Raw genomic sequence first — 134906 nt, forward strand, 5'->3', positions numbered from 1 at the left:
ATATCTATCCATGGATATATAGAAGAATTTTTTTAAAAGGCCCATCTGTCTCATTAATCATTTACTTTTTGTGATTAATAATTTTTTATCAAAATTTGTAATACATTTTATAAACTTTTGCTTAATTGCCACACACTGTGTAATTTTAATGAAAACTCAATCCAGAAGAAAAAAATTTAACTCTTAGAGGTGTAAGATCACAGGCATTTTTTAAAAAATTTCATTTTATTTACATATTTCTGTGACAGAGAAATATGAGAAAGTTATCAGTAAGAAACTTTCAAGATTAAAATAATTTACATGAGGATGAAATTTTGTAGGTCAAGTAGAATGAAATATAAACTCAAGGGGAAATAGAAAGGATATAACATTTTGCCTATTAAAAAGAGTGGGTTCATGTATTTAAAAGGTGACTGAGGGCATCAACCACCAAAGTAATTAAAGTATTTAGGTTCAGTTTTATTTTAAAATGCCAGTGTTTACAATAAGCCCAAAAGTATTTTGTTTGCAACTTTCTAAATTCATAACACTTTTTTATGGTAAATATAAATTGTTCAAGGGGGTGAATAATTTTACAAAATGAATTTGGTACATATTAGAGCAAAAACATTGGGACATTCCTGCTGCAGGACATAATGTCCACACTGAATCCAAAGAATAAAGAAGACCTGTCCAGGGGAAGTGGACTGGGGGCGGGGTGGCAACCCCTGAAGGGCATGAGCAAAGACTGGGAGACTGGAGAGAGAGGATGACATCGTTATGGGAAAAGTATTTCATACAGAGTGAGGCCCCAGCTAGATAGTTGAATCCATGCGAGCAGACAGATCACCCAGGTGTAAGCAGAGCAGCAGAGTCTAAGGATAGAGCTTGCAGGACAGAGAAGGTGGAGAGGACTTCTGAGGACACTAAGAAGGTGTGTGGTCCAAGAAGTGGGAAGAGAATGGGGAGGAGGTACCATGTAAGCCAACAGGAGGAGAAGGGGAGGTGGGGGGAAGGAAGGAAACTGACAAGTGTCCATTGGTTTTAAAGGGAAAAACAATTGCTAATGAGTGTGTTAGTTAAGAGTCTCTAGGTAGCAGGCCTCAGAAAGTAGTTTAAGCAAGAAAAGGGAAAGTATAAAAAGTACGAGGAAGAGTTGAACATCTGAGCAGGAATAAGGCAGCTGCAGGATCTTGGGCTGGAGGGCTGGGTGGGCTTGGCCTTCAGTGTATTGCCTGCCATTCTCCAGCCCAGCTTCAGGTACTCCCATTTTCTGAATTTCTGAGGACAGGTTTCAAACTTCTGAGAGATTGGCCCAGCTCAGGTGAGGTGTCTACTCTCAAATATTCAGTGATGGCCATGGGGTATGACAACGTGGTGCAGAAACGGGCAGTGTGGGCCCATTTCGGTGTATTGGGGCTGAATTAGAGAAGGGGGCGCTGCTGTTGGCAGGAAGTCACCCCAGATCTGTGGGGTCTACCACAGACTGCCTCAACAAGAGAAGAAGTAGGAGCAGAAGTCAGACTGCAGTGCTCACGGGGTGAATGGGAGGTGAGAAAGTAGGCTTTTGAGAACTTGTTCATGAGGGGACAGAGGAAGAGAAGGTGGTGACCAGATGGAATGAAGGGTTAAGGTGGGCATATCTTAATCCAATGGAACAGTCTATGTACATCTAGTGTTTTCCCTCTCCCCCACGCACATGAGAATCTAGTTTTAAAATTCACCTATAATAGTTTCTCAATGTGCCTGAAATATAAAATAGTTGATGTAAGGGGAAATAGTGATATGGGGGGAAATAGTGACATAGGGGAAAGAATATGGACTTTATTTTTAAAAATTTATCTTTCTTTATTGTTGAAAACATTACAGATGTCTGCTTTTTTCCTCCATGACTCCCTTCACCCTGCACACCCCCAGGCCTTTACCACACTATTGTCTGTGTCCATGGGTTATGCATATATGCATATAAATTATTTGGTTAATCTTTTCCCCGCACTCCCCCCCTTCCCTCTGAGATTCTTCATTCTGTTCCATGACTTTAAATACAGAAGACCTGGGTTTGAGTCCTGAGCATTGCCTCTGAATAAAAGTATGACTGAGCAAGTCATTTAATTTCCCCAAACCTTATTTCTAATATGCAAAATGGAGATCATAAGAAATGTGAAATGATTAAACCATAACATGTATACAACCATTTTATAAACTGTAAAGAGTTAAACAAACAATGCTATGTAACATCTGTAACAAGCATGCTAATTAGAATTGGCTCACATACACCAACAGCAGCACCATTCCTACTCCTCAGAAAATTCTACACACATTTTTGTTTTGGAGAGCATAGTTCTTTGGAAATGAAAAGGTCAATAGTGATTATCTAATCAATCTCTCTGATTGTGTTAAAAAGAAGCTGGTGTTCAGAGAAGTTTAGTGATTCACCTAAGGTCACACAGCTAGTGAGAGACAAGATGAAGACTTGATTCAGGCTTTCCTTGGCTCCTAAACCTGTACTCATTCCACTTTAGGATCTACTTTTTGTATTTGATTTATATGTTTAAGTGTAACAGGCTATTTCTACTATACCATATGTGATTTTCCCCCAAAGTCTTTTCACTATAGTGAAATCTATTTCTTTAGAAGAGAGATGTCTGTACTGCATAGTCACAAATGGAAAGATAAATTTCTATTAGATCATAGAGTCCTTGCCTTCCAGTTGTGGGAATAAAGAAATCATGCTCAGATTGCTTAAGGGAATGGCTACTCAAGGCCAATAGCAGCCTCAAAATCTGTAGCCTTCTTGGGAGCACAGGTCTGAATCTTGGCAGGGTCAACACGGGAGCTTAACCTTTTAAGACAGATAAATTGAGTTCTTGGAATGCCCCTATTTAGTGGGCTCATAGGGGCCTTTCGGATGAGCCCCATGCTAAGTGAAACTCTGTCTGCTTTGCATCAACTTTACACAATCTCAAGATAATCTCAGACTGGATCTCCATGAAGCCAAAGCCAGTAATAGGAAATTCAGTCTATCAACTCTTTATTTGGCATGGGAGAAATTGCCTACATAGCCAAAAAATTAGAAAATGTTTTAATGAATTATGATCCATTTGTGGGGAAAATATTGTGCAGCCAATGAAAATCATGCTTTCTTAGACTCTAAGTATCTTATGGAGCTAATTTTATATTTTTGACAAATGTTGACACAGTATTGACTGAGCTGGCTGAGATCTCATATAAATTCTTTAATAATGTTTCCATTTACTAATTATCATATTCATATTACCTGGCCCATCTTGTAGCCCTGAACTATGACCACTACAAAGAAACTTCTGGGTTCCAATGAGATTCTTTTGGATGGGGTGTAGCTATAAAACTCTAGAAGTGAGTAATGTAACCCTCTACATTAAAAGATGTGAAAACTCTAAAAGAGTTAAACTATATAAATGTAAGTGCTATATCTCTGTTAAATAATTTTTTTAGTCTAAATAACAAAATACTTTTTCTACTAAGTAAATACTTTTCTAGTCTAATAATTTTTCAGTGTCTAATTCTGGCATCATAACAATGGTACAAATGATCTCTAATGAGCTATGATCAAAAGGATTGTAATAAGTACAGAAAGTATGTGGAGAAACTGGGACCCTCATACATTGTTCATGGGAAAGTAAAATGGCAAAGCCATTTTGAAAAACAGTTTTGCAATTCCTCAAAATGTTAAACATAGAGTTACCTAGAAATTCCACTCTTCAGTATATACTAAAGAGAAATTAAAACATATGTCCACACAAAAATTCATGCACAAATGTTAATAGTACCATTATTCATCATAGCCAAAAAGTGAAAACCAAATGTAACCCAACTGATGAATGGATAGACAAAATAAAGTATATTCATACAGTGAATAATATTCACCCATAAAAAAGAATGATATACTAACACATACAACAACATGGGTGAACCTGAAAACATGATGCTATGTGAAAGAAGCCAGTAACAAAATACCACCTATTTTATGATTCCATTTATATGAAACATCCAGAATGGACAAGTTTATAGAGACAGAAAATAGAATAGTGATTGCTAAGGCTCGGGGTGAAGGGGTGTTTGGGGGAAAATACAGATTGAGTATTGAGTGGGTACAGTTTCCTTATCGAGTGGTAAAATGTTCTAAAATTGATTGTGGTGATGGTTATACAACTCTGTGAATATACTAAAAACTATTGCATTGCACATCTTAAATGGGTGAATTGTACAGTATATGAATTATATCTCAATACAGCTGTTAAAAAATAACCTCAGATACTAAAGAGCTCTTCTCCAATTAAATGCAAGGTCACACACATTGGAAAGTGGAGTATTTGTTTCTCCTCTGAACTTGAAAGGCTTGAGGCACCTGTAAGTTAAGATTTCAAATGAATGGGAAAAGGCATATCTGAAGCCACCAACAAATGAGGAAAATATCTGATCTAACATTTAGACCAGAAGTGCCATACATCTAGATGAGTTTTTAAGACACTAAGAAGTGGTGGATGACAAAGTTGAGGCTATTCAACAAGCCAAATATAAGCCAAAGCATTCTGTTTTATATCTCTCCCATAAAAATAATTTAAACTATCAGAAAGTCAGTGGAAAACCATACCTTGCATAGTATTTAGTGATACCAGCTCTGTGATTTTCTTAACCAATTGATCCCAATCTGCCTATCAGAAGTGGAGGCAATTTTGATATATCTTTTGCTTGAGCTAGAGGGAGGAAGACATTCCCACATAATAATCACATCCTTATAGAAATTGAAAACGTATGTTCAAGCCGTGGTGGTCCTGCAAAAATATAAGCTCATAAAAGGGTTCTTGATTCATTGTCATCATTCATTTTGTTCACTGGAATCACCAGCGTTTTGCCAGGCTATACAATGACTGATAGCTTTTTCATAAAAGGAAATTTTACAAAATATTGAAATGTAGCCTATTTCTACCTGATAAATGCCTGGACCTGTAAACTTTGAACCCTCATTGGCCTTTGTTGCTCGTGACCTTGTTTAAATGATTAATGTTCTTTTAACAACTGCAGGCTGCAGGAGGCAGCATGAACTTACTGTGTCCAGACGCTTTATTTGAGGCAAAAAGAAGTTGTTCAAACATAAAACTGCTAGTAATATGCACTGTAGTACCCACAGAGTTGTATCATTTTTCAGTTACCTTACTAAAGGGCAGTATGTATTTTTGAGACATATACTTTTTATTTTTAAAAGTTGCAAAGAACTTCTGTTTTTTTCATTTTTACCAGAAAAGCACTATGTTGATATAATGTAGTCATTATCTCCAAACTAAAAATGAATGGACAATTAGGATTATTTTATCACACATTTTAAATTATTACTGTTTTATCAATGTTTAGCAGCATTTTGTACCACTTTGCTATTGTCATCAAGGTTAGTGAGTTGTATCATAGTGACACTGTGAAGGCTTAACCCCTTTAATTCTACCCTCTGTTAGTACCCATCTTAATACAGGGTGACCCATCCTCTCCCCCCCAAATGTATACACACAATGTCTGTAGATTCTATTACATTTTGAAAATGAAATGTATTTTAATAAACACTGCCTTTATAATCATTCAAAGTGTGTATACATTTTTTGGGTCACCTTGTATATCAAATAATATATCAATATCCACTTAAATATCGAAGATCTGCATTTAGCAGAAGTCAATAGAATTGCTTTCAAAGACTAAATGAAAAGGAACTAGATCTTTCTTAATTAATGCCACTCTGAAAATGGAAAGACATAACAAATTTTTCCCACTGACTTTATATCAGATTTGTAAACAGAAGCAAAAAAAAGGAAGTTTTACTGGTCTACAAAATGTTTAGTGAGCCCAGGGTTCCCTGAAAATGTTCACAGGAAAGAAAATCTGTTCAACATGGATGAACCTGAAAATAATTCCTGCAGCCTGCAGTTGTTAAAAGAACATTAATCATTTAAACAAGTCGTTAGCAACTTGGTAAGTATACATCATTACTTCCAGTGGGTAGAGGATATTTGCAACACTTAAAGTGAATATGTTTGATAAAATAAATGTTCTATGACTAGAGGAAAAAATACCTTTCTTATTTAAGGATAAAGGGAAGCCAGGAAGTTACCCTAGTAGGGTTGGGGAGAGCAATTTTGTTTTAAAGAGCTCATCTACCAGGATATAAATGGATTATTACATCAGCACTACAACCGAGGCATGTCCTACCTCACCCAGGATCCACATCACTACAGCAGGGTTTTGGTTTAGCAATTTACATAAAATATTACTAGAGATAGTTTTTTGTTGTTTTTTTTTAAAAGCTCCAAGGTTAAAGTTGAAAATACCAATTTGAGGTTGTGCAGAGATGTGGCCATATTGAATGTCATTTCCACATTTTCCAGTAAATCATTTCATTATCCATAATAATAATCTTCACTGGCTTTACAAATAATTGCTTTGCTAAACTTAAAGGAAGTCTGATTTTAATTTGCTATCTACATCTACATTCTCAATTCTTTTTATAGATTTTTTAACAAGTTATCAGTAGAATCTTCCTTCACTCAAACATAAGTGAAAGTTTTATCTATGTTGAGATATCACAAAAATAATTTATTGCTGGGAAAACAAAACCTTTTGTCTCAAAATATATTTCTTCCCGACAGCTGTGGTATTTCAGGGAAAGCACCAAAGCTACAATGATCTGGACTGCAATCAACTGTTCTTAATGGGAAATTTTACAGACTTTTAATAAGATATCCTCAAATAATTTATGAGGAGAGGTTTTGAAGTGAAGAGGCATTGTTTGGCAATATGTTCTTCTAATCTCAGGAAATTTAAATAAGAGAGTGTTCATTTCCTCTGAATTCAGCAGTTCTTTAAAAAAACGGGGGAAAGATTAAGAAAAACACCTGCTACAACAACCCCAAAACATGACTTTCTTGGCTGAAACAAAATTGTTCTAAGACAAACAAACAAACACTTTAGGACTGTTGACAACTTTCCTTGTAGACATCCTCGTCTGTGGCAGGTTAGGAATTTCCACAAACAAATCCGCAAGGCCATACTTGTTTGAACATCCTCAGAGAACTGTACCCTGTTTACTAAAAGTATAGAATAATCCCAGGTCACCTGCTTCTTGGACTAGTGGGTCCCAATCTCTTCTATGTCATGACACTGCCCCCCCCCCCCCCGACACACACACACCAGCTGTTTGGTTTTTTTAATGTTATCTAATGTTATCTTTAATTCTTCCCGTTAAAGTTTTCACATTCATCTTCTTGATTTTTCCTGTCACTGTCACAGTAATTTTATCACTTTAGGCTACACCAGCACTCGTTCCATTCGGTTCCTAAGGGGGGTAGGAGATGAATGACATCCGTAAACACATATCCCTCATACTTGAATGTACACACACATCCCTCGGGCGTCCTGTTAGCAAGGTAGTTCTGACTTAGTGGGTCTCATGTGGGGCTAGAAATTCTGCATCTCTAACAAGATGCCTGTGCTGCTGGCCCTTGGAGCAGCAAGGAGTAGATGACATCAATGGTCTCTTCCAACTTTAAACACCATATCCTGGGGTTTCTAGTGGGGTCCCTATGGAATCACTGGAGAGACTATGAAATGACCCAAAATTCTGATCAGAAATTTCAAAAGCTTTGACAACCACATAGACTGCCCTTCTTCAACAAATGCTACCAGGAGAATGAAAATAAAGCTAATGTTAGCTGATCAGCAGCAAGGGTGATGTCGAACATATCTTTGTCTGGGTCAAGAGAAAATTATTTTATTCATTTTCATACTCTTTTCCTCTCTCTCTCTTTTGTTCCGATAACCTTGACCCTACTCCCCCACACACATTCAGTTGGGTAGCTCCTGTGCTGACATAACTTGCTTTCATTCATCAACATCATCCAGAAACTCATAGTTTACTGTTAAAAAGAAGGAAAAAAAAGAAAAAAATGATGCTGAGCTATACCTCTGGTAAGATGTACATGAATTTACTCAACGCATGGTTGTGTCCTCAAGGAAAAATAGGAGGAAATGAGAACTCATCATAAAGGTACCCAAGATATCATGAGACTTTAGCCACTAATCCAAGAGACTATTTTTCCTGTACCAACTCATTCCTATATCATTTTTACTGTATAGGTAGCTAGAAATGAGTTCTTCTTAAACCTTTAGCCAAAATATGAATTAAATTTTCCCCAACTTTAAAACAATTGACTAGCTTAGAATCTATTGTTGTGGGCTAGGTTTCATGGATTTATCTTCTTTTCTTTTTGGAATAAGAGATATATTAATTTAGAAAGATGGAAAACTGGTATCTGTTTTCTGATCTCTTTGTTTCCATTTTCTGTATTTTTAAAAAGTATAGATCAAGGGTGATAATCTGAATTTTACACTTCACTTTGTAGATGAATACCCAGTTTTATGAACGAAAAGACTTCAAGAATACTCAGGTTACATTGGATAAATGTAAGTGGAAAGAATTTTTTAAATTTTCAAGAACTTACTTTTTGTAAAATTTTCAAATGCATTTTCACCCCATAATCACTAGGTTGAACTATTCAGAGACCAAAACAACTGAAGTCTGACATAAATTCAAAGACCTTCAGCAACAACAACAAAGCAAGCAAACAAAAGATGGAGAATGGGGTAGGGACAGGGAGGGAAGAGCAGGCTAGACCTGAAATAGCTGTCTCTTTCTGAAAAGGTTTTTCTTTAGAGAGCATTCAGAGCTGTGAGGGAGAAAGGGAATATTGGCTCAGCCAGTGTAATCAATCCAAAGGGTCTACCGTGTAACTGATGATGCAGGCAGGTGACCCTCAGTTAGTTATTTATTGCTGTATAACAAACTATCCTGAAACTTAGAGTTTAAAACAGTAGCTCTTCTTAGTATACCTCATAATTTTGTGTATCAGGCTTTTGAGAAGGGCTTGGCTGTTCCACGTGGTATCAACAGAGGTCTCCTGGGGGTATTCAGCTGGTAGATGGGCTCATCTGTAGGATCCAAGACCCCTTCACCCACATGCCTGGTGACTGGAGAGGATGGCTGGACACCTAGGCTCAGCGGGGACTGTGGATCAGAATGCCATCATGAGGCTTCTCCAGCCTGGCAGCTTGAGGGGCCAGCCAGTGTCCCGTGAACAAGGCGGAATCTGCGTGGCCTCTTGTGATCCAGCTTTGGAAGTCACACACATCACTTCCCTGTACTCTTTTGGTCATAGCCGTCATACATACACCTGCCCATACTCAAAGGAAGGGAACACGGACCTTGTCTCTTGAAGGGAGCAGTGTCAAAGAATCTGTGGCCATCTCTGAAAACTGCCACACCCTCAAGCCCGTGAAGTAATGTTAGGAATGGTAGTCATCATTTCACTCCTGGCTAGCATAGTGAATGCAAACTCAAACAAATGTGCCTTTTATTATCAATGTACGTATAAAAGGAAATATTTAAAGTAAAAGCTGCATCTCCTTAATCATAGTATATTGAGATGTAGAAATTAATCCTCTAAAATTTTATCACTCAATTTGGCAAATCCAAGACAACTACAAGACAATAAATTATAGCTCTTGCAAATAACAATATACTGTTTACTTATTATAAGGTATTTTTCCTGTTAGGATTTCACTCAATAACCCTGAAAAATTGATAATGATTAGTTTACAATGTATTTAATATCTATGAATTAAATATTACATGGGGCAATAGTAAAAAATTATTGTTGGTGACTGTAGTCATAGTGTGTATAGTGGCTTTGTGCCTAACGTTGTTTTTAATCTTTTACTTACAATTTCCAAACTTCTGCCCACCACTTTGCAAGTAGCTTATTAAATTTTTATTATTTTTAACTGGTAAAACAAATTAAAATCCAGGGAGGATTTATTTTTGGCAAAGGAATGACATAAGATGATATATAAAACTTTGTAAACCACTCATTAGCTTGCACTTTTAGTTGCTCACTGTCCAAATTGTTCTTCTCTGATCTGGCAGCAAATGAGATTTGCATGCAGTTTTTAAAAAGTTGGCAAAAATCTCAAAAAACGAGGGTCTGGCACAAGCTGGCTCATCAGCGAAAGCGCCATCCTCACACCCTTAAGCACCTATTCTCACGGATGATGTTTTCCTGGACGACCTCTTCTATGTTATTTGTAGGTCAATTAAATATAAATACACTTGGGGAGTGACTCTTAATATGTTGGGCGGTTCTTTTTGGGGCAATGAAAATATTCTAAAATTAAAAAGTGGTGATGGCTGCACCACTTTCTGGGAAAAATAAATCCCACTGAATTGTACATTTTTAAAGGGTGAATTTTATGGTATGTGAGTTATATCTCAACAAAAAATATAAATATGCTAGTAATAATACATGATCCTTATAGAAAAATGAGGAAAGGGATATTATGAACAACTGAAAACCTTTAAAAATACTTTAGCAAATGAAGTGATTGTAGAGCACAATCTAATTTATATTTTCCACCATTGTGTTGACAGTACCAGCCACAATGAGGTATTAAATTCTGCAGTCAGGCAAAATGAATAGTGAGTTAATCTTTGCCACTTGTCCCCACTTACTATCACCACACCAGCCACACTCCCTAAACTGCTCATTAAAATGTCATGGAAAGAATGTGACCCAACCTCTTCAGCTGGGCTCTAACAAGACTATCAGTGCTACCAAATCAATATGTAAACTCACACGCTCTGTTTGATCAACTATTCAAACTAATGTTTACTTTGAAATTCATCTGAAGCCACAGCACCGGAAACACCCACTACACTGAGAAATTGCTGCTCATGGTTATTAGGGTTTGTTTGTTAATATGGATAGCTTCTTCTTCTTCTTCTTTTTTTTTGGGGGGGGGTGGTCTTTTCTCCATCTGAATCATTTATCCATTATTGAGGTTCACGTTACGTTAAAAATAGTTTTTATTAGACTCTTTACTGCAAAAAAGGCAACAAAAATGACTGCCAGTAACTAATACTTATGGAGTATGGCACTGATACTAAAGAACTGAAATGATATACACAAAATATCTTTTATTTTCCAGGCCTAAATTGATTAAAAAAGAAGATGAAGAAGTTTCTTGAATTAAGTCACTTAATGCTAGGGCTGCAACTATAATTCCATATCCCCTACCATATTCTTCCATAACAAAAACATAGATCCAGAAGTTTTGCCACTGGGGACCAATATATGATGGATTTGTCTCTGAAAATAGCAGGGGCCATGTGCCGCTAAGAGAGTAGATTTAAGTCATGTAGCTGAGCAGCAAAAAGCACCAGCAAGCACTGCATTCTCTGGGTTGTGGGGCACAAGACATTGAAGTAATGAGGTCATCTGGGTTCACTCTCGTTTGCAGGTTTCCTCTCCTGGCATTCTCAGGCCCCTGGTGCGCCCCCCTACCCCCCGCGCGCACCATGCACACACACTGCTCTTGTGAAGCCTGGAGCCCTCTGATATGTCTCTCCACTCAAGATGTCACCTCTGACCAGGCCTTTTGCTCCCAAATTAGCCCTTCCATAGCTCTCTACCAAAGCTCTGATTTCCTCACTGATTTCGCCCCATAAATGTTAGAAAAAGTGATATTGAATATTTATAAGGTGATCTTTGAAAACTGCACATTTCTATACAAATGGCCTTTATTATAACCAATATGTTAATACTCAGTGTGGTTTATTTGCATATTAAAAGAGGATATTTGTGGTGATACTTTGGCCCAAGGAATGAATCTGTAATGGTAGAATGATAAATGGGAGGAATAGAGGGAGGTTTCCCATCCAACCATCCATTTATCCATCTATCACATCATATAACTGCTATCTACTCTGTGATATTGTCAAACATGTAAGGCTTCTGAATTCATTAGCTTGTAGTTAGAGACTGAACTTGGCATCTCTAATGCTAAAATGCTTACTATTGTATGTGTACTCTTCATATGACTGAGAAAATGTGAATTACTTCACTTCAGTGAGTTTCCATGTTTATCCAAGGCTTATTGTTACACTGGGATTGTTCATTGTCCCAGGGAGTCCCTCCTACTCTGCCCTTTAAACTGTCTAACCCACTAGGCACCACGCCCTCACTCTTCCTGAAAAGGAAGCACAAGCAGCAGAAGCCAGGTGGAGGACCTTCTCCCAGATTCTCTGTCACTGTGTTGTCACTTTAGGGCAGTGGCTCTCAACCTTCCTAATGCCGCAACCCTTTAATACAGTTCCTCACGTTGTGGTGACCCCCAACCATAAAACAATTTTCGTTGCTACTTCATAACTGTAATTTTGCTACTGTTATGAATCATCATGTAAATAAAATATCTGATATGCAGGATGTATTTTCATTGTTACAAACTGACATAATTAAAGCATAGTGATTAATCACAAAAACAATATGTAATTATATATGTGTTTTCCGATGGTCTTAGGCGACCCCTGTGAAAGGGTCGTTCGACCCCCAAAGGGGTCACGACCCACAGGTTGAGAACAGCTGCTTTAAGGTCTCAGAGACTTGGCTCCACACCCTTACCTCAGTATGTGCTACTCCCTTTCTGTCTGAAGACCCACCGAGTCCCTTCTGGCTTTTTGAACTTTGGATTTTTATGAAATTCGAATCTCTGCTTCCTCTCCCAGTTTTGGCATGGATACCACTTAATTTCAGATGAGAAACTCTACCAGCATAGAGTCCTATAGGAACTAGCCTCATGTTCCAGCAGAGGTATAGATTCAGCCCTGGCCGGTTTGGCTTAGTGGATAGAGCGTTGGCCTGGGGACCAAAGGGTCCTGGGTTCGATTCTGGGCAATATCCTCTGGTGAGCATTAACAACAACAACAACAAACAACAACAAAAAAAAAAGAAGTGTAGATTCACACAGGAAAAATCTTACCTTCAACACTAGTAATTGTTACACAAGATAATGATTTGTTATATCATGGCTTACTTAGATTAGAATTAGGTAGGACAACCTGCGAAAATAACTCTTTTCTTTATAAGACTATAAACTCCATCTAACCAACCATAGATGATGACAGACACATGACATATTCTTGCATGCTTTAAATAAAATGTTTATTCCATGGTACGGCGTTCAGTGCCTCACATTTAACTTCTGGATGTTCTCATCCCAAGATTCTTAAAATAATTACTTCTGCAAAGATCTTTTTTCCAAATAATGTTACATCCTCTAATCTTTGGGGAGCCACCACTCAACCCCCTATGTCAGGGTTTCTGGGTATGAATTAGAGACTGTCTGTCAGATGCAGTGTGTGGGAGTTGGAAGGCAGAAGTGAGGAGGGGGCCATTTTTCCACTCTTTTGGCTGAAGTTGTTAGCAATCACAATTATGAAGATCACAGTTATCGAGATTTCCTGCAGCAAGTTAGCAGGCGGATCGCCTTTACTTTGTGAAGGAAGTTACAGGGCTATGCGGTGGCTTCCTGGTATCTAAAATACAGCTCCAGCCTCTCCCTTTCTCAGCTGGGGCAGAGGTAGCAGCTCCCCGGGAGGGTTAGTTCTTTGGGGTTGTTCTGGGAGTTATTCTGGAAGTTCAACCTAGAACCCCATATTAAATCCCTTTCTACTTGAAATAGAAAGTTAGTTGTTTCTTGCAATCCAACCCTGTGCTTACATTTGCAACTGAAAATAAATTTTTAATATTTAAAATAGTATCATTTTAGATTGAGCTCCATCTTGTCTCTGATGTCTGGCTCATGGGGACTAGACCAAGAAGTCAATTGAATGATGGAGCACAGGGCATATTTTTTAGGGCAGTGAAACAAGCTACTCTGTTACATAATAATGGAGGATAAATGACACCATACAGTTGCCAAAACCCATAAAACGTCACAGCACAAAGAGTGAAAACAAGTAAACACAACTTTTCAAAAACTCATTTAGGAGGCCCGTGGTGGTGGTGGGATGGGAGGAAGGGGGATCCTCCTGGAAAATGTGACAAAATAACCACTGTTTTGCAATTACATGAAACAACCTCGCTGAAGGAATGAAGGGAAAAGATGCAGACCTAAGTAACTGGAAATGAGTAGTCTGTAAGATTAAAGGCCAAAATAACTGTTTTTTAAAAGAAAAAGTATGATTTTCAATGGTCTTCACATGATTTTCCCCCATCTTTATTCTTACCTGGGACATTCATAAGGAAGACATAAGAGAATCCGGGCCTTTTCTCCTTAATAACTTACATATTCTTGAAAAGGCAAGATTTGTTCCTAAGCTAATGCAAAGATTCTAAAATAGTGGCTCAAGTGGCTGATTCAGCCTGCAGAGATATTTTTTTAGTCTGCACCATGTTTTAAGAATACTGGAATTAGCTGCTTATATTTTAAAATCAGAGGGTTACCGGTACATATAAATTATATGGATCATATGGATTTCCAGCTTTTTTTAAAAATCAGAAGCATGGCAATGATAAGCTGAAGCTAAGAAGATGTTGGCTCTTTACACAAGACCTGTTACCCAGTTTGCCATGGTCTTCTTTTTAAAAAAAAGAAAATATTTTTATTGATTTCAGAGAGGAAGGGAGCTGGAGAGAGAAACATCAATGATGAGAGAGAATCGTCAATTGACTGCCTCCTGGTGTCTCTCACTGGGGATTGAGCTTGCATGGAATCAAACCATGATCTCCTGGTTCATAGGTCAACACTCAACCACTGAGCCATGCCAGCTGGGCTGCAATGGTCTTTACCAACCACTTAAGTTACCTTGTAACCTAAGATGCCCCATTGATTTCTGAGTTTGCAACACCAGGAATAAAGGGCAACCTTATGAAAGATTATGAAGAGGATAAATCTTGTCCTTCCAGCCTACATCATCTCTCGTTTCAGCACCCTTTCCCCATCTTCCAGCCTCACTTTACCCATTGGATTTCCCAAGGCTTCTTAACTCGCTTTCTGTTTTCCCAGAGAAAAGTAATGACAATGTGTGACTTAACAATGGCATCCTTTGCATTTGCAGAGAAGAGCCTAGAAAGCACCGTTTTTAACTGAAAGCAATGGATCTCAATGACCACATTTTAGGCACTATGAGGCATATTCGTGGCCATCACTCTTTTACTATTCATAAGCTAGGTCTTGGGCCCATTCTATGTACTGAAGCTTGAGAGGCATGTCCTCAATTGGAATTGCAATTCCTTTTTTTCCTCAACATGGACATAGTAATAGTGAAACCTACTAGCTAGGAAGCCTTCAGTGTTGAAAACCGCTCATTAAATTCATTGGTGCTTTGATGTTCAATTCATGGGCAAACTCTCATGGTTATTTTGCCAAAGGAAGTTAAAGTCATCAAGTTGTGTTTTTTAATGGGGATTGATAACTTTTATGAAAGGGACTTTGAGGAATTTTAAAAGGACATCCATTTCCCTTCTTCCTAAGTACAGTGACATTGCCATGACCCTTTGAGCCTACTCAACATTAGTGTGAATTTGCTGCTCTTTCATGAATTACACAACCCATCTAACAAAGTATTCTGACTTTTTCACCTAAATATCAAAAACTTTCAGTTAGCCAAGAGAAGAAAACATCATTATCCCAAGTCTTTCTCATACTTTGCTTCTATGGAAACCACTGACCATATACAGGAAAATAGCAGGCAGCCAAAGTTTAGATTGGGACATTCATCTTCCCTTTATGATAAAAAAAAAAAAAAAAAGTTAGGCTGGTGACTTGGAAACTCACTACACGCTTCATTGGCAGAAATGCTCTCTTTCTGCTTGAAAGCGTGGGCACTAGAGAAGTGCCTCCCCTCACTGGGATGAGTAAAAACAATATCATTTTCCCAGATAGCTGCTGAATTGAAGTGAAGGATTATTTATTTAAACTTCTGAAGCATGAAGCAAAATGCAGCGAGTGTGTACTGTGTCTCTCCCAGAAACCATAAGTCAGGGGGAAGAGTTTACGAAGCGTTCTCTCGGCAGGCTGATTCCCACTTTCTCATATAAACCACACAGTGCATGAGGTTGCAGCACCCGCCTCTGAATCACACCCCCACCCCCCAAAATGCAAAATGTTCTGCTCCTTACTTACTATTATTGCCCAATCTGATTACCTCTTCTCTCTCACAAAAATGTTTTAAATTATTCCACTACTAATGGTTGATGAAAAGCTCTTTTATTACTTACTAACAGTCGTTGTTATTACCAAAAACAGTGGGTCTGGAAACCTCTGCTACCCCCACTCTAATGCTACTGACAGCCCCACATAACATCCTGGGTTTTCCTAATCCCATCATGTTAGCACCTAATTGCTCCTGTGAGTTTCACACCTTCCTTAAAACCTGGTGTGGCTACCTGCAATCACACCTCTTGCATGGGAGCCTCCAAACAAGTTCTCTCCAGAGCTGCTGGATAGAGCACTGATAAAAACAGATGTGGAGGTGAAGCTTAACATTGTCCTGGTTAACTAGTCTTTTTACTTTCTTTCATCTAAACACAAGCCCTTCACCAGATCCCAGAGGCCTTCTAAGGCTCAAAACGTCTCTGATTTTGTGTTATACTCCAAAATATATTGCCCTGCTCCCTTCCTTCTGTGTTTTAGTTTCCTATGGTTGTCGTAACAAGTTATCACAAATTTAATGACTTAAAACCAGAAATCTATTCTCTTACAATTCTGGAAGCTAAAAGTTTAAAATAAGTCTCATGCGACTGAAATGACTGTTGGCTGGGCCAGTTCTTTCTGGAGGCTCCAGAGGGAAATCTATTACTTGCCTCTTCCAGCTTCTGGTGGCTGCTGGCATTCTTTGGATTGTGGTCCCATCACTTCCATTTTTGCTTTTGCTATCTGATCACCTTCTCTTTAGTCAAATTTCTTCTTGTCTCCCTCTTATAAGAATGCTTGAGATTACATTTAGGGTTTAACTGGATAATCCAGGATAATCTCACTATCTCTTTCTAAATTAAATCTTTAAGTTATTTACACCTACAACGTTGTTATTGTTTTTTGTCATATAAGGCAATATGCACAGGTCCTAGGGATTAGGACATGGACATCTTTGGGGCAGGGACACACACATTCAGCCTACCATATGCCCCAAGTGTCAATTAATGACATTGTTACTATTTTCTTCTAGGTAGTATGTTTTCTTTTTAAACCTGGATGTTATAAAAAACACAGTGCATTATCAAAGTAATAACTCTCTGAGGGAAAAATCTTCAGGAATCTTAGAGCCACTCTAAATGAGTGGTGCTCTAAATATACAAAGATTTTGATATTTGGATCTAGTAAAAGCGTTTTTTTATTCAAGGAAGTTCTATTTCCCTTAGTTCTCCTACAATTTCCCTCTAAAACAATCCAGAGCTTCTTGGATAAATAGCTGATTCCTGGTCTAGGGTTGGAAATATACAAAATGAGCCTCAAACATCTCTCTGTGGAAATTAGAATGCCTTCAAAGACTCCTGGTATCCCTTAAAAGGAGAAAAGAGACAACTTACAAAAGCTCCCATTGGCCAATAATTACAATGGATTGAAATACATAGGGTGCCCCCCAAAAATGTATACATACTTTGAATAATTATTAATTCCAATGGGTTAAAACTGAAAAGAAAGAAACATCAATTGAGTTATCAGCTTTTAGTAGTGTATACATTTTTTGGAAACTCTGTATATAAACCCATGAATTTAGACTGATATTATAAAGTATATTTCTTGTCATCTTTGAATGATGCTAGGAAATCAGGTTATTATTTTAAAATCTAGTAATAGAAAGAATCAAGCATTTATCTTGTTTCTCTAGTATAAACTATATCCTAGAGTAATCAAATAGTTAATGAGAGGAAATTCCTCTTTATAGAATTCTTTCAGCTGATAAATAATGAAGGAATTCTAGGGTTAGAAAAATCAAGGTGATACCTAATGAATTAGTGAATTATGCAACCCCTAATGAATTAATGGATTCAGGTAATGTTGATCCATGCCTGCGAATATCTCAAAAACTAAAAGAATCAGGTATATGTGCCTGCTGATAGAAGTGCACGTCTATAAACCATTACTTATAAAACAGCCTGCCAAAATGAACATAATAAAAACTCTAGATCTAATAACCAATTCACAGGAAATACAATTCACAGGAAATAAAACTAACACTAGGTTAGATGTAACTTGTAAAATCCTCATCTGAGGTACCCTATAGAACCAAAATCAAAAGAAAAAAGAGATGGAGAGGGAACCTATAAATTAGAAGACTCGGTTGACATATCAATTAATGAAAAGATCTAGAATCTAGGTGTAGCCTTATTCAAGCAAACTTCAAAAATCTAACCAAACAATCAGGGAAACTTGAACTTTGACTAGATGTTTGATGATGTTAAGGAATTATGATTAATTTCTTAGGTAGGTTTTTTTAAAGTTCTTATCATTTAGTGCTACATACAGAAGTATTTACTGGTAAGTGATATGATGTTTGCATTGTTTCAAAACAACCTAAGGTGAAGTGAGAACCAATGGATAAAATAAGATTGCCCACAAAATAATAACTGTTGGAACTGGATGATAGGTACCTAAGAATTCATTATACTATTCTCTTCACTTTTGTATATATTTGATTTTTTTTTTCATATTTGTCTTTGGTTTTCAGGTAAAAATCTAGCTTTTGCTTGTGGCTTAAACCTAACAACAATAAGAGTAATAATATTAAACACAGCTTATTCAGGGCATTTTTGTTTTATGTTGACAGTCAATGTCATTAGCCGAGGTTCATTAATTCTCTGTGGACTTGTTAGTAGGGAGCATAAGTTCCAGCTTCAGGCATTGGGGTACTAGCTAGCTATTCCATGCACCTTGCATTCTATGTGAATTTTACTTGAATGTCCCACTGTGTTTTGTTATATATTAGGGCTAGACACAAGATTTAAACATGCTATAAATCCTACCAAGTTTATAGATTGTTCTTATTACCTGTTCTCAAATATCTTGATAATATTCAAGACTATAAATCTGAGATTGGTTCAGGCCCTATGTACCTTGGCATTGGAGAGAAAATACAAGCAAAAACCAGCCCATCTTCTAATGCAGACTGTTTAAGAAAACACGGCTGAAAAATATTTAAAAATATATTCAAAATAATAGCATGGTTATTAGTCTGTAAGGATCTTCTCACTAAAGAGCTAACTGTCTCTAAATTACTACATCATTGGAGTCATCATTGATGTGTCCTGTGTGCTCTTTTGGGTAAATATTTTTGAGTGGTTGCTTCATGCCAGGCACTGTGCTTAGCACTGAGTATACAGAGGCAATATAACACGCTCCTTCCTGTCCTTGAAGAAATAAGCCCTGGTGGGTGGGAGAGATAAATGAATGAAAATATCTGGCAATTGATCTGATGGGAAGTCTCCCTTCCACCAGGAAGTTCTCTAGCTTTTGTATGTCGTCTTTCCCTCCAGTTCTCATGGGCATTGTCTGAACCACCATCCTGTGAGACTGCAGATAGCACAGTCCCTTTCCAAGAGACATTAGAGTTCAGTGGTTAAGATTATAGGCTCAGGTGCCAGACTGCATGAACTTGAGTGCTGGCTCCACTACTTCCTAAATATCTTGGAAATATTTAACTTCTTGTTCCTCTATTTCTTTATCTATAAACTGAGAATAATAAGGTTAGTGCTAGGATTAAAGGAGTTAACATCTGTAGAGACCTCAGAACAGTATCTGATGTAATAAGGACCTTATATGCTTGAGTGTCTTACCCACTTCTTCAGGCTGTCTTCCCATCAGTCTACAGCACTTCTAGCAGTCATAATTGCTTCCTTTAATTCCACAAAGCACTCCTAACACATACTGTAGTGTTTATGCAGACATTGCTAGCACCTAGAGTCCACTGATGTCGCCTCTCCCCAGAAAGTCACTTATAGAACATTTCTCTGCTCAGCCCTCCACCTGCTATTGGGTTGCAATAATCAGCTGTTAAACCACAAGACGGGAGTCCCCTACAGCCTGTCCTCAGCTGCCACTCCAAGTCAAGCACCTCCAAAACTCTCTTTTGGTCCAGCAAGTAAGAGCCCTGTAAAATAATAATTTCTACTGAAATACTTCCTGCTCAAAGCAAAACTGTTTTCACATTGTTATACAAAATATTTAGCAACTGCCCTGAACTGCTCTGTCCCAAAGCAGCATTTGCTTTTACCTTTGCATAACTCCAAAGGCCCATTATAAGTTGTTTTTCTTACAAATAGAAGAGCAATGTTCCCTTAAAAAAATTCTGCCATTACCTGTAGAATAGCTTACATTAATTGCATTTATTTCATGTGGTTTGACATTTTTTTACCCCTGCTATATATGTATAAAATATGATTATCAGAGAGAACAAACCATGCATGGAAATCCCAGAGGGGTGACATATAGCCTTAAATCATTTTTATTTCAATATTCTTCTCCTCAAATGTTTATTATTTTTTCTTTATGTTTTTTATACTTTCCAACTTTCTACATTATACATGTTATGCTTACCATAAGAGGACATTTGGTATTTTAAAATGTATACCTGTTTTTTTTCATTGCCCCCACCTTCTCTACGTTCTATCACTTTCATCTTGACACTTCCCTGCTTAAGACCTAATAGTGGCTTCCTATTGTTTTTCTCCTCATATTTCCCACTGCACACTCTCATCACCCAAAGATATAATCTTAAATTTCAACAGGAAAGTGACTGCCTTTTTCCTATTTCTGAGGCCTTTCAGGAAAGTATCCTAAATGGCTAAACTAAACATGAAGGTACTGACATCTTTATCTTCTTTCTAGAAATCACCATTTATTTATATATTTTTTAATCCTCACCCAAAGATCATTTTTAATTGATTTTAGAGAAAGAGGAGAGGAAGTGTGTGTGTGTGTGTGTGTGTGTGTGTGTGTGTGTGTGTGTGTGAGTGAGAGAGAGAGAGAGAGAGAGAGAGAGAGAGAGAGAGAGAGAGAAGCATCAACTGGTTGCCTCCCATATGCACCAGACCAGGGATGGCACCCACAACCTAAGTATGTGCTCTGACCAGGAATGGAACCCACCACCTTTTGGTGTACGGGAGAACACTCCAACCAACTGAGTCACCCAGCCAGGGTGGAATCACCATTATTTACTTACAAGAATCATGATAGCTACTATTAACAGCTGTGTTTCATGGATTTTGCCCAAGGTCATACAATTTAGAAGGTATCAGAGCCTGGATTAGGACCCAGGTAGGCTGTATGCCAAAGCCATAGGCTTTCCATAGCCCTTGGCAAGGAGAACTAATCATATTTATATTCACTATCAGTTGCACACATTGATATATTAGCTTTGAAAAAATCGTTTCTAACTAAGCTAATTTGCTCCCATAGCTCTGGTAGCTTATGCCTCATAATTTAGCATAATTTATACTATCATGTATTTTTGCTAATTTTTTCTGATGTATAAATCTCGTCTCCTTAATCAGATTATGGGCTTAATGAGGTGATGACCATGTGCTGAGCACATATGAAGGACTTACTGTAGCATAAACTAAGTTGAATACTTGCTTTATCAACATAGCATCTTAAAGGTTATATGATTTCTAACCAAAATCCTTGAATAAAAGAATAATTTACTAACTCAGAGGATGTTTAATAAATGAAATAATGTATTTTCAAAGGCCAGGGAAAAGCTAATATATCCCTTATTAAACTTTTTATTATCTTCCCTTAATATTTCTCAAACACTGAAGGTTCTGCCTGCCACCCACACAAAGAAAAACACCTTATCTTCATAATCTGCAAAAGGAAACACAAACGGACATAAAATTTGAAATGTTATATATTTATGGAACTACATAGGCTAACAGGAGATAAGAGATATAATACAAAGGAGGTGAAGCCAACTCAGACTTGCATTCAAGGGGCCTAAAGAAATCATGTAATTGTGCCTAGGATCTGTTTTTAACCAACAAATACCTGAGACAAGAAAAGCACTCGATAGCCGGACACAAGGTATTTCTGTCATGAGGTTACCAATGTTTGTTACCAAGCAACTTCGAATCCTGAAAATGTCAAAATGTTATTATTTGTTTATAAGCATTGCTTTTGGAAGCATGGATTGCATGATGTGACCAATTATGAAATAAAATTTTCTGCCTGGGGAAATGTTTTCCTGTTTCCTCTGTCCATTCTGCCTCATCAGAAGGAGTGGAATGACGGAGGTGTGATGTTAATTAGCAAATCATCATCTTCATTAGTAAATTACATGACTTCTCTTGTGGGAATTTCTCTCAACGCCTTCCCTCTCCCCCTCCTCCAGCATTTTCCTTTTGGATTGGATCATATTTTCATGTGTTTCGTTTTCATTTCGCTGAGGTACTATATCTCTCCAGGCAGACTCTAAGCTTTCCTGGGTTGGTTTTCTCTATTTTCTATAAGCCCCTTTGGCTCTTCCTACTGTAGAGTGCTGAAATAGGCATTCAATAAATTAAAGATTATTGGGTTTTATTATTTTAGGGAGACAAAAATGGGGTCGTCCCTCAGCTTTACTCCTTGATTCTTCTGGCTTCCCTAAAACCACATTCTCAAACACAACACAGCTGAAATAACAACAGCACCAGCTTGCGTTTTTACAGTACCATATACTTTTCAGAGTGTTTTCACATCTCTTATCTCATTTGTTTCTCACCAAAATCCTATGAGGTAAGTAGAGCAGATATGGCTCATCTCATTTGATAGATGGTAAAACGGAGGAAGAGAGAGGTTAAGTGACTTGCCCAGTCTCTCACCACTCCAGTACATCTGCCAGAATTATCTTCCTAAAAATAAATATAAACATGACATTCCCCTGCATAAAATCATCAACAGGACTCCGGCTGTCTACAGGGTAAAGTGCAAACTCCTTAGCAGGGCATGCAAGTCCCTTCACATCCTGGCCCCGTGCTCCTCACCAGCTTCATCTTCCACTACTTCCTCTACTTCCCTGCACGCTCCACGCCCCAACACACACAATGCCCACCATCCCCACCCCCACTTCATCAGCTCTCAAGACTGCATGCCTTTGGTATGGTATCAGGTGGAGACTGGGAATATCGGGTGAGAGGTACTATATGATTGTCTAACCACTATTCTGTGCACCTGAAACTAAATAATATTGGGAGTAACCTGTACATGAAAAAATAAAACAAACAAACAAAAAGACTGCCTGCCTTTGGAAATGCAGCTTCCCTTGCCTGGAATGCCCTTTGGAGCTTAGACCTCTCACTACCACCTTCCACCCTGCTCAATCCTCTACGGGTAAGTCAAACAAAACCTCCTTTACTGTCTTGATTCTGGCTCCTTCTCGTCTGGGTAAGGTGGGCACCCATTTGAAAACCACCAGCTTCTACTTTGCTGTTTCCCCTCACCCTGCGCTATTTATTTGTTCTCTGCTGAATTGATTACCTTTTAACATACTCTATGATTTGCTTAGTACGTCTTCTTGTCTATCTCCCTCTGCTAGAATGTAAGCCCCACAGGGACAGGGACCTTTGCTGGTTTAGCTCCCCGGTGTATCTCAAGGACCCAGGACAGTGTCTGTCACACACTAAGTGCACAGAAATTCAGAGAGCGTCACTTAAGCATCTGCCGTTCTGGCATTGATGAAACACAGCCCTGAGCTAGGAGAAAGTGAAGCATTACAATGCGCAGGGTGATGATGCAGTGATGGTCGTGTGTGCTGGCTGAGATGAGAACTCAGAGAAGGAGCATCCCATGAGGCCAGGGCCAGGCAGGGTGTAGGGAGAGCAGCAGACTGGAGAGGCTTAGCTTCATCCAGAAGGTGATACATAAGGAGAGCCTTGACAGCCATCCACAAGTTCACCAAGTTCAGGAGGAGGTGGGGAGAATTTCTGCATTTGAGAAATTACGAGTAATTCTTTCCAGCTTGATCTAAGGTGCATATGGAGGTAGTCCAGAGAAGTAACATCTGTACAGAAGAGGGAGACAGAGCCCCTGAGCATAAAGAGCTATGTTTTGGCCTCAGATTAAAATGTAATTAGATTGTTTCTACCTCCAAAACAAGTATGCTTCAGAGCACCCTTTCTCTGAAATGAAAAACAGGAATGATTAATTCTGATGTTAATAGCTTAGAGAGGAAAGCTGTTGGAGTTTGGGCATTTCACCTTGATCTCCTGTGACTTTAGGAGAAAATCCTAGAGTGCATTTCTTGAAATATTAATCCTGCTCATTCATGGAGCTTCTGTATCAGCAGAAAGTTGATATGTTTCTCCAATTGTGATATATAAATATTTAATTCAGTAGCAATTGCACTAAAGAATTTTTCAGGGAGGACTATTTTATCACTGACATTATTTAGAAGTGACTGTGGATGGTGGTGATAATAGTAAAGATTAATCAGCTTTATTATTGTTTTTAAATCATCTACAGACAGGGCACATCCTATTATTTGTGCCGTGGGGTGAACGCCTCCCACCATCCTGCCCTTGGTATGCCACAGGATATATGTGCTTTTCCGTATGCACATTATGTTTCAATATCAAGGTAAAAAGAAGAAAGACTACGTGGGGCAGCTCACAGCATTGTTGGGAGACCTGGACAAACAGGCTTGAAACAACACCCCGGCCACATGGTCCACCTCGCTTCATAAAACCATTTCTGCTGCTTGCATTGTTGTCGCTGAAAGTCAGAGTCCTCCACCACCACCTTTGCCACGAACACAGACTATGTGCATAGCTCTCTTCTTCAAGTTGCCAATTTCCAAATATTCTTTCAAGTGGGTCTGACTTTTAATGCCTAGGACAAATTGTGGGCAATTTGTATTCTGGATTGCTTCTCAAGGAGATGGGAATCAGAAGGTTGGAAATCATAACAAGGGTGTCCAAAAAGTGGTAGGTAGCCAAAAAAATATGACAAAGCCCACTACAACATACTTCTTAGCTGTTCAATGTCAATATGTCCATATTCAATACTTAAACTCAAATAACAGCATACAAACAATCACGATAAAATTCTCGAATGGAACATAATGCAAATATTCTTTATGCAAATGAATACACTCACAAAACACTCACTCTCTGTCCAAAAAGGAAACAATCTAAATATATATCTACACTAATAAAAGAGAAACATGCAAATTAACCATCCCCCGCGATGTCCACAAGCCACATCCATCAGCCAATGAGGCGTGAATATGCAAATTAACCCAACAAAGATGACAGGTTAATTTGCATACACAGGCACCGGGCAGCCAGGGGTGGGGTGGCACACATGGAAGCTGGGGTTGGGGCCTGGAGCTTCCCCCACATCGCCATGGTGAAGCAGGGAAAGCTCCCGCCCCACTGGAGTGTGTGCGCAGGCACTGGCGCCAAAAGGCCTGTATCCCTGGGAACCAGGCCACCCCGAGCCTGTAGGCCCGTGCAGGGTCCCGGAACGTGACAGAGGGTGCACATTGGGCTGAGGGGACTCCCCCCCCCCCCCCGCACAAATTTCGTGCACCGGGCCCCTAGTGTGTGTGTGTGTGTGTGTGTGTGTGTGTATATATATATATATATATATATATATATATATATATATAATCATCCAAGTACTGCATCCAACTCAGAATCTTAGCTCTCTGGATAACATGTGTCTCCTCAGGCCCCAGTGACCTTAACATTAAAAGATAAAGGTAACTGTCTCCAGTACACTGAATATACAATAGACAAAGAACAAGAATGCAGTAACAACTCCAGTTCAAGAAAAAGGAGAATGGGAAACACAGGGTGTTCGGCATCTGGATTAAAGACTCCTTGCTGGTGATATAAGACCTTGGTTAGCAAATCTGATATCCTCTGGTTCTGCCTTCCAGAGGAATCCTCCTAGACCATTATTATCCATGGCCTCATATGAGAAGGGCTTTGGGAAGGATGCCTTTCTTGAGGGCCTCACAGAGCCCTCCCAGTTCACTTCTAGTAGGTGTGAGTTTTGGACCTGAGGTAGCCTTAGGGGTTGAACAATTATAGACTACTAGAGGCCCGGTGCATGAAATTGCACAGGTAGAGTCCCTAGGCCTCGCCAGTGACCAGGGCTGATCTGCAGGGCAACTGGTGGGGTGATGGGGGGACCCTGCTCGCACCCACCTTGGCTGGCCTGGCACTGCCCACTCGCCAACCTCACCCCCTGCCGCCGCTGCAGGTCGGGGCCTGTGGGCTGGGGGCAGCTCCTGCGTTGAGTGTCTGCCTCCTGGTGGTCAGTGTGCATCATTGTGACCAGTCGCTCCACAGTTCCGTCGATTTGCATATTAGGGTTTTATATAGATTGTCAGACAAGCCTGGTGTTTCTTTGGCAATATGCTGTTGTGGGACAATTTTTCTTGGGTTTCTTGTATGCAGAGGCACTGATGGCCCTTCGTTTCAGACTATGTTCTCAAGGATGTTTGTATAGCAACTAGCCTTGGAAGATGGAGATAGTGTTTCCCTCCAGAACAAAGGGCAGACATGCTTGCAGTACACTGTAAACTATTTAGATTCCCAAAGCTCAGGGTTCTTTTCCTGTAATGCAAACATCTGATAGATAACGGGGCCCATCCACATAGTCTGAATTCACCCCTATTCTTTGGAACTTTGCTGAAAGTGGCAAGAAGTAACCAGGATGGGTGAACATGAATTAGATCTACTCTTCCCCCCAATGTAACAATAGTGTAAGAACCACGGTTTATACCATAAGAAACAAAAGGAGACAGTTTTCCATGGAGGATGTTTTGATATCAAATAGCAATATTCATGCTCTTCTTAGCCTGCAGAATCTGTGTCTTCACTGTCAAAGTTACTTCTTTCAGTTACCCAGTACTATGTTTTAGGTTCTATGGCCTGAAACACTCCATTTCAGGTACCAAATCTGTTCCGTTAGGTTGGCTCCAAGTAACAAAACAAAACTGACCGTATAGTGGCTTAGACAAATAAGGTGTGAGTGCTCCATACAAAATTAGAAATCCACAGGTAAGCTCCCCAGGGCTTCACAGGTGGTTCCATAATGAACCAGGATGAAGAAAGATGAAAGGATAAAGGCTCCTGCCATTGAAGTATGCGTTCATTTAAATAACTTTTGAGAATGAGCCTCCCTCACCCCAGCAACTTTCCTTTCATCTTAGGCAAAAGATGTCACATCCCCAACCCAGCTGCAAGAGTCTTGAGAAGAATTCTCTAGGTGGGCATGATGCCACCCTGAACAAAAGCAGGATTGTGCTAAGAAAGTAAAAAGAGAAAAATGTATATTGGATAAGTTACCAGCAGTGTCTGCCACAGCAATTTTTCAAATTTAAATATTATATAGGACAAATAAACTATATCTTTGAGCTATATCAGTTCTGCAGGTTTTCTGGGTACATGAACGTGGAGGTAAGAAGAACAGACACGAGAGGACTTCAATAGTCCAGATAAGAAATGATGAAAGTCTGAATAACAGTGTAAGTTCAAAGGGTGAAAGAGCTGTTTGGAGTTGGGGGAAATCAGCTTTATTACTGGTTTTAGATGATAACCCTATTCTTTATGTCCCCTTCCAAGTGAAGAAAGCTCTACCAAGTGTCCACTTTGACACTTCTGTCACTCCATATCTTTATCTCCCTCTGCCTGATGGGAAGTTGAGGGATTTCTCTGATCAATATGTGTGGGAAGAATATCTTGTGTTCATTTCAGGTCCACCATTCTCTCCTGGAGGCAAAGGTGCCTAACTTGTTTGAGCCTCTCTTGCTTCATCTTTAAATAAAAGTAGGATTTGGATTAGTGTGGTTCATATACAAGCTCAAAATAATGTTTTTCCCCAAATATAAAAATTACCAACTCATAAACTATTCTTGCATTTGTATTGCTTGCAACTGACAAGCCTCTTGACTAGCGCATTAAGTTTTTCTCCCCCAGTATAGACATTCTTTTCTGAAGTCATTTAAGAAACATAAATAATGAATGTGTCTTTGGATTCATTATGTGAATGTTTGGAAACATTCACAGATTTATGAATGTTTCAATAATCAGCTATGTCATGGGAAGTGAAGAAGTTAACCTTATGAATTTTCTCTTACTACAAAGACTAATGGGAAGATTGATGTTTTCTAATGGTCAAAGTGTTTGTGATTTAAGGCATTGTATTAGTTCTACTGCTAAATCTATAGCTCAGATATAATATATTTCAGTGAGCCACCAATTAAGTGGTTTAAACATTAGTTGTTTCACCTATAAAGTTTCTATAATCATATGTTGCATCACTGTATAAAATTTAATTATTAGCAATAAATCTCTGAGATCCTAAGATGATAGTTACTTCAGAGTTGCATCACAACAGCACTGAGAGATTCCAAGATTTTCACCATTTTAAAAACACATTACAAAAATTTGTTAATTTGCACTTAATAAACTTTTTACTTACAAAATTATAACTTTAGATTTCAAAGTTTTTTTCTCTGTGTTAATCAGAATTAGGTTCAGCTGTATATAAGAGAAATTCAATATTATGGTGGATTAAACTAGATGGAGGTTTATTTTTTCTATGTAAAACAAGCCCATACGTAGGCAGTCATGGCCAACACATCTTCCTGATGTCATCAGGGATATGGGCTCCTTTCATCTTTCCTCTCCATCATCATGGCTTCCACCCCTAAGGCCACGTCTTGGTTTTAGTTTGGTTGCTGCAACTCCCACCACCAAGTTCATGTTTTAGGCAGAAAGGAGAAATGGGGTAAGGGCAAGAGTCAGCTTCCAAGTTTAGTTGGCTCCTTTTATAGAGTTTTCCCAGGAGCTACTCCCCAAACTGCCACTTCCATGTCATTGGCTATCCCTAGCCTTAATAAGGCTGTCACATTTAATTGCATAGAAGGCTGCACTGCCACACCCACACTATAGGGAGTGTTTGGCTACTAAGAAATAAGAGGGTGGATAATGAGTTGACAACTATCAGTCTCTGCCACACTTTAAAAAACACACAAAAACTCTGTCCCATATCTTTCTAGACTGTTGCAATCCATCTATTTTTTTATTCAAAAATTAAAAGCAATTATTACTAATATAAAAATATTTATTGTACCTTATTTATATCAGGCCTTTGATAGGTGAAGGGATGTAATGCAGAACACATCCCACCTTCTCAGAGCTCATAGTACAGCGATTCAGTTAAAGGATGATGACTAATTATTATAAAGGAAGCCCATTTTGCAGGGTTACCCTCTAGAATGTAGCATTATTATTTAGGTAATTGACTACATGTGCAATTTTAACAAAAAAATATACTTTCCTTGCCTAACCGGTTTGGCTCAGTGGATAGAGCGTTGGCCTGCGGACTGAAGGGTCTCGGGTTCGATTCCAGTCAAAGGCATGTACCTTGGTCGTGGGCACGTCTCCAGTGGGGAGTGTGCAGGAGACAACTGATCGATGTTTCTGACTCTCTATTCCTCTCCCTTCCTCTCTGTAAAAAATCAATAAAATATATTAAAAAAATATATATATATATATGTGTGTGTGTGTGTGTGTGTGTGTGTGTGTGTGTGTATATATATATATATATATATATATTTTTTTTTCCTTTATCAGAAAAATAGTTTCATAGTTTTGAGATACTGGATATAGACTTGAAGACAAATTTTAAACATTAATATAATGAAAAGCATTCTCCTTGCAAAAAACGTTGTAGTTTTGGTCCAATAATAAGATTTCAAGTGAAAATATTAATGTGGCTTTGGCAAATAAAATAATTAAAAATATAGCTAAATCCAGATTTTCCAGAATTTTTAATCAGAAAGAACAAGAAGATAGCACTAAAGGAAAAGCAGACAAATTAAACAACAAAGAAGAACTATAAATATTTGGTTATATTTTTCAGGTAAAAAATCAACTAAGAAAATATTGTCTTGAAGAAGATTGGGGCCTTGTTCAACTACTTGGTAATTCATTTTTGAAAGTTCCTAGATATGTTTATAAGAAACTCTAAAGCATACAGTACAATAACAGATTGCTATTGTGGTGGTATGAATGACAATTCTTATTTTATTGCCTTTAACACACCACTGACCTATTTTATTTTGAGCACAAACTCAAGTTGAAATTGGCCAGCTCCAGTTTCAACTGGCTCCAAATTTCTTTATCTGAAACATTTGGAACATATAGATCATGTCATATGTAGAAGAATAGACAATATTTCTTATACCATTTGTCTGAGTTAAGGGAGACTTAAGTGCAAAAGAAAAAAAAAAGCCCACAGAACACTACTTTTAATAAAAATAAAGCTAAAAAATTTAAAAATTCATTTAAAAATCAATTTGACCTGACATATAATTTTTAAATGATTATAAAGCATAGGAACATAGGACATATACCTTTTCCTATGAGGTTGGTCTCTGTTGCCCACTTGGGGGTGGTTCTCCTACCCATAGCTATTAGGAATGGAATCCAATTTCCTGTGTTTTGAAAATAAGGAGAAAACTTTAGAAAACTGGATTTCAAGCTGGGACATATAAGCATTCCTATCTCCATTCAAGATATATGCCTTAATTTTATTTACTCTTATATACCAAGTGCCTGAACTGTACCTGGCACATAACAGATATATATATATATATATATATATATATATATATATATATATATATATAATGAATAAAGTATGAATAAATGAATGAAAGTTTAAAGTTTCAAATAAGTTTGCCCACATCCTTTCACCATCTTCCTCTCAAGAATTTCCTGAAGGGATGTTTTTTACTTCACAAAGATCATAGAATGAAGAAAAATAGTAAAAGCAATAAGACTTTGAAATGTTCAATGAAACTGTACGTATATTTTTTAGTCTGTATTTCTAGAAGTTTGCAAATAATAGTGTCTTGGGGGAGGAGCTCAGAGATTACTCTAATGACTGCTTGCTGGGTGGTGGGCATTGAGGAAGGTGCAAGGAATGCTGTGTAAACCTGCACATAAGTTCCCTGCCTTCAGGTTCAGTGTTTCTCCATCATCAAGGGTATTCCATGCAATAATTAATCTTTTTAAATTTAGTATATCCAGATGTTTTCTGTCCTACCTCCTACCTAATCCTCTTTTATTTGTTTTGCTGTCATTTTTTATATCTACACTAATAAAAGAGAAAAATGGTAATTGGCGTACGACGATACCCTTTTCATTGGCTAATCAGGGCTATATGCAAATTAACTGCCAACTATGATTGGCAGTTAATTGCCAACAAGATGGCGGTTAATTTGCATATGTAGGCACAATGCAGGGAGGCAAAAGGGAAAGCAGGAAGAAGCCCCCTGCCACTGACAGTGATCGGATACCCAGGGGGGAGCTAAGAGCTGGGGGGCAGGGCAAAGGCGGCCCTGGGGCCGCCTTTGCCCTGCCCCCCAGCCATGATCTGAGAATCAGGCGCCTTTGCCACCCTGGGCAGTGATAGCAGGAAGTAGGGGTGGAGCCAGCGATGGGAGCTGGGCACTGTCGAAGCTGGCAGTCCCGGGAGCTAGGGGTCCCTTGCCTGGGCCTAAAGTGGACCCCACGATCGCAGGGCCGCTGCAGCTGCAGGGCCCTGCTGCCCGAGCCGGACGCCTCAGCCAGAGGTGTTAGGCCTGGGCAGGGGCGGAACCTGCAACCGCGGGGAGCTGGGGGTCCCCTGCCCAGGCATGACACCTCTGCTGGAGGCCTCAGGCCTGGTCAAGGGGCCGATCCGGTGATTGGTGATCGGAGGGTGATGAGGGTCAACTCCTCTGGCCGAGGCATCAGGTCTGGGTGGGGGGCGGAGCCGGGGATTGGGGGGATATGATGGTCCCCTTGCCCAGGCCTGAAGCTTGGGTCAGAGGCATCAGGCTTGGGCGGGGGGGTGGAGCCAGCGATCAGAGGGAGATGGGGGTCCCATGCCCAGGCATGATTCCTGGGCCAGAGGCCTCAGGCCTGGGCGGGGGCCAGAGCCAGTGATCAGGGGGAGATGGGGGTCCCCTGTCCAAGCCTGACACCTCTGGCGGAGGCGTCAGGCCTGGGCAAGGGGCCGATCCTGCGATTGGAGGGTGATGGGGTCAACGCCTGAGGGCTCCCAGTATGTGAGAGGGGGCAGGCTGGGCTGAGGGACACTCCCCCCCCACACACACCCAGTGCACGAATTTGGTGCACCGGGCCCCTAGTTGAGTTATAATCATGATATCAATAAACTGCACACTTTTAAGAATACAACTTGATAAATCATATATATGTACACAACCATGACACAATTGCCACAATCAAGATAATGAATATATCCATAACCCCCCAATATTTCCTCATACCCCTCTGTAACCCTCTCTCCCTACTCCTTGCCTACTCCCCCTCATCCAGGCAACAATAATCCACAGTGCTGCCACTTTAGATCACTTTGTATATTCTAGAGTTTTATATAAATGGAATCATACAATATATCTGGTTTCTTTCATGCAAGAAAATTATTTTGAGATGTATCCATATTGTTGCATGTATCAATAGTTTTCCTTTTTTATTGCAGAGTAGCATTCTATCACATAGCTATATAACAATTTACCTGTTGATGAACATTTAGATTGTTGCCTGTTTTGGCTATTAAAAATAAAGCTGCTGCCTTTTTTGAAAATAGCGCCTCAAAACGCTAAACATAAAGTTACCATATAATCCAGTGATTTCACTCTTAGGTGCATACCCAGGAGAAATATAAACATAAGTACCCACAAAATCTTGTGCACAAATGTTCATAGAAGCATTATTCATAATAGCCAGAAAATGGGAACAACCCAAATATACATCCACTGATGTATAAGCAATAACAAGGAATAAAGAACTAATCCATGATACAACCTTGAGAACATTATGCTAGATAAAAGAAGCCAGACACAGAAGTGGTCAATTTTCAGCACACTTGTCAGAATGATCCTTTAACAAAAAAAGAGTTAATGTTTGATCTCCTCATTCTTCTGCTCAAAAACTGTCAGAGGCTTGCCAGTTCATTAAGAGTTGTTAATGTAAAAAAAACATTCAAACCTGTAAAGAATTTTTGTGAGTTTATTTGAACCAAACTGTCGACAATTTCCGGGAAGCAGAATATCAACGTATTGGGATAAAGCTACAAAGAATGGCAATTTTTCACCTTGTTTTATGCATTACAACCAAAGGAGGAGACTTAAGTGGGTTGGTGATAGATTAGGGAGGTGGGAGAAAGCAAAGGGGGGCGGGGTTTCCTTTGGGATTGGATAAAAGGTAAAATGATAGACACATACTTCTTTTACTTAGGTGGGTACAGGATAGTTAACAGGCAACAATTAACAATATTTCACAGGTACATTAATTTAGATGTGAAAAGACAATAGGCTCAGTAAAGATTGAAGTTGACCTTTGTCGGGGAAGATACTGGCCTAGGACGTGACTACCCACTATAAACTGCTTTTTAATTAAAGGTTTTGAATTTCAGACCGCCCTTTGTGGTTACTTTAGGTCTCTTGAGTTTGCAAGGCCGTCATGCAGGCCTTTCCTGAGTTAGTAGTTAGCATGTGGCCCCTTTTTCATCCACAGAGCCAAAGCCAAAATTCTTATTATGGCCTACAAGACCATGGTTTGGACATGGCTATGTCATCTTCTGCTGCTCTTCTCTCTTACTGAAATCTAGCCCACAGGCCTCCTTGCACCTTCCTCAGGTCTTTTTTTTCCTGTTTTGCATGAAAATCTTAATTGCAGTTTTCCTCATTTGTATTTTCCTCATTTTCTTCAACTCTCAATATCGTATGAGCCATTTTCTTTGATCACTCTATCTAAAAAGGCATGTACACACTCTTATACACCACCCTCTTTCTTAGCTTGTCTTCTTAGTGCTAGTTAACATATTACATATGGTAATCTATCCTACATAATAAAAGCCTAATATGCTAAGTTTCCGGTCATCCATTCAACCAACCAAAGCGTAATATGCTAATGATATGCTAAGGCTGCTCAACTGCTTGCTCTGACGTGCACTGACAACCAGAGGGCAGACTCTCCGACCAGTAGGTTAGCTTGCTGCTGGGGTCTGACCTATCAGAACTGAGCGAGATGGGCCAGACATGCCCTGGAGCCCTCCTGTGGTCCCTTCCTGGCTGGCCAACCTTCCGTGTCCTTTCCTGGCCCCAATTGTGCACTGGTGGGGTCCCTCAGCCTGGCCTGCACCCTCTCGCAATCCAGGACCCCTCAGGGGATGTCAGAGAACTGGTTTCGGCCCGATCCCGCAAACCAGGCCGAGGGATCCCACTGGTGCACGAATTCATGCACCGGGCCTCTAATATATATATATGCTAAGTGTCCAACTGTCCGGGTAACAGCATCCCAGCAACTAGCCTCCTTGTAGTTTCTTCAGCCCAGGAACACGATTTGCTTTATAGCCAGGTGGAAACATTTCACACTGTAACCAAATGTCTGTGAAGTGTTTTCACGTGCCTCATCTCATTTGATCCTCACAGAAGTCCTGGAGTAGGTAGATAGGAGACTCAGTGGAATCCTATTTTCTTTTAATTAGCCAGAAAAATGGAGATTTAGAAAGCTTAGAAACTTGACCCAGCTGAAGAAGAAATGGTGGACCTTGAAAATGACTTCAGGTTTTCTCACTGCACAGAATATAGTCAAACTGTGCTGCAGTTAATTATTTTACCCTTTGTTCTCCCTGGGTGATCTACAGTAATAATCTGCTTCGTGTTGATATTTACTGCTGTGTTGCTGACAATTACCTGAAAGAGAAGTTGGGGTGCTTCACCGGGCTGGAAAAAGTTTAGCTAAATCAGAAAGCAGGTCTAATTAAGCAAGTTTACTCTATATCTGTAAAAGGCTAAGTTGACTCGCACATGCGTGATACATATAAAGCTCTTGCTGGCACAAATTGCGCTGTGTGTGTTTCAATCTGTTATTATCTATTGTGAATTTGGTTGACACTTCTATTACAGAGAAAGGGTGAATAGTGATATTAAAATATTTCTTCTAATTAATTTCCTTTTAATGTGCCCAAATTTGTGCACTGGGCCACTAATGATTTAATAACTAGGGGCCCAGTGCATGAATTCATGCACCTTAAAAGGAACTGTGGGCTGCAAAGCTGCAGCGGGCATAGGGGCATGTCTCAGCTCATGCTCAGTGCCCCCACCCGGCCCCTCCTGTTTCGATCCCCGGTCCCGTTTGCTGGCAGCCCCACTCCTGCTGCTGCTGCTCCCATGTGCTGATGGTGCTGGCCCTGCTTGCACCTGCTGATGGCATGGAGCAATTGGGGCCAGCACTAGCAGCGGGTGCGAGCAGCAGCTGCTGCCCCGATTGCCTCTCAGGAGCAGGGTAAGTTGGAGAAACCCTCCGGGGCAATTGGGGCCCGCAGCCGCCGCTTGCACCCGCTGATGGTGCCAAGCAATTGAGGCCGGCGCCAGGCGCCCGCAGCAGGTGCAAGTGGCGGCTCCAGCACCAGCTGTGGGTACAAGTGGGGCCAGTGCTGGCAGTGGGTGTAAGCAGCAGCTACGGTGCTGGTAGTGGTGTGAGCAGCCACCCCAGCGCCAGCTGCGGGTGTGAGCAGGGCCAATGTCATCAGTGGGGGCGAAAGGCAGCTGCTGGCCCCGATCACCCCTCAGGAGCAGGGGGAGATGGAGAAACCCTGAGGGGTGATCAGGGCCGGCAGTTGCTGCTTGCACCCACTGACAACACTGAGCAATCAGGGCCGGCATCAGGCGCCAGCAGCAGGTGTGAGCACCAGGTGGGACCGCAATGCGTGCGAGCAAAGAACTTTCAGTAACCACCGAGGCTCACCCTGATGACAGTGACCAGTGCCCCGCCTTGGTCTGGCGTCCCCGCTCACCTGCTCTCCTACCCCACGGTGGCCAATGCCCGCCATGTTCCCTGCTGTTCTGCATGTGTCCCTGGTGGTCAGCGCACATCATAGTTATCAGTTGCTCACCCCCCCACCCCGTTCAGTCTATTTGCATATTAGGTTTTTATATATATAGATAGCTAACACATTCAGTGCTCACCCTGTGCTTTGTATACTAATTTACTTTTCCCTAGAGCAGTGGTTCTCAACCTTGGTTGTGACCTCACCCCATAACAAAGAAACAGAATTTCCGGAGGATGAGGCCCAGAAATCAGGATTTTAAAAAGATTCACAGGTGATTCCGATGTGCAGCCAAGGTTGAGAACCACTGCCCTAGAGCCGTGGTCGGCAAACTGCGGCACATGCAGCTGGCTCTTTGGCCCCTTGAGTGTGGCTCTTCCTAAGCCTTAGGAGTACCCTAATAGAGTTAATAACAATGTACCTACCTATATAGTTTAAGTTTAAAAAACTTGGCTCTCAAAAGAAATTTCAATCCTTGTACTGTTGATATTTGGCTCTGCTGACTAATGAGTTTGCCGACCCCTGAAGAGGAAGCTGAAACACAGGTTAAACAATTTCCCCAAACCACACTTACATCAAATGGTGCAGCAGGTATACCATCCCAAGGAATTCTGGAATCCATGCTATACAGCACGATGCTATCTAGGACTGCCTTTCTAATTACTTTGTAATGTTTATGGCCGGTATATTCCCACTGGAACGTAGGCTGCATGTGAGAGCATCTTTTAAAAGCGACTGTTATCCTCAGTGCAGAGAGCACTGCCTGCCAGGTCGTTCCTAAATAAAAGGCTGAAAAATGGGTTAAATTATAACTCGAAAAAAAAAATGGTTGGGGTCAGCAACAAATGCATACCTCGAAGGCTCTTTCAGGCCCGCCAAGAGGGGGTTAGATTCGGTGGCCTGGAAAGCGAGGCAGGCCGATGGGCTCCTGGGAGCAGTGTTGGCGGAGTCAGGAGGTGCGGCCTAAGGGACTGGCAGAGGCGGCGAGGCTAGAACGGAACAACTGATCACAAGAAATGTTCCTTCACCCAACAGTCCTAAGACTCCAAAGGAGAGGGGGCTCAGCGAGGAGCAAGCACGGCTGTACAGGACAGTCCTTTAAATTGCTACCTAGGGAGGCGGTCCCAGAGGGCACGCCCGCCCCGCCTCCAGCCACCGCGGTGGGATCGGCCCCCGTGGCCCCGCCCACCCAGTGACCCCGCCCCTGGAGCCCGGCGCGAGGTGACCCGGAAGCGGTTGGAAGCGTCGGGGAGCGCGTCGGCCTCCTTTTCCGGTTGGCGTGGTTTGCGAGCGCAGCGGCCGCCGCGCCCGGGCCTTCACCATGAGCGTCCCGGCCTTCATCGACATCAGTGAGGAAGACCAGGTGTGCTCCCGGGCCGCGGGGCCGCCAGGGCGGGGCTGGGGGAGCCTAGGGGTGTGAGGGCCGAGTGGGGGCTGGTGGGAGGGACGCCGCCCCACGGAGCCGACTCGGGCTGAGACCTGCAGCTCACGCTCCACACGTGAGAGTGGAGAGGCCGCGAGACAGGGCGCCGGAGGCCGGGGCGCGCGTTCGTGGCCGGGGGTCGCACCTGCCTGCCGGCCGGCGGCCCCGGCGCTGGCCCGACGCTCCCCGCCGACTTCCGGGTCGGCGCCTGTGCTTTCTCAGCCCGGAGTCGCTTCTGCCGACACGGTACTTTTCGGCTCATTGGGAAAGGTGTCGGCTTCAGTCCCCCAAAGGCAGTTACATCCGGAGTGGGAGGTGGCAAACTTTTCGACGGTGTAAGCCATTGTCTAAGGAAACATAATTTCGTTGACGACGAAAATGGTGTTATGGGGTCACAAAGGCACCGGCGACCTATTCTATACATAGACCATATTTTATATTCTTAATGTGCAAGGGTGAGAGGCCTCTTAACCCGAAAATAAAACGCCAGCTCCACCTTCATATTTGAGGCATACATCTGGTGAGCCGTCCTAACGTTTTTAAATGTTCTGTTTGGGGTTTGCACTTTTCCCCATCACAAAAGTTAAACTGTAGTTGGTGGGAGTGAAACTAAACATGAAATGATCTCTTAAGGTAATTTTGCAGAAACTATTCTGTGAAGTCGTGTTGCCATTTTTTCTGCTATTCCACTAACTTGGACATTTTGATTTGATTTCCATAGAAGATGTCATTACTATTCTAACATACTTGCAGAATTGTAGATGTGGCGCGCGCGCACACACTCACGCACACACGCACACACGCACACACGCACACACTCACACATTATAGAAATGCAGACTCTCAGCCCTGAAGAGCAAAGTAAGTGGAAATGAAAATGGGAAAAACATGTTTAAATTAAAGTAAGTTGTGGGAAGGAGTTGAGCACAGTTAAAAGATGTGAACGACGTCTTTTTCTTAAAAACATACCTTGTTGGTAATGGAATCATGTTATCAACAGTTGACTAGTAGGTTATTGAAAAAAAAATTAAAAAAAAATACAGAAAAGGGTTTGAGTTGGTGTTACTGATTCTATTTTAGTTTTCGCCCTGGCAGGTGTTTCTAAGTGGTTAGGGGGGTTAGTTCCTGGTCAGGGCGGGTACCTGTTCGTCCTGGCCTGGTCAGAGCACTGCAGGAGGCAGTCAGTGGATGTGCCTGTCTCACATCCATGTTGCTTTCTCTCCTCCTCCCTCGCTCCCTTTTACTCTCTCTAAAAATCAGTGGAAAAAAATATCCCCAGGTGAGGTTTATATGTATGTATTATGCTTAAAGCGTCATTTCTACTGAGGTTATGCGACTGTTCTTGTAATATATTAATTTCACTCTAGCCATTACTTTCAGGTAAGGAGGTGCTTTTGTTTTCAAGAGGTTAACTTTGATCAAATTCTGTTTAATTAAAGTTGGGAAATGGAGCTCAGAATCCTTGTTTCTTTTCCTTGGTTTGTACCACTCGCCAAACACTACTTGTAACCAGTGAGGATGATAGTTTAAAAACAAAACAATAAACTGTTGGTTGAATAGTTATTAAGAAAAATTCACTTTTATGTTTACAAAGTGGAATCTGAATCAAGTACCTTTGTTTTGATGAAGTTGTGTTTTCCTCATACCGAAGTGTGCTTTCCAGGGGTATTTTTTGTGCTCTCTCAGGGTGACAGTTGTTTTATGAAGTCTTATTTTACTGCCAATGCATATGTGAAGTGACTAGTTTTTATCTGAAAGGATAGTATCATCAGGTCTACAGATTTAATATACTTTTCTTAGGTAGCCAAAACTTATCTATAGGTTTAGAAAATGTGATACCCAGGCATTTACTAATGGTATTCTTAACTCTCTCTTTTTCAGTTCCTCATATTATTATCTTAAATACCATCTGCATTCATGTTTGGCTGCCATACATTCCGAACTCTAAAAAGAACTACTTGTTAAATATTATATGTACATATTAGAATAGAAAAATGTCTAAATACTGGATGCAGTCCTGCAGTTATACTTTTATGGGTGCAAAGGTGCTTTCTGATCCAGATAATGCATTTTGCATTTCAAAAGAATTTTATAGTAGATCCAATTTGATATGAGTATTTTATTCAAGGAAGCATTGGAAGGCATCACCTTTTTTTGTTTGTTAATCTTCACCCAAGGGCATGCTTATTGATTGGAGAGAGAGAAGCATCAAAGGGTTGCCCTCCCAGGCCCCAACTGGGATCGAACCTGTAACCCAGATATGTGCCCTGACTGGGGATTGAACCTGCAACCTTTTGGTGTATATGACAAAGCTCCAAACGACTGAACAACCAGCCAGGGCCAAAGGCATCATCTTTTTATCTCTGGCTCCCCAAATGCTCATTTCAGATAGGTTCTTAAACATTTAATTAACAGTAATTACTCTCTTACCAAGGTAATGTTTGTAAGCTTTCAAAGTAGTAGTGCTATGCACACCTCAGAGCAATAACATTTTATTTCTTTAAAACAAATTGAATTTACCAAGTCAGATCTCACCCCACACCCCAAAAAGGCTTTGGGTTATATTAGAAAGGTTTTTGCTATATACTATAATTCCAGCAGGATATATAGGTGATCTGAGAGAAATTCTGAAGTTGATCTATGTGGGCCATAGTGGGTCTGTGTACCCACTGGGAGTTGTAGAGGAAAACTTGTGGGGGTTGTGACGATGGATGAGGTAAAGTCATTGTTAAATACAGCATTTAGATTTCATTTTTTTAGAAATAGGACAGAATGGCTTGAGATCTTGTCATTCAGTCAGTTTTATAGATATATAGCAACACTGTTTGATTCCACAGGCTGCTGAGCTTCGAGCTTATCTGAAATCTAAAGGAGCTGAAATTTCAGAAGAGAACTCAGAAGGTGGACTTCATGTAGATTTAGCTCAAATTATTGAAGCCTGTGATGTATGTCTGAAGGAAGATGATAAAGGTTTGTTTTTTAATTTTTTGTGATAACCTATTTTTAAAATTTTCTTGTGAATTATATTTTTGTTTCAGACCTTAGAACTTTGAAGCACTGTTTCTAATCTTTGTACATACTTTCAGGTTTTTCTACTCTATTAATACCTATGAGGTAAGCCCATTTTGAGAAAACATCTTTTTTACATCAGGAATGTTTTTGTCTGTTACTGCACACACTGAATACTGATAATTTCAGAATGAATTGAAGAAAAAAATGAAGCACTTCTTTCTTTTCTGTAAGGTTTAGATTAATATCAAATGGGATATAACAAGTAATCTAAAAGCTATTTATTTGGTTGATGTTCTATTTTTTTATTTTTTATTGATTTCAGAGAAGGAGAGGGAGAAAGAAACATCAGTGATGCCAGAGAATCATTGATTGGCTGCCTCCTGCATGCCCCAAACTGTGGGGATCGAGTCCGAAACCTGAGCATGTGCTCTGATTGGAAATTGAACCTCGACCTTCATAGGTTGACCCTTAACCACTGAGCCACGCCGACTCAGCCTATTTCTTGATATGAAATGGGACATTTTGAAAATGGGGAGTTCTGAAATCTCTAGTTAAGGTTTCAGATTAAACTTGGTAAATGACTAAAAGCTTATACTTGAAAATTAGTGACCCAGTCAGAAAAGAAATACCTTTCATTTCTAAATAACTTTTCTGTTTGTATGTTTTCTTTAATTGGGAGAGTATCCTAGCCTAAGACCTAACCAATTACTTCCACGATTGACTATCTTGCCAGTGAAAATTGAAACCGTATATGTAGCCACGTAAATCAATCTTCTGTTTTATTGATTGAAAACCAAATCTTAGGTAATAATTTATTTCTTTAAACAAATATACAAGTGTTTTATGTTTAATGGTCTTTGAATACTGGAAATTCAGATACATTAAGTATCATAGTATCACTCTTGTATTATCTACGCCATGTCATGTATAGATGTTGAAAGTGTGATGAACAGCGTGGTATCCCTCCTGTTGATCTTGGAGCCAGAAAAGCAAGAAGCTTTGATTGAAAACCTCTGTGAAAAGCTGGTCAAATTTCGGGAAGGTGAACGCCCATCTCTGAGACTGCAATTGTAAGTTAAAAACTGAAAAAGGCTCGGTTTTTCCAGGGGCTCTTTTCATGTCATTGTCATTTGATGGTTAAAAGCAAGAATTCTGAAACTTGACTGTCAGCTGTGGCTTTTATAAGTTGTGTGACCTTAGACAAGTCACTTAACCTTTCTGTGCCTCAGGTCCCTCCTTTAATGTGAAGTTACTAATAGTGTCTCTCTCACATTTGTTGTGAGGGCAGATACTCTCAACTTAATCACTGTAGTTACTGATCTCAAACTTTTTATTATTTGTTTGTTAACCAGGCTAAGCAACCTTTTCCATGGGATGGATAAGAATACTCCTGTAAGATATACAGTATATTGTAGCCTTATTAAAGTGGCAGCATCATGTGGGGCCATCCAATATATTCCAACTGAGCTGGATCAGGTGAGTTATTATGTGGAATACTTGTTTTGCTTATAAGTGTAGTTTTATATTATAATCAAAGCAAATATGTGTTTTCTAAATGTTATATTTTAAATTGTGAAAATATATTCAGCTATATCACTAATTCTCCCTTTATCAATCTCATCATAGGTTAGAAAATGGATTACTGACTGGAACCTTACCACTGAGAAAAAACACACCCTTTTAAGGCTACTTTATGAGGCACTTGTGGATTGTAAGAAAAGGTATTCACAGTTAATGTCTTAAAACTTACAGGCAAAATGAGTAGTTGAGGGCTGATTTTTAAAGGTAAATGAATTTGCTCTCATTTGTTCTCTGTGGAGTTGCTATAAATCTGTTTTTGTAAATGTTACTTATTAAAGATAACTGCAAATTTTAAAATACCTATTGAGTTTCTGCAAGATCTTGGGTTCCTAAAGGTTGTATCCAGCCTACCTAGCAAACTTCATTTCCAAAATATTTATTCTTTTACATATGCAGTAAGTAGTCAGTATTCAGTTTAGTGTTTTGTTTTTAAATATTTTTATTGATTTTTAGAGAGAAAGGAAGGTAGAGGAATAAAGAGATAGAAATATCGATGAGCAACAAGGATCTGATTGGCAATTTCCTGCATGCTCTTACTGGGGATCAAGCCCACAACCCAGGCATATGCCCTAACTGGGAATCAAACCCACTGGCTCTTTGACAGTTTTAATATAATGTGTCTTAGGAAAGGTCTTTTTGAATTAATATTAATTAGTTGTTCTCTTAGCTTTTTTAACTTGAGAGTCCAGCTCTTTCCATAGGCTTGGGAAGTTCTCATCAGTTATTAGAATAGGCTCACTGTTTACTTCTCCCTCTCTTCTCTTCCTGGTATACCCATTATTCTTACGTTGCTATTTCCAATGGAGTCAGATAGTTCTTGTGGAGTTCTTTCATTTTTAAAAACTCTCAGTTCTCTTCCACCTGAGTCATTTCTAGATTTCGGTCTTCAAGCTCACTAATTCTTCCATCTAGTCTTCTCTGTTTCCAGTGTTCTCCAATGTTCTTCATCTCATTTATTGAGGTTTTTAGTTTCAGAAATTTTTTTTTATAGTTTCAACCTTTTTGGCGAAGTGTTCCTTTTTCCTATTGATTTTATTCCTGATTTCATTAAACTGCCTTTTTGGGTTTTCTTGCATCTTCTGGAGTTTTTTTGTTTTGTTATTTTTTTTCATAATTGCAATCTTGAATTCTCTGTCATTTAAATCAGTCTTCCTTGTCTTGGGAGTTTGGTTTCTGGAGACTTCATTTTCTTTATGAGCTACCTTGTTACCTTGGTTATTCATGGTACTTGATGGATTGTTTCTCTGCTTGGGCATTTGAGGTAGTGAACTCTTCTAAGTATTGTTTTGCTCTAGTGCAGCGGTTCTCAACCTGTGGGTCGCGACCCCTTTGGGGGCCGAACGACCCTTTCACAGGGTCACCTAAGACCATCGGAAAACACATATAATTACATATTGTTTTTGTGATTAATCACTGTGCTTTAATTATGTTCAATTTGTAACAATGAAAATACATCCTGCATATCAGATATTTACATTACGATTCATAACAGCAGCAAAATTACAGTTATGAAGTAGCAACGAAAATCATTTTATGGTTGGGGGTCACCACAATATGAGAAACTGTATTAAAGGGTCACAGCATTTGGAAGGTTGAGAACCACTGGTCTAGTGGATTGATAAGTAGTGGTCTTTCATTTGTTTTCCAGTAGATAGTGCGATAGCACCAGTTTTTGTTTACTCTTTCCTCTCGGATCTTGTTGAGAGGGTGTTGCCTTAGTTCTGGAAAATGCCCCTTTTTGTCCAGGTCCCTTCATTCTCAGTGCACTACCCTTGTGGTAGGCAATGGGGCTTCAAGCCTGCGACTTCCCAGTGCTGCCTCCTTGTAACCCGAAGGTACCAGCTGCTTTGTGTTGTCGGTGGCATTCCTGCTGCCTCTATAGGTTCTACCGGCGAGGGGTGGCCGGGGGTGGTGGTGTGATTCTGTGAGTTGGCCTTCTTGCTACTAATGGTGGCCACCATTTTGCAGCTGCCACACTGCTGTACCCCATCTCTGCCCCCATCACCAGGTTTAGCCACAAGGGGCACTGGATATTCAGGCCAGAATGTTGCTTTTCTCCCTCCTACCCTCTGGGCTGCCCTGTGGGGGCTGCAGCCCAACTCCTTCACCACTACATCAGCTGGGGCTGGGCAGGTGCCAGACTGTCTGTGACCTGTGTCTGCCCTTCCCCCTGTTCCACCACCCCTGCTCCTTCTTATATGCCTACCATTAGATGTCTCAATGCATGTATCTCAGACGTGCTTGTGTGTTGAGCAAGGGATTCTTTGTTGAATTATGGTTGCCTGACTTACAACTTTAAGGGGAGAAATAAAGGCGTCATCTCACTCTGTCATGATGCTGACTCTGTTAAATCACCGTTTATTTCCTTCATGGCACATGCTTGCTTATTGTCTGCCTTTCCTACTAGAAAGTGCCATGACTTTTCCCATAGAGCAGTACCTTGTCGCTCTTGGTCACCATTGTATGTATCATTGACACAGTACTTGGCATAGTAAATTTTTTTAATGAATGAATAGCAAAGAGATACTGTGAAATTCTTAAAGCAATATTTCTTTTTAGTGATGCCGCTTCAAAAGTCATGGTAGAATTGCTAGGAAGTTACACAGAAGACAATGCTTCCCAGGCTCGAGTTGATGCCCACAGGTAATGTTAAAAATACATTGTCCTAATGATGACTATCAGCAGCTGAGAGATGAGTTACAGTATTCAATCATATAACTGAAATGTTTACACTTGCCAATGATCCAAAGCCATTTGATACTGTGTGCTCTGTGGTGATTATAATGGAGATACTAAAGTTGAAAATTTGATACTGGAAGAACCACAAATTGTATATGAACTAGCTATATGCTGTTTGGGAAATTGCTGATATGAGGTTGAAAATATCAACCTGAAAAATAGAATCTAGTTATAGGTCAATTGTAACTTATGAAGGTGTGTAAATGAGGAAAAGTTGGTGGCTTGCTAAAAATTAGCTTAGCCTATTCCCGATAATAATAATGGTTTCAAATAGTCCTAAGTCTGCTTAGTAGCAATAAGAACAAAATCAGCTTTTCAAATTTATGAAACAAATTATGATAACTTACGGGGTTATTGGCTTCACACAGGACCTGTATACATGATATGTGTTGGTTGAAAGGGTAGTTAGTGGAAAATATCTTTGAGGTTAGACCGCCTGCTCCAACACTTAATTAGCCCTTACTGGGCGAGCTCTTTCTGAGCCTGTTTTGTCATTCATAAAATGGGCATGTGAAGACTGTATGTCTCAGGGTATTATGAGGATTCATTGAATTATCCTTACCTTAGTGTCTGGCATATGGTAAGATGCTGAAGCTGTTTTATTTATTCTTTGATTACTTTGTGGTACTTTCCAGCTATGTTTTTGTCTCCAACTATTTATTATTTTGTTAAACAGATGTACTTGATGTGTAGATTTATTGGCCTGTTTTAACCCCAATCTTACAGCTTTTCTTATGCTTTATATATTGAATTCTTGGACATTTTACTGAATTAAATGTATTGCATCCTGCAAACTCAGTGAGACATACCTGAATTTCAAGACTGAGCTTGGATTTTTGTTTTCTAATTAAGGTGTATTGTACGAGCATTGAAAGATCCAAATGCATTTCTTTTTGACCATCTTCTCACTTTAAAACCAGTCAAGTTTTTGGAAGGCGAGCTTATTCATGATGTAAGTAGTTTATTCTTAATGTGAAAAATACTATATTTTCCTAAATTTAACATACTAAAGCAGAACTCTCTTTCTTTGTATAAAAGAACTCTCTTACTTTGTAATTGTGAACATATCTATAGATCTGGAAAGAGAACTAGTTATTCTTTTTGTATCAGGAACAGACTGAAATTTAGGGTTAGCTTTTCTCTAACTACTGAACAGTTCTGTTCTTTTTCCCTTTTCTTCATCTTCTCACTTGCCTGGCCATTATGAACCTAAATAATAGAAATTTCTTTTAACTATATAGTGTCAGCTAGCCCAGTTAATAAAATCAATCCAATATTTTAAAACACATTAATATCCTTTTCAAGTACAAGTATAAATATGTTTTGGGTTATTTTCCATTTGTACTATGCCATTACCACCATCTTTAGAGCTCACTGTATTTACTGATTTAGCTAAGTGAGTCTTTTATTAAACAAACTAGAGGCCCGGTACACAAAAATTCGTGCACTCAGGAGGGTCCCTCAGCCTGGCCTGCACCCTCTCACAATCCAGGACCCCTCGGGTAGGGTCCCTAGGCCTGGCCTGAGATCAGGGCCTAGCAGGGCTTTCCTTCCTCCAGTTGCAGGCAACTGGCCCAATCCCCCTACTGCCACTGCTTGCCATCTGTGCAGCGCTGCCCCCCCTCCCTTGCGACCAGTGGCCTCCCTCTGCAGGCGACAGGCTGGGGTGCAATGGCTTGGCTGGCCTAGGCCTCCCTCTTTCTTTGCTAGGGGCCAGGGCCAGCCCTGCAAGGGGCCGTCTGCCTACCTGATCGCCCCTAACTGCCGGCCTGCCTACCTGATCACCCCTAATCACTCTGCCTGCCTGCCTGATCGCCCCTAACTGCCAGCCTGCCTACCTGATCACCCCTAATCACTCTGCCTGCCTGCCTGATTGCCCCTAACTGCTTGCTTGGGGGTGGGACCGGCCCGATGGGGGGCCCTGGTGGCCTGGTCTCTGGTCGTTTCGGTCGTGTCCTGACGCCTGGCCTTTTATTAGTATAGATGGTTTAGATGGTAATTTGATCAAACTTAATTGAAATGTCTGCACTGAAAGAAATATATTACTGGGAGTTAGTGTCTTTAAAAGTACTTTGAGCTATAAATATTCTGTATTGAATATTGTATCTTTATTTTTTTTTTTTGTCTCTATAGCTTTTAACCATTTTTGTGAATGCTAAATTGGCATCATATGTCAAGTTTTATCAGAATAATAAAGACTTCATAGATTCACTTGGTAAGTTTTGGGGTGTGTTCTTTGGAGGGGCATAGGGAGATGGGAATGTACTATTCTAAAACTGTTCTGTACTGTGAGATCCAGCAAATATGATTTTGGCCTACCAGTGGTATATAGGCAGTTTAAAATATTACTTAGAATGAATTGGGAATCAGAAACCAAAGGCATTTGTGATGGAAAGAGCATGAAACTACTGTTTCTTTGTAAAGGACCTTACTCCTTATTCATATGCATGGTGATTTATATTTTTGTTGCTTTTATTAAAAAAGCCAGATTCACGTAATTGCAACAAATAGATTTTTCTATGATACACTTTTATATTGGTGCAAAACCCTAACCCCAAATTAACAAATTATAGAAATATATGGTATTGATAAGCATATTAAGTAAAGCTGTAGATGGGATTAGAAATGGATTTGTGATTTTACATGATAGGAGAAACTTTCCTAACTACAGTTTGTTGAAGACAGCAAAGTATTAGCTTTATGATTTTGCCTTTGTCTTTCTAGGGCGATGGTTCTCAACCTTCCTAATGCTGCGGCCCTTTAATACAGTTCCTCATGTTGTGACCCCCAATTTCATTGTTGCAAATTGAACATAAAGCATAGTGATTAATCACAAAAACAATATGTAATTATATATGTGTTTTCCGATGGTCTTAGGCGACCCCTGTGAAAGGGTCATTTGACCCCCAAAGGGGTTGCTACCCACAGGTTGAGAACCGCTGTTCTAGGGCATCAGAGCTCAGTAAATGTTCACCAACTTGAATTGACTCTCACTGTCCTCATTGAGCAAGCTCCATATAGGTTGAGTATTTTCCTTCTAGACTAGAGTATGTCTTTTTTTTTTTTTTTCCAGTTTATTTTATTTTATTTTTTTTTATTGCTTAAAGTATTACAAAGGGTATTACATATGTGTCCATTTTATCCCCCCGCCCTAGACAGTCCCCTAGCCTCCCCTATTCCCCAGTGTCTTATGTCCATTGGTTATGCTTATATGCATGCATACAAGTCCTTTAGTTGATCTCTTACCCCCCTACCTCCTGCCCCCCAACCCTTCCCGGCCTTCCCGCTGCAGTTTGACAATCTGTTTGAGGCAGCTCTGCCTCTATATCTATTATTGTTCAAAAGTTTATAATGGTCTCTATTGTCCATGAATGAGTGAGATCATGTGGTATTTTTCCTTTATTGACTGGCTTATTTCACTTAGCATAATGTAGAGCATGTCTTTAACATACTAAAATTACAAAATGAAAAATTAGAAAATCTATAGTTTAACAAGTTTAAGTTGTTCTAAGAGAATGAAGTCAACTATGAAACTAAGGTGCTTTGTTTTCCTACTAGGTAATAATCAAAATACATTATGTATTTTTCATACTAAAATTTATTTGTTAGTCTTCTTGGTTGTTTGAGACATAGGTAAAGAATGCATTTATAATCTAGCTTGATTATACTGTTAGTCCTCAATATAGTAATCATTCATTCCTGTCACCTGTAAACTTCGGCATTGGGCAAGACTGAATTATTCTGAACATAACAAGGCATTTGAAATACACCAAGATAAAGTAGATGCGAGTGTGTTTGTGTAGAATGCTTTGCCAGGTGCACTAGACCCAGAAAACCACATTCTGTCCCAGTTAATTTGTTTTGTGGCATGAAGCTATGTGATGGAATGTTAATGTCAGCAACCTCTTTATTTACTCACCAAGGAAAAAGGAGTAGTAATTAACACTTTGACACTCCCCCATTGATGTGTAATTGACTGTTTCAAAGGAGCACTGGTTCATAAGCTATTGCAATGCATTAAAATTACGTTTTTTATATTGCAGCATTTTAAGGCAGGGGTCAGTGACAATGCAGAAATTGCTCAGTGATGCACATTTTTTTATTACTGCATTAAGGTTTTGACATATTAGTAATGAATAAATGTTTCCATAAAATTAGATTTTTTTTTTTATAACTTTAAAATAGAAATGACACAGAACACTATGACTTCTTTGAAGGTGATGTTCTACTTTTCATGAAATAAAGCACAGCTTCCTAACAAGTCTTCAACTCATACTTCACTGGCTTAATAGCTTGCTTTTGAGACCAGAAGTCCTAAAGGCTTTAGGTTTGGTGATTTCTTTTGATGTAGTGACTTTAAACATCAATTTGAAATGTTTTTAAACATAGATTCCCCCTTGTATTACATATAATGGTTTTACATAATTTATTTTAGAAATAATTTTCATTCCTTTGATATGTTTTTTGATTTATGGTAAGCTTATAACTACAGCAGTAGATTTTTATTTTAAGAGTATTTTAAATTATACCGTAGAAATTTGAGGAGTTTTTATTATTTTAACATTAAAAGGGATTATGTATGCCCACAGAACTGGGAATGCTAAGAAATTTTCTTAAAATCTTTAGTGTTTGTTCTCTGTAACAGGAGAAACATAGTATTCCTGTAAATCAAATATTGTTTTGCCTTTTGTTTCTTTAACATCCATGCAAATTAGCAGTCTTTTATTAGAAATTTGTTTGTAAAAGATGCTTTGCGGAAAACATCTTGAATGTATAGTTTTAGTTAGATATATTATTAGACGTTTATTACAGCTTAAAGTTTGGTTACAAATGTCTAGATTCCACAGATGGCAACAGTTTATCAACCTCTGAGCCACACTGGCTAGGCATACAGTTTTGACTTTTAAATATTAAATCCAAAGTGACCAGGCGGGATTTATTAACTGGCAGTTTGGGCCAACAGAATTATCTTGTGTCATCTGAATTGCCCTAACATGTTCTCATGTAATCTGGTGTTATCCAGTTGCTACCTTCTTGCTTCAGAAAGTTAATCAGCATCTAATTTTCATTTGTTAATTAGGATTAATGTGCACTAATTGATTTTTTGATGCTTGTAGATTTCCATTAAACTGGTTAGCAATACTTACTTGGGTATCTCATTCATCTGAGTTATGATGATCGTGTTTTTGTTGAATCTGTGCCAAATAGAAAGCCTGCATCATAATTATAGTTAATTAACAGACATGTGCTATATTAATGGGCTTTCCTAGTCACCTGCTAATAATAAATGTTATATATTTCAAACTTATTTGTGGAGTGCTTAGAGGGAACTTTTTAAACAATACAAACTTGAGGCTCTTAAATACAAAAGGGTAATGATCTTGGTGAGATTACCAAATTTGAAAGCTCAGAGAAAAGGGGCATGTAATTCTGTATTAATTTTAGAAACTTGTTTTTATAATTGAGAAGTTAGCATCAAATCAAGTGTATATGTTATAATTTAGTTTCCATGTAGAGACGGGTAAACACTTGGATATTCAGGATTTGTAAATATTTATATTTCTAGTTATTTATTTTATAAATGAACCTATTTTCGAGGCCACTTTGTGACTGTAAGTAAAGCATTTCACTTTACTCCTCAATTTTATTGTTTTTTTAAAAGTGAAAGGAGCGGGGCCAGATAATTTGTTAAGTTTCCTTTTAAAAGGGTCTAAGAGTTTGTTTTTGATATGAGTAATTATAACAGTATGTTGCGTTTAGAAATTGCAAGGCAAAAATTTGAATTATCTATACAATTTTCTATTTAGGCCTTGTAAAGAACAAGTATGTTAATGGTACTGTTTAGTTTTTTCTAGTATTAATCATCTTAGTCTATAAATGTAAAGTGATAAACACACTTTTACATTAAAAAGAAAATATATTTCTATTGATTTACGAGAGGAAGGGAGAGAGAAACATCAGTGAGGAGAGGGAATCATCTATCTCCTGCACACCACCTACTGGGCATCAAGCCTGCAACCCGGGCATGTGCCCTGACCAGGAATCTGTAACCTCCTGGTTTATATGGGTCAATGCTCAACCTCTGAGCCACAGTGGATGGGCATATACAGTTTTAACTTTTAAATATTAAATCCAAAGTGACCAGACAGGAAATGGAATGTTTTCATGACTGTGTATGAAAATGTTTTAAAACTTCATGTTTCCTAATAAAACACAGAACAAGGTATAAGTAGACAAGGAGTCCTCCGTTTTAACAAGGGACCTGTTAGTAAAAATAAGCATAAGTAATTCATTTATATAAAATTTTCCCTTATGAAATGAATTTTGTACATTTTATCTCCTTAAGTGTATAAGTTAGGATGTAAAAAAACGTTAGGGTCTAAAAACATTTTATAGCCAAGTCTTATTAACTTTGTCTATTACATATAGTAATAAGTAAATGTAGTTCTAGAAAAATAATTTTAAATACTCCATAATTTAATTATGGGGTCAGTTTATGATTTGAAAATATAAGCTTTGTCAAAATTACTCTCTATATAAAGTGCTCAAACACAATGACTACAGTTTGACACAAGAGTTGTAATTGGTCTTCTATTAGCATTAATACCTATTCAACTTCACTATTTTGTTGTTGTTCAGGACTATTACATGAACAGAATATGGCAAAAATGAGACTACTTACTTTTATGGGAATGGCAGTGGAAAATAAAGAAATTTCTTTTGATACAATGCAACAGGAACTTCAGATTGGAGCTGATGATGTTGAAGCGTTTGTTATTGATGGTAAGGCAATTAGAACTTTTTTTTTCTATTTGTCTTTTTCCCATGCAGTATAAGATTTTTTATCTTGAAGCTGAGCCATATGCTAACAAAGCTAAATTCTTTTTTAACAAATGTGTATTTTAGTAGATTAGCAGATTGTAATTGTTGTAGAGTGAAAATTCAGTGGAAATAAAAATTGCTATGTGGTTTTTGGTGTTTGTTCTATTCCTTAAACTCATATAGAACAAAAACCTTTAAGTGGTATACCATAGGGTGGCTAAGAGCCTAGATTTTTATATCAGACCTGGGTTTGAGACCAGGTCTGTCTTCCTCTATGAAATAGGAATATAGGAGTAATTTGTAGTTCTGAGGATTAAATGAATTAATGCAGGTAAAGCACTTAGCCCAGTGCCTGGCATGTATTAAATGTCCTGCAGATGTTAACCATTATGTTTTTTATGATTGGCCTAGAAACAGGACTTTCTTCCCCAACATTGGTATTATAAAGTAACAGAATTTTTTTTTTTCTTCCTGAGCCTTTTAAATTTGAAAGTTTGGGGGATTATACAATTAATAAAATAAAGAACTATTCACATAGTTTCTAATGCTCTAATTCTTAAACATACTTATAAAGAAATACCTAATTAGGAAATCTTCCCCTTCAACCCCCTAAGGCAGGGGTCCTCAAACTTTTTAAACAGGGGGCCAGTTCACTGTCCCTCAGACCACTGGAGGGCCGGACTATAGTTTAAAAAAAAAACTATGAACAAATTCCTATGCACACTGCACATACCTTATTTTGAAGTAAAAAAACAAAACGGGAACAAATACAATATTTGTATTTGCATGTGGCCCGCGGGCCGTAGTTTGAGGACCCCTGACCTAAGGTGTGATTGTAGAGGAGAACATCTAGAATTCTTGATGAAAACTGGGGGAGGGGAGGCATGCCAGAGGCAGCCGATCAGAGTTGTGCTCTCACATCGATGTTTTTCTCCCTCCCTCTCTAAAAATCAATAAAACATATATATGTATTAAAAAGAACACTATATGATATTTGGTATGGATTAGCCCAGCAACCATAGGATAAATAAATGCATAATCTCCCTCTTAGTTGCATCATATTGCTGTTTATTAGATTCAAAGAGCCAGCTTATAAACTCATATTAGAAAACTGTCAAGTTTTATTATGGCTTGCTTGGTCATAGTTTCATACTTTAAGCTGTTTTTCTTAGGTATTTTCCATATAACATGTTATGTAAAATGTCTTTTTTCAGCCGTGAAAACAAAAATGGTCTACTGCAAAATTGATCAGACCCAGCGAAAGGTAGTTGTCAGGTAAGACACTTAATACTTTGCAGCATTTTGTAGAACAATTTAGTTTGTTCTGATTATTTCACTTAAATGTTTAGAGAACTAAGGTGATGTTCTTATCAATTGACTGTAGTTAAATAGTTGCTATTTATCATAATTTTATTAAAGTTCAGACTGAATTGATTAGCTTATTTAATGAAAGTCCTATTTTCCAGCACATTTCATTTAATGGCTCAGCATTGGCTAGAATACTAATGACTTTTGTGTCTGTTTTATGTAGTTCAGGAAAATAGAAGGTTCAGGATCAATATGATAAAGAATTTTTTTAAAAATAAGCTGCTAATTCTCTTACAGTTTAAAATTGTCTTTTATGTATATTTAACCTTGCTTTTGACTAGATTCAAGTATGTAGTATTATAAAAGAATACAAGAGAATAAAAGGTTGACTAATGACTTTTAATTTTTCAGTCATAGCACACATCGGACATTTGGAAAACAACAATGGCAACAACTGTATGACACACTTAATGCCTGGAAACAAAACTTGAACAAAGTGAAAAACAGCCTTTTGAGTCTTTCTGATACCTGAATTTTTATGCTATAAATATTTTTCTTTTGGGGAAACATCTAAATGATAGTAAAACATTTTAAGCTGAAATTTGACAACAGTCTGAACATTTATTGTCTCAAGTTCAAAAGAAATTACAATCTTCAGAGGATACAATGTAATAAATTACGAAGGGTCTCACTGTGTCTATCTTGAATAATATGTAAGTTGTGTTCTATTAAGGAAGGGTCTTGAAGGTGCAGCAGGAGCTTTGATGAAAGGTATATGGAGGAAAGACCAATTTAAGGGGAATTAGATGCTAATAGCAAACTTTGCAATCTTAACTCAGCTATCTTAACGGAAGCATTTTATGGGCAAAAACATAGCAGTAATACAACTTCATTACATCAGAAGAAATTGGAAAAGTGAATACATCTGAAGCTTTAGATATGTCATTTTGCTGTAATTGAAACTACATCAGTACTCTAATTTACCACTGAAAGTATTAATCTGTTTTTGTCAACAACTCTTCTGCTTTTCTTTTTTTAGATTGGTTGTCATTCTCTAAGCTTAGGAACTTTTCACTTTCTTTTATTTGATTTGTTATCAGGCTCTGCCAGCCACCTTCACCAAAAGAAGACATAGTTAAATTAGTAGTATCTTTAATCTTGAGAGCCTGAGAATGGCTTTGTAGATTTGATTTCAGAGACTGTGTTTTCACCTAGGAAAGACCAAACTTGTTTTACCACTGGAGTTATTACTCATTTTCTAAACACTCATCAACAAATAAGTTTAAAGAATACCATTAAGCTTTTGCAATTATGAGCATATGATAAAGCCACCATTTTCTTGGCTTTTCCGCAACTACTACATTTTGGCATCAAAAAACTATAAAATGTGAATTTGTAGGCTTATGTAGTAGCTTTTCAAGATCTCTTAATATATTCCAGGAATACCACAAACATTTTCTAAAAGGTCTTGAGCTTACATTGAAAGAAAAGATATTTAAAACAGGCAGATAAAAATCTGTTTTGTCTTCTACTCCCTTCCTTTCCCAAACATGTCTATGTTTTGTATCTTCTATCAAAACAAGGGTAAATTTTAAAATGCTAACAGAAGTAAACTACCATTTAAAAACTGCTTTTTACTTCATGTTTCCTCTCATGCTTCAGAGCACCATTTTTGGAGACACAGGAAAGAGCAATGCAGTATTTGGAAGTTGGCATGTTTTCCAAAGCACTACATTGGGTCATACTTATAATATTGTGCTAAAAATGTTCATTTCTATTTTTTTCCCTGATAATAAAATACTGGAAATTTGGAAAATAGAAAAAAGTATAAAGTAACTAAAAATCAGTAGTAAACCACTATCCAGAGACTTGTCAACATTTTGGTACCATTTGCACTAGACTTTTTTTCTATTTTTAGTATAATCAATAACTTTCTAGAATTTTATATCTTTGTTTTTCCCACTAAGCTGCTTTCCTAGGTCATTGAAATTTCTCAAACTATTGTAGGGGGCTGCAAAATAATTCCCTTTTATGCATGTGTTGTAATTTATCTCTTAATTGAATATTTGTTTCAACTTATCCCTGTCAAATACATTTAATTTCTTGAAAAAAAAACCTTTGATGGTCTTAGAGTACCAGATAAAACTTATTGTTAAAAGGGAGTGTTATAATTTAGAATAGGGAATAGGATAAGAACCACATTAAAATTACCCAAGATTCCAACCACCATTAAACAATTTGATGTAAATATTCTGGTCCCTTCCGTATAAATACACTATTTGAAAATTTAAATCACACATTTTCTACACTGTATTAAAAAATTTTTAGCATTTCCCTGTGTTAAGGTCTGTTAAGAACATGGATCCATTTTATTCAATGTTCCATAATCTATACTAATAAAAGGGTAATGATGCTAATTAGACCAGACATCTTCCAGACAAAGCCATGGTGGCGGGGCCAAGGCAGAGGCAGTTAGGGGTGATCAGGCCAGCAGGGGAGAGCAGTTAGGGTGATCAGGCGGGTGGGAAGGTGAGCAGATAGGAGCCAGTGGTCCCGGATTTTGAGAGGGATGTCCGACTGCCGTTTTAGGCCCAATCCCTATGGGCCTATGGGATCGGGCCTAAATGGGCAGTCAGACATCCCCCTAGGGCTCCTGGATTGGAGAGGGTGCAGGCTGGACTGAGGGATTCCCCCCCCCCCCATGAATGAATTTTGTGCACCAGGCCTCTAGTTTAATATATTGTTGAACATTTAAGTTTTTGAAAAATTTATTTTTATACATTACGCTATGATGAATACCATTTGCTCATAAATCTTTGATGATCTTTGAATACTGCTTTACATTAACATCTTTTCCAATTGCACTGATTAAAGTGGCATATTCAAAACATTGTCATTTTCAAGTGAGATTACATAATTATTTTTTAAAAATATTTTTATTGGTTTTTTACAGAGAGGAGGGGAGAGGGATAGAGAGTTAGAAACATCGAGAAACATTGATCAGCTGCCTCCTGCACACCCCCTACTGGGGATTTGCCTGCAATCAAGGTACATGCCCTTGACTGGAATCAAACCTGGGACCTTTCAGTCCACAGGCCAACGCTCTATCCACTGAGCCAAACTGGTTAGGGCCATAGTAATTATTTTTTATAGGCTCTTAACTATTTACATTTAATCTCAGTTCCCTCAGGACTGCTCTTCTTGGCTCCTGAGAATTCTAGTTAGCCACCTGTCCCCTCAAAGTCCTAGCCTCTGATCCTTATGATGATATTGTATTCATATGATTGCCTATGTTCTTATAAAATAACAGATGAAAACAAAAGTATTGTCAAGGACTGCCAGGACAATAAGCAAGTTATTTAACTTTTGTGAGCCTTAGTTTTCTCATCAGCTCCTTTTAGATACAAAACGCTATTGTAAAAGGTAACTGGTGCCCTGGCTGGTATGACTCAGAGCAATGTCCTATACACCAAAAGGTCACGGGGTTTGATTCCCAGTCAGAGCAGGTACTCAGGTTGTGGGTTTGATTCCTGGTCAGGGCTAGTTCAATAGGCAACTAATTGACAGTCACTTGCACACTGATGTTTCACTCTCTAAAATCAAAGTATGTCCTTGAATAAGGATTCTTTAAAAAAGAGTAAGTGGTAACGGAAAAAAATGGGTAAATGTGTATTTCTGATAATGTCTCGCATATAAGTAAGTTCACCACACTTCATTTAGCTTACAGAGCCAAAATGAATGTACACAGTCACCCATGCAATACTGATACATAGAAAGATACCAAATCTAAATCTAGGTTGCTGCTGATTTTGAAGTTAAATGATTGATGCCTTGTGATTTAATGGTCCTGTTTTGCCATCAAAATACTTGATGCATTTTGTTGGATTTGACATCAAGTGCAAATCAGCCCATTTTCCAATATTCTGGTTCTTTGAGACTTTATTTCGATGATGGAAAGGAGAGACATTTACACATATCTGCTTTAGTTTCTTCCCTAAACTAGCTACTTAGTGGGAGGGGCAGAAGCAGGGATTCCCTGTAGAGAGATTTTGACAAAACTTGTCTTCCTTAGCTTAACTAGGGTTTTGCAGCCTAGAGTGATTCCAGTTCTATATGTAGCCACATATCATTGCTCTTTCCTATCTCCTTTTAAAAATACTTCCTCTTTCTGCCTGACTCAAAGATCTGATACTAGTCCTGGGGTTGCATTTTAAAATTTAACTTCAATGAACCTAATTCATTGTATAAAATGAATGGCTTTCTTTGTTTACGCTGGCCCCTCTTTCCCATCCTCATTCCTAGGTATGACCAAGATTGCAGCAGGCTACTAACCTAACCCTCTCCGAAGTACAAAAAAGGTGGATTAACTCATAATATATACCTAAAATTTTACAGGATTGGTGTGGCTAGAGTGCATAAAAATACGTTGAAAAATATGAATAACTTTTATCCCCTTTCTGGCTATAAGTCTTCATAAAATTAATTTGTCTTCATTTAGAACAAGAATAGGCAAACAGCTTTGTGGGCCAAGGGGCCTCCCTCGCAACTGCCTAATTGTCATTGAACACAAAAGTAGCCATAGACAGTAGTTAATGGGCGTGGCTGTGCTCTAATAAAATTGTATTTACTAAAATGAGGGGGTGGGGGCTGCATTTGGCCCACCAGTTGTCACCTGACAGCCCTATTTAAAAAAGTGTAAAATATTAAGGAGCAAGTAAACAGGCTTCATAAAGAGACTAGATTTGTCTGGTTTAATGCAAGAATAACAGCATTTTCAGTCTAGGCAAAAGAATAGGTCTGCTTTTAAATGTGTCCCACATTAGATGTTGATTGGTAATCAAGCTTCAGGGGGGACAATGGTACTTCGCATAGTGCTTGACACCTAGTAAAATTTAGAAAATATCTCTTTAGCCAGTGAGCTGAGTTTTATTTTTATTTTTTTTACATGCACTAGTATTTTGAGAAGAAACATTTTTTTTACTATGAAAGTTGAGAAAGTAGATATTTGACTAAGAGTCAAGAGACCTACTTTAAGTCTGCCACAGGTAGTGTCTCTCAGTGCTTTGGAATTATTTCACATTTGTGTCACTGCTTCCTCATTTGTAAAATAGATGTGCCTCACAGGACTGTTGTGGGAATATTTTTTTGAAAAAGCTTTAATTCTATAAATTCTTTAAAACATTAATTGCAAGAAAAGCATTAGACAAAGAATGGAACTACTGGGTTAATTATAAAAATGGGCTTTAAAGGGAGACATGAAATTCCCATTATACCTTTGAAAAAGGACAATTACAATAAGAGGTCCAGTGCACAAAATTCATGCATGGGAGGTGGGGGTCCCTCAGTCTGGCCTGTACCCTCTCCAATCCAGGATCCCTCTCACAATCCGGAACCACTGGCTTCTAACCGCTCACCTGCCTGATTCCCCTAAGTGCTCCCCTGCCTGCCTGATTGCCCTAACTGCCTATCTGCTCTCCCCTCCTGGCCTGATCGCCCTAACTGCCTATCTGCTCTCCCTTCCTCTCCATGCCCTTCAGACCCCCAGCACAGGCGTACTGAGAGCTCTCCACCATGGCTCCACCCCTGTCCTGAACAATTTGCATATTCTGCTATTATTAGTATAGATGTTAAGTATTCAACCGAATTTGAAATTGGTATCTAGCTTTTCCTTTTTACATTGATTTCACTAACTTACCTAGTTGGCCAAGGATTTCCCAATGCCAGATTTACCATATTTCAAAGATACACACTTGTACACATCAAAGCTGAAATGATTTCTGCTGACACAATGGTGAAAAGATGAATCCTGATTTTAGTTTTAACCCTCCCAGAAGAAAAGTTTATACTATCTCAGTGAGGGTCTCTCATACTTAAAAAGAAAAATAAAATTTATTGTGAAAACCTGTTATATGTTAAGGTGTCAATACTGTAATTTTCATCTTCGATGTGCTGAAGAGAAAGTTACTTAATGTGTGTCTATAAAATTTAAAACAATATAGTGGCTTTAAAATCTCACGATGCAATTATTTAAATAAGTAACCTTTCCTAACATTTATAGGTTATCTTTTAGCAATTATACCTATAATTGTTTTTTGTAGACTTTGAACAACATAGCCTTTTTTGCACTAAAATTTTGTAACCAAAATAAGAAACTTGCAAATTTTACCAAAAAACCTGTCATCTGTAGTTAGTTGCTTTTTATATGACAAATAGACTCTTGGAGCCATATAATCTCTACAAATCTTTTGTTTAATATTTACATTCATACTTGATATATATTGATGGACATTTGATCCTTTCATATTCTGTGTTCTAACTGAAATAATTTAAAATAAATTCCTTCACAACAGTTTCCCAAAATGTAAGTAACATTAAGCCCTACTAAAAATAGCTGAATTTATTCATTTGACTATTTAAGGCAACTTTAATTAGAATAAAATTTTAAATGCTCAAATTGTGAACAGTTGTATTTTAAGTTTAAATAAATGTGCAAGTGCCACTATTCCTAAGTTTAGGTGACTAAAATATAGAAGTACATAATACACTACCTCACACTCTCCCTCCTCAAACAGGCTGGATTATATCTATTTGATTTATACACTGTGACTTTTTCCTGCTGTTTTCCATCAACCTTAATTGTGAAAAATGGTGCCATGCTGCCCTCTTGATATTATTTTGGAGATCAGTTAGGTCTTAAAGCATCCAGATGCATACAGTTCTACACATATCTGTAGAATTAGCTCACTGAGGTCTGCTTGGCAATATTTTTAATTGACTTACATGTTCTGTGGGAAAAGAAGAATCACAAGAAGTCTTTGCAGTTGCATTCCTCTCTTCACTGGGCTCTCCCTGGGGATCTGGACGGATAGTGGAGTTATTCAAAGTGTCAGCAACTCTGTTAATGCTGGTAGTATCTGCTTGACAAAGAGGAAATGGCAACAACTGAATTTTATTCTCCAGGCACTCATTTTAGTGGCTGAACTTGTTTTACTCTGATTCTATGCTTTTGTATTTAAAAAGTAACAATTTCTATTTTCTTTTTACTTTGATCTTTTTATAGTTTTCATAGACTTTGCTTTTGCATTAAACATCTCATTTCAGAAAATAAAGTTTTATTGCTATTTCTAAAACCTGATTTCACATTAAAATGAGTGAAATGGTATAAACATCTTATAAAACAACATGTTATCCTTATTCCCCAGTTACTACACTGCCTGTACATGTAAACATTTATATAGTGAACATCTTACGAATTCAGATTAAAAGAAACTGGCCATAAGATACCCAACAAAGGGCTGCCTAGTATTTAATAAACAAAAGTAATGTAGAGAAACATGCCTACTTCGAAGTTTAAAAAATATTTAAACTTTTATGAGTTTGACGACTTTACAAGTTGAATTTTTATAGAATTTCAGACATCTCCCCTTCCATTCTTAAATTTATATCACTGAAATTTAATTTAGAAGAAAGGAACTGGGATAATATGGTCAACATTAGACCAGATCCTTGACTAATAGCATTTGACTAACCACAGCATTTGACAGATAAGATTAATAGAATCTGAAGTTAATACGTTTTACTAGGAAAAATTAGATTTTGTGAATAAGGTTTTCCAGTGCTTTGGTGTTTTCTATTTTTCCCCTATATCTCCATTCATGCTAGTAAGCAAGAAGTACTTAACTTTGCTTTTAGTTCCCAGTTTTTCTCCCAAGTTTTCTCTTTCCTTTTAAAAGAATCATGTTAAACTCGGGGCCAGGCAAAGCTACCCTTGTAATATGCATTTCTTTTAATGGGTCTAACTGCATATTCTTAAACAGGTGAAGTCACTTAAAATCTAAATCTTTAACAATGTAAACTTTGTGAGACTGCAAATGGCAAAGTTAACATTTTCCTCATGATCATACTTCTTAAACATCTCCAAGTTATGTTTATACAGCATCTACATGTTAATATGAAAAATTTCAAGTACTCCCAAGTACAGAGTATGAATCTCAAGTACCCATTACCCAGCTTCAATATCCATCAATATTAAGTCATATGACTTTGATCCATTACCTTTCCCCCTATTTTTCTATTGTGTATTTTTAAAGCAAAACTTGGACATTATGTTATTTCATGTGGTAGTTTTAAATAATAGTCTGAAATATTTAGCATTTTAGTGTATTAGTAATATAGGTACATCATATTAAGGGGTTCAATTTAAAGTGTTTCAATGACAAATAGCAATGATATGAAATGTAATCATGCTATACCTTGAGATTGTCAAACAAAAGCTGGATTTGTAGTGCTGGTGAAGAAACAGAAAAATGAAGGAAAGGGAGAAAACGGGGAAGAAAGTGACAAAAGGTGGTTCTGAGGGAGAGAGGTGGTGGTGATTTTTCTGGGGTGTGTGTGTGTGTGTGTGTGTGTGTGTGTGTGTGTGTGTGTAAGGGATAAACATGGGCACTGGAAGAAGCCTTATCAACTTCTCTGCATTTGCTCTAGAAAGTAAAGACCTCAGATGAAGTAGCAGTTCCTAATTTAAAATTAGTTGCCTGGACCTGTGGTTGTTTTTGTTATTTTCAGTTCCTTGGGTTTTTTTTTTTTTTTTTTAATTTCCAAAATGCAATTATGCCTCAGTATATGTTGACAAAACTGGTTCAGATTTAGGTGAAAAATCCATTTTCATCTAAATAAAGCCTTTACTTTTACTATATAGGGAATATTTTAGGTTTAGGAAAAAAATACTAACATGTTTTCATTTTGAACATAATCTGGAGAATTTTTACCAAGAATACTAAACAGAAATAATAAATTTTTAAAGTAAACATAAAGCTTGTTTTCTTACCTGGCCCAGTATCCTTCCTGACATTTTTACAAAGTGTCATTGAAACAATCTTTTCGTTTTCTGATGGGCCTATTGGTCTCTCGTTCAGCAACAAGGGAATGCCAGAAGTTGAAGTGCTCACTGTTTGACTTTCATTTTGATTTACTTTTGACCAAGAACTGGGGTCTAAAAAATTCACATATACTGGAGTTTTCTCAGTTTTTTTATCTGAAGTTGAAAGATCAAAGGCTGACTTTCCACTTCTGTTTACTAAATCTCCAGATGGCTTTATGTGAAATGAACATGATTCTTCCAGCTGTCCTTCACTGTAAATTTTTCCTGAAACGATGTCATTTAATGACTCTGTTTTCTCAGTATTACTTAACAATGTATGCTGTCTTTCATTAACATCCACAAACAGGAAAAGGTCATTTTTTGTAGCTTCAGTTAACTGATTCTCATCAATGTGACTCTCTTTACTGGAAAACTGCATTTCTGTGGAAGTTTTCATGTGAACAGAGGTTTTCATATCTTTGGCTTGTGAGGTATGTATATTCTCATTGTTAACTTGAAGTAGAGAAATGTTCATACTGTTTTCTAAATCTCCCAAACAGTCCTTAAATGAACTTTGTGAGTCATTCAGATTTTTACATACAGCTCTTTTCCCAGGGCTTGAGTTTGGTTTCACCAATACAGGCATCATATTAACATTTGTATCTGAATTCTTAAGAAATACTTTAAGATTATCACTGAAAACTGCGGATGAAATGGGGTATTCAACTGCAGTGTCATAGGGAATAGTTAGTCCAGGCTTCTCTGAAGTATCCTTACAGATTTGCTGAACATCTGAAGTTTGTTTAAGTGGTAGTGTGCTGCACTCACTTTTATTATTTACCAGTTGTATTTGTTCTATTTTACACTGTTTATCATCTAATATAACATTACTTGAGTCATGTAAATTGTATCTTTGACACTGAACAGGATTATTTTTTACATCCAGAGATGAATCCAAATCTATTTTGGCTTGGTCACTGTTTGTAATTGCCTTCTTTGTAGCATTTTCTTGAGTCTCTGGAAGCAATCTAAACCGTTGTTCAGAAACATCTTTTTTATGATTTGTACTGTGAGCCATCTCATTTAAGACACTGTTAAATGATATTCTGTTACTTTCAACCTCCAGATGTAAATCTGGACGGTGAACATCGAATCCTTCAGTTCTTTCTAGGTGTATGCTGTCTGTTTCTATTGATATATCTGCCTCTAAAAAAGAATTATTTGGTGATTTAAATTCTGTGGATTCATTGTCTCTTTCCAAGCCCATCTTGTCTTTTATTTCTGTAGTAGCTGCTTTTCTAAAGTCAGTAACATTCAAGGTTTGTCCTTGACTAATTAATTCTTTTTCCATGCAGAGGGTTTTGCTTACAGAGATTTCGGTTTGCTTCTCATCTTGAGGTACACTAGGATCAATTTCATTCTTGGAGATTTTTTCAGTATGCTGTATATCTGTCATGATGAGAACACAGTAAATTTTTATACACTACAACAAAAGTACTTTTGGTTTAAAACAAGACACGTTGAGGGTATTATAAAAATGGTTTTTATTTCTCTAGTCAAGTCCATATAAACACAGAGCTGATTCGATAAAATCAATTTATCCTAACAATTTATACTCTTAATTTCTATTACTACTTAGATCCAGAAATTGCTAGCTGGCTTCTTCAATACTCTTATCACTTTTTTAATTTACTACCTTGTAAATATATTTTGCTTTTGGAATACTTTTGGCCAAGTGTATAAAATGTCTACTTAAGACATTAATTTTTATTCATTTGGGTTCCAACCATAGATTTCAAAAATTCAGTATAATTACAATAATCTGGAATATAAAGTTCAGAGCTTGTAGGGCTTTTTTAGTCTGACCATTCTCTCTACAACATCTCCACCAAGTGGTTGTTCGGCCTAGTTTTGAACACTTTCAAAGAATTAATTAGTCAAGGACAAAACTTGGACTGTCACTGTCTTTAAACAACTTTTTTTCAAGCTGGATGAATTAGTAAATTATTTGAACAGTTTTAGAAAGGCCATTTGATGTAACGTGCTCTAGGTCTGGTCATCAGAAGGTTATTGGAAACCCACTGGACATTCTCAGCAAAACAGTGAAGGCATAAACCAGAATGCAAAAAGGAAAGAAGTGATGAATAGGCAGAAATGTACTTTCCCCCAAAAAATATTGACTGTAAAGCAGTGGTTCTCAACCTGTGGGTCGCGACCCCTTTGGCGGTCGAACGACCCTTTCACAGGGGTCGCCTAAGACCATCCTGCATATCAGATATTCACATTACGATTCATAACAGTAGCAACATTACAGTTATGAAGTAGCAATGAATAATTTTATGATTGGGTCACAACATGAGGAACTCTATTTAAAGGGCCAGAAGGTTGAGAACCACTGCTGTAAAGAATAGCACAAAGGGACCCTGTTTTGTTAAGATATATACAAATAATGTATTTCTCCAACTACATTATAAGGTCCTCAAAGCAAAGGGTATAACTGAATCCCTCTACAAAGCTCAATATACAAATTAGAAAATATCAATATAATCTTAGGTTACCTTCTATAATGATTTCTTCTGTAAGTGGTCCTTCTTTCTTTTTCTCCTTTTCTCTATATTCAGTATCTAAACAAAAATTCACTTTATTTTCTTCCCTTATTTCTTGCCTAGAATTGTATTTCTGTGTGGTGTTTTGTAATTTTCCCATTGACATATCACTGTTTTCAGTATTTACTTCTGGAAGATTCTAGTGTAAAATGGAAAAGGTTCCTTTAATGTAAAAACAGATTATTTAAAACAATGGGGGGGGGGGGATGAGTGGAGAGGGGAAAATGGGGGACATCTGAATACTTTCAACAAAATAAATTTTTTTAAAAAGTATAAAACATTTAAATTGTGCTGATAAAGTAGGATTACAACTAAAATACAAAAAATTCTGAATAATCAACTGAAGACTAGCTGGAGAGAACCCTGATAAGCAGTGGTGCAAAAGGGCTGGCCGGGTTCCCACAGACAGCAGACAAGAAGAAGAAATAAAAGGCATTCAAATTGGAAAGGAGGAAATAAAACTCTCATTCACAGATGACATTAGATATCGTACACAGAAAACCCTAAAGACTCCCCAAAAAAACTATTTAATAAATGAATTTGGCAATGTAGCAGGATTCAAAATCAACACTAAAAAAACGATGGTTTTTTTTGTATATACCAATAATGAACTCTCATAAAGAGTAACAAAAACAAACAATTCCATTTACCCTTTGCAACAAAAAAAATTGAGATACTTTTATTTGTTGCAAAAAAATTAAGATACTTAGGAATAAACTTAACCAATGAAGTAAAAGACTTGTACTTGGAAAACTACAGGATGTTGAAAAAAGAGATACAGGAAGATATAACAAGCGGAAGAATATACTATGTTCATGAATTTGTAGAATTAGCATCATTAAAATGTCCATACTACCCAAGGCAATCTATAGATTCAATGCAAACCCTATCAAAATACCAACAGCATATTTCACATATCTAGAACAAATACTCTAAAAATTTATATGGAACCAAAAAAGACCCCAAATAGCTGCAGCAATCTTGAGAAAGAACAAAGTTGGAGGATCACAATACCAGATATCAAGTTATACTACAAAGCCACTGTAATCAAAACAGCTTGGTAGTGGCACAAGAACAGGCATATAGGTCAATGGAACAGAATAGAGACCCCAGAAATCGACACAAGCCATTATGCTCAATTAATATTTGACAAAGGAGGCAAAAGCATACAATGGAATCAAGACTGTCTCTTCAATAATACATGGTATTGGGAAAATTAGGCAGATACATGCAAAAAAATGAAACTAGACCACCAACTTATACCATACACAAGAATAAATGCAAAATGGATAAAATACTTAAATTAAGTCATGAAACCATAAAATTCCTGGAAGAAACCATGGGTAGCAAAATCTCAGACATCTCTCATAGCAGTATGTTTACAGATACATCTAGGGCAAAGGAACTAAGGAAAAAAATAAACAAATGGGACTACATCAAAATAAAAAGCTACACAGCAAAAGAAACCAGCATCAAATTGAAAGGGTAACCCACTGTATGTGAGAAACTGAAAAATCAAGAGTTACATATATAACAATTTATATTAAACAAAGTCACCTTTAGTGAATTTTATCAAGTTGGTATTTAAATATAAAGTATATTAGTATATTAGATTAGTATAGTATTAGAATAACATAGTATAATTGGCATAATAGTCTAAAATATAATCTTTCCCAAAATACAGATTTCATAAACTCATAAATAGTAACTTCTATTGTGTTATTCTTGTAAAAGAATTGAAAGGCAATGAAATAGATATTAAAATAGAAAAATCAATTTTAGGGTTCACCAATTTTTAAAGTGAACCTTTATATTACTAATTTACACTTTTATTATCTATTTCACTAATATTAACATTTATTAGCAAACATGTGGTTTAAGAAAATAGCCGTTTATAACATCAAGTCTTATGATAAAATGTTAACACTATAGAACTCAACTATTATCTACATGTTCTAAACATGGCTTTAATACATCTCAACACAACTGCTGAGGAAAGCTAAATAGATCAGCCAACAATAATATCTTATATAATTCCTTATTTTAATAATTTACTACAATATTATTGACTTTATGAAAAGGTAAATTAATTTTTGTTACATATGGGAAGTCATTCAATTTACACACACACACACACACACACGTGTGGTTTTTCATGCATAAAAGCAATACAGGAAATCTTATTAAATTTAGCTTTTTAAAAAGCATTCAAAAAAAAAAAAAAAGCATTCACTTCTTAGAAATATAAGTGCAAGAAGGAAATGTGTCTGACTATTCCTACATTATTTTTGCGATATTTCTTTTGCATTTAATAGTTATTTTAAATGTCTACAACTATTCAAAATATTTAAATATTTAATAAACCTACATGCTTTCCCCCAGTTCTTAATGCTTTCTCTTGCTCATTTTGAAGATTAAGGAACTTTTCTTCATTTTCTTTTAACTTCTCCCTTTGCAGCTCATTATCTCTTTCAAGGGTCTGCAATAAAATTAATTATCCAAAAAATAATCAATACCACATTAATGAATTTTGATGTGTTTTATGTTGCTTAGACCTTTGCTTCTAACATGCTGCAAGTGCCATACAGATCAGTGATAATGTGCTATCTCAACAATAATTTTCATAAATTAACAGAAAGGTGCTTATAGTTTAGTTAACAGGAAAAGAGGGGGAGGTTATGAAAAAGAAATGACTATAAAAGGACATAAAAACATTGCCATTATTCAGTTTCACCACATAAGTTTTAATGTACTGAAAAAGTAATATAAACTACAGCATTGAAAAATATGAAATGTAGCATAATCCAGCATATAACACTACTAAAAAATTTTAACTACCACAGAACATTTTTCCATATCTGTTTATTTTAGGAAGTAACTGGCTAGAGAGCCCTTAAATACAATGTTAATTTTTAATTTCAAATAAACACATTTTAAGTAGAGTTTTAATATTTACTCTATTAATCAATTACTTTATAAAATAACATAATATAAACACCATCACACTACCCTCTCTCCCCGCCCCCAAAGAAAACCTTTAAAGACTAAAACCACTACTGTTTTCTAAGACACGGGTTTTAAAGCTATTGGTATCAGTGTCACCAATATTATTAGGTTTCTCTAATGTCTGCCGATAATCCAAATGAACCTCTGTAAAAAGACAAGTAGTAAGAACTCTACCTATATGTCTACTGTATCTGGAATTTTTAAGTTCATTTGTTGATCATTATTAAAGCTATCTATGTACATTCAGGGTAAACATTTCCAGCCACACAAAGAAAAGGTAAGGTTTTCTAATTCCCTCTTCAGAGGTAACCACTCAGGCAGTTTCTTGTGTACCCTTCCAGAAATTGTCATATAAGCATAAAGAATATAGTACTATATATACCATATTATTCTGCATCTGTTTTGAAAAAATATGTCTTGCTTACTTTCCATATCATTATATATTGACCTATCTCATTTTAAAGGCTTCACAGTGTTTCATCTATATAGAGTTCTCAATTATATCTAAAATGTCAATCTGCAGGCAAAATTATGGAAACATAATTTTACAATTTTAACATAAAGATTCTCCTCTAGCTCATAAAGAACTAAACATTTAATGAGCTCCTAATATGTGCCAGATACAGATACTCTTATATGCTCTTATGCTATGGTAGTGAAAATTTACTGTTCTATTGGAAGTTATACTATATCAAGAGATTATTTGGTACTGGAGACCCAGTGCGCGAAAATTAGTGCACTCAGGGAGGCGGGTATCCCTCAGCCCGACCTGAGCCCTCTCACAGGCCAGGAGCCTGCTCCCTGTGGGCCTAAACCGCAGTCTGGCCTCCCTCTGCGGGAGGCAACCAGGTGGTGATCAGGGGACTGCTGTGGCCGCAAGCGGCTGGCCCCACCCCCCATAACCATCCTCTCCCTCTGCCCACTGGCACATGCCTTGGCTGGCCTGGCGCCACCTGCTCGTTGGCCCCGCCTCCTGTCAACTGGTTATTCCGCTGTTTGGTCGATTTGCTTATTACGCTTTTATTACATAGGATTGTTTGCATCTGGATTAACAATCAAAAACCCCAGCTGAAAAAATGGATATTGTGGAAAGTCAAAATAAAAACACCTGTTAATATTTTAATATATCCCAAACTGAGTAAATTATCCTGGTTAATACTATGATTATGGCAGCAAACTAAGTAAATTATTCTTATTAACACTATGCCTACGGCAGTATAACTATACTTATATCTGGACTAAACTATAATTAAATCATAGTATAAAATATTCTCCATCATGAGAATTTATTTCTCTATGCTCCAAACTGTACAATAAAAATGTAAGACAGATGGCAGCATTACCGCACAGTGCTGAAACACAGTAGGCCATTATGAAGAGTAATGATCCCTTTTAGTACAGGTGGATTTAGAATGTTCAAGAAAACACTTGATATATCTATGCAGCATAATCCTCAGCAACAGTTCTACATTAATATTTTCTTATGCTATATAGCAGTGGTTCTCCAGCACCAGTCTGCAAACAAGCACTGATTGCAAACAAGCATGGCAAAATTTCACTAGCCATGGCAAAAAAATGTCAATTGTAGGGCATCATGTCTTTTCTTGTAACAGACTCTCCTTTTACCTGAGATTATATTCTTACTATACTTTTAGTGTTAAAATGTTCTCTTTCATAAAATGAAAAAGATGATAGATGGTATTAGTTATTTTTTAATGTCCTTATTCAAATAAAAAGCTGACAATTCTGTTTTTGCCAATACTTTGAAATTTTACTATATGAAATCTAGTTTCTCTCTATATAATAAAGGCGCAGGTAATAATGGTGCTAGTTAAAGAGAGGCATTTGGAGTACCCAAGATTTTAGTAGTGTCATTAAAAGATCCTGGAACCATAGTTACAATCATCATGAACTCAAACACATGACTGACACTCTCTCTCTCTCTCTCTCTCTCTCTCTCTCTCTCTCTCTCTCTCTCTCTCTCTATATATATATATATATATATATATATATATATATATAATTGTAACTACTCCAGGCTCTGTAGAATTCAATGATACATAAGCATTGGATTTAGAATGCATGGAAAACAATTTAAAAGTTGTGGTTTTCATATAATGAATCTAACAAAAGTGGCAGCTCTCACAGGCCTAGGAAAAATACTAACAATGTAATGTAGAAATAGTGCTGGAATAGAGTCAGGACAAATATTTAATCCTGGTTTTGCCACTAATTATGAGACTTTGAACTACAAGCTTATACTTTCTGGATCTCTAGCTCATCATGAAATGATGATTAGACTAGCTAATCTCTAATATTTTGTTCATCCTAAAAACTGAGGTTTCAACTCCTTTAAGTGGATTAGAAGACAAGTCTGATAACTGCTACTCATAAAAAATGTGGATAAACTACATCACATATTTCTTGGGAGGAGGTTTAACATATAGAAATGGTTCCAAATTATCCATCTGTAGGGTGGATGGAGAAGGTATCGGGGATACTTGCTTATACCTGGACTTTCAGAGAAATGATTTCTACTTGTCTTTTATTTGAGTGGGTGAAGAGGTTAAGAGGAGGAAGAGGTTTGACTCAAGCACACCTCTTCCTTCTTCCTCTTCTAGGTCTAATTCCTGCAGAGGCAAGAGAAATAAGGAAGGCAAAACTTTCTTTGCATGACTAGTCAAAAAACATCAATGATGAGATAAATCTTGCACTGCTAAGGTTAGGTTTGGTTCCATTCAAAGGTGATGGACTCAGCATAATTTGTGAGGCGCGGTGCAAAAATTAAAAAAAAAAAAGGGTAGGGGAAAAAGTGCTATTAAAGATATTACAAAAGTTGTTTTTTCTTCATGGTCCTTCCCTCCTCCCTTCCTCTCAATCCCCATCAACCTATCATGGGGCTTTTTCTTTTCTATTTAATGCCATAGTCCCTGAGCAGAAGGATACTCATAGGGCAAATGCAGATCCTCAAAGATGCCTAAAGCCTTGCCACTTGACTCAGCATAAGTACAAGCTACCAGTTACTGAATTCTACCTACTGCAAGTGGCTGGACCCATGTACTATGTCCTGGCTGTGGGTGAGGGAGGTCAATCTCCTGTCTCATGGGCCCTTTGCCCAACCCATGGCAGGTGGGTAACCCTCAAGGGATTGCAACTGCCAGGCAGAGATGCACCTCTGTACCTGAACTGGAGACTCACTTCCTGCCAAGTCACCTATCTAACATGCTAAATGCCAAGATATTAGCAACCCAGGATACAGGATGCTGCAGGGCACATGCACTCCACTCAGACTCTCCCTCCTGCATCTGGGCCTCCAGCAGGGGTATAGGGCAACAGTAGAATACAGGCCTCTCACCACCAATGTGAACTAGTTGCAAGTCTCGAGACAGGAGCAGGGAAGATGAGGCCAGGCAGGGCCCAGGGCGCAGAAGGGTAGAAGAGCCAGCAGCCAGGAGGTGGTCCTGGGAGGCTCAAGCTCCCAGTGCCATCATCAGACTTAATTTACAAAACATACATTCAAAGATAAAAATTCATTAAGATTTGAAGACAGTAACCACAGAACACTAAACCTGAAGCACAAGGCCCTTCTGAGACTGGGTCCATATGCAACTGCATTGGTTACATACCCATGAAGCTGGCCCTGGTCTCTGCTGATGGTCTTTACACAGGAGGTGATTGTAGTTTTCTTAGGAAATGTTCAGCATCACCCTGGATTCCCAAGAATCCCTTTAGAGGGGCATAAATCCTTCTACTGGCCACCCCAGTGGAACAGGTACCCAGCTCCTCCTAAGCTGTACATCCCATCACTTGGCTCAGTAGCAAACAGGGCAGTTCCTACCCTTCCACTAACCTCCGTGGTCCTTCCTGTGGATTCAAGGCACCATCAAAGTTCTCTCTTCTGCATCCTTCCAGGTATGTTCAGTATTGGAACAAGCATAATACACTTCAAGCCCCTTTGGCACAGATTATTCCAAAGACTTTCCTCCTTGAAATTTCTAGACCATAACTGAGCATTAGTCTGCAAGTTCTTGGTACACTTTCAAACCTCAAGAAACATGTCAAGTCCTTCCACATCAACTTATCTCACTCTACTGGCAACACCACAGTGAACATTAAGGTTTCTATCCATCTAAGAAACAAGAGGGCAGTCTGCCCTTCCCCTTTTTATACCACAATCTTTACAAGTGATTTTCCTATAGACTCCTTCACTTAGCTTTGTGAGGGGAAATGGGTGCTCCTCCACTAGGAATGCAAAAAAAAAAAAAAAAAAAAAGCTGCTTATTGAACCCTCACTCCCAAACATCAGTGACCATAACTTCTTCCCCTCCTCAATCACTTTCTTACATATACTGGAAAGAGGATGAGTGAATGTTGAGGAAACAGGCCAGTTCTATCATACTAGTATTTCTGTAAAGAGGGATCTGTACCAATTCCTAGGAGCTCACTGATTGCTCCCTTAGAATATGGTGTACTTGTTGTCACCTTATTTTCAGTTGTGATCTTGGCTACAATTCTAAGACACAAAAAAATCACATTCAATGTATTATAAAATTAAATCAGATATGATACAATTGAACATTTACCTAGTGACTTCAATGTTTAAAAGTATGCTCTTTACTTTAGACATTGATAGCAAGTTGATTAAGGAGGCCATATCTTGTTCCTAAAATTTAAAATGATCTCGATAAAGTTAAACAGATGACTGCAATTAAACAGGCAGAGCTCATTAGATGGAAATATACTTTAAAAAATATATAAATATAACCTGATTATTTTCTCTTTGCACCTTCAATTCTGCTTCCAATTCAGTATTAGCTTGGGTCTGTTGCTGGAGTAATTGCTGCATATGTTGAAAAGAAATGATGATATCCTTTAAAAAATATATAAACATATTAATTTTAAAAACTTTAATAGGGATGTTTCTCTTTTACAAATATGTTTTAGTTTCTTATCTTCATAGTTTAATTTTTTTATTGTCTAAAGTTTTACATATGTCTTCTTTTACCCCAATTAACCTCTCCCCCCCCCCCAACTCCAGCCATTCCCACCCCGGGCAAGCCCCCACTGCCCCAGTGTCTGTGTCCATTGGTTATGCTAATATGCATGCATACAAGTCCTTTGGTTTCTCTCTCACCCCCCTCACAGTTTAATTTTAACACCATAATAAAGAATATACTGAACAAAGCTAATGACACATTTTACTAATTTAACATCTGAATGAACTTATATTACATGATTTTTTACAAAGTACCATTTCCAAGAGTTCCTCAAAATAATTAAAGTTCTTTGAAATGGACCATGGATTCTGAGACACTATTGCAAAATGTGAAGAATTCAAGACTAAAACTTTTGTTGGCTTGCCCCCAAACTAGTAAACATATCCCTACTAAAATGTCATATGACCAATGGCCTAGGATGCCATGGAATGCATTCAGAATCAAATGGAGGAAAAGCAAAAGATAGAAAAACAAAACAAAACAGGAATTTTCTTTCATATACCATTTTTTAAAAAAATAGATTATAAATACATATTTAAATGAGTATACTATCCCATAAACATATGTTCTAAGCATACATACATTTCAATAATTATCTGCCAGAGTATCATGGTCTAAAATATCAAGGAAAAATTGATTTATTTTTATTCTTTATTTATTTAAAAATATTTAAATGTAATATTTTTTCCAATTTTACTGAGATATAATTGACATAAACAATGTATAAGCTTAAGGTGTCCAAGGTAATGATATGATACCAGTATATATTGTGAAATTATTACCACAATAAGGTTAACATCTCTTTCAGCTCATATAATTACCATTTTGTGTGTGCGTGGTGAGAACATGTATGATCTACTCTCCTAGCAAGTTTCAAGTATATAATACAGTATGTTAACTAAAGTCATGCTGTACATTAAATCCCCAGAAGTTGCTCATCTTATAACTAGAAGTTTGTAACCTTTGACAAACATCTCCCCATATCCCTTTATTTATTTATTTATTTATTTATTTATTTATTTATTTATTTATTTATTTATTTAAATCCTCACCCGAGGATAATTTTTCCTATTGACTTTTAAAGAGTAGGAGGAGAGAGGTGGGAAAATAGGGAGGGAGAGAGAGAGGAAAACATCCAATGCGACCAAGGCCAAGGCAGGGAAGAACCTGAAACCGAGGTATATGTCTTTTGGTCCTTGGGCTGATGCTCTACCAGGGGTGGGCAAACTTTTTGACTCGAGGGCCACAGTGGGTTCTTAAACTGGACTGGAGGGCCGGAACAAAAGCATGGATGGAGTGTTTGTGTGAACTAATATAAATTCAAAATAAACATCATTACATAAAAGGGTACGGTCTTTTTTTTTTTTTAGTTTTATTTATTTCAAACGGGCCGTATCCGGCCCGCGGGCCGTAGTTTGCCCACGGCTGCTAACCACTGCACAACCATCCAGGACCCAATTTATTATTTAATGGGAGTATGTAAGAGACCTGGCTCAAAATGTGCATATTTCTCCATTTAATACTCACTAACTGAGGGCTCTCACTATGTGCTAGGAACTGACTTAGGCATGATTTCATCTGTTATTTATTTCCCACATTGTATCTGGTTTTAAAAATATTTACTGACTTCCAAAATATCTTATGATTGCTTGCCTGTTTTTCTTCTTGAATATGAGTAATCTCTTCTGTTATCTTCTTATTTAATTCCAATTCCTTAAAAAATTTGAACAATTTTATGTTATGATAGAAAATTCAGCAAATTCTACATTCAATTCAGTGCTCAACAAATTTCGGTGGGTCATGAGTGCTAACGTCTGTCTGCTGTTGAAGCAGTGACTCTAGTGAACTAAAGATGGTATTATATAACCAATATAGGCTGGCACAGACTTATACATGTCCATGTTCAATTAACAGAATTTCTCATCTCCAAAAACTTTTCAGGAGACACCACTATACCCTAAGACAGTGGTTGGCAAACTGCGGCTCGCGACCCACATGCGGCTGGCTCTTTGGCCCCTTGAGTGTGGCTCTTCCTAAGCCTTAGGAGTACCCTAATTAAGTTAATAACAGTGTACCTACCTATATAGTTTAAGTTTAAAAAATTTGTCTCTCAAAAGAAATTTTAATCATTGTACTGTTGATATTTGGCTCTGTTGACTAATGAGTTCTGTTGACTAATGAGTTTGCCGACCACTGCCCTAAGATAATCTGACACCATGTTAAAGTGCAAAGAAAATTACTATGACCAAATTTTATTGTCTTAAAGCCTTGCTGATAATGGCAAAAATCTAATAATTAAAAAGACTCATACTACTGTTTCTCTATGTATATTAACTTTACAGAGAAGGAACATTTTGGTATTATAATCATGAATATATCAATTAAATACCATGTTGAGTCTTTCTTGAAGTTCCTGAATTTTTTGTTCTTTAATTGTTAAATTGATGTTTTCTTCTTCCATCTTATGTTGCCATGTGACTTTGGACTTTATCAAGTCTGAGGTTACTTTTTTTAGTTCCTTAAGTAACATGAAACAAAAAATTCAGTATGCATATTTCATCAGAGCAAGGTACTTTTCTGACAGTTTAAAAGCCAATTTTAAACCTATCAGTATAATTTACAGTATTTCATATATCAAGATGATACTACTCCCAGGTCCAACAAGGTGTATTTCCCCTAGTTCTATTGCAAGGTAATTAGCCAAGGGGAGAACATTATTAGTGACTATGGAATATGCAAACACAATGGCACAGGGGAAGAAAGCATGATCTTTGCTCTTAAAAGGAGCATGGTAACTAAATGCACTAACCAACCATAAGTAGAATATTTTCTTTCATTACTCATCCAACAAAAATCTTCTGATATAAAGAGATGATTAAATTCCCAAGTTCATTAGCATCTAATAAGAAAAAATTTGTGTAAGAAATAATTACAATATAATGAGATGAGTGCTATATTTCGGAATGCAGAGAAGCAGGAAGAACACAGTTGGCTGAGGGCATCAAGAAGGCATTACATAGAAAAGTAGTAGTTGAATTAAGTCTTTAAAAGATAAATTTGCGAAGACAAAAAAGGATTAGATATTCCAAGCAAAACTATTCTACATGCAAAAATGTACAGAAACATGGAAGATTTTTCAGGGAAACAAAATTAATATGATATGGCTAGAACTCATATGTTATAGCTAAGGGGGAAGAATAGAATATTGGTAACAGTGGCTAGAAATTTGGCAGAACCCAAATATTGAATGAAAGGGATTTTTAGGCCAAACTAGAGTTCTAATTTTATCCTACAGGCAATGAAGTATTAACCATTGAAGGATTATGAATAGAACAACATAAAAAGATTTGCATTTTAGAAAAATAATTCTAACTTATAGTACAGGATAGAATTGAAGAGAATATAAAAGAAGCCTTAATTTGTGAATTTACATGTCCACTGAGATTAACAGATACCATCCAAATACATAAAATCCTGAAATAAAAACTTTTCTTACTATACCTGTGTACTTACTTGTGTACTTACCCTACTGCTGTCCTCTGTATGCTGCCTATGTTAAATACTCAAAGATCTGATTTTCACATTCTTTTAAGTGTTTTTAATTTTTAGTTAATCCTCACCCGAGGATATTTTTCCATTGATGTTTTAGAGAGAGTGGAAGGGAGAGACAGAGAGAAACATTGATTGGTTGCCTCCTGCACAAACCCCAACCAGGGCCGGAGAACCTGAACCAAAGTACGTGCCCTTGACTGGAATCGAACCTGGGACTCTTCAGTCCACCAGCTGACGCCCTATGCACTGAGCCAAACCAGCTAGGGTTGATTTTCACATTTTTGACTACACAGGATCTGAACTCCCTTTGGATTTTAGGAGCTCTACAATATAAGAGCCCACCAGAGAAGTCAGAAATGTCAGCTTTATAAGCATGAGACGTGGCTCTGCTGATCAGATGCACCTGTCTTGAATACTGGATTGGGAACGTGTATAACAAAGAACAAGAAGTGTTGCAAATCCATTTGTTGGTAGACAGCAGGTACGTGCTAGGAACTTCAAGCTTCCATGGAAAACATTGATACCATTGCAGCAGGTAGCAGCTCCCACTATGGTCAACAGTGATATACAAACTGCAGTGCACAGTATTCAGTAGTGGAAGTTGGTTTTATGCTGTGGTCTTGGATACTGCACAGCTTCCCTTGTTTCTGAGTCTAAGATGACCAACATCCAAATTCCTTTCCTGACAAAATCATCTTACAACTGAGAAACTTGACTAATATACTTCAATTTTTAAAAGGCTACATTTTTCAACAACTAAATACATGGAGCTGTTTTATCAGCCACATTTCATAGGAGATTCTCTAAAGTGCATCAATTCCTATTACAATCATTGTTATGAAACAACAGAGATGTGGGAAGGAGGAGGTGGGGTGAAAACCTAGTATGTGACTGTCAAAAGTAAAAACTAACTGCTTATGTCTTCTACTCTTATATATTAATTACTTAATCTTAAGAGCATAATAAATTAAGAGACCTCCATGAAATGATTTTCCACTGAAAATATGCTTGTGATTTTATAGCCTTTATAGCTTTTAAATATCCTGAACTTTTAGTATTGTCTGTTTTCTAACTATTTTATTTAAAACTGTAAGTGCAGCAAATAAACAGCACATGCTTTGATCTCATTAAATTACAACTTATAGTTCCTAGAGTCATAAATATTGTGCCCTTTTCTCCTTTCCCCCTCCTTTTCTGGTATGGGGTAGTCTGTTAAATATCACTATCTCCTTGAGTGCTCTGACGTTTACTCAGACAAACAGCAGAGGTTATGAATTCTGCTCACAGATAGTATCGGGAATTCTTCATGATGGCCATAATAGTGAACCCAGCATTCAGACCTGGAATACCTACTTTAATCTAACAACTAAGTTTCGTCTGTTTAACTTTGCTCCACAAAGATAGAATCCCATCTTATCACAAACCAATAATTTAAATGCTCTGGACAAAATCACAAAACAGTATAAAATAAAAATAAAATTATCTCTGGGGCAATTAATGGTTAAAAGTTTTAAATAAGTGATATAACCAAAGCTACTAAACTTAATTAGCTTCTGAAAAGGAAAATAAAAAAAAAGACAAGAATGTTTCTTAAAGTTAAAAATCAAGATTACTTTTAAAAATACAAAATTTTTATAAATAGATTGTTTGACATATTAAAAATTGTCTGTTAAATGTATATATTTTTAAATTATCCTTTCAACTACTTGGATTTGGAACTCTCAAAGTTCATACAATTCTCTCACTTTTTTGGCAGCATGGTCACTAACTGTAATGCTTTCTAGAGCGACAGAGGCCACCAGGGCATGATACACAGTACAATCTGGTAGCCCCGGCCCAGGCTCCTCTGGGGAAAAAGGACAAGCATGCTCATGAGACACAGTTTCACTTGTGCCTAAAAAGAGACAATTTTCATCCTTTTACAGAGATCCACTAAGGCGTCTATCTCTCCTTAGATTTACATGAGCCTCGTCTCCATCTACAGGTCAGTCTTAAACTATACATTTGAAATATAAGTTTATTATGTTATAAAGAAACATTTGTCTCTAGTAAAGAATACATAAGTTAGTATGGAAATTTATGAGGCATAATCTTTTCATAATGCAAAAGCTAACTGAATTAATATTTTAATATAGTCATCAAAATTAATTATGTAATAGCTTAAGTTATTGATCAAAAATATTAAATCAAAAATAAATGAACCAAAGAGCGATCACTGAAAACACAACTACTCAGCGAGTATTTAGCATTTGAAGTTTATACTGACAAAAATTAGTGGTCTTAACTGTTTTTTGATTTGAGACTACAGACAAATTTTTCAAATTGCAGCTTTTCCTCTTCATATGTAAAAGAGCCATTTTTAATATTCTAGGATGTGACCGAAAAGAAAACGTTCAGATGCCAATCACAAGTTTAAGCACTTCTGACTGATCAGCTACAAACAGAGATTCCTAGGACACACTCCTTGGGTTCAATTAATTGATTAGAGTTGTTCAGAGACTCAGGAAAAACACTTAGGTTTACCAGCTTATCAAAGAATATAGTAAGGATACAGATGAACAGCCAGATGAAGGATACGCAGGGCCAGATTTAGGAGGGTCCCAAGCACAGAGCTTCTGTTTCTATAAAGTTTGGGTGCGTTACCCTCCCAGTACATGGATGTGTTCAACCTGGAAGCTCTCCAAAACCCATACTATTGGATTTTTATGAAGGCTTCCTCACGTAGGCATGATCAATTATTAACTCCTTTTCTAGCCCCTCTCGCCTCTCTGGAGAAGTGAGTGGTATGGAGGAACAGGGCTGAAATTTTCAAGTTTCTAATCATGGCTTCGTCATTCTATTGATCAGCCCCCATTGAGGAGCCCACCCAGAGTCACCTCATTAGAACAAAAGATGCTCCGATCACTTAGAACATTCATTACAAGGGTTTTAAGAGTTCTGTGCCAGGAACTGTGGGCAGAGACCAATACATATATTTTCTATTACCTCACCCTTTTCTATATACCAACAGAGAACAAGTTGAATTTGAAAATAGAAACACATTACCATTAACATTAGCACCCTACAAAATGAAATATATAAGTATCAATGTAACAAAATATAAAATATCTATGAGAAAAACTACAAGACTCTGATGAAAGATATCAAAGAAAAACTAAATACTTATGGATAGGAAGACCCAATATTTTCAAGATGTCAATTCTTCCCAACTTGATCTATTGATTCATTACAATCCCAATCAAAATCCCAGCAAATTATTTTGTGGATATCAGCAAACTAATTCTAAAGTTTATATGGAGAGGCAAACCCAGAACAGTTCATTCAACAGTGTAAGAGGATTGACACTACCCAGCTTCAAGACTTTAAAAGACAATTAAATCAGTGGAACAGAAATGAGAACCCAGAATAGACCCACATAAATACCATCAACTAGTATTTAATAAAGGAGCAAAGAAAATACAATGGAGCAAAGAAAATCTTTTCAACAAAGGGTGATGGAACAATGGGACATTCACATGCAAAAAAGAATCTAGATAACTGTATACCCTTCACAAAAACTCAAATGGATCATAGACCTAGATGTAAAATACAAAGCTATAAAACTCCTAGAACATAGAAGAAAATATAGAGGACCCTGTATATAACTGACTTTTTAGGTAGGTAAAATGCCAAAGGCACCAAAAGAAATAACTGATAAGATAGACTTTATTAAAATTAAAAGCTTCTATTTTGCAAAAGACAATGTCAAGAGGAGGAAACAAGCCACAAAGTGGGATAAAATATTTATAAAAGACACATCTGATAAAGGACTGTTACCCAACTATAGATAAAATTCTTAAAATTTAGCAATAAGAAAATAAACAACCCAATTAAAAACAAGTAAAAGATCTGAATAGGCACCTCACTAAAGAAGATGTACAGATGTCAAGTAAGGGGATATTGATGCTCAGTCAGCAATCAATAAATATCCAATGCATTCTTTCCCTTGTGATGCTCCAGCCACACCACACTTTTCCTAGTTCTTCACATAAACTAAACTCTTTCCTGCCTCAAGGCTTTTGCATATGCTGCTTCTCTTGCCTGAAACTTAATTCTCTTCCCTTCCTCACCCCTTTACCTCCAATGTAATAATGTCACCTGATATAAGGTCACTATATCATTTGCTTTTTCTTCATATCCCTTATAACAGTTTAAAATTATTTAATCTATGTGATTCGTTTTATGTCCAGCTCCTCCACTAAATTATAAACTTCAAAAAAGCAGGATGTGTTTTGTTTTCCTCATACTATATCCTCAGTGCCACATAATACCTGGCATAATGAATCACTCAAGTATTGATTGAAATGACATAGAGTGAATGCTTATAGGCTATTCATGTTTTCAGAAAAATGCATGCCACTGGTGACAGGTCAAACAATATTTCAGATAGATTATAATAAACTTATTCATTACATTTATTGGAATCATAACTAAAAATTTATGAACCTGTATTCAAAATTTTATTTATAAAAAACTATCAAAAATTTTCTAGTAATATTTTATAAACTATTTGACTATAATTTTATTTAATACTATAACACTGTATCAGCCATACCTTTTTTAAACTGCATAATTCAGATTCTTGTTTTTTATTTAAAGCTGAAAGTCTTTTGTTTAACTGTATTGCTTCCTGTACTGCAACATGAAAGACATTTAGGAAAATATTATATTCAATTTACATTTTAAAGAATATATCATTAACATGGACAAGGAAAATAGCCTCAATGCAATGTGTATGAATATTACTGAATTTAAATAAAATTCACTATTACTAATCTCAGTTAACTTCAATTTATTCATTATAAATAAGTCCATTTAAACATTTCCTATTAAATATATGTTTAAATAAGACAGCACCTACCATTTTGTTCTAACTTTCCATGACTCTCTTTTACCAATCCAAACTGCCCTGTTATTGTGGCATAGTATTTCTCAATTTCATTCAGTTGCTTCTGATGATCTTCTTTAGCCAGAAGCTGTAACTGGAGTTTTTGTTCCTATTTTGAAGAGTTGTTTTAAATGTTATACATACATAACACACACATACAAATATGCAGACATATATATTAAACATATAAAAAGTTATTGTTTTTAACACCTGTCATTAACATAAATGTGCCATGAAAAAGTATTGAGTATACCATAGGGAGGAAATATTAGCAGATATTTCTAAATCTATATAAAATTAAAGCATGTTTTCCCCCATAACAAAACAGTGACTTATGATTATATTTCTCTTGTTTACAGTTTCCTTTTTCAAAAATCAACTGGTTGCCCTAGCTGGTTTGGCTCAGTAGATAAGAGTGTCAGTCTGCAGACTGAAGAGTCCCAGTCAAGGGCACATGGCCAGGTTGCAGGCTTGATGCCCAGTTAGGGGGCATGCAGGAGGCAGCCAAGCAATGATTCTTTCTCATCACTGATATTTCTATCTCTCTTCCTCTCTGACATCAATAAAAAATATATTTTTAAAATCAACTGGTTTTATTTATTGAAAAGTTAGTGCAGTCTACTAAGCAAAGTGGGGGCAATATTAAAGCAACTAGAGGCCTGATGCACAAAGATTCATGCAACAATAGGCCTTCCTTCCCCTGGCTGCCGGAACTGCCTTCGCTTCAGCCAGAGCTGTCTTTCCTCCTTCACTCCGGCCAAGAGCTGCCTTCCGCCTTCGAGCACTGCCCAGAGGCCTGGAGCAGCCGGGGCAGGGTGGAATGCCTGCGTCGTTGCCATGGCGATGATGCAAGTGTCCTGGCCAGGCCACCACCATCAATTTGCATATTCCCTCCTTATGGGCTGTGGGCGCCGCCATCTTTGTCATGAAGTGATGGTCAATTTGCATATCCTGTCTTTATTAGATAAGGATATTTTGATAATTTAGGAAAGAATGTTTTTCTCTAAATTTGCTGGCATAATTATGATGTGTATGATCAAAATTCAGGCATTTTTTCTGAGATTAGTTTTAATGAATATAGCCCCTTCTCATTGCATTAAAAATTAAAATGATGAGGATAATATTTATCAGTGACAGGGAGGCAACATAGTATAGTAAAAAGTCTACTTAAGCTGAGAGATATAACTGGTAAAAATTGGACTCTACACACAGTATGGGCCTTCATGCTTTTAGCTAAAGGAGTTTGTTTTTACCATACTTTTGAAATATGACTTTACATTTTAAAGAAAAATGTTATTTTAATAGAATCAATAACATTTTTAAAGGTGATGATCTAGACTTAGCATTAACAGAATCATTGACTGGTTTCACTGCATCACAACTTTCATTCATTTTTGCCACATGCTTCAGCTTCTATAATGAGCAGTGATAGAGAACAGTGTAGGCCAATTGACTGACACTCAGTAATTATTTTCTGAATGAACCCCATAGAGTTCCAACAGTGGAAATTTGTTAAATTTGCCTGGCAGCCTGTCTCCCTTACCCAACAATAACACAACTTCAAGTATTTTTTTTATATATATATTTTTCCTCATTACAATCTAGTAGGGCTAAAATTTGGGGCTCCTCTTTTTCCTTAGTCAAGTGAAGGGCCTACCTTATTACCCAAAATAAACCAATTGATTTCTACCTTTTGGGAATTTAAATCTTGAGCAAAAAGAATATAACACTAAAGAAGTTCAGTGATGATCGATCCCATCCAGACTGATGTGAAACTTCTCTTCTGGGTTCCTACCTCCTGCTTCACAAACTCGGGAATTACCCTGCTCACTGCTCATTCTCAAGCCCATTCTTCACTTTCTGATTTATTGTGAGGGCCTCCACTAAGTCTCCATTTGCATAAGTTAACTAGAGCTATCTCTGCTAAAAAGCAAGGACAGGCAGTATAGAGTGGTCAAAAGATAATCTACCTATGTTTAAATAGAACTTCTGTAATTCAGTTGCTGTATGACCTTGGGAAACTCATATACCCTGCCTTTAAAATGAAGATCATTGTAGTATCTCCCTCAAGGGGTTGCTGTGAGGATAAAATAATACATATAAGGCACCGAGAACAGGACTGTCACATAAGTACATCACAGTATTTTATTATTATTCATTAACTGGTTAAAGTATCTTTATAGTTTTAATTTTTATTTGAAATAAGAACAGCCCTAATATTAAGAGAACACACATTACAATTTAAGTTGTATCTGACTAATTATCTTGGAAAATTTGTTGATAATTTTAACTTTTTCAAAGACACTTTTTAATGATTTTAAGAAAAGTGATAATATCAATGATAATGATTATGACGATCAGTTGAAAGTTTCTCATGCACATCATGGTCTTTTCAAATTTACTACTTAGTCATTTGAGTGAATTGTGCAGCAGTTATTAAAGCAAACAAGCTGACAAGTGTACTTACCTCCTGAGATCTTATGCCTACCTGAGTAGTCACTATTATCAATAACTGAACAATGAACCACATTTCATTCCTCTAAAATACCACTTAATTCTCTAACCCAGAGAATTATATTTGCTTTCAGCAGATATGAAGAAACCTCAGACAATTCCACTAAAAAACCGGTCTAAAGACATTTTTCCAATGCAAGGAATTTTTCAACTTAAATCAATTTATACATAGCCTCTATGAGAATATTGTCCCCTACATATGGATGGAGACTTCTTTAACTTTCAGTGAAAAAGTGGTGAATAAAATAGGCTGTTAATGCCTACAAACGTTAATAATCCCGATTAACTAAAAATGCTGCAAAAATCAAGTGATTTCATAGATATTCTCTACATACAGAGCTCTTATACACACAATAATTTGTGATATTCTCTACTCCAACATCCTTTCCTTGAGGCCAAAGTTGAATTCAATTAAAATGCAGTTTCATTTGTTTGCATGACATGATTCTTATTTTCACACATTAGTCTATTCCAGTGGTCCCCAACCTTTCAGACCTCCGCGGACCATGGGCTGGCGACTGCTGCTCCAAGTTTTCCTTAAACCAGCATTCGCCAACCTTTTGGACCTCATGGACCACCAGTGGCGACCGCTGGTCTATTCAATAGCCACATTAAATACCATATGAGCTCCTATAGCTTATTAGCCCATACAGGCCTATATGGAACTGTTCATACATGAATCTCATGGGCTGTCTTGATAGTGAGATGAAGAGGCCAGTTGTCAAGTTTGCCACTAACTGCATGACTGTCAGAAAATAGTGTAAATTCCTTGGGAAATAACAACAAAAAAATAGATTGGTAACACCTGCCTGAGAAACCTAAGAACACTTTAAAAAATACAAATAAATTTGTTATTCCAACTTTAATATCACATATTATGCCATAATAAAAATTATTTTATTGAGAATTTGTTCAAGCTATTTATTCTTTTACATGATTTTACTACTAAATGCAAAGAATCTGTCCACAAGAAAATAATGCCAAGATTAATTGCTTTCCAAGTACATGTGTACCTCATTTTAAACAAACTTAATCTATGAAAATCAAGATTAAAGAAAGAAAAGCTAGAACATGCATAATTAATGAGTAGGGGCATGTGTGTGTGTGTGCGTACATTAATTAAAAGCCTCAAGGCATTTAAAATAGGAATCATTTAAAAATATTTACATACAACTTTTTATTAAGGCATTACGTGTGTCCTAATCTCCCCATTGCCTCCCTACCCCCAATCGTGTGCTCACCCCCCCTAGTGCCTGTGTCCATTGGTTATGCTTATATGCATGCATACAAGTCCTTTGATTGATCTCTCCCCCCAACCCTTCCCTGCCTTCCCTCTGAGGTTTGATGGTCTGATTGATGCTTCTCTGTCTCTGGATTTGTTTTTGTTCATAAGTTTATGGTGTTGATTATATTCCACAAATGAGTGAGATCATGTGATATTTATCTTTCTCTGACTTATTTCGCTTAGCATAATGCTCTCCAGGTCCATCCATGCTGTTGCAAATGGTAGGAGTTCCTTCCTTTTTACAGCAGCATAGTAGTTCATTGTGTAGATGTACCACTGTTTTTTAATCCACTTATCTGCTGTTGGATACTTAGGCTGTTTCCAAATCTTAGCTATTGTAAGTTGTGCTGCTATATACACAGGGGTGCATATATCCTTTCTGATTGGTGTTTCTAGATTCATGGAATATATTCCTAGAAGTGGGATCACTGAGTCAAATGGGAGTTCCATTTTCAGATTTCTGAGGAAACTCCATACAGTTCTCCACAGTGGCTGCACCAGTCTGCATTCCCACCAGCAGTGCATGAGGGTTCCTTTATCTCCACATCCTCGCCATCACTTGTCATTTGTTGATAGCCATTCTGACAGGTGTGAGATGGTATCTCATTGTTTTGATTTGCATCTCTCAGATGATTAGTGACTTTGAGCATGTTTTTATATGTCTCTTGGCCTTCTGTATGTCCTCTTTCGAAAAGTACCTATTTAGGTCCGTTGCCCATTTTTTGATTGGATTGTATATCTTCCTTTTGTTAAGTTGTATGAGTTCCCTGTAAATGTTGGAGATTAAACCCTTATCGGTGATAACATTGACAAATATGTTCTCCCATGCAGTGGGCTTTCTTGTTTTGTTGATGGTTTCTTTTGCTGTGCAGCAGCTTTTTATTTTGATGTAGTCCATTTGTTTATTTTCTCTTTAGTTTCCATTGCCCTAGGAGCTGTATTGGTGAAGATATTGCTACGACATAATGTGTAAGATTTCGCTGCCTGTGGATTCCTCTAAGATTTTCATGGTTTCCCGTCTTATGTTTAAGTCCTTTATCCATTTTGAGTTTATTTTTGAGTATGGTGTAAGTTGGTGGTCTAGTTTCATTTCTTTTTTTGCATGTATCTGTCCAATTTTCCCAACACCATTTATTGAAGAGACTGTCTTGACTTCTACATGCAACTTTTTAGAACTACATTTACTAATAAATGGTATAGCAGCTCATTTCTCCCTTTTCTCATTTCCTTATGAAGATTGATTTGAAAACCTTTCAAAATACAATTAATTTCCCATGGGACACCTAACACATAAGTAAATCTTAGAGAAAAAGATAAAAAGCAAAAACTTCATATATTCTTCATTTCTAATTTTGCAACTTACCTTTCAATTTCTTCAATATAAACCCAATATAGCAATGGGATTATAAAACTCACTTTTTAAAAATATGGCATATGTAAGATACTTTCTTTTTTTTTTGTTTGTGTTTTGTTTTTTTACCTCTTCTAAGTTTTATATGTGACATTCTAACTCAGAGTTGTTTTAAAATATACAAATATCATCATTCATCAAATATTTTTAAACAAAGGAAAACATATGTAGTATCTACATTTATCAAACAATCTCTTATCCAAGCATTTTAGGTTAGAAAGGTCGAGTATCTCTGAGTCCAAGAAACACTCCATCAGTTCAAGGAGATGAAATATGAAGAAAGTTATATGAAGTTATATGAAGAAAGTTATATGAAGAAAGTTATATCCCAAAGATGCTCAACACCACAGCTTCACAATAGACATTTATTCCCCATAATATACAATGCAGCACATAATAGAGGAAGACAGCACTCAGGAATATAGCCATGAGGTAGCCTCTCATGGCTGGCTCTCCTGGACTTTTAAGGAATCCGTTTCCAAAGGCCCTCTGTTCCTTAAGATGAAGAATGTGGTAAGGGTGCCGGAGCTTCAGGAGGCTGTCTGCCCAATCGTTGTGCCACTAGAAATTATCCAAGACAAAGGTTGTGCTGCTCCTTCACTTGTAAGCACCGTCCCCAAAATACGTGACAGAATGATGAAATTGCCAAAAACAAAACAAAAAAATCCAGCAGCACACCCAGCAGCACCTATTACATTACTGTAGTTCATGGCTGGTTATCCATAGGATCCAGCTCCGTCTCCTTGAAAAAAATAACATGTCCAACTCAATTAACCCAAAGCAACCTGGTAATGAAAGAACCATCTGTCTTATTTTTCAGTTTCTCTCTACACATACACACAGCTTTATTGTTACATGCGGAGGTGAGAGAAGGAGCTGTTGCTCTGAAAACCCTCTGATGAGAGGGCTGTAGGATACTTTCTTAGTCACAAAAATAAGATATGTATATTACTTAAAGAATCGAAATTTATATTTTGTATGTGTGTACTGATATACATAATCATTATAATTATGAAGATTATTTCCAGACAAGTCTTCAGTCTAAAAATATTTGACTCTGAAAGAAAATATGTGGTAATTCTAAATCATATAAAAACCTTCAATATTGTTTTTTAAGATCCTCACCCATGGATATTTTTTCCATTGATTTCTAGAGAGAGATGGAGGGAGGGAGGAAAGGGTGATATATATATATATAGAGAAACATGGACATGAGAGTGAGAGAGACATATCAATTGGTTGTCTCCTGCATGCAGGGCTAGGGAGGCTGGGGAACCTGCAACCAAGGTATGTGCCCTAGACCTGGAATCGAACCTGTGACCCATGACGCTCTAACCACTGAACAAAACTGGTCAGGGTGAAATTCTTCAATATTGAAACTTTATTTTAATAAAGAAAAATAAATTCCTAAGTATTTTCTTTAGAGGAAAGGGATATACAAAAATAAATAAAATATAACTAAAAGATGGTTGGATAAATGTTTACTTCATTCATTAAGCTCTATTAGCTACTCAACATAGTCACCTCAATGATCGAATCACAATGACAGTTATTCAGATGTTCTCTGGTTTGTTTTTATCATGTTTTATTGCATTCTTTTTATTAGTAATAATCAATGTGATCCTTTGTTCAAAAGAAGATTTGAGTACCTTTAGAAATAGATGCATCTCTCAATTCATAACGCTGTTAATTTAGAGACAAACTCCACAAAAACGAGCTTATTAAATCCACAAAAGACAGAAACTTAGTAGTAGTTAAGGGCTCACCAAAAGAAGATCATAAACTTCTTTGAAAGTTTCTTAATGCTATTTTTCAAATTATTTCTTTCAGCACACGACTTTATTAATTACTTCCCAAAGTCCAACATTGACACTATGACCACCTTGCTTCCTTTTCCTGTCTTGCCCATAGAGTCAAATAATATAAATGTACTAATTTAAATGAAATAAGATGGACTGAAGTACTGAATATTGTATAGCACTTTAAATAATGAAAAGATCATCTGACCCTGACTGATGTGGCTCAGTTGGTTGAGCCAGTTGTCCAGTGCACTGAAAGGTCGCCAGTTCAATCCCAGTGCGTGTATAGGAGGCAACTGATCGATGTTTCTCTCTCACATCGATGTTTCTCTCTCTCTCTCCTTTCCTCTCCAAAATCAATTTTAAAAATCTATAAAAATAAATAAAAGTGGCAAAATATCCTTGTTAAAAAATATCTCATCTGAATTATATAAAAATAATGTAAAAAGAAGAGTGTAAGAATCTTCAGGGGGAAAAAAGACTATATTTAACTTTAAGATCAATTATCTCAAAACATACAATATTCTGCCATAATGGGCATAAATATTAAATGTACATCTCTCTATATAAAGTTTTTTAATGCAAAGTGATTGAAGGCTTTGAACTGTCAGAAAAAATATAACTATAACTCAAATATCATTTTAGTAGATTCTTTAGAGGCTGTAATTCATAGTAACAAAATGCTCAGAAGTGGCCAAAGCCAACCATAAGTATACTGCATGTTTCCATGGTTTTTTAAGATTATGAATATCTGTTTGATGAAATTTTAAAGTGGAATAAATAAAACACATTTTATGTTGCTTTTACTCTTTAACTTGTAGCCTTATCTCTCAGGTCAGAGGGCACATTATTCAATTTCACTATATTTTGTGTAAAACCACTGTAGCGTTGAAGATGACTTTCAGTACAAATGTCATGGTACTTAAGGCTAAACTGGAATCTAGTTTTTCAGCTTTTTAATTAAAATAATAGTTTAAAACAGTCTGACAATATTATCTTTATTCTTTCCAGTTGAACAATGACACAATTTTCACATCTTTTATTTAATCAAGCTTAGCAATCTTTCTATAGCTCTTTTATTTTCTAACACACCAAAACAATTTCAAGGAGAAAATACTTTGTTTTATATTTAATGTCTGAAGGATAACCTTTCATTTCTTACTTCTCATTTATATATAATATATAAACTTTACTCATCAATTAATATTCCTTGCTCTATGGTCTGCTCCAAAGAAGGAAGACTGAAATAGGGTAAACCCACCAAAGAAGCCCTCTGAAGATTTAAGTTGATATAGGAGAATTTTGCTTATTCAAAAATACAAAAGTAAATCCTTCGAATCAAACCGGGATAAAAAGGGAATATCAAAGTAAGTATTTCATAATATGTTATGCTGTAAAAGTGAAAATATTGACTTTTAATATGCTATAGAAGAGGAATACACAAACACTTGTTGCATGATAAAGGATGGATACCATACCACAAGTGCTGTATTCAAATGGTATATCATGTTATTGTTATTTTTCAGGCTATAATTAATAACTTTATGTTTGTATAAACACCTAGAAAAGATATGTTTAAAAGGTTTTCCTGTTCTTATTTCTTTGTTTTATTTTAATATAAAACCTCTACCAATACTACAGAACCTGTATTAAACTTATTTATCATATGTAAACACTATGTAATCTGGAAATAAATTTTTGAAATAGATTAAGTTATTTTTGTAATTCAGTCATTTAAAGAAGATATTAATATCCAATTTCAACCTTTTTTTGAGTCAAATTTATATTGATAAAAGTACAATGCACATTATGTATCTGTCTGGGGGAGGGTGTATATTTTGTAATTTCCTTACCATTTCACTCACTTTCTTCTGTAAAGAATATTTAGAAACCTTGAAAACAAGTGGAAAATCTCATTAATTTTTTTAAAAATTAACTAGTTACAAATTCCTCCTGATAATAAAACTGAATGCTATGAAATGTGCCATTTACCTTCCATGCACTATTTATTTCCAGTGACTTTTTTCCCCCCAAAATGTTATTTACCATAACTTTCTTCCTTTTAGCAAAGCAATACATTCATTTATTTATTCAGCACATATTATGGAGCACCTACTATATGCCAGGCACTTTTCTTGGATACAGCAGTGAACAAAACAAACTTCCTTTACTTAATAAGCTTTATGTCCAGTGGAGATGGTGATAGACAGACAAAATATAAGTAAGAAGTACAGAAGTTAAGAGAGTGACAACTACTATAAAGAAAAATAAAGCAAGAGGAATAGCAAGAGCAGTCTAGGTGAGCTTGTCATTTATTATTAGCTCTTCATTGAAGAAAATTTGATAAAAATCGATTGGGAATAGGAAAATTTGATAAAAATAGATTAGGAATAGGAAGAGGATAAACTTGTTTTAAACAAATCATCTCACAACCCAGAAATTGCAATCATTGATATTTTTATTCTAACATACTTGTTATGCATTTATACTTTAAAAGAGAGAGAGAAGGGAGAGGAATAATAATATATGTGCTACTTTGTACCCTATTTTTACCTAATATATAACAAACACCTTTTGTGACAAGTGAGCCTACAACATAACTTTTTAATGGCTACATAGTATTCCACATTTATATCATAGTTTATCACATCACTCTCATTTTTGTCTAGTTTATCTAGTTTACAGCTTTATGAAACTATTCTGAAATAAACATGCTTGAACCAAGAACTGTATAGTTATTCATTTTAGCAGGATAAATTCCAAGGAGCTGAATCCCTAAGTTTTGTTTATTTTTATAGACTTTTAACAATTTTACATAGTCCTCCAGAGTAGTTAACCAAGTTAAACCTCAATTAGCCATGTATGAGTGCTTATTTTCTTAAATCCTGCTCATATTTATTAATTTAAAAAAATACAATAATTACTTCATATTTCCTATGAAATAAATTTTTTTGCACACTACCTTGAACAAGCTGATAATTGTAAACAGGAGACTTAATCCTGTATTTCTTGTTCCATCAACTTCAAAAAATATTTCTGTATATTGGATTCAACTTCACTTTACCACACTTTTTAATCAACAAGGTTGGTAACATTTAAGTTTTATTCTGTAGCCATAATTCAGTTTTCCATGCTTTATTTAAAGGTTAATTATACAAAAGATAAGCCTACAGTGTTTATGTTATGGCAATCAATATAAACATTGTTTAATGCAGAACCCAATAAGGGGCTAATACTACATTTCCTTCTCTATATACAGATTCAACATGCTACATGAAGGATAATTTTACTAGTGTCAGGACCTAACTACCTTCTCTCTTCTTATATTCCATCATCTGCTCAAAACCATCCCAAATTTTAATATGCTTTATGCCTTAATTATACAGTAATCTATTTTCCCTGGAGTTTTTAACCACGTCCTACTTTTGTGTTGTTGTTGAAGCAAGACAAAGGATTTTTTTACTACATCACTAATATCATCCAATCTGAGGCATGAAATCCATTCCCTTATTTTTACTGAAAACATTCTTCTTGGAACTCATTGACATTTTGTTGTACTTAATTTTTATTCACTTTGCTACATCAAAGCAACAAAGAAATCCAAAATAAAAACTGCCTAACATCTCAAATAGGGAGAATCTAAACAATGTTAAGACAACTGGATAAGAATCTAGAAAAATACAGACTTAGATTCATATCTCATACTCTGCTACAAAAATAAACTTCAAGTCATCAGAGATGAAATGTAAAATTTTAGTACATAGGAAGTAATAAAAGAAAATCTGGGTAAATCCCTTTACAACTTTGTAGTGGTAAAAGCCTTTCTAACCATTACAAAGCCTAAAAGTCATTAAAAATAAATAATTAATAGCAAAAATTAAACAAAAATCAAAACACAAATGACAAACTGGAGAAACTATCTGGCCCAGCCCAGCATGGCTCAGTGGTTGAGTGCTGACCTATGAACCAGGAGATCATGGTTCCATTCCCGGTCAGACTCCATCCCGTCGGGGGCGTGCAGGAGGCAGCTGATCAATGATTCTCTCTCATCATTGATGTTTCTATCCCTCTCTCCCTCTCCCTTCCTCTCTCTGAAATTGAAAGAAAAAAGTAACAATTTGAAGCTCAGAACACAGACAGCAAGGGCTTATTTGTGAGAAATGTAAAGAATTCATGGGAGTGATAGCAAGACTAGGAGGTCCCAGCACTTACACACACACACACACACACACACACACACACACACACACGCACGCACGCACGCACGCACACACACACACACACACACACACTTTAACTACTACCTACAACTGAAAATATAGCCCTAGAGGAGCTAGAGAGTACAATTAAGGAGCTGCAGCCCTGGCTGGTGTGGCTCAAAAATATTTTGAAACTCTGATACCAAAGCCAGACAAAGATACCACAAGACAAAAAAATTTTGACCAATATCTATGATGAACATACATGCAAAATTTTTCAATAAAATTCTAACAAACTGAATTCAACAGCATATTAAAAGGATAGTACACCATGACAAGTGCAACTTATCCCTGTGCTACAAAGATAGTCCAACATAGCAAATCAAACGATGTGGTATTTATCACATTAACAGAATGACAAATAATCATGTTCATCTCAATAGATGCAGAAAAAGCCTTTGACAAAATTCATTATCTATTCATAATAAAATATCTCAACAAAACAGTTATACAAGGAACTTATGTAAACACAAGGCCATCTATAAAAAGCTCACAGTAAAAATCATAATCAATTCAGTATAAGTCAAGGGTACCCATTCTCATCACTTCTATTCAGCACAGTACTAGAAGTCCTTGGCAGAGCAATTAGGCAAGGAAAAAAACAAACATCGAAATTAGAAGGAAAAAGTAATACTCTATTTAAAGATAACATGTTCATATATATAGAAAACTCTAAAGACAACAAAAAATACACTGTTAAAACTAATAAATGAATTCATTAAAACTTTAGGTCACAACATCAACATACAAAAATCTGCCACATTTTTTTCTATCTACAAAACACACACAAAATAACCGTAAAGGAATTAATAACTGAATTCACAATATCAATAAAAAATAACATACTTAGGAATAAATTTAACGAAAGTGGTAAAAGACTGATCACTGAGTATTATGAAACACAGATGAAGAAAATTTTAAGATACAGATAGATGGAAAGATATCCTGTGTACATGGATGCAAGAATTAATATTGTTAAAATAATCCTGGCTGGTTTCTCAGTAGTTAGAACATCAGCCCACAGACCAAAAAGGGTCTCGGGTTTGATTCCTAGTCAAGAGCATGTACCCCTGTTCTGTTTATTCCCATCCCTGGTTGGCTGCAGGCAACCAATCAATGTGTCTCTCACATCGATGTTTCTCTCTCTCTCTTTCTTCCTCACTTCCTCCCTCCCTTCCACTCTCTCTAAAAACCAATGAAAAAAATATCCTCTAGTGAGGATTAAAAAATATATATTGTTAAAATGTCCCTATTACCCAAAGTGATCTACAGATTCAATGTCAATCTCTACATAAATAGAAGAAAACAATCCTAAGATTCATATTGCACCACCTAACACCCTGAACGGCTAAAGCAACTTTGAGCAAGATGAATAAACTGACTTCAAAATATATTTCAAAACTGTGGTAATCAAAACAGTATGATAATGGCATAAAAACAGACATCTTGACCAATGGAACAGAATAGAGATTCCAGAAATAAATCCATGCATCTATTCCAACTGATCTTCAACAAGAGCGCCAAGATACATAGTGAGGAAAGGGCAGTCTTCAAAAAATGGTGTTGGATAGTTACATTCAGAAGACTGAAATTGGACCATTATCTCACACCATACACAAAATCTTGCATTATTACAAAAATCAACTAAAAATGTATTAAAGGCTTAAAAATAGGATGTCAAACAGTAAAACTACTAGAAGAAAAAAAAAATGGGAAAAGAGCTTCTTGACATTAGTCTCTAGGGCCAGTGGTTCTCAACCTTCTGGCCCTTTAAATACAGTACCTCATGTTGTGACCCAATCATAAAATTATTTTCATTGCTACTTCATAACTGTAATGTTGCTACTGTTATGAATCGTAATGTAAATATCTGATATGCAGGATGGTCTTAGGTGACTCCTGTGAAAGGGTCGTTCGACCGCCAAAGGAGTCGTGACCCACAGGTTGAGAACCGCTGGTCTAGGCCAACAAAGGCAAAAACAAACAGGCAAGTGGAATTGTATAAAACTAAAAAGCTTCTGCACAGCAAAGGAAATAATCATCAGAGTGAAAACATAACCTATAGAATGAGAGAAACATCTGCAAATATATCCAAAATATGTCAGGAATTCATATACTCACTAGCAAAACACAACACAAATAATCTAATTCAAAAATGGACTGAGGACCTGAATAGACATGTCTCAAAAGAAGACACATTGCCCTGACCAGTTTGGCTCAGTGGATAGAGCGTCAGCCTGCGGACTGAAGGGTCCCAGGTTCGATTCCAGTCAAGGACATGTACCTTGATTGCAGGCACATCCCCAGTACAGGGTGTGCAGGAGGCAACTGATCGATGTTTCTCTCGCATCGATGTTTCTAACTCTCTATCCTTCTCCCTTCCTCCACGTAAAAAAATCAATAAAATAATTTTTTTAAAAAAGAAGACACATACATGGCCAACAGGTATATGCAAATGTGCTCGACATCACTCATCATCAAGGGAATGTAAATCAAACCCACAATGAGGTATCACCTAACTCTTATTAGAATGGCTGTGATAAAAAAAAAAAAAGATGAAGTTAATGAGGATGTGGAGAAAAACGGAACCCTTGTACTACCTTAATCAGACTAAAGGAAGAAAGTTTGTCATCTGCTTAAACAAGTCCACACTATGGTGTGAATTACCTGATTAAGGTAGTGACTTCCAGGATCCTTCCACTGTAAAAATGTATTTTGCTCTCTGTAGTTAATGTTATCTATAGGATGATATTTTGAAATCATGTGAATATCTTCCCTCCAATAATCTTTAATTTACTTTTTAATCTAATTTTAATGTTTGTATTCCCTATCAAAATGTAAGTGCACCAGGGCAGAGATTTCGTCCTTTTTAATCACTGCTGTATCCCCAGTGCTTAGAAAAGTGCTCGGCACATAGACTATATAAATATATATATAAAATCATCATTAGTTGTACACCTCTGTATTCTCTGAGACTGTGAACAACTTAAAGGCAAATGTGATGTTTTCTTCATCTTTGTATTTACAGAAAATAACCACATTACTTAGCAAGTAATAATGACTCAATTAATGTTATTTAAAATTTTAGGAACCATGGGTGAATCTGTCATAGTATACACGCCTGACTTATTTTCCTTTAATATCTAATTATATTACTATGAAAAATAATGAAAGTTATTTTAATATTTCTTTTTAAAATAAAAAATGAAGCAAAAATCTTTCTAATTTGAAATTCAAGATTCTAAGATAAAAAGTACTAAATTATATATTATATATCATAGGTGATTTTTTTTATTAGCTTTGCATTGCTAGCTTACATGTTTAATGATATTTTATTGATACAATGCTAAAATGCCAAATTACTTTTTAAGCAATACTTATTACTTTACCTGTAATGCTTTTAATGTTTCTTTCAATCCTTCTATTTCTTTTTCTTTTATTTCTGTAGCAAGTTGATATTTTCCCTTTAAGTAAAAAACTATATTTCAGTATTTTCCTATGTAAATAATACTATTAAGGTGGAAATATAAGAGCTTAAGAACCAAACTCTCCACTGTAAATGTAATACTTCACAGGCTTTACACTTGTATCCACACTACAACGTAAACTTCTAAAGACTTCAAAACATTGTAAAATTACAGTAAGTCATTTATGAGATTATGAATATCATGAAATGAAAAATCTTATAACAACAAATTTTATCAATACACCATTCTTGAGAACTTGTGAATACTGTATAATTAAGTATTTAATCCATATAGCTAGAATAAATATATTTTAATTAACAAAATACAGGTACGTTTGTCTTATAAATTTAAGGATATGGGAGAATTTTTAAAAGAAGGTCTTTAGCTAAAAATAACAAACCATAAATTATTAATATTATAAGTGATATGTTCATTGACATACTCAAAACATGTATTAACTATTAGATAGCTAGGAAAAATGTTTAATGCCAGATGAACTTCTAGGACTGTTTGGAGTTGTGTCCTCTTTTCCAGTTGGTTGGCACCCGGATGACAATCATTTTAATGTTTTTTAAAGAAGGTAATTGCATTAAAAAGCACTAAAAAATATTACACTTAATTGCAGTAGAGTGGAAATAGCATTAATTTGGGGGCTGAAGAGATCTGGGTTCTAGTCCCAACTTTACCACTTCAAAATGGGATACTGAACTTCAGCAAGTCTTGATAGGTCTCAATGTTCTCAATTGCAAAATAACAGTGGTCAAGTAACACGATTCCCTTGGGTCCTTTCTGTGTCTAACATTTTCAGCAATTAACAGTTTCCATTAGTGTATTACTAATGCTCCTTTCCATTATGGCAACAATTACTTAAATACATTTAACCATGCTTTAAATTGTTAAAAAAATTAATTAATACCTTTTCTTCGTCCAAGGCACACATCTTCATTTGCAACTACAAACAATTATAAAGATTAAAACACAGGTAAGTAAACTGTTAACAGTGATTTACACAGTGAGATTATAGATATATTTTACATGATTATTGTTTGAACTTGATAAAATGTGAATATGCTTTTACAATGAATGAGAAAATAAATAATAAAACATGAATGGAAGGAAAAAGCCAGTCAACAAAGGAAATGAATTAGAGACAACAATCATTCTTGAAAGTTTAGTTTTGCCCTCCAGAAGTTTTTTCTTAAATATTTCAGTAATTTGCTATCTACTCATAAATAATAACATAACATTTTCTAAGGGCACACTGTTATGAAATAAATACCATTTGTATTTGCATTGACAATATATCCTGAAAATTTTAAAAATGCATGTAACAGTATAATAAACAATGACTTTTTAAAACAGGAAAACTAAAGTAAACTTGCCAAAAAAAACTAGTTAAATATTCTAAGCACTGCAAGGATATTAGACAAAGTTGTGTCTGAGCAACATCTTCACTGATACAGCTCCTATGGCAAAGGAAACTAAGGAGAAAATAAATAAATGAGACTATCCTATCTAATAAAAGAGAAACATGGTAATTAGCGTACGTCTGCTACCCTTCCCATTGGCTAATCAGCGAGATATGCAAATTAACTGCCAGACAAGATGGCGGCCGGCAGCCAGGCAGCTTGAAACATGAGGCTTGTTTGCTTCAGTGACAGAGAACTCCAACGTTCCCTGCCTGCCTTGACGGCTTCTGAGCTTGCAGTTTGAAACATTGTTACAAATATAGAAGCTAAACAAAACCCCAGAAACCTGCTTTCAGCCCGCCGGGATCTCAGAGTTGGAGTTGATACAGAGTTTCGATTATAGAACCCAAACAAACCAGATACCTGCTTTCAGCAGCACAGGCCTCAGAGCTGGAGCCAGAGCTAAAGCTGGCCCAGAATAAAAAAAAAAAAAAAAAAAAAGAAAGAAAAAAAGGAGCAGTTGGGAGATTCAGTCACCCGCCAGCCTGAAAACAGCCCTCAGCCCCTCATCCAGACTGGCAAGGCACCCCAGTGGGGACCCCCACCCTGAAGGGTGTGTGACCAGCTGCAAACAGCCATCATCCCCTCATCCAGGCTGGCCAGGCACCCCAGTGGGGACCCCCACCCTGATCCAGGACACCCTTCAGGGCAAACCAGCCAGCCCCCACCCGTGCACCAGGCCTCTATCCTATATAGTAAAAGGGTAATATGCCTCCCAGCACCAGGATCAGCGGAGCTGAGAGGCCTCCCGGCACCAGGATCAGTGTGACAGGGGGCAGCGGCCAAACTCCCTGATCGCCCTGCGGCTCTGTGTGTGACAGGGGGCGGGGCCACAACCTCCCTATTCGCCCTGCTCTGTTCATGACAGGGGAAGGTGCCTCAACCCCCTGATCAGCCCTGCTCTGTGCCTGATAGGGAGGAGCTCCCCAACCCCCTGATAGCCCTGCAGCTCTGTGTGTGACAGGTTGCGGCGCCCCAACCCCCCCCCTCCCTGTGTGTGTGACGGGGTAGAGCCATAACCTCCCCATCGGCCCTGCCCTGAGTGTAAGAGTGGCGGCGCCCCAGCCCACTGATCGGCCCTGCTCTGTGGGTGATTGAGGGTGGCGCCCCAACCCCCCCTTCATGGGCCCTGCTCTGTGTGTGATGGGGTAGAGCCATAACCTCCCCATGGGCCCTGCCCTGAGTGTGACAGTGGCGGCGCCCCAACCCCCTGATCGGCCCTGCTCTGTGGGTGATAGAGGGCGGCGCCCCAACCCCCTGATCTGCCCTGCTCTGTGCGTGACAGGGGGGAGCTCCCCAACCCCCTGATGGGCCCTGCTCTGTGACAGGGGGTGGCGCCACAACCTCCCCATCGACCCTGCCTTGAGTGTGACAGGGGGCGGTGCCACAACCCCCCAGTCGGCCCTACCCTGAGCATGACTGAGGGTGGCATCGCAACCTCCCGATCCGCCCTGCTCTGTGCATGACAGGGGGTGGCGCCCCAACTCCCCAATCGGTCCTGCTCTGAGTCTGACCAGGGGCTGCACCTAGGGATTGGGCCTGCCCTCTGCCACCCGGGAGCAGACCTAAGCCAGCAGGTTGTTATCTCCCGAGGGGTCCCAGACTGCGAGAGGGCACAGGCCGGGCTGAGGGGAGGGACACCCCCCTCCCTCCCGAGTGCACAAATTTTTGTGCACCGGGCCTCTAGTATCAAAATAAAAAGCTGCTGTGCAGTTGAAGAAACCACCGACAAAACAATAAGAAAGCCCACTGCATGGGAGAACACATTTGCCAATGTTATCTACATTAATAAAAGACAAACATGCAAATTGATCGTACCTTTGCTACGCCTTAAGCCACGTCCACCAGCCAATCAGAGCGACTATATGCAAATTAACCCAAACAAGATGGCGGCCAGCAGCCATGGAGCTAGAGCAAACAGGAGGCTTAGATGGCCCAGTGATGAAGGAAGCCAAGCTTCCCGCCTGCTGCGGCCAGCTCTGATGTCCACTCAAGGCAACAAAGTTTTAATTATAGAAGGTAAATAAACCCAAGATACGTGCTTTCAGATGGCCATGGCCATGGAGCTGGAGCGAGCAAGAGGCTTGGGTTGCCCCAGTGATGGAGGAAGCCAAGCTTCCCGCCAGCTGAGGCTGGCTCTGAGCTCCACTCAAGGCAACAAAGTTTCAATTATAGAAGATAAATCCCAGAATAAAAAAATAAATAAATAAAGGAGAGGCTGGGAGCTTCCGTCGCCGGGGAGCTTGGCTAGCCTGAAAACAGCCCTCAGCCCCTCACCCAGACTGGCCAGGCACCCCAGTGGGGACCCCTTACCCTAAAGGGGGTGTGGCTAGCCTGAAAACAGCCATCAGCCCCTCACCCAGGCTGGCCAAACCTCCATGGGGTGAGGATCCCCACTGGGGGCGGGGGGGCTTGACCAGACTGCAAAGAGCCATCAGCTCCTCGCCCAGGCTGGTCAGGCACCCAGTGGGGATCCCCACCCTGAAGGGGGTGTGACCAGCTGCAAACAGCCATGAGCCCCTCATCCAGGCTGGCCAGGCACCCCAGCAGGACCCCCACCCTGATCCGGGACACCCTTCAGGGCAAACCAGCCGGCCCCCACCCATGCACTAGGCCTCTATCCTATATAATAAAAGGATATTATGTAAATTGACCCTAACAGCAGAATGACTGGGAATGACTGATCGCTATGACACACACTGACCACCAGGGGGCAGATGCTCAATGCAGGAGCTGTCCCCTGGTGGTCAGTGCGCTCCCACAGGGGATCTCTGTTCAGCCACAAGCCAGACTGATGGCTGCCAGCACAGCGGTGGTGGTGGGAGCCTCTCCCGCCTCCTCAGCAGCACTAAGGATGTCTGACTGCAGCTTAGGACTGCTCCCTGCTGGTAAGTGGACATCCCCAAAGGGCTGCCAGGCTGCCAGAGGGATGTCTGACTGCCAGCTTGGACCCGATCCCCCAGGGAGCGGGCCTAAGCCAGCAGGTGGACATCCTCCGAGGGGTCCCAGACTGCAAGAGGGCATAGGCTGGGCTGAGGGACCTGCCCGAGTGCACAAATTTTTGTGCACTGTTCCTCTAGTATCTAATAAGGGCCTAACCTCCAAAATGTATACGGAATTCATACATCTTAACAAAAAGAAGGTAAACAATCCAATCAAAATATGGGCAAAGGACTTAGACACTTTTTGAAAGTGAACAACAGAAGGCCAAGAGACATATGAAAACACGCTGAAAGTCACTAATCATCTGAGAGATGCAAATCAAAATGACAATGAGATACCATCTCACATCTGTCAGAATGGCTATCATCAACAAATCAACAAATGACAAGTGATGGCGAGGATGCGGAGAAAAAGGAACCCTCATGCACTGCTGGTGGGAATGCAGACTGGTGCAGCCACTGTGGAAAACAGTATGAAGTTTCCTCAAAAAATTAAAAATGAAACTCCAGTTTGACCCAGTAATCCTACTTCTAGGAATATATTCCAAGAAACTAGAAACACCAGTCAGAAAGGACATATACATCCCTATGTTCATAGCAGCACAATTTACAATAACTAAAATTTGGAAACAGCCTAATTGCCCATCAGCAGACAAGTGGATTAAAAAACAGTGGTACTTCTACACAATGGAATATTACACTGCTGTATAAAAGAACTCTTATCATTTGCAATAGCATGGATGGACATGGAGAGTATTATGATAAGTGAAATAAGTCAGTTAGAGAAAGATAAATATCACATGATCTCACTCATTTGTGGAATATAATGAACAACATAAACTGACGAACAAAAATAGAAACAGAGAAGCATCAAACAGACTGTAAATTTCAGAGGGAAGGCAGGGGAGGGTATGTGTGGAGGGGTAAGAGATCAACCAAAGGACTTGTATGCATGCATATAAGCACAACCAATGGACACAGACAGTAGGGAAGTGAGAGAATGTGCTGTGGGGGGGGGTGGCTGGGGAGAGGTAAGGGGGGAAAAAGGAGACATATGTAATACTATATGTTATCCTTTAAACAGTAAAGAATTTAAAAAAAAGAAATGAAATTTTTCTTTGGAATTTCTCCATCTAATTTTCTATATGTCTTGTTACATTCTAGAATCCTTAAAAATAAATAAATAAATAAAAAGAATCCCAAAGCACTCTCTCCTCTATTCTTGAGATACCTGGATATCCTTATCTAGCTCAAAGTCCCTTGTGATATCGGAAACAAACACTTGCTCTCTCTCCTAAAGAAGATTATGCTATATACATTTGGCTTCTGCTTCCTTACCCTTCAATTAAAACTCCCATAATTTTGATGAGGCCAATCTCAGACTAAAAAAAGTTTATCATTTGCCTAAATAAATCTATGCTAAAGTATAAATTACCAATGACTTTAACCCACTAGTGATTTACGGTGTATAGGTTTATTTCTTTTTATACATTTGTTTTTCTAAACACACCTATATGGAGATGAAGACAAAAAAGGGGCGGGGGAATGAATTTTTTAAAGTCATGTTGGAAAGGCTATAAGAAAAAACACTTCCAGAGGATATTTTTCAGGAACATATTTCTTACACTTATATTTTCTAACTAGGGACTGAAGAGAGAAAGTTGAGGTTGTAAAGAAGAGCTATAGAATTCAAAATAACAAAGGAGTTGCTATTCGGTTCTTTAAAAATATTTTTCTTTTCCTTTTTTTCTATTTTTCTACTAGTCTTACTTAGTTGCTGGTGGTTAATATTTATGGAGGCTTCAGTGCATGATAATCACATCCCCTCATCTTTTACATCTCCCTACCTGCAGCTCTGCTTTTCATCAGTGATACAATTCTAGCTTGGGTAAAGAAGTAATGTTGAAAGGGTTAAGATCCTAGAATACTCTAATTAAACAGAGGAAGGGGAAAAGGGAGAGAAAAAGAACACCCACATCATTACCCTGATTTATTCAGAACAGATGAAAACACATCTACAAGAAAATAGTTTTCCCAATTTCTCTCCATAACTAACTCATTCTACCACATTATACTCTTTATTATGTTATGATTCAAAATAACCTTATTCATTTCCTGCTTCCAATAATATGTTTTTGTGTGTGTCTTCAGTGTGTATGGATAGAAGCTTATAATATTCATAAAGAGGAGATGTTATATTTAATACTATAGTGTTAGTCTATCCATATGAAATTACCTGCTTTTTAAAAACTGCCATTGCTTCTTTGTGTTGCTTTGTTAATGTTTCCTTTTGATTCTGAAGAGTTTCCTATTTTAAAAAATGATAAAAAGTTAAGACATAAATTCTAGCAACTCTTTCAGTTTAAACTTTAATTGGCTTCACTATGTAAATAAAAGTTAAGTATATTTGTTGCATATATAATTTCATGCTTTTGAAATGCAATTTTAAACCAATTTTATGATTTTTTTACTGTCGTGAAATCATCAAACAATTATTTTGCTTCCAGATGCTTCTTTATGATAAATCTAGAGACCCAGTGCATGAATTCATGCACGAGTGAAGTCCCAAGGCCTGGCCAGCGATCGGAGCCAATCAGGGCTGGCAAGCCATGGGAGGTTGGCTGTGGGAGCGCACTAACCACCAGTGGGCAGCTCCTGCACTGAGCATCTGCTCTCTGGTGATCAGTGTGTGTCATAGCAACTGGTCACAAGGGTCATTAGGCTTTTATATATCTACTAGAGGCCTGTTGCACAAAGAGATTCATGCAATAGGCCTTCCTTCCCCTGGCTGCTGGCACCGGTTTTCCTCCAGCACCTGGGACCCAGGCCTTCGCTCCGGCCACAGCAGAGAAGCCAAGCCTCTTCAGTCTTTAGTCGTCTTCAGTCTTCGTTTGGGCCGGAGCTTTCAGTCTTCGCTCCACGTCTACATATGCAAATTAACTGCCATCTTTGTTGGGTTAATTTGCATACTCATCCTGATTGGCTGGCGGGCATAGCAGAGTGACGCCAATTTGCATGTTTCCCTTTTATTCATGTAGATAGATACATTACTTTATTAAAATTTAAACTCTAAACATAGCTTGCTGCAAAGCTTTCTTCAAGAAAATATCTTTCATCAAAAGTTATTAACATTCCTTGTACACAAGCAGACTGTAGTCTTAGAATTTCCAAATAAACCAATTTTATGATCTAGGCACAAATGTTCATATAGCAACATATGATTCTTTAAATACAATGAAATACTACTAAGTTTTTACAAAACCATAGCTATCACAGGGCATTTAAAATTTAATTTTATTTTTTGGTTAGTTTACATTCAATACTATTTTGTGTTACTTTCAGCTGTACAGCTTAGTGGTTACCAGGGGTGGGCAAACTTTTTGTCTCGAGGGCCACAATGGGTTCTTAAACTGGACCGGAGGGCCGGAACAAAAGCATGGATGGAGTGTTTGTGTGAACTAATATAAATTCAAAGTAAACATCATTACATAAAAGGGTATGGTCTTTTTTTTTTTTAGTTTTATTCATTTCAAACGGGCCGGATCCGGCCCGCGGGCCGTAGTTTGCCCACGGCTGGGTTAGACAATCATATATTTTACAAAGTGTTCCCCCAGCTATTTCCAGTACCCATTTGACACTGTACATAGTTATTACAATATTATTAACAATATTCCCTATGTTGTACTTTACATCCCTGTGACTATTTTGTAACTACCATTTTGTATTTTTTAATCCTTTTGCCTTTTTCTCCCAGCCCCACAACTCCCCTCCCCTCTGGCTACCATTAGTTTGTTCTCTGTATCTATGAGTCTGTTTCAATTTTGTTTGTTTATTCTGTCCTTTAGATTCCACTAAGTGAAATCATACTGTATTTGTCTTTCTCTGATTGGCTTATTTCACTTAGCATAATACTCTCTAGATCCATCCATGCTGTCACAATTGTTAAGATTTTATTCTTTTTATGCCTAAATAACATTCCATTGTATATATGTACCACCACTTTTTTATCCACTCGTCTATTGATGGGCACTTGGGCTGCTTCCACAATCTGGCAATTATAAATAATGCTGCAATGAACATAAGGGTGCATGTATTTTTTCAACTTAGTGTTTTTGGTTTCTTTGGATACATACTCAGGAGTGAAACCACTGGATCACAGGCAATTCCACATTTAATGTTTTGAGGAGCCTCCATACTGCTTACCACAGTGGCTGCACCAATCTGCATTCCCAACAACAGTGCATGAGGGTTCCCTTTTCTCCACATCCTCACCAACACTTGTTTGTTGATTTACTGAGGATAGCCATTCTGACAGGTGTGAGGTGATATCTCATTGTGGTTTTAGTTTGCATTTTTCTGATGATTAGTAACATTGAGCATCTTTTCATATGTATCTTGGCCAACTGTTTGCCCACTTTGGAGAAGTGTCCATTTGGGTCCTTTACCCATTTTTTAAATGGACTGTTTGTTTTTATGGTGTCAAGTTGTATAAGTTCTTTATATATTTTGGATATTAACCCCTCATCTACTGTACTATGGCAAATATCTTCTCCCATTCAGTAGGTTGTCTTTTCATTGTTGATGGTTTCCTTTGCTGTGCAAAAACTTTTAGTCTGACGCAGTCCCATTTGTTTATTTTTTTCTTTTGTTTCCCTTACCCAAGGAGATATAGCAGAAAAAATATTGCTAAGAGAAATATCAGAGATTTTACTCTAACACAGCGCATTTTTGAAAAAAATCCACATATATGATTCCATTTCTTTTTTCCCTTCCCTCCCCACCCTTTTTGGTAGAAGTTCTATGTTCTGTTCTTCAGATTCAAGATAACATTATATTTTTTCTTCTATTTTTATCAAATAATCCTCTTAATTTAAAACTATTAGGCCTTTCAAATATTTCTGTTATTTGACTCCATGTCTCTTACTATATGTTGATTAAACAATGTAAAAGTTTATCTATTGATCTCCTATTATGATAGTTTAGCTTTCTTGTACAGTCATTAACCTACATCTCCTCCCTCTATTCTTCCAACAATTATATAAAAATTGTGGCTTAAGTTAATAGTATTTTTACACTCTATGTAATTTTTATTCAATGCAGAGTCATATAAGCATATCACAATTACATTTCTACTCTCACACAACTTTCATTTCTCCAGAAGTTAGCAATTACATTAAAATATTTTAATTCTCATAGCTAATTTTTAATAATTATCCTTTGCCACTTGAATTCTGATTCTTTTATGTTACCTCCTGTTCCTATTTCAATATTGCCAAATAGTGAGAAGGGCCATAGATAAGGCTAGAGAGAAAATCAGATCTAGTATTCTTTTTATAAAAATATTTGGATACAGTATGTAACAACAACCTAGGAACACATGTACAGTTCTGAGGTTTCACTTCTTAAAAAAAATATTTTGACTCCTCTAAAACATACAATATATTTCTCAGATGTGAAATAGTTCAGTTTTCAGCATTATACTCAGTATTATTCTTAGTTATTTTATCAGAAAGCCTGAATAAAAATTATTCTCAATTTTTTGGAAGCCCAAATGTTAACAATTTTAGTGGGAACTTTAATATTCTGAATATGTTTAGAAAATTTAAAAATTAACTTTGCAATCAAAGATTAGAATACATTTAAAAACAACTGCTAAGAATGCTAATCTGAGAAAAAAATATACTCACATTTTGCCATTTAAGTTCTTGTGTCTCCACAATAATTTTACCAATCTGCTCTTCATATTGAATTTCTGCTTCCTACATCAAAAAGAAGAAGAAAGATTTTAGGGAAATTAAGACCTTAAATCTTCCAGTTTTAGCTCTTTCTATAGAGATAAAAAGAGCATGTTCTAACCCTTACAACAAGAAAAAAACTGAACAAATTGCAAATTTGCTTACCTGAGACATAAACTACTGAATACTGATAAGAGACCTCAGCTAAAAGATCTTAATAAATTGCTAAAGACAGAATGTGGGCTAGTGTAAGATTGTGAATCCCCTGAGGGGCCCCAAAGTAATGAAGTTTATACCTTCTACCAGGCTTTTTTTATTTTTACTTTTTTCTAGGAAGCCCACTAGATACTTACAGTGAAGGATGGGGAAAATCCTGAGAAAGCTTTCTCTGGTGGTACTGGCTGGGAAGAAGAGCAATTATAAGTCACCTTCTCTATTTCCCCTCCAGACCAAAAACCTTAATCTGTTGGGGAAAGAACAAAAAACAAAACAAAACAAACCCACAAAACAACAACAGCACTAAAGCTAAGGACACTAGTGGAACTGACCCAGGGGAAGGGAACTAACAGCCACAACTGAAAATTCTACCTTCCTTATCTCCCCTAAGGAACAAAAGTCTAATCTACAGAGGGAAGGGCAATAAAAACTGCAGCACGAGAGCACCCGTGGAAACCCACTGCAGGTAGGAGAGAAGAAGGCTAGGAAAATAAAACAGCTCTAGGAGGAGCAGGAATACAGGCTTCATTCAGCATTAAATATGAGGGAGGGATCAAAACTCTTGTGAAGACCCCACCCTGATAATCAGCCTTAATAAGAACATCAGAGAATGCCCTGTTCTCCCACCTACTATAACCACCCCCACTAACAAGAAGAGGAGCTGCAAAGACAGACTCTCTGGGAAGGAAAGGAAAAGGCCCAAAGCCAGACAGGAAGCAGTTATGTAGAAACCCCCTCTGATTCTGTTTAAAATAATGTAATACTCCAGAATTAGTCCACACCATAACACAAGGTATCACTGGAGAAATCTAAAGCTTCCATTGAAAACTTCAACAGGCAGACTTGAAAACTGCCTGGTTGAGTACTGAAGGTGTGCCACACACACACACGCAGGGAGCCCTTCTGCAAAGACTAGGAGGTGTGTGCTTTTTCCCTTTGGCCCCATGTATTTAGGGAAATCTCTATCAAGCAAAGCTGATAAGCTAAAAAAGCACAATGATGACTTCAATAGCCATATATTACAAAAACTGCAGCCTTTACAAAATTATTTAAGAAATGTCAAAAACAAATAATGACAAGCAGCAATCTTGGTGAGAAAGAGAAAACTGATTTCTAGGGTTGCCACGTATTCAAAAGGGTCATGTCTAGTTTTAAACAAAATATTACAAGGCATGGAAAAAACAACAACAACAGGAAAGTGTGATCCATACACAGGAAAGAAATGAAGAGGAACTGTCCTTGAGCAATTACAGATGATGAACTTACTAGACAAAGACTTTATTATTTTTTTAATATATTTTTTATTAAGATACTAGGGGCCTGGTGCACGAAATTCGTGCACTGGGTGTGTGTGGGGGGGAGTGTCCCTCAGCCCAGCCTGCCCCCTCTCACATACTGGGAGCCCTCAGGCGTTGACCCCCATCACCCTCCAATCGCAGGATCGGCCCCTTGCCCAGGCCTGATGCCTCTGGCCTAGGCGTCTGGCCCGGGCAGTGGGGACCTGCAGCTGCAGCGGCCCCACGATCGTGGGCTTCGCTTTAGGCCCAGGCAAGGGACCCCTAGCTCCTGGGACTGCCAGCTTCGACCGTGCCCAGCTCCCATCGCTGGCTCCACCCCTACTTCCTGCTATCACTGGCCAGGGCGGAAAAGGCACCTGATTCTCTGATCATGGCTGGGGGGCAGGGCAAAGGCGGCCCCAGGGCCGCCTTTGCCCTGCCCCCCAGGTCTTAGCTCCCCCCTGGGTTTCCAATCACTGTCAGTGGCAGGGGGCTTCTTCCTGCTTTCCCTTTCGCCTCCCTGCATTGTGCCTACATACGCAAATTAACCGCCATCTTGTTGGCAGTTAACTGCCAATCTTAGTTGGCAGTTAATTTGCATATAGCCCTGATTAGCCAATGAAAAGGGTAGCTCGTACGCCAATTACCATTTTTCTCTTTTATTAGTGTTGATTACATATGTGTCCTTATCCCCACATTACCCTCTACCCCCCCCCCCCCTGCTCATGCCCTCACCCACCCCGTTGTCCGTGTCCATTGTTTAGGCCTATATGCTTGCATATAAGTCCTTCGGTTGATCTTTCCCCCTTACCCCCACCCTCCCCTACCTTCGCTCCAAGGTCCGACAGTCCAATCAATGCCTCTCTGTCTCTGGATCAGTCCTTGTTCATCAGTTTATGTTGTTCATTATATTCCACAAATGAGTGAGATCATGTGGTATTTATCTGCTCTCCAGTTCCATCCATGCTGTGACAAATGGTAAGAGTTCCTTTTTCTTTTTCCTCTTCTTAAAGAATACCTTTCAGCATTTCATATAATGCTGGTTTGGTGGTGATGAACTCCTTTAGCATTTTCTTATCTGTGAAGCTCTTTATCTGACCTTCTATTCTGAATGATAGCTTTGCTGGATAAAGTAATCTTGGTTGTAGGTTCTTGCTGTTCATCACTTTGAATATTTCTTGCCACTCTCTTCTGGCTTGCATGGTTTCTGTTGAGAAATCAGCTGACAGTCGTATGGGTACTCCCTTGTAGGTAACTGACTGTCTTTCTCTTGCTGCTTTTAAGATTCTCTCTGTCTTTTGCTCTTGGCATTTTAATTATGATGTGTCTTGGTGTGGTCCTCTTTGGGTTCCTTTTGTTTGGGGTTCTCTGCGCTTCCTGGACTTGTAAGTCTATTTCTTTGACCAGGTAGGGGAAGTTTTCTGTCATTATTTCTTCAAATAGGTTTTCAATATCTTGCTCTCTCTCTTCTTCTGGTACCCCTATAATTCTGATGTTGGTACGTTTGAAGTTGTCCCAGAGGCTCCTTACACTATCTTCATATTTTTGGAATCTTTTTTCTTTTTTCTTTTTCGGTTGGGTCTTTTTTGTTTCTTCGTATTTCAAATCTTTGACTTGACTCTTGGGACCCTCTTGTTTGCTGTTGGATCTCTGTATATTATTCTTTATTTCAGTCAGTGTATGCTTAATTTCTAGTTGGCCCTTTTTCATATCCTCGAGAGTCTCACTAGATTTATCGAGGGCCTCACTAAATTTATCGGCAGTTTCCATAAAATTCTTGAAAAACCTTATAAACGTGGCCTTGAACTCTATATCCAGTCGTTTGCTTTCCTCCATTTCTGTCATTTGTGACCTGTTTCATTGTCTCCGCATTTTTTATGCTTCCCTGTGTTGGTAGAGTTGTTTTGTGTGCTAGGTGTCCTGTAGGGCCCAGTGGCTCAGCCTCCCCAGTTACCTGAGGTGGACACTCTTGGTGTACCCCCTTGTGGGCTTTTTGCACAGTCTTATTGTAGTTATGCCTTGATTGTTGTAGACTCACTGGGAGGAATTGACCTCCAGGCCAATTGGCAGTGAGAATCAGCTGTGTCTGCAGTGGGAGAACTTCTGTGCTGAAGACACCCTTCTGGGGCAAGACTTGCTTCAGTGGGGATTTGGTGCTCACTGAGTCTGCACCCTGAGTGTGTCCCTTATGGATCTGAGGAGTTGTAATCTGGATGGTCCCCCTCTGACCACTGGGTACACTGGCTCTTGGATCTAAGGAGGTGCTAATTTAGCCTCTGCCTGAGGTTACACAGCAGGAGCTACGAAGAGAACTGCAGATTCCCCTTCCTTTTTTGGAGTTTGGAGGTACCCTGATGAGGCCCAGCTGTGAAGCAATGCAAGCTGCTGTGGGGCCTTGGGCCTTCTCTTGGAAGTTCTGGGTCTGTGGCCCCACTGCAGTTTGTTAGGTAATTTTCAGGTTGCAAAGGGCCGGGGCATTCATATGCAAAAGCCTCTGCTGCAGCCTGGGTGGGGCGGGGTCTCAGGGAATCAAAGGGCGGAGCAAGCAGCTATGGCGGATTCCCAGCCCTGCCCTAAGGGGCCGAGTGTCTCAGTGTCCCGGTACTTGCTGCAAGAACCTCTGAGGGAAAGCCGACCTCAAGTTCCGAGTTCTGCCCGATGCCAGACAGTCCAGTTTCTCCCTGTATGAGTCCTGGGTCCCCAGAGACTTCCCGGAACCGGAGTTCAGAGCAGTCGGGAGCTTGCGACTCCCTCTCGATTTAAAAAGACAGCCGCGTCCTCGGGTACCAGCCCCTTTCCGCGCACGAGCATCCGTACCTCTGCACTTTACTTCCGCAGCTCCTCTGGCTCTCAGTGTGGTTTTCTTTCCTTCTAGTTTTGGAATTTCCACTCAGCCAGCTTTCCTGTAGTTCTGGATGCTGTTCGTTTTGTCTTTATGTTGTTTTTTTTGAAGTTGTTGTGGGAGGCAGCGATTTCCCGGTGTTTATCTATGCCACCATCTTAGTTTTTCCTTTCCCGGCTCTTCTTGCTTGGCATTGATCCCCATCTAAAAGGCTGGTGATATGGCTGCAATTGGGATCGGAACACCCACCAAAGGTATCGTGGGCAGCCTCTAGACAAAGACTTTAAGTGAACAATTTTAACTATGCTCAAGAGCTAAAAGAAACCATATACAAAGATACTGCAGCCATTAAAAAGTTCATAAGAAATGCTATGAACAAGGTCATGCTCTTAAATTTGACAAGTTACAGAAATACACCAATTCTTCAAAAACCATAAAACTACCAAACCTCAACCAAGGTGATATAGACAATCTAAATAGCTCTACAACCATTAAGTTAATAGCTCCTAAATAAAGAAGTTTCCAGGCCAGATGGTTTCACTGAAGAACTCTACCAAATATTTCAAGACTAGAGGCATGATGCATGAAATTCGTGCAAGAATGGGCCTTCCTTCCCCTGGCTTCCGGCACAGGCTTCCCTGTGGCACCCAGGACTGGGCTTCCCTCGCAGCCCCAGCTTCATCTGGAAGGTTGCCCGGAAGCTCATCTGGTCTAATTAGCGTATTATGATTTTATTATTATAGATAAATTAACACTACGTTCACACAGACTCTTCCAGAAAAATACAACAGGAACACACTGCAACTCATTTTATAAGCCCTGTTTACTGTGACACCAAAACCAAACATAGATAATACAAAAAAATTAAACTAAAACCAATATCTCTGAGAAGTTTTGACAAAAAGAAATTCTCAATACCATATTAGCAAATGAAATCCAACAATGTCTAAAAAATTATATACCATGATCAAGTAGAATGTTTTTTAAATTATTTTTATTAATTTCAGAGAAAGGAAAGGAGAGGGAGAGAGGGATAGAGACATCAACGATGAGAATCACTGGTCAGCACTTTTTGATTAATTTAACCTTAGGTTTAATTTTATGAGGTGAGTATTCTTATCATCACCATTTTATAGATGAAGAAATTGGGTTAGCAAGAGGATAAGTAACTTGCCTAAAGGCACATACTAGGTAAACTTAGATGATATGTCTCCAGAGTCTCCTTAACACGCATTATATTACCTTTAAAAGACCGTGGGTTCTGTAGAACAATATGGATTATGATATATGTATCACATATATTTCCTTCAAAAACTTCAGAATTTAATCTTCATATTCCACAAAAGTTAGAAAACCACCCTAAATTATATTAACTATTTTAAACATGTAAATATATTCTGATTGTTTGTTAGAACATGTCAAAAAAACTAGAAATATTTGTTGAATAAAAAACAGAATTTTAAGAATTGCTGTATATGTTTTAATATTAATATTTTTCTATTTTAGAAATCACTGTAATAGATTAAGTTGGCTAATATGAAAACAGTAGTTTAAATACTACTTAGGAAAGAGGTTTTTAAAAATATGAACTTTTAGGCTCTCCCCTATATATCAGATTTTTTAATCTAGAATACTTTGTAGCTAATCAAACCAAGAAACTATCTGAAAGAGTGATTAGTATTTTATTAGACAACATGAGAAACTGAATTGGGCAATTTCGTAGGAGGTGGATTATGAGTTTGAAAAAGAAAATAAAGTACCAGTTACAGTTTTGGCTGCTTGGACATGTGCCTGCTGTACATACTATGTCCCTAAATCTGTTCAGGGTCAAGAATTGAAGAGGTCTGACCAATACACAGCCCATCTTGTAAAACTACAGCCTGAAGCAAGCACTTTTTAAAAAGCATGACACTTTCTAAAGGTTATAAAGAGTAAATAAACCATCAAATTACTCCTCTTTTATTGTTTTTATAAAACACTTAAATCCCTGTAGTCCTAAGGCAGCTAATAAAAAATAAACACTTTTAAGGTTCGATATTCTTGGATACTTTATTGAAGTTACAGATGGGATTTTCTCACCAAATTTAATATTTTTTTATTCATTAACAATTTAATAAGAACTTTTATTAATAACTTTTGAAAGCTGCTTAAAGAATGCATGGAAAATAAAAAGTTCCAAAAAAGTAAATAATTTTTAATAGAAAGCATGAAGTAAATTTAAAATCCTAATATACAAGAATATTATAATGTTACTTTCAACAACGTGAATAACACCCATTGTATCAGCTTTCCATGTAGTATAAACACATACATTCTACAAATCATTATAATCACAGAGCTGTGATTCCACTCATAGCATAACTAATTTTAAGGGACACTGAAGTGCTGCTTTACCACATATTGTACCACTAATTGCCCAGTTTTCTTTCACGATTTCCTTAGCAAATCATTGCTATTCTAGATACCCAAATTTCCATTGGCTTTTATTTATTGTTAATGTAAAATTCCAATATTTATTTCTGTTTAGATATTTAATAAATTTAAAGTGTCCTTTCTCTGAACTCCCACAATGGTTTCTTTATAATCCATAATACACACTATGTGAGAGTATAGTGATTGATTTGTATGGTATGTTTTGACTATTAAAATTTAAACTCTTTTAGAGCAAGACTGAGTAGTTTTTTCAAAGGTTATCAAATAAATGTATATTTTAAAGTTTGAAAGTTCTGTGATAGAAGTCTTTCATTCCCATTGTATAGATAATCTAGCTTAAAAATACTTAAAAATCTGGTTTATAAACTTTAAATCCACTACCAATATTTAGGATCTAATAGATTTTACATTAAACTCTTCTTTAAATCCACTACCAATATTTAGGATCTAATAGATTTTACATTAAACTCTTTATAAAAAATATGTTTTTATTGATTTCAGAGAGAGAGAGAGAGAGAGAGAGAGAGAGAGAGAGAGAGAGAGAGAGAGAGAGAGAGAGAGAGAGAAACATCAATGATGAGAATCATTGATTGGCTGCCTCTTGCACTCTCCACCCTGGGGATTGAACCTGCAACCTGGGCATGTGCCCTGACTGGGAATCAAACAATGACCTCCTGGTTCATAGGTCAATGATCAACCAACTAAGCCACGCCAGCGGGGCTACATTAAAGTCTTCAATAATTGGAAGAGCTAACAGTACAGGGCCCATTGTTTTCTATAATGGCAACAATTTTCTGAAGCTGAATCAGAGATAGGTTGAACTGAAGACATAGGTTCTCCAGTTTAATACAATTCCTACCCTATTCCTATCATATGCCACTACCTGAATCCAATGGAAGTTGAATTTGTGACCCTTCTGCTATTGTTCATCCCTACTCATCAGTTATTCTGTCTATCAGATAAAGGAATTTACCAGAAATGTTGTCTAACTTCTAAAAAGCGCACATTACGAATTCAACATAAACTTTTTTTTGTTGATTCAGATTATCTGTAGGTAATTACAATTTAAAATTCTTTTCCCCCAGTAAAATATTATAATTGCCAAATGAGATCCATTATGGAAAAAATGAGTAAAGTCCCCTTTCTCTTTTGCTAATTCCAGCAAAGGTAAGTAGTAAAATGTAGTTCAATTGAGTAATAAATCACTTTCTTTGACTTTATTACCTATTGTGTTCACTTCTTTGAAGAAACTTTACTATCTAACCCTCTACTATATTGACCAAGTTTATGTTGACTGCATTATTCATTCTAGTTAACTTATTAAATATATATTAATGGAAGAACATTAGACAAGGAGCAAAGAGATCAGAATATCAGTCTCTTAAAATTCTCTGGATTTTAGGTTGGACTAACAGTAATGGAGAACCTTTTGAGCTCGGCGTGTCAGCATTTTGAAAAACCCTAACTTAACTCTGGTGCCGTGTCACATATAGAAATTTTTTGATATTTGCAACCATAGTAAAACAAAGATTTATATTTTTGATATTTATTTTATATATTTAAATGCCATTTAACAAAGAAAAATCAACCAAAAAAATGAGTTTGCGTGTCACCTCTGACACGCATGTCATAGGTTCGCCATCACTGGACTAGACGCTATCTCAGGCCACTTCCACCTCTAAAATTTCATGATCCTGCAAAAAGACTGATTATTTAGAATACATCTCTAAGATCATACAGAAAATGAAAGCAAAAAGAGATGATTCTGACACTTGCCATTCACCCATTCACTAGGGGCTAAGAAAGTGAGGCCGTTCTACCAGCAGTTTTCTGAGGATTGACTTAGTGTTCAGGACCCCGCAAAGACGAGGGATTTTGGAAAATATCCCAGGATTTTAGTTGGAAGTCCAAAGAGCTACACTCTTAGAGGGTGGAAATAAACTAACCCTTACAAAAATGGTAACTGAGCCTCCAGTGACCTCAATCTCTGATAGGTAAGATGATCTGCCATCCTTACTTCCAAAAGCAAAGTAAACCTCTCTAGAGGAAGATAGCATGTAAAGCCTCCAATTTTCTTTGCAATTTTTCATACACAAAGTCATTTAATCAAAATTCACTCTACATTCCAGAAAATAAGGTCAAATAACAAAAAATTGTGAGAGAAAAAACAGATAGTAGAAATGGATCTACAAGTCCAGATATCAGAGTTTATAGCCATAGACGTTAAGATATATAAAATAACATGCTCAAAAATATATAATAAAATGAATTTCAGCAGAGAATTGAAAATTACAAAAGAACCAAACAAAATTTAGAAATGAAAAATACAAGAAATAAAATTAAGAGCTCAATAGCTTGAGTATGTCAGCCGATTAAATAAGTGGAAGAGAATATTAGTGAACTAAAAGGACAGAAGACAATAACCACACTAAAACATGAACAGAAAAAGGAAAATATAGACAAAAAATCAGTAATGATATGGGAGATGTGAACAAGATTAACAAAGTTGGCCAAATTCATATTCATAGAACACTACACCAAAGAAATAGAGAACACCCATTATTTTCAAGTTCATCAATGTTGGAATATTTACCAAAATTGATCATATGCTTGAATAGAAAGCAAAGCTCCACAAATACTAAGTGACTGAAATTATATAGAGCGTATTATCTGATACAGTAGAATTATGCTAGAAATCATTTTTTTAAAGTTAACAAAAATAACATTCTCAAATATTTGTAAAAGCAGTAATACATTTCTAAATAACTCATGGGTTCAAAAAGAAATTCTAATGAAAATTAGAAAATAATTTGAACTGAATGATAATGAAAATAAAATATGTAAAAATTGTGTGACCAGCTAAAACCATGCTGAGAGGTTTACAGCTTTAAATCCTTTGTTAGAAAAACAAAGTTAAAATTAACTAAATATCCATCATTAAAACTTCAAAACAAAAAGAACAGAAAGTTAAGTAAAATAAAGAATAAAGCTAAAAGAAATCAATAAAATAAATACACAATAGAATCAGAAAAACCAAATTTAATTTCTTGAAAATACTAACACAATTGGTAAACCCTTAGAGAGAATGATCCAAAATTCCTACTCATTCATAAAATCTCTGTATATCATCATACCTGACCACCATCTTTTCATTAAGGAAGGATAATCTCTATTCCAAAGACTACAAAATTATTTCTTATATTTTCTAGTATTTGTATATTTTTTCTTTACATTTGATATTTGTACTAGTGGCCTGGTGCACAGAATTTGTGCACGGGGGAGGGAGTGTTCCTTAGCCTGGCTTGCACCCTCTCCAATCTGGGACCCCTTGAAGGATGTCCTACTGCTGGTTTATAGGGATCGGGCCTAAACCAGCAGTTGGACATCCCTCTTGCAATCCGGGACTGCTGGCTCCTAACTGCTCACCTGCCTGCCTGCCTGCCTGACTGCCCCTAACCATTCTGCCTACTGGCCTGCTCGCCCCCAACTGCCCCCCGTGCCAGTGTGATTGCCCCCAACTGCCTCCCCTGCCAGCCTGCTCACCCCCAACTGCCCCCCTGCTGGCCTGCTCGGCCCCACCTTCTCTCTCCACTGGCCTGCTCGCCCCCAACTGCCCCCCTGCTGACCTGCTAACTCCAAACTCCCCCCCCTGCTGTCCTGATCACCTCCAACTGATCCCCACGGATGGCCTGCTTGCCCCCAACTGGCCCCCCCGGTCTGCTTACCCCCAACGGCCCTGCCCCCCAGCAGCCTGATCACCCACAACTGCCCTCCCCTCTTGGCCTCTAACTGCCTCCACCTCGGCCCCACCACCAAGGCTTTGTCCAGAAGAATGTCCAGAAGGTCTCCTGGAAGTAATCCCAGTCTAATTTTCATATTACCCTTTTATTAGTATAGAGGCCTGGGCACGGGTTGGGGCTGGCTGCTTTGCCCTGAAGGGTGTCCTGGAGCAGGGTGGGGGTTCCCCTGGGAAGTGGGGTGGCGTTGGTGAGGGGCCTGTGGTGGTTTGCAGGCCAGCCATGCCCCCATGGGGTGAGGGTCCCTACTGGTGGGGTGTGGCCAGCCTGGGTGAGAGGCTGAGGGCTGTTTTCAAGTTGGCCACACCCCCTTCAGGGTGGGGGTCCCCGCTGGGGTGCCTGGCCAGCCTGGGTGAGGGGCTGATGGCTGTTTGCAGGCTGGCCATGGCCCCCAGCGACCTAAGTTCCCAGCCCCTCCTTTTTTTCTTTTTTTTTTTCAGCACCTCCTTGAGTGGAGGGAAGTAGGTATCTGGGATTTATTTACCTTCTAAAACTGAAACTTTGTAGCCTTGAGCAGAGGCCAGGGCAGGCGGGAAGCTTGGCTTCCTCCATCACCAGGGGCAACCCAAGCCTCCTGCTCGCTCCAGCTCCATGGCCACCGCCATCTTGGTTGGGTTAATTTGCTCCTGATTGGCTGGTGGACGTGGTTTGTGGATGTTTCTCTTTTATTAGTGTAAATGTAAAGTATGTATGAATTGTCCAAGTGCCATATATTGACTTCCTTCCTTTCCCCACTGGATTTATTCTTTTACTGATCTATTTGTTCCTGCAACAATATCACATTTTTAATTATTACAGTACTAGAGGCCCGGTGCATGAAATTTGTGCACTGGGGGGGGGAAGGGGAGGTGTCCCTCAGCCTGGCCTGCACCCTCTCACAGTCCAGGAACCCTGCAATCATTCACCCAGCAGAGGGAGGCCCCACCCACCCACCGCAGCGCTGCCCGGTAGCCTGGGCCTCCCTCTTTGGGTAATTGCAGAGCCCCCCGATTGACTGCCCTGCTGGCCAGTGGCCTGGGCCTCCCTCTGCAGGATGATCATGGGGTGATGGTGGGGCCTCCCGACCAATCGCATCACACACGCTTTAGCTGGCCTGGCGACAGTACATGTCATAGCGTGGTTGTCTTGAAGGTCATTTTGCTGTTTGGCCATTTAGCCAATTTGCATATTATGCTTTTATTATTATAGATTGGAGAAGCCTTTAATATCTGACAGAGCAAGTAGCAATTCTTTTTTTTATTTTCTATCTATACTCATGTATTTTTTTCTAGCTACTGACATATGACATATAACATTGTATTAGTTAAGGTGTATAACGTGTATATATTAATATATTTTCTTTTTTTTTTAAAATACATTTTATTGATTTTTTACAGAGAAGAAGGGAGAGAGATAGAGAGTTAGAAACATCGATGAGAGAGAAACATCGATCAGCTGCCTCCTGCACATCTCCTACTGGGGATGTGCCCACAACCCAGGTACATGCCCTTGACCGGAATCGAACCTGGGACCTTTTGGTCTGCAGGCCGACGCTCTATCCACTGAGCCAAACCGGTTTCGGCAATATATATTCTTATATACATAACTTTAGAATCATTCTGCCAAATTCTAAAAAACATCTCACTGGATTTTTATTGGCATAGCACTAAATTTTTGAGTCCTATCTTGGTCTGTTCAGGCTGCTACAACAAAATGCCATAGACTAGGTGACTTATAAACAACAGAAACTTATTTCTCATGGTTCTGGAGACTGGAAGTATGAAATCAGGGTGCCTACATGGTCAGGTTCTGTGTCTGGTGAGAGAGCTTCCCCGTTCATAAATTCATGCAGCAAAAAGGGCTAGAGCTCTGTTGGGCCTCATGACCTAATTACCTACCAAAGCCCCACCTCCTAATTCCATCATACTGGAAATTAGGTTTCAATAAATGTATACTGGGGGGACACAAACATTCAGACCATAGCAGATCCTTTGAAGAAACCTCTAGAAATGAAAAATATAATCCTGGAAAATAAAAACTCATCAAGGTTAGATAACAGGAAAAAAAACATTTGAAAAGACAATTAGGAAACAACAAAATGAATTACACATGCAATAAATGAAAAAATATAAAAACTATAAAAGAGTTAAGAGTCATAAAAGATAGAATGGGCCATGATCGGTATGGCTCAGTGGATAGAGCGTCGGCCTGCAGACTGAAGGGTCCCGGGTTCGATTCCAGTCAAGGGCATGTACCTTGGTTGCAGGCACATCCCCAGTGGGAGGTGTGCAAGAGGCAGCTGATCGATGTTTCTCTCTTATCGATGTTTCTAACTCTCTCTCCCTCTCTCTTCCTCTCTGTAAAAAATCAATAAATTATATTAAAAAAAGAGACAGAATGGTATGATTCAATATGCTACCTAAGGGGAGTTCCAGAACAAGGTAATAGAAGAAAAGAAATAAGGGAAGGCAACACTCAAAAAGATCACAGCTAAAAATTTTCCTACAAAAGGAATCCCAAGAAACATTGAACAGCTTTGAACAATAGCGATCTCCTGCTAAAATTTTTATACTAGACGTCTCTTTCCTAAAAACTTCAGGGTTATCACTTTAAAACTAAGAATATTTTATTCTTTGAACTCAGAATACTTACTATATACATTTATTTTGTCAATTATGTGTTATCTTGTTTCATCATTTAATCATTTTATAGGTACCTAACTCATAACCTTAACAAAAATGTAATCTCCTAAAGAATAGTTTTTCAAAATCATCCATAGTGTCTAACTATAGTGCTATCTATGCATTCCAAGGTACTCAACAAATATTAGCTGATTTATCAAGTATTTAACAATCTGAAAATCTACTATATTTTTTGCTTTGGTTTATAAATTCTTATTTCCCTTTCCCTGATGTCAACTAAATTTATCCTTTTCTCTTTTGCTTCATTATTTGGACTGTATTTCTTCTTTCAAAATAAGAGGTTATTTTGTTAGGTCTTTTTTTCTTAAACCAAAAATTAAACTGGACAAATCCAGTTCTCTATTAAAATAGCACTTTAAAAAGGTACTTACCCTTCGCATACGTAATTCTTCTAATGCTTCCAGTAAACTAGTTCTGAAATCTAACAGCTGAATGGAAAACAATGTCTCTGAAGAACTTTGAAGAGCAAAGGTAGATGATGAGTCAATCTTCAAATCGTTCTCCATGTTGACATTTATCTTCTATAATGGAAAAAGAAGCATTTTTCTAGGTTTCCAATTAAAAGCACAGTTACCATCAAATTATAACAACTGGTATCCCATAATTCTCCAGGGCTAATAGTGAATACGTTCTGTCATTACTTCTATTCTGATCTTCATACACAAAGCACTTAGCAAAACAATGATTTACTTTCCTTTCTCTGCGGCTGATCTTTTCTGTTACTCTAGTTACCTCTAGGACTAAATCTCCTGCCCCTCCCATCCGTCTTCTAAAGGCTGAGTTCCTAATGTAGCAGGCAAGGTTTGGCCCTTCACTAATTGTTATACACCAAAGCTGAGATAAACACTGTGCCTACTACTAGAGGCAACCAATCAATGTTTCTCTCTCAGAAAGAAATCAGAGGAAAATAAATCATGAAAAGCTTTCAGAATCAATCTTCCCAGAACTACAAAAAAATATGGGTTTGCAAAGAGCTCATTAAGGGCTGCACCAAGACACATCATGGTGAAATAATGTAACACTAGAGCAGTGGTTCTCAACTTTCCTAATGCCGCGACCCTTTAATACAGTTCCTCATGTTGCGGTGACCCCCAACCATAAAATTATTTTCGTTGCTACTTCATAACTGTAATTTTGCTACTGTTATGAATCGTAATGTAAATATCTGATATGCAGGATATATTTTCATTGTTACAAACTGAACATAATTAAAGCATAGTGATTAATCACAAAAACAATATGTAATTATATATGTGTTTTCTGATGGTCTGTGTTTTCCCCAAAGGGGTCGCGACCCACAGGTTGAGAACCGCTGCACTAGAGGAAATGGAAAGAATTCTATAAGCTTTAAGAAAGGGAAAAAAAAATTTTCCATACAAAGGACTAAGAATTACATTAGAGTTTTCAATATCTACAATAAAAATCAGGGTTTGCTTTAGGAGCCCATATATAATGAAAACTAAAATAAAGAAGCTAAGCCTTCAAAATTAGGGGGAAAGATTACCCAATGGAATTTGCTGGCCATGCAAAATGTGAAGGTAAAAGGTATTTTCAGACATGCAGTGTCCAAACTAATTTATCTTCCATGCATCCTTTCTCAGGAAGCTACTTAAAGATTTCTCCAAGAAAGAGTAAAGTATGGGATACAAGAGAGGAAAAGGATCCTAGAACTATGAAGGGGGATACAAAGATGATACTGGTGCAGCAAACCCAGAGATCAACCAGTCCAAATGGAAGTGGTTTAGTACACTCTGGTAAAAAGTTCCTCAATAGGATGAGATTAACAGATTACCAACTGTTCTTAAATTAGTAGTAAGAGGTCCGTATATCTGGGAAAAGTATGACGATGAGTTAGTAATGAATATATTAAGTCATCAATAGGGGAAAAAAGACAAATGGGTGGGGGTATTGTATAGGTAAGAAAAAATAATCATAGCATACTCCAAAGGTTCAGCTGTGAATAGAATTTATGCAGTCATAAATTACTTATAAAATCAAGATTATGAAATAACTATATGGTGAGGATGGTATGAGAAGGGGGAAGAATTAAAGCAAAGGTGAAAGAAAAGTTAAATTTTCATGTCATTATGGAAAGTCATTACATAATGACCAAAATTGGAAAATCAAGATGTAGCAATGATAAGCACATTATTATTTAGAGATATGGAAGCAAATGTATAAAGAATCATCTAAAATAATTTAAGGTAGTTGCTCTGGAGAAAAGTAAATTGCAGGGGATCTTACTGTTTTTCTAAACAAAATTTGTAAAAAAAATTTGTAATTATTTACATTGTGTGTACATAAATGTAAAAAATCCTAAACTAAAAAAATTAGGATTCAAATTTATATAAGCATCATGGTTAAAAGTATAACAATATAAATACCATCAGAAAAAATATCGAAAGGAAATACACTACATTGTTAACTGTAGTTGTCTTTCAGTGATCAAACGCATGGGATGTTTTCCCCTTCATTCTCCTTTCCTATAAAGTACATATAAGTTCCATAATGAAGAAAAGCACTTTACTGCATATGTTTTAAGTTGGTACAGAATTATTTCAATTGAGAACCCATAGAGAGATATGAAATAAGTTTAGTTGCAAGCAGCATTTCTTATCATGAAAGAGAATAAAACAGATTAGAATATATCAATAATATTCACATGCAGTAAACTTCATAAAACTTTTGTTTTAATTATATGTAAATGTAAATACATGTATGTATACTGGATCACAATGTGAAATGTACTTCTTACTATGGGTCACAGTGCAAGAAAGTTTTTACAACGCTATTACAAGCAAGCTTGATAAAGTCAGAAATGAACTAGTTCTGTGGTAAATACAGTTTTATGCGCTTCTGAAAAAGACATATGCATGTTTGTAGATTCCTATAACAGAATCCAAAACATGTGGATTCAAATTCTATCTCCTCTTACTGGCTGTATGACTTCCCTAGAGTTCAGTTTCCTCATCTGCATAACAGGGACAATAACACTTATTTCACAGTGTGTGAGAATTAAATGAGGTAATGTATTTAAGTCCTGGTTTATCACAGTGGTTCAATAGCCAGTGAATAATGAGGATGAGTCCTGGTCGGCGTGGCTCAGTGGTTAGTGTGTCAGCCAGCGCATCAAAGGGTTATGGGTTTGATTCTGGTCATAGGTTGCAGGTTCGATTCCGGGCCCCAGTCAGGGTAGGTGCAAGAGGCAACACAATAGATGTGTCTCTCTCACATCAATGTTTCTCTTTCCTCTTTCTCTCCCCTTGCCCCCATTCCACTCTCTAACAACAACAACAAAAATTCAATAGAAAAAAAATATCCTCCAGTGAAGATTATCAAAATAAAAAAGAAAATGAGGATAATTACATGTACAAAATGTGCCTTTTCAATCATTTAAAAGAAACATGTAATATTTAATTTGAAGCTTCATACTTACTTTACTCTGAACAAATTAAAATACTCTCATATTTCAGTGCTATTATTATAAGTATCTCCAAAAATGCATATGCCTTCCCATATTTTGAATCACAACTTGAATAGTTGAACAATGATTCCATATAGGAAAGTAGTCATTACAAAATAATGACTACACTGGCTGGGTAGCTCAGTTGGTTAGAGCATCATTCCAATACACCAAGGTTGGGGGTTAGATCCCAGTCATGGCACACAAAAGTAACCAATGAATGCATAAATAAGTGGAACAACAATGCGATGTTTCTCTCTCTTTAAAAAATCAATTAATAAAAAATTTGTAAGTATATGAAAAAGATTTCTATATTTAAAAAAAAATCCTGAGTATCTTTATTTTTAACACTTGGCTTCTAACTGTTACTAAAAAAAACTTCTTGTAAATAGTTCAATTATTTTATAGTAATTTATAATACTAAATTTATTATTTATAATGCAATTATTTATAACAAATATTATAGTTATAATATATTCTATTTATAATCACTTGATTATAATATTTCATTATAAAATATGCATTTGAAAAATATATTTATTACAAAATGCTTAAAGCATTATAAATATATTATAAAATGATTAAAACATTACTTCAGCATTCACCATATTACTGACTCTATATTTTACAGTATTGCTATTTTTCTTTTAAAAAGTTTTATTTTAAGCACGTAATAAAAATCTGTATTTTACCACAATTAAAAGCCATAGAGGCTTTTAAATCTTTGAAAGTATTTATTTAAAAATTACATCTTAAATACTCTATAGTGGAAAGTAAGTTAGTCTATAATCCTGATAGGGGTCAGAGTAATAACACAAAATGGACAAATTACACTGTCATTCTACTTAAATTATTTAAGTTATTTAATTTGACCTGTAGACAGTCTCTTGTCTTCTCATCATGCCTGACTATTAAGTGGGAGGTCTTCATTCATGATGATCCTTTAATAGAAGCAAAGCTTTCTCCATTTAACCCATGCTGTTATCAATCATGTACAGGGATAAATGAGCCTGTAAGATTTTGCCAGTATCACAAATGACACTGTGACCTGAGGCCAGCATCTTTATTTGCTTCTCCAGTGATTCACTTCAGCAGATATTAACCAATTTTATAATCCATGAAAGGCAAAATTAAAGGACACCATCCATAAAACAGAATAATTCCTATCAGCAACAAAGTGATGTGTGTATTATCTTATAAATTATATGACCATACAGTGTGGTAATGTAATGAAGTAAAGATGGTAATAATCAAATGCCTAGGGCAAACGCTAATATGCATTTAATCACACAGCATGAAGCCGTTTGTCACTACAGTTGAATGCATGTGTACATAAAATACATGAGTCACGTCCTTATTGTTATACTATAACAGCATCAATTTCACACTATCATTTCACATAATAATGACTGTAGCTTTGACATTAGCTAAAACATTAAAAGAGTGTAAACAAAATCAACAACAGCTTTAAAAATACCAAAAAATTGATTTTTCAGTAACTAACATATTTTTCTCCAAAATTCTTTGTTAAAGAGCTATAACTTCCAAATTTCCTTTTTTTAATAGCCTCTAAGTTGGTATCATCATATTGCCTTTATTCTCAGGAATACTCTTAATACTTAAAATAAATGCTAAATCAGTCTTATAAGTGTATCTCCTTCATAAGTAATTATAAAATTTAGATGTGAAATATGGGTGATATTTGTCACAAAAAGTGAATCCTTGTGTGAAAACTCTCTCTCTATATATATAATGTACATATCAAAGCTAGTGTGCATATTTGAAGAGACAGTGTGTAAATATATTTTAAAAGTATTATATGTACACAACCTAGTGTATGTATATTTCTTTAAAAGACTGAGAAAAAAATTACCAAAGCATGACTCATATTCTATCTTGTATAAGCAATAGTGTGTTAACCATTATATTGTATAAGTTCCTTGATTAGTGTCAAATCTCATTTACTTTTATATCCTCACACTGCCCAATACAATAATTTACAAAAGTCAGGCACTCAATGTTTCTCGTACTTCATGTTGCACTGTATTTAACAGACCACTTGTATCCTTTGGAAAGGTAGGGAGTAGGATACTGGGAAACTGAGTCAAATAAAGTCACATATGCAATCAGAGTGTTTTCTGTAACTGTGATAAATAAACTTTGATAGGTATCACAAAACTAGAAAAGGCCTAGAGAAGAACAATTATATAATGAGGAAAAATGAAAAAGTATCCACATACAAATTTTTTAAATGATTTTACAGACTAGAGGCCCAATGCACAAAATTCATGTAAGGGGCTCAGCCCTTGCAGTCCTGGCTGCCTCGGCTAGCCCTCACAGCCCTGGCTGGCCCTCACAGCCTCAGCTGCCCCGGCCTGCCCTTGCAGCCCCAGCTTCATCCAGAAGGTCGTCCAGATGGCTGTTCCGTCTAATTAGCATATTAGCTCTTTATTATATAGGACTAGAGGCTCAGTGCATGAAATTTGTGCACTGGGGGGGGGGGTGTCCCTCAGCCCAGCCTGCACCCTCTCCAATCTGGAACTACTTGGGGGATGTTGGGCATCCCTCTCACAATCGGGACTGCTGGTTCTAAACTACTCGCTCACTCGTTTGCTTGCCTGCCTGCCTGCCTGATTGCCCTTAACTGCTTCTGCCTCCCAGCCTGATCACTCCCTGACCACTCCCCTGCCGGCCCGATCACCCACAACTGCCCTCCCCTGCCAGCCCAGGCGCCCACAACTGCCCCCCTGCAGGCCCGGTCCCCCACAACTGCCCTCCCCTGTAGGCCTGGTCCCCCTCAACTGCCCTCCCCTTCACACCTGGTTGCCCCCAACTTCCCTCCCCTACTGGCCTGGTTGCCCCTAACTGCCCTCCCCTGCAGGCCTGGTCACCCCTAACTGCTCTCCCCTGTTGGTCTGATTGCCCACAACTGCCCTCCCCTGCCGGCGACCTTGTGTGAGAGTGTGATGGTCAATTTGCATATTACTTCTTTGTTATATAGGGCTAGAAGACCAGTGCACAAATTTTATGCACGGGTAGGGTTCATAGGCCTGGCTGGTGATCAGGGCCAATCTGTGGGGTGACTGGTGGGGCAATCGGGGGGCCCCCACTGGCACCTGCCTTGGAGGCAACTGGTGGGGCAATCAGGGGGTGCACCCGCTCACCGGCCAGCACCGCCCCCCGATCGCCCTACTGTGGGCACTGGTGACCGGTGGGGCAATCAGGGGCTGGCAGTGGCCCGATCACCAGCCAGCCCCACTCTCTGTCGCTGCCTGCTCACCAGCCAGCCTTGCCCCCCGCCGCTGCCACTGCTGGTCGCCTCCCCCTGTGGGTGACCGGTGGGGTGATCAGGGGCCCCCGCTGACACCTGCCTTGGCTGGTCTGGGGTCTGTGGGCAGCTCCTGCATTAAGCATCTGCCCCCTGGTGGTCAGTATGCATTATAGTGACCATTCATTCCACCGCTCGCTCGTTCCACTGTTTGGTCAATTTGCATATTAGGCTTTTATTATATCTATATCTATATCTATATCTATCTATATAAAAGGCTAATATGCAAAGTGTCCCCTTGGAAGTTTGACTGGAGACTGGGAGTTTGATTGCTTGCTATGACGTATGCTGACCACCAGGGGGCAGAGCAGAACAAAGGAAGGCCCCTATCGGCCCCAATTGCTGGCTAGGCCTAGGGACCCTATCTGTGCACGAATTTCATGCACCTGGCCTCTAGTAGGATAATAAAAAACAGTGACATAATTCAATAAATCTCTGTTCAAGAAACTGCAGGTGATACATATTTGAGTCAATGTTTACCTTCAAGGTCTGTAAAAGTGAAAAAAAGTATTCATTCAAATAAGTGTAACCCCAGACACGATAACACTAAGCATGATATAAAACACACCATATATAGCCCTGAATGGTGTGGCTCAGTTGGTTGAGCTTTGTCCCATGTACTGAGAGGTCACTGGTTCTATTCCCAGTAAGGGCACATGCCCAGAAGAGGGCATGTAGGAAGTAACCAATTGATGTTTTCTCAATGTTTTTCTCTTTCTATCCCTCTCACTTTTATCTCTCTCTCTCTCTCTCAAATCAATAAAAACACATTTTTAAAAAAATGCACCATAGGTTAAAAGGGGGCTCTAAGTGTTTAGAGAGTTCGAAGTATACAGTGCCAGAGCCTCATTTATGTTACCTATAAAATAAGAATGCTAAACTAAGTTTAAATTTTTATTTATTAATTTGGAAATAACCTCATTAACCAAAATAGTTATAAGTGCAACAGCAAACTGGAGTAAATGGTATCAGGGCAGCAGTGTAATTCTGATCTAATTAACCTATGGAGAAGAATTCTATTTTAGAACAGAAAAACAGCATAAGCAAAGGCACAGGTGGAAGAAACAACATTTTATTTATTTACTTTAATATATTTTTATTGATTTCAGAGAAGAAAGGAAACGGAGAGAGAGATAGAAACATCAATGATGAGAGAGAATCATTGATTGGCTGCCTCCTGCATGCCCCACACTGGGGATGGACCTGGCAATCTGGGTATGTGCCCTTGACCAGAATCAAACCTGGGACCCTTTGGTTCAAAGGCCAACTCTCTTTCCACTACACCAAACTGGCTAGGGTAAAGAAATAACATCTTAAATGAAGAACTAAAAGCAGCTTGAAATTAAACTCTAACATAAAAGGCTGGGAGAAGATACAATGAGGCTCAAGAAGCAGGCAGGTCTTGAGGGTCTGTATTGCCACATTAAGGATCCTAAACAAAATAATACCTATATATTTTGCTCTCTCATATAGAATGCCTTCCTCTATCTTTGTTTAAACATATTTAAAAATCAGATCAAATTCCATCTCCTCCACGAAGTTCTTCTTATGAATCCAGCTCACATCAATTTCTTCTTTTTTAGACTGTACTTGTTGCCTGTACCATATGATCAGTACTTTAATGTGTATATTGCCCCATTCTCTTATTGTCTATTACATATAATTTTATACTTTTTACATCAATTTAGAGTGCTGCCATTAACAATGTTATTTTTTTCATTTACTGTTTCGTGTTATTAAGTTGCAGTGGAAAATATGCTTTGGGAACACTTGGTAAATATTTTGCTAATTATAAATTATGCAAAATTAAAACACCTAGTTTCTTGAAAGAAGATATTTTATACTATTACTAGAGGCCCAGTGCACAAAATTCATGCAGGCAGGGGGGTCCCTCAGCCCGGCCTGCACCCTCTCGCAATCCGGGGCCACTTGCCTTCCTGCATGATTGCGGCTAACCACTCGCCGGCCTGCCTGATCACCCCTAACTGCTCGCCTGTCTGCCTGATTGGCCCTAACTGCATCTGCTGTGGCTTTGTCTGGAAGGACGTCCATAATGATGTCCATTTGGCTGTCCAGTCTAATCAGCATATTATAATTTTATTATTATAGATGAGTAAAATATTCTCTATTCACAATAAAATATTTGCCAAATTTCTCCTTGTTTTTAAAAAAAGGGGTAGGGATTCCATATACAAGATTTTAAATTTAGAAATATTTAATTCTAAAAATGAATGGTCTGAGACATGTAAAGGAAATGAGAGAATTGGAAATCATTGTGGATCATTGAGAATTTGAGGATCATTATGAAACATGAAATAAACTATTAATGGCATTTTAAATTTAATTAATCTAATGCAATACAAAAGAGATCTTTGGATCAAGTACATAAACACTAATTTTGGCCACCTTATAAATAAAATGTAGGAAAATCCTTTAAGTATTTCTTAAAACACTAATAACCTTTAATCTAAACTTCAAATTTTTTCAGGCTGATTCTAAAACAACTGGAAATTTATTGCTCATTGAACTTAAATTAAAACTAAGAGTTTTAGTTTTATATGAAATTAATTGATGCCAGAGAATTTCATAAAGGCTTTTTTTTAAATAACAAAGTTTTCATTGGTCATATGAAAACTAAGAATGCTGAATGGCTTGCTGATATTCTCTATCATGTCGATATTAGGAAGTAAAATAAATGAATTATGAAAATTACATGAATAACTTACAATAAAAATTTTCACCTAAGATATCATATTACAACACAAAAATTTTTACCTTAATTATCTACATAATCATTTCCCAAAGTGTATTCTAAAGGGTACACGGTCCATAAGATACATCTGTAAAAACAGGTTCCCTGGTCAAATAAGTCTGGAAAATGCTGCATACTAACTCCCCATCTTAGAGATTAACAGTACCATCAGATAGTTAGAAGCTGTTTAACTTTAACCCAAATTTCCCAAGTTTATCTTGACCATGGAACACTTTTTTAAAAAAATTCATAATGCAAACTAATATTCTCAGGAGCATGTGTCCCAAAGAATGAAATCTGGAAATTCTAATCTGTAAAATTGTTCTATGTTCTCACTTTGCTAGTGTTCTGATTTAGGAAAAATAACTTCCCAGTAAGAAACATTATCTCTGCCCTAGCTGGTTTGGCTTGGTGGATAGAGCTTCGGCCTGTGGACTAAAGGGTCCCAGGTTCGATTCCGGTCAAGGGGCACATGCCCGGATTGCAGGCTCGATCCCCAGTGTGGGGCTTGCAGGAGGCAGCCAATCAATGGTTCTCTCTCATCATTGATGTTTCTATCTCTCTCTCCCTCTTCCTTCCTCTCTTAAATAAAAAATAAAAATAAAAAAAGAAACATTATCTTCATTCAACTATTACCAGGACTGATAAAAGAATATTAACTTTATCAACGATATTTACCATTACATCAATCACTTCCTTCAACCACACACAGCCTTATATGTTTACCTTGGTGTGTTCCAGTAATATGTGCTTCAAATAAAAAATAGAACCTAAGTTCAAGTCCAGTAAAACTATAGATTGTGGTTCAAGAAATCAATGTAAAAGGTCTTTTTTTAAAAGACTCTTTATAAGTGAAAAGCTAGGCTAGCCCTGGCTGAGTAGCTCACTTAGAGTGTCATCCTGGTTTGATCTCTGGTCAGGGCACATAAAAGAAGCAACCAATGGCTGACTGTGTGGCTCAGTGGTTGAGCATTAACCTATGAACCAGGAGGTCACAGTTCCATTCCCGGTCTGGGACACATGCTGAGGTTGCAGGCTTGATTCCCAGTTGGGGGTGTGCAGGAGGCAGCCGATCAACGATTCTCTCTTATCACTGAAGTTACTATCTTTCTCTTCTCCTTTCCTCTCTAAAATCAATTTTTTTTAAAGAAGCAACCAATGAATGCAGGTATGAATGGAACAAATCAATGTTTTTTTCTCTATTTCTAAACTCAACAGAAAAATGAAATGAAGGCTAGGCTAGAAAAACATAAAATCTTATATAATGAAGAGCTAATATGCTAATTAGACCAAACAGCCGAATGGCCATCCAGACAACCTTCCGGATGAAGCCGGGGCTGCGAAGGCTGGCTTGGGCTGGGAGGGCCAAGCCCCTTAAACGAATTTCATGCATTGGGCCTCTAGTAGAAAACATGAGTAGTAAAAGGTAAGTACTGCCTCATGTGTATTTTATTTAAGTTGTATCTACACTAATAAAAGGCAAACATGCAAATTGACCATACCTTCACTATGCCTTAAGCCACGCCCACCAGCCAGTCAGAGCGACTATATGCAAATTAACCCAACCAAGATGGCAGCCACAGAGCTGGAGCGAGCAGGAGGATTGGTTGCCCCAATGATGGAGGAAGCCAAGCTTCCCAACTGCCACGGCGGCTCTGAGCTCCACTCAAAGCAACAAAATTTCAATTATAAAAGGTAAACAAACCCCAGATACCTGCTTTCAGCTGGCCGTGGCCACAGAGCTGGAGCGAGCAGGAGGCTTCCCTCCTACCTGATCTGGCCAGCTCTGAGCTCCTCTCAAAGATACAAAGTTTCAATTATAGAAGGTAAATAAATCCCAGAATAAAAAAAAGAAAGAAAGAAAAAAAGGAGAGGCTGGGAGCATCCGTTGCCGGGGGGCTTGGCCAGCCTGAAAACGGCCCTCAGCCCCTCACCCAGACTGGCCAGGCACCCCAGTGGACCCCCCCCCCAAATGGGGTGTGGCCAGCCTGAAAACAGCCCTCAGCCCCTCACCCAGGCTGGCCAAACCTCCATGGGGTGAGGGTCCCCACTGGGGGGAGCTTGACCAGCCTGAAAACAGCCATTAGCCCCTCACCCAGGCTGGCCAGGCACCCCAGTGGGGACCTCCACCCTGAAGGGGTGTGACCAGCTGCAAACAGCCATCAGCCCCTCATCCAGGCTGGCCAGGCACCCCAGCAGGATCCCCACCCTGATCCGGGATACCCTTCAGGGCAAACCAGCTGGCCCCCACCCGTGCACCAGGCCTGTATTACATATAATAAAAGGGTAATATGCAAACTGACCCTAACAGCAAACGATGGGGAATGACTGGTCACTATGACACACACTGACCACCAGGGGGCAGACACTCAATGCAGGAGCTGCCCCCTGGTGGTCAGTGTGCTCCCACAGGGGAGCTCTGCTCAGCCACAAGCCAGGCTGATGGCTGCCAATACAGCAGTGGTGGTGGGAGCCTCTCCCGCCTTCTCAGCAGTGCTGAGGATGTCCTGCTGCAGCTTAGGCCTATTCCCCGCTGGCAAGTGGACATCCCCCAAGGGCTGCCGGGCTACCAGAGGGATGTCTGACTGCCAGCTTGGGCCCGATCCCCCAGGGATCGGGCCTTAGCCAGCAGGTGGACATCCTCCGAGGGGTCCCAGACTGCAAGAGGGCACAGGCCGGGCTGAGGGACCCCCCTGAGTGCACAAATTTTTGTGCATCAGGCCTCTAGTATACATATATTTATACTGGTCTGCATGTATAATGCATTTCTTAATGTGGGTTGTAATCATAAAAACTTAAGAATGCACCCTGGCTGGGTGACTCAGTTGGTTAGAGCATTGGCCCCATACACCAAAAGGCTGCTGATTTGATTCCTGCTGGGGGCAGGTACAGGAGACAACCAATTAAAAATTCTCTTTCTCTCTCTCTCCCTCCTTCACTCCCTCCCCACCCCCCCGCCTTCTCTTACCATCCTTCATCCTCTCTTTCTAAAATCAATAAACATATCCATGGGTGAGGATTAAGATAAAACTTAATGCTATGAGTTCAAAAAAAGTTGGGTTAAACAGACTCCTTTACTGCAGGACTTTTTAGAGCCTTTAATGAATCTTCAAGAGCATTTGTGACCACAGGAACCTTTTTAATTGAAGCATTTTGCAGGTCTAGAATTTCTTGGAACACAATTTAAGAAATACTGGCTATTGGAAACCATGCATACCCAACTGTTCTGAGGCACATAATATAAAACCAATATTCAATTTTTTCCTTTTTCAGGATATCCACAGATTTCTCATATTAACTGCTGGTTCCTCAAATTGATAATGTTTTAATTTGATTAGCACAAAGTAGTTAGTGCCTGTGTTTCAGTTTGGCTCTATTACTTATTGGCTTATCGGTCTTGCATTATTATTTATTCTCTTTCCCACAGCTTCCTCATCTATACTAATGAAAGGATAGTATGCTAATTAGTCTGGGTCGACCAGCCATCTTCCGGACATCCAACTTCCTTCCAGACAAAGCCATGGTGGCAGAAGCAGTTAGAGGTGATCAGGCCAGCAGGGGAGGGCAGTTGGGGGCGACCAGGCTGGCAGGGGAGGGCAGTTGGGGGTGAGATCAGGCTGGCAAGGGAGGGCAGTGAGGGGCAAGATAAGGCTGGCAGGGGAGGGCAGTTGGGGGTGAGATCAGGCCTGCAGGGGAGGGCCATTGGGGGCGACCAGGCCAGCAGGGGAGGGCCACTGGGGAAAACTAGGCCGGGTGAGATGGCTGTTGGGGTTGACCAGGCCAGCAGGGGAGGGCAGATGGGGGCGATTAGGCAGGCAGAGGAGCAGTTAGGGGTGATCAGGCAGGCAGGGAGGCAGAGTGGTTAGGGGCAATCGGGCAGGCAGGCAGGTGAGCGGTTAGGCGCCAGCAATCCCAGATTGCAAGAGGGATGTCCGACTGCTGGTTGGTCAAACATCCCCTGCGTAGCCCCAGATTGGAGAGGGTGCAGGCTGGGCTGAGGGAACCCTCCCATGCACGAATTTCATGCACTGGGCCTCTAGTATGGTATAAAAAAGACTAATAGGAATAAACTGTCACAGGTTTTGGGACTTATTTAGGATTAAATGTGAAAATACACATAAAGGAGTTGGTCCAGCACCTGGCATGTAATAAGTATTCACATATGATAGATATCAGTCACTATCAGAAGAACACTATTATAACAGTAATTCTGAAATCCAGTCAAAGCTAAAGAAACTAAAAACACTATGCTGCCACCCAGTGGGCACTATGATGCACTAAGATAGCAGGTTCCTTCCTGCTATTACGTATGAAACAGAATAAACACGAAAAACTTCTCTCAAGTTTCATTAGCACAATTTACACATCATCAGAGTGGGGAATATAATGTTTAAAAATTCAATAATACTTTAATTCAACCCTGAAACCAGGAAGGATTATCATAAACACTACAATTGACTAAAGAAATGGGCAGAGAAGGAAACTGAAGGGCTGCAGAAAAAATTCCCCTCACAGAGGCTGGACTGCTGTTTCAGTCGGGGTTTTTTCTTAAAAGTACAACACAAACACAGACATAGCATTTATCACATCTAAGGCAAAACAGCACATAATCAAAAGTTAAAGGATTTCATAGTGGAATCTTCACATTTTCTTCCTAAATCAGTGGTTCTCAACCTTGGCTGCACATTAGAATCACCTGGGAATCGTTTTAAAATCCTGATTTCTGGGCCTCATCCTCCGGAAATTCTGTTTCTTTGTTACTAATATTGTGGCCTCATCCCATAACAAAGAAACAGAATTTCCGGAGGATGAGGCCCAGAAATCAGGATTTTAAAACGATTCCCAGGTGATTCTAATGTGCAGCCAAGGTTGAGAACCACTGTCCTAAATGGAGTCTACCCATTACGGGCACACATGGGTTGACTGGCCTGTTTTGTTATACTTCACAGATGTTGCAGTTTTTATAAATTGAAGGCCAGACCCTCCACTTGCGGAAAGATGACCACTCGCTTTACTGCAGGGGTCCGGCACCACACCCCCCATCTCCGGGGCAGTCTGCAGGGGTGGGGGCGGGCGTGGGCACCACACCCCCCATCTCCGGGGGGCAGTCTGCAGGGGTGGGGGCGGGCGTGGGCACCACACCCCCCATCTCCGGGGCAGTCTGCAGGGGTGGGGGACGACCCCATTAGGCCTGCGAAGTCATTTGGCCTGGCCCTGCCATGCCTTAGGGGGCGACTTAACTAAATGTGTGACCATACACAGCAGGCTCATTTTAAGGCGATAATTATGCCCGGCCCGCAAATGAAAATAGGTTCCCCACCCCTGAAAGGCTCCCATAAATGCCTTGAGCTCTGACTGTTTCCAAAAGCTAAGTGGGAGGAGAAAACAATGGCAGGAATAATTCAACCTACGACCCAGGTTCCCAGCATCGGCGGGAAATTCCATTCCAGGCCTGAGCAAGGCTCCAAAAGCTCCAAAAGGCGTGAAACTACCATCACTACCATCGGGAAGGACGCCGGAGTTTCCCCGGGAGGCGCACACTCCCCACCCGCCCCGCCCCACGAGGACGCCCGCATCGCCAAGGTCAGACCCACCGCTCGCCGTTCAAAACGGTGCAAACAGGGGGCACCGGGCGTCTGACATTTCTCACAATGGCCAGCGTCGTTGCCTTGTATCCATAACAAAACGTGAGGTTTCCAAGTAAAACAAACAAAACCTTAAAGAAAACACCAAGTAAAGACAACATCTGCACTTTTCTATATGAACAGACAAGACCCACCTTTCTAACCGGGAGCCTCGAAAGCCCGAGAAGCCCGAGTGGACTGAGGCCTGCGGGCGATGCTTCTCCGCTCCGGCTCCGGCTCCGGCTCCGGGGCGGAAGGTCCCGGACACCCCCGGCCGCCACGGGCAGGAGCCTCCGGGCACCGAGACCCGCGGCCGGAGCGAGGAGGGGAAGCTCAGGCAGCCACAGGTGCAGGTCAAACCCGCAATGAACCCTGGACGAAAAGATCAGGGCCGTTTCTCAACAGCCCGCCCTCAGGCACCTCAGCCAAGAGCCTCTAGCGCTCCCCAGGAAGGACTTCCGGGTCACCGGTCCCCTCCACAGGGCGTTTCCGGTTTCCAGGCCTGAAGATGCCCGTGGGTGGGGAATCCTGGGCAGCTGGGGCGAAATGTCATTGACTATTTTAAAGGTACAGGCTCCGGAAAGCTGTCTCCAGATGCTGGATGGTTCTCTTTGTCTAAGCAAGCAGTTACTGCTTACACGTCCATGCCTGTTCGTTGTTAAATGTGTGGGCCCTGGATGGGTAGTTCAGTTGTCGGAAGTCCTCCCCGGAGGCCACGGTTGCAGGTTCCATCCTGGTCAGGGCACACACAAGATTCAGCCAATGAATATATCAATAAGTAGAACAGCAAATTGATGTTTCTCTTTCTCTCTCCCTCTCACTTCCTCTTTCTCTCTAAAATCAATCAATAAAAAAAATAATAAAAATTGTACAATCTGTGGAAAGATTTTTAAAAAGCTAATGTGTTACCTGTTTGTTGGGAGCAATGCAAACTGTGTAGAAGAGGACAGGACAGACTACTCTATTCATACTTTTTTGTGTTGGAATCATGTGACCGCGTTATCCATGCAAAAATTAAATGTTGATTTAAAAAAAAATATATGTTACTGATT

At 38.2% G+C, this 134906-nt stretch overlaps 2 protein-coding genes across 2 annotated transcripts; one reads left to right on the plus strand and one right to left on the minus strand.

The window, feature by feature from the left end:
• The first annotated feature begins 36935 nt into the window (after positions 1 to 36935).
• On the plus strand, positions 36936 to 53213 carry EIF3M (eukaryotic translation initiation factor 3 subunit M). Its single transcript, XM_059709212.1, has 11 exons — positions 36936 to 37090; positions 39988 to 40120; positions 41094 to 41232; positions 41515 to 41638; positions 41789 to 41883; positions 44303 to 44386; positions 45335 to 45434; positions 46616 to 46697; positions 51122 to 51265; positions 52519 to 52579; positions 53024 to 53213. The coding sequence occupies exons 1-11, from the start codon at positions 37049 to 37051 to the stop codon at positions 53142 to 53144; spliced, it is 1125 nt and encodes a 374-aa protein (XP_059565195.1). The 5' UTR covers positions 36936 to 37048; the 3' UTR covers positions 53145 to 53213.
• A 262-nt stretch (positions 53214 to 53475) lies between these two features.
• Positions 53476 to 119204, minus strand: CCDC73 (coiled-coil domain containing 73). Its single transcript, XM_059709213.1, has 16 exons — positions 119059 to 119204; positions 105394 to 105465; positions 101943 to 102014; positions 96212 to 96247; positions 95218 to 95292; positions 89423 to 89461; positions 80534 to 80669; positions 80228 to 80307; positions 74471 to 74599; positions 73735 to 73794; positions 71850 to 71954; positions 66447 to 66557; positions 64031 to 64217; positions 61440 to 62921; positions 59393 to 59526; positions 53476 to 53823 (listed from the first exon to the last, which is right to left on the minus strand). The coding sequence occupies exons 1-16, from the start codon at positions 119191 to 119193 to the stop codon at positions 53608 to 53610; spliced, it is 3069 nt and encodes a 1022-aa protein (XP_059565196.1). The 5' UTR covers positions 119194 to 119204; the 3' UTR covers positions 53476 to 53607.
• Positions 119205 to 134906: the final 15702 nt, after the last annotated feature.

Source organism: Myotis daubentonii, chromosome 9 (assembly GCF_963259705.1).
Source record: "Myotis daubentonii chromosome 9, mMyoDau2.1, whole genome shotgun sequence".
NCBI classification, from domain to species: Eukaryota; Metazoa; Chordata; class Mammalia; order Chiroptera; family Vespertilionidae; genus Myotis; species Myotis daubentonii.

Coding starts and splice junctions, on each gene's coding strand:
- EIF3M (XM_059709212.1), top strand. CDS start 37,049: ATGAGCGTCCCGGCCTTCATCGACATCAGTGAGGAAGACCAG. Junction 41,233..41,514: donor CCATCTCTGAGACTGCAATT/GTAAGTTAAAAA, acceptor TTTGTTAACCAG/GCTAAGCAACCTTTTCCATG. Junction 45,435..46,615: donor AAGGCGAGCTTATTCATGAT/GTAAGTAGTTTA, acceptor TTGTCTCTATAG/CTTTTAACCATTTTTGTGAA.
- CCDC73 (XM_059709213.1), bottom strand. CDS start 119,193: ATGGAGAACGATTTGAAGATTGACTCATCATCTACCTTTGCTCTTCAA. Junction 73,795..74,470: donor TTCAAGAAAGACTCAACATG/GTATTTAATTGA, acceptor AAATTTTTTAAG/GAATTGGAATTAAATAAGAA. Junction 71,955..73,734: donor ATATTCAAGAAGAAAAACAG/GCAAGCAATCAT, acceptor TATTTTTTAAAG/GATATCATCATTTCTTTTCA.